Raw genomic sequence first — 141598 nt, 5'->3', positions numbered from 1 at the left:
TTTATCATCTATATTTTCTTCACCAATATAATCATACTTCAAAATTTGCTATAATGACAGGCCTAGTTTAAACCTAATTTAACAAAATAAAGATGTTGTCATTTATTTGTATTTCTCATAACTATTGTGTAATTTAGACAAGTTTTGGCCGTTGTTTACATTGCTGCTGGGTAATTATATGCTAGTGAAATGAGCAGACCAACATGTCAGATGCACTTTAAACTGTGAAAATACAAACAAAAAAAGTTAAAAAGACATTGGTTTCATCTCATGTTTAAACCATAAACTCTACACTCTACTCTTAAGTTCAGAAGTTTAAGTTCAGAACACATTTTAAACAGATTTAAGTCAGAAGAAAAAGAGGATCACGTCACTCGGAGGACGCACTGATCCACCCTCTGCACCGACACAGACCAAAGCTTTGGCATAAAAATCATCAAACATTTGCTGCCACTTTCTCACGCTGTAGTACATGCGTCTGTATCAGGCAGTATGTGGATGAGTGCATCTCTCCCCCACACCACACGGCGGAGTCTGAACCTGCAGACTGTCCCAGCTGCACAGAAACACTCAGGCACTTCCTGCACAGAGGATGAAGAGCGGCGAGCGATTTGAGGGACCAGTCGTACACCAGACAGGCTGCAGAGGGCGCAACAACAATAATAAACAGGTTTAAATGTAAAAACGAAAACAACCTTTAGACCTTTAAATAAGAGAATACAGGAAAAGACCAAAACATCCCAGTGTTTCCCATCAATTCTGGAGAGACTATTGTGACATTCTTGGAGTAAATTGTGGAGAATATTTATGTTTATTGCCTATATTTAATCTTAACACACTCCTTTTAGCCCAGTATAGTTACATTTAATGGTTTATAATAAGACAGTAGCCAACAAAGTGTAATTTTGTTATGCCAATGTGTAGTCAGGTTATTTTTAGACTGTGGGAGATAATTGTAGATTATGGGGGGCACCATAGTCTCCTGTATCAATGGCAAACACTGCAGTTTTAAAAAGATCTACAACAACTACACTTCAGAAAGGGCTGCAGAAACTTTAAGAGATTCATCGTACAGGAGGTGGGCTAAAAGACGCACAAAAACAACACACAGGTTTAAATAAGAATACTACTGAGCGATCATACAGGAAACCTCCAAATAAACCAACAAATAAAAAGGTTTAAATATAAAATCACAGAGGTGTTGTGGTTATGTTACTACCCCTACAACAACTACTACCACTATAACAACTACTACGTGGATGTCGTCACCATCAGCACCACAAAAGGAAACTAAAGCAGAAGCAGCAGAGGCAGCAGTGAGTCAACAATACTACAAAATACTGCAATACTACTACCACCCAGTTCAGTTACTGTGTCAGAGTAAACCTGTGAACACTGTAGCACTCCACAGAACTGCCATTAGACTGAGGAGGAGAGAGACAGCTGTGTGTGAGAGAGGAGTCTGTCTGCTGTCTGCACCTGAGACAGAGAGATGGGTTAGAGCATACAGACAGAGAAACAGAGAGGCAGGGTAGACTATACAGAGAGAGAGACAGGTTAGACTATACAGAGAGAGAGACAGGTTAGACTATACAGAGAGAGAGAAACAGAGAGACAGGTTAGACTATACAGAGAGAGAGACAGGTTAGACTATACAGAGAGAGAGAAACAGAGACAGGTTAGACTATACAGAGAGAGAGAGAGACAGCTGTGTGTGAGAGAGGAGTCTGTCTGCTGTCTGCACCTGAGACAGAGAGATGGGTTAGAGCATACAGACAGAGAAACAGAGAGGCAGGGTAGACTATACAGAGAGAGAGACAGGTTAGATTATACAGAGAGAGAGAGAGAGAAACAAAGAGACAGGTTAGACTATACAGAGAGAGAGAGAGAGAGAGAGAGAGAGGAGTCTGCTGTCTGCACGTGAGACAGAGAGACAGGTTAGATTATACAGAGAGAGAGAGAGAAACAAAGAGACAGGTTAGACTATACAGAGAGACAGAGAGAGAGAGAGAGACAGAGAGAGAGAGAGAGAGAGAGAGAGAGAGAGAGAGAGAGAGAGAGAGAGAGAGACAGTTTAGACTATACAGAGACAGACACAGGTTAGATGATATAGAGAGACAGGTTAGACTATACAGAGAGAGCAACAGAAACAGGTAAAAGGTTAGACAGGTTAGACGAAGGAGACAGGTTAGACTAGAGAGGGAGAAAGTGAGAGAGACAGGTTAGACAAGAGCAGCAGGGGGAGGTAGTGATTGATTCTGCAGTGGGTCACACTGTAGATGTATTTACAAATCTAAGAACCAGGTGAAGCAAAACTGAGCTCACAGAGATCAGCAAATAAACAGATGGACTTAAAAAAAAACAGGTCAGAGCCGTGCACAGGTGAGTTCGCACTTGTACAACTCTTGATAATACTAAAAATAAGACTAGTTTAGATAAAAGTATGACGTAAAATAAGTGACTCACACAGAGCTCCATTGGGCTGTTTGTCTTTGGACTCTCTCATCCCAGCACAGACTCGACCTGGAAATAAAAACTATTATTATGAAGTGCAAGTCTTTAGATTGTTCCACAGAGACACAGGGCAGTGGACAGAGGACAGTGACGGAGGAGAGGGATAGAGGGTGTGGAGCAGGGCAGAGGAGCTCGTTTACATGTCGTCATAGAAACAGGAAAATCACCTCCTAAATCACAACTCGTTAATATTCAGCCCAGTGACAAGTATAACTACCGGTAATACGCGTACTACTATAATGTTATGATTACCAGTGCTGGGAAGAATACTTTGAAAATGTATTTAGTTACAGAACACCGATACCTGCATTATAGATGTACTCCTGTATTATGCATACTTCACACAGTTGTATTATAGTGTAAACACAGGTTAAGACTCACACCATTTGTTAATCTTTTAAGGCTTTTACGTTCGGAAATGAACAAGTAAATCGCATCTTGTCAGTAATAGTGCAGTTTGAAGCCCGTGTTGCGAGGTCAGTTACCATCATGTTTTCCTTTGATATTGGTAAAGTCACTGTATTCTGAATACCACTAAATGAAAGTGTAACTGTACCAGAATTGTTACTCACAATAATATTTGACTATATATTTTCATGCATGTATTTAGGTGCTTCCCAACACTGGCCTTGTTCACTTGCACCAAAATCTGATTATTATCTGATTTTTGAACATTTAAGATTTAAATAACCTAATGTTATTTTCACCACTTCTGTCTCTCAAACACAAACTGGTGTAAAAGTGTGACCCAAAGACCAGGAAGCAGGAAGAAAAGTTTGTCACTTTTGTGCCTCTTGTTTGTAGTGACAGTAGCACCTTTAACCCTCTGTGCACGGTACCTGCAGGCCTGAAGGGGGCGCCTCTGCTCTCACACACCTGCGTCCAGGTGAGAGAGAAGGCGGAGCCACAGAGCAGTGCTGCCCTCTTCAGGTAAGAGAGGAAAGAGAAGAGCCACAGCTGCAGCTCATCTGCAACGCGCCATTTACAAGCAAACAAACATGATAAACACAATAGAGATGACTTTACTGAGCAAAAGGGGAGACGAGTCTGAGCCCAACACCCCATCAATCAACTTATCGCTAAGTGGGAGCAATCTTAAGGAAAGAAGGTGCCTGATTGGTCTGTTATTAATATTCATATTGTGATTTATGGAAAAAATAGCAAAATTAAAAAGATTTATCCAAACACAGAATCTGTGAAAACAGCCACAGGAATTTGTGCTGAATTCATGTGATTTCAGACTTAGAAGAAAAGACCAGAAAAACAAAACAGACTTAAACATCAAACACAAAAACTGGTGGGGAAATGTTGAGTTCCTGTGTTTATGTCACAGTGACAGGACTCGGAGTGAGGGCAGTGGGAGAGGGAAAGTGAGGAGAGACAGGTTAGATTCATGTGAGACTGGGAATGGGTACCATTTGATTTTTTTTAATATCTCCTTTTTTTTACCGGTTCCTGAACGGTTCTTTGTTCAGTGCCTGTATTTTTTTAAATGTAAATTAATGTCTAATATTATTAAGAAAATATTTTTCAATCCTTGAATTACATTTCATTCTATACATATTTTATAAACAAAGTACTTGGCTATACGATGTTAAGCCATAACTGAAATCAAATGCACACACAAATGAATCAGATGCACAGCTGATCCTCACATCAACTTAAGTTTTGTTTACTCTGCATATGGCACTGTATATCAAACGTAGCGATGCTCTATACGTTTTTGCTACAAGGTTACCTGGATGAGGTTACCTGGACGGAGGAGGAGGATCATGATGCACTTTACACAGACTAATTTGGCTGATTCTTTACGCACACATATTCCACAATGGATATACCAGTTTTATTTGTGAATTACACTTTTACCAGGACGAGGAGGATGTGAGTGCTGCCTTTGACACCCCCCCTTGAACTGCCACCTGGGGGAGTTTGTGTACCCAAACGATCCTAGGAGCTATGTTGCCTGGGGCATTATGCCCCTGGTAGGGTCTTCCATGGCAGACAGGTCCTAGGTGACGGGTCAGACAAAGAGCAGTTCCCCTATGATGAGCAAAATAACAAGGACAGTGACGTCACCCGGTATGGCGCAGCCGGGGCCCCACCCTGGAGCCAGGCCTGGGGTTGGGGCTCGAATGCGAGAGCCTGGTGGCCGGGCCTTTGCCCACGGGGCCCAGCTGGGCTCAGCCCGAAAGGACGACGTGGGTCTGCCCTCCTGTGGGCTCACCACCCGCAGAGGTTCTCACAGGGGTCGGGTGCGAAGAGGACTGGGCAACGGTCGAAGACGGGTGTCTTGACAACCTGGTCCACAGACACAGCATCTGGCTGTAGCGACCTTGGAATGTCACCTCGCTGGGGGGGAAGGAGCCTGAGCTCATGCAGGAGGTTGAGAGGTACCGGCTAGATACAGTCGGCCTCACCTCCACGCACAGCTTGGGCTCTGGTACCTGACTCCTTGAGAGGGGTTGGACCCTCCACTTCTCTGGAGTTGCCCATGGGGAGAGGCAGTGAGCTGGTGTGGGTTTGCTTATTGCCCCACAGCTCAGCCGTCACGTGTTGGAGTTCACCCCGGTGAACGAGAGGGTGGCGTCCCTGCGCCTTCGGGTCGGGAACAGGTCTCTCACTGTTGTGTTGGCCTATGGGCCGAACAGCAGTGCAGAGTACCCGGCCTTCTTGCAGTCCCTGGGAGGGGTACTAGACAGTGCACCTACTGGGGACTCCATTGTTCTACTGGGGGATTTAAACGCCGACGTGGGCAACGCCAGTGACATCTGGAGCGGCGTGATCAGGAAGAACAGCCTCCCTGATCTGAACACAAGCGGTGTTTTGTTACTGGACTTCTGTGCTAGTCACAGTTTGTCCATTACAAACACCATGTTCCACCACAAGGGTGTCCATCAGTGCACATGGCAGCAGGACACCCTTGGTCGGAGGTCGATAATCGACTTTGTCGTTGTGTCATCTGACCTTTGGTTGCGTGTCTTGGGACACTCGGGTGAAGAGAGGGGCAGAGCTGTCAACCGATCACCACCTGGTTGTGAGTTGGATCCCATATCCCGGGGGAGGTTGGAGACATGGGCCGTGTCCCAATTCGCCCACCTGGCCTTAGAATCACCATTGGAAGGGCTAAGGGAATTTAGGTGCCCAGCCCTTAGTGAAAGAGGTCATATGCAGTTGGGACAGATTATTGATACTTTGCAGTAAGGCTGGGCAATTTTGACTGAAAATTAACTTGTCCAAAAATCGACAATTTCCACAAAAAACGTCTGCATTTTAATGCAAGAAAGTGGCGAACATAAAAATCTATTTTCTATCAGACAAAATCAATTTGAACTTCAAATTCGATCAATTTGTTCAATTATTTATTCATTGTCCTGCTTATGGTGTTTGATTTTCAACAAAAAGGTAAGAGTGAGTAACTGAAAAAATGCTAACTAGATTGTCACTGTAATTTGATGTGTGAGGGACACAAATCATTTCTCCAGTTGCACTTATAGTTATGTCAGCTTTTTATGGTGAGATTGTGTTAAAATAAAACTCAGATCAAAGTCTAATAGAGCTTCTAAGTAGTGTAGGATAGAGTAGTGCTTCTAGTTAGCATCATACGCCCAGGGAATGTTGATGACTTCAGCGGCAAAGTATCAATATTCAGGTGGGGAGGGACAGTCTCAGGTGATAGGTTATTTTGTGATCTAATATTTTACCTTTGAGTTCGAGCTTTTGGAGATTCTGGTTCAGTCCAATCAGAACAGAGAGGAACGAGGACAGCCACCTCCTGATCCACAGCACCACACCTGGTCCCATGCGAATTTTACTTATTTTTTTAGATGACATCGATATCAAATATTTGAGTTGCTGTTGTGACCGATAACTTTGATTTTTATATCAAAATCCAAAGCAAGGCCCAGATATTTATGTTGGCAATTTTTCTTTTCCCATTTGTATAAAAACGATAGCAACATGTATTTATCTGAGATTGTTTTTAGTGTATGAAAGTAAAAATGCATCTATATTTTACCATAATGTCTGCTTCATTACTTTTGCTAGCATTTTTAAAAGGGATGAACCTTGCATGTCAGATGCCCTCCCCGTGTGTCAAATACCCTCCCTGTGTCTCGATGGGGTCTTATTCTGTGTAAAAGCTGCCAACCCTGTAGTCTAGATCTCTACAAACATGTGCTGAAATGAGATTCTTGGATTAGTTTGAAGTTCAGTTTAAAATGTTTGATTTTTTAGGGAAAAAAAAATAAACAAATCCACCCCAAGTAATTAAACCCATCTCTCTCACCTTTGTGTTTACGGCCTCTGCAATAGATGGTGCCGGTCTCCTCTGGTAGTGGCTCAGATCCTGGTCTAGTCTCTGGTCTGGTCTCTGGTCTGGTCTCTGGTCTGGTCTCTGGTCTGGTCTCTGGTCTGGTCTCTGGTCTGGTCTCTGGTCTGGTCTCTGGTCTGGTCTCTGGTCTGGTCTCTGGTCTGGTCTCTGGTCTGGTCTCTGGTCTGGTCTCTGGTCTGGTCTCTGGTCTGGTCTCTGGTCTGGTCTCTGGTCTGGTCTCTGGTCTGGTCTCTGGTCTGGTCTCTGGTCTGGTCCCTGGTCTGGTCCCTGGTCTGGTCCCTGGTCTGGTCCCTGGTCTCACAGAGGCAGAGGAGCATGAGGAGGTGGTACACGTGGGTCTTGAGTATTTCAACTCCGTTAGCTGATCACAGTCACAATGAGCTTTATTGTATTTACTACAGGAGGACTCTGGACCAATTAAAGTGCTGCATGGCTTCAAACAGGAAGTGTCTGAACCAATCAAGGTGCTGTCTGCAAGAATGGTGCTCTCACACAGAGTGCTCTCTGAACAGGGAAAATAAACAAAATAAAATTATGGTTATTTTATGTAATTATACAAAATTCAAGTCAAAAGAATCAATTCACCTTTTGGCTGAATGTAAAGAACTGTCCCCAAGACCTAAACCAGCCAGAGTCTCACTGTAACTTAACTTCAACTGAAATATATAAACTCACCTCTGGGATCAGCGTCAGAGTCCAGCCCTGAAAATGAAGATGGAAATTTAAGGGGTCAGTTCCTCATTAAGTTTGAGAGTGGGCAATATTAACAAAAATTACCATTTCAAAAATGTTTTGAGTATCCCGATAATGATAAGATAATTGCCCTAAGATTGGAATTCCCACGGCGAATAACATGGTAACCAAATTCTGCCCTATAACTGCTTTCCCCGATGGCTGTGGTTCGCATATGAATGTCTTAGTATTACAACAAATAGATGGTTGAATTTAAGCCTCAGATGAATCCTGGACAAATACTAGAGATGTCCCGGGTCCCACTCAGCAAATACTAAGACGTTCTGAGTGAGAAAATGATTAAACTTCTGTGAATTTGTGTGCACCTCACATAAATATCTAAAACAATCTGGTTGCACATTTGCGAGTGGCCGCAGTCTGGAGCCCTGTTCTGACGTACGTACTGCCTTCTCCAGTTTTATTTTCTTAATCAGTGATATTGTAGGATTTGGTGGCTTGTAGCCTTTTTGGCACAAATGTAAAAACAAAATCCGCTGCTCGCTAGTGTGATGTGCATCTATTCATTGGAGGGGCCAACAGCATGTCGCCATAAGCGTCATCATGGTGACGTTCATGGCGACGTCAGCTCCCATTGGGCACCACAGTCACAGATTATAACTACAGAGCAGACAAAAGGACAATAAGTCTGCTTTAACCCTCACTAATGGAGGACTAGAATATGTTTAGTGCGATGGGTTTTGGCTCTCACCCCAGAAGCCATTGAGGGCTGTGGACTCCTGGATGCTGGATTCATCGAGAAGTGAGGACAGAAGAGAAGCATCTGAAGCAGTCACAGAGTGCACCCCGCTGCTGTTTATCACAGAACTGTTCAAATGAGGACTGTGGACTAAAGAACTGTTCAGAGGAGACTTAAGAGGCGTGTGGAGGAGGAGTGACTCCGAGCACGAAGAGGAGAGACGCCGAGACGAACGAGACCTAAACACAAAAGAAAGGAGTAAGAGGAGCAGATCCAGAGGAGCAGATCCAGAAGAGCAGAGCCAGAGCAGCAGAGCCAGGGGAGCAGAGCCAGAGGAGCAGACCTGTTCTTCCATCCCGCTGCTGCTCCCCCCACACTGAATGAAGCGCTTCCATGGGGCAGACTGCGATCTAAGAGGCTGTCATCGATGCGAAGGCTGTGGCGAGACATTGTTCCAGATCAGTCAAGGAGAAAGGACAGGACCTACAGCAGAGGGTCAGGGTCAGAGGGTTAGATCAGGTGGAAAGTCTTAAAATACAATATTAACTTCATGAACATTCACAAATATTTCCCTTTACACCAGTGTCAGCTCCTCTCAGAATTTGGTCCAAATTTTCACCCAGATACCCAGAACTGTCGCCAATATGAATGGTTTTATATTTAAATCATTAATTTTTATCTTAAGACGCATGAAGTCTGTTTAAGTAGTGTGGATCCAGATCAGCCTTATGTCACATCTTGCCAACGCGTAAAAAATGTCAAACAGGAACCAGGGACTGGACCATATGATCACACAGACCAAGTCATAAAAAACAAAGAGTGTTTAACAGAAATCTGCATCTGAAGATTTTACAAAAGGAAATGGGAAATGATGAAGAGTCAGGTTTAACCAATCAGAGCTGGACTTTAGAGATATGACACCGCCTTCAACCAATCACAGAGCAAAGAGGGCGGGCCCGGGACAAACGAACTTGGCAGTCAACATTTGAGCTCAAAATAAAGATTTAAACATTTATAACATCATATAATTTCACATTAAACACAACGGAAGTGCGATTAAATGTGTTTAAAGTATTTACCTTCAGCCCTCCTCTGAATTCACAGCGCTTTGACCAAAATCTGGGGCACAAACCCGGAGCTCGTTAGCCGTTGCTAAGCTAACTGTTAACTGTGGCTAGGCCTCCATCATCGCCTCTAAACTAAGTTATGTTTTTTAAACAAAATGGTTCATGCAGATTTAGAACTGAGCTAAAAGTGAATATGCAGAATAAAACCCGCGCAACGGTGAAATAAAAGGTAAGAAAAAAAAAAAAGAAAAAAAGCAGAAGAACTCAGAATAATCGTCGTCAGAGCGCAGCTGTGGCTCACACAGAGGCTAATGAGCCCAGTCCCGCACGCAGACTGTTTTACCATATGATCCATAAAAATAAATACAAGAACCACACCCAGAAAACCACAATAAAATTAATAATAATAAATAGAATACGTTGGAATTATTTTTATTCAGGCCTATTTAAAGCCCCAATATGTAACTTTTTTTATTTTTTTAAACCACAAAATATTTAAAAAAACATGCGTTTTTGCATCTCCACAAACCTGACTCTTATTTGTCCCGGAGGATGACCTCCTTCTGCTTGTTTCCATGGAAATGTTGTTCCCTTGTGTATAACTCATAAAACTCATCTATCTCCACTGAGAATATTCCGAAGTTTTAACTTTCTATTTCTATTGAATCATGCAGGTGAAGAGCAACCACCAGAAACTTAAACTCTGTACATTAAAGTTATAACGTATTATAATGTTATTTTATTTTTAAAGGGAGCTTAGTTAAAAAAACAAAACAAAAAAAAACATGATGAACGATGACTTTTATGGCAGTGTAATGAGGCGTGACGTTCAGTAGGTGGCACCAAATTGTAACCTTAAACATGAGAAACTTGAGTCAGACATTTAGCCTATTTATAACCCGTGATCAGAGTGTGTGCCCCACAGACTGTTTATAAGCTTTCTGTTTCTAAGCCCTCTGTTTCTTTGCTCTCTGTTGCTTTGCCCTCTGTTTCTTTGCCTTCTGTTTCTGTGTGTGACTGATTCCAGAGTCACGCGCTCCACACTCATCGGTGCTGTAATGTTTTATTTTTATTCAGAAACAGTCTGTCTTTTTGGAGGTAGCAAGTCACCTGCATGATTCTGTGGAAATCCAAAATTAACCTCTCTCTTCCCCTTCTTCTCTCTCCTCTTTTTTTCTCTCTTCTCTCACTCTTTTCTTGTCTCTTCTCTCCCTCTCTCTCTTTCTTCCCCCCTCTTTTCTTCTCTCTCCTCTTTCTCTCTCTCTCCTCTCTCTTTCCCCCCTCTCTTTCTCTCCCTCCTCTCCCTTTTCTCCCCTCTTTCTTCTCTCTTCTCTCTCTGTCTCTCTCATAAGAACTAATTCATAATTTGAAGTGAATGTGACATGAAGAACAAAACAGACGCAAAAATGAAACTAAATCATAAATAAAACGAAGTGAAGGAGCGACAAAAGAAACACAAATGTGGGAAAAGGAACCACAGCTTTTACACAGTACTGTTACTTCAATAAAAACACAAGTCAAGCCAGAAAAGTGCTCTGAAAAGTACAAGTACAAGTGAATCCGAGCCGTGACTGTGTGTAAGCTCAGAGTGTGTGACGGCTGTAAGAGTCACACGCTCCGGACTTTGCCCTTTGAGAACAGGCCTACAACTCTGAGTTCTACTGATCCTTTGCGGCCGACCTCATCAACATTCTCAGAGAGGGTGAAGCTAACGTGAGGCACTGCTCTGTCTGACAGTAAAGATCTGACTTTGCTGAAACTACATCTGTTTTGCTGATTTGTGCTGTTAAACAAGTCACTCTCAAATAACATTACAGTCATAAGTTAGCCAGCGTTAATCAACAGTTTTTCAGTTAGTCACTCTCCTCGAGGTTTTTCTTTTTCCATTTTTTTTTTTTTGTTTTTCCTTGTTGAGAAGGACAGTCTAAGGACAGGGGATGTTCTGGGACACTTCTCTATTTGCTTGTTTTCTGTTGATTGATTTGCTCGTCTGTTTCTCGTTCGTTTCTCTTGCTGATTTTGTAACTTTCTGTTGATTAAATCTTTTCTCATGTTCAGCCCTAAGAGGCGACTGCTGTTGTGATTTTGGGCTTTACAAAAATAAATTGAATTGAACCGTTTTTGCTGAAGTTCTCTTTAAAACATCACGTGAACAGGACCATAAACGCTCGTATTCATCACAGGCTCCTGAAAATGTGCTGTTTAAATTCATTTTCTATTTTGTCTTAAGTTTTCACACGGTCTTAAAACGTTTTTGACAATGTTTGTTAATGTGTGCGTTGTGTCACCATGGTAACGGCCACTCATTCTGCCATAGACGTACATGTTGAACCCCCTCCCCCAAGTGTGATGTCAGTGCAAAATATCAATACAACATTTCAGAATGTAAATGACATTTTATTTTATTAAGTGTGTAACTTTCTGGTGGTGGAGAGTCACCTGCATGACTCCATGGAAAGATAAAACCATAGCAACGACGACGACGACGACGACGACGACGACGACGACGACGACGACGACGACGACGACGACGACGACGACGACGACGACGACGACGACGACGACGACGACGACAACAACAACAACAACAACAACAACAACAACTTATTATTTGTGTCTTTTCTTGGCCTAAAAGTTACTGGGGCTTTACATCTCACAGCACGAAAACGTTTCAATTCACTTTTATTTATTTATATTAGTAGTAGTAGTAGTAGTAGTAGTCCTTGGCTTTTTTTTTTTTTTTAAACCAAAACTGCGCCATCATTTCCTTCGATCCTTCCTTCCTTCCTCTTTCTCCCTCTCTCTCTCCCCTCTATCTGTCCCTCTCTTCCTTCTTTTCCTCTGCAGCTCTCCACTCACTCTTTTTCCATCTTCTCTCTCTTTATACCTCCCTTCTCATGCTCTTTCCCTCTTTTCTCCTCTCCCTCCTCTCTATCCCTCCCTCTTTTCTCTCTACTCTCCCCTTCTTTCTTTCTCTCTTTTCTCTAGTTCTATTTCAGAAAGTTTACCTTAAATCAGTTTAAAATGACGTTTTATCTCTTTATAATGTTTTGTTTTGATTGTAAAACACTTTGATCACCTTAACACAGACCTTTTCTGCAAAATAAACTTTTCAGAGCTTTTAACCGTGTTATAGTTGTTTCCTTCTCTTTGTTCCAATCCACTTTATTTAAATAGCACATTTCACAAACAAATGCAGTTTCCAAAGTGCTGCACAAATACATTATAAATAAAAACTAGTTAAATAAATCAACATTTAGACTAAAATCAAATAGCAAAATGAAAATAATGAATATGTATATAAAAGCAATAAAACAATTACCAATAAAACAATATTGTTTTATTGGTCATTGTTTTATTGTTTTTTTTATTGTTTTACCAAAAAAAACAATAAAATCCAATAAAACAAGCAAATAAAATCAATAGGAACAAATCAATAAAAGACAGAGGACCATACGACTCACGCAGAGTTAAAACCCAGAGAGTAAAAGTGGGTCTTAAGACGAGAAAACGCAGTAGTGAAGTTGTGATCCGTGCACATTTGAGTCATCTTAATTCTCCCATATTTAAAACATAATTGCTCCATCTTTCCCTGTTTTCACGTCCACTGGTCCACGCCCACTTCCCGTACACGTGGACGTCATTTATATCAATATTGTGATTTAAAATGTCCAAATTATAACATCTGAATCTTCTATGTTCAATGTCTGACAGAAAAGGTTCCTCTGATGGGGGTGTGGGCGGGGCATGGGCGGGGCGGGGCGTAAAGGTGCTGTGTCACCCCGGAGACCAGAGACGGGACCTCCTACAAGAAACAGAGTCAAATATAGACTGACTGTACCAGATTGGGTTGTCAAAAGTATAAAAAAAATCAGATACTAATCAATACTAAAACAAGTATCAAAACTAGATAATCATTTGAGCAGGTATTGATGCTAAAAAAGTTCCTGAATAGCTTTAAAAGTGTAAGTATAAGAGCACATAGACCAGTATATGCCCATGGACCACGATGGATCTACATGGAAACACAGAAATAAGGCCTAATATATATATATAAAAAAGTAGCATTTCATGTTTAAAATCACATTCTATCGAGTATCGAGTTCTAGTAAAGTTCCTGAAGAAGGCTTTAAATTGTCAGTTTCCCAGTTTAAGGAGGAGCAGTGTCCACGTCTCCTCTTTTCTCCGAGCCTTGTATTTACGGAGAATCTTGTTGTTTTTACACGATACATTTCCCAGCATGCACCTCCCTCTATGCGCCTGTGTGTGTGTGACAGAGTGTGCGCACGTGGATGTGTGTGTGTGTGTGTGTGTGTGTGTGTGTGTGTGTGTGCGCGCGCGCGTGCACGTGGGTGTGAGCGTGCACGAGTGTGAGAGACAGACACATGTGTTACATTATGTTGTTTGGGAGCCTCCCTTAAGTCTGAGTCCAGCCAAAAACTCAACCATCATTTCCTCTCTCTCTCTGCCCCCCTCTCTTCTTTTCCTTTCTACCTCTCCACTCCCTCTATTCCTCTTTTTTTCCTTTCTCTCACCCTCTCTCTTTAATGCCCCATGACTTCATTCCTGGATGGCATGTCCCTTTTGTCTCTGTCCCTCTCTACAGTTTTCTACTCTCTCTCTCCCTCTCTATCCTTCTCTCTCCTCTTATTCTCTTCTCTCTCTCTACCTCTTCCCCCTCTCGCTCTCTCCCCATCTTCCTCTCTCTGTCCTTCTATCTCTCTCCCCTTTCCCCCTCTCTCATCTCTCTCCCTCTTTCTCCCCCTCTCCCTTTTTCTCTCCCTCTTTCCTCTCTACAGCTTTCTATTCTCTCTATCCCTCTCTTTTTGTTTCTCTCTTCCTCTCTCTCCTCTCCATTTTTCTCTCTCCTTCTCACTTCCTCTCCCTCCTCTTTCCTCTCCGTAGCTTTCCATTCTCTCTATCCCTCTCTCGATCCTTCACTCTCCTCTTTTTCTCTTCTCTCTCCCCCTCTCTCTCTACCTCTCTCCCCCATCTCCCTCTCTCTCCCTCCATGCTTTTACCCCCTCTCTCCTTCTCTCTCCCTCTCTCTTCCTATGTCTCTACCTCCTTCTCTCCCTCTTTCTGTCATCTCTTGGTGCAGACGCCTCATGTTTGGTTTCGTCCTCTCAGTTGAACATGCACAAAAATCCCCCAGCGAGGTACTCCAGACCAGGATCATAACCAGATCTGGAGGGTCCTTTAGGTACTCCAGACCAGGATCATAACCAGATCTGAGGGTTTCTTTTAGGCACTCCTTTGAGGTAAACAGTACTTGGTATTTTAGCCACAATTTTCCCTAGAAACGGACGGAGTGTGTTTACTCTGAGAGAATGAGGAGGAAGGAAGAAGAGGAGGAGGAGGTAGAGGCAGCCTGAGGCCGGAAAAGTCCTGGTTCAGACCTGGTTCAGACCTGGTTCAGACCTGGTTCAGACCTGGTTCAGACCTGGTTCAGACCTGGTTCAGACCTGGTTTAGGCTCGGTTTAGTCCCGGTTTAGTCCTGGTTTAGTCCCGGTTTAGGCCCGGTTTAGTCCTGGTCTATGGTTAAAACATGGGAACTTTAAATGTCCTGGTTTAGGTTCAGTGTGACACAAAAGAGGATGGATTAAATATGACTTTATGCTAATAGTTTGAAACCCTAAACTGTGAGTCGAGGATGAGAGGAGGGGGAGGAACAGAGGAGAAGGGAGGAACAAGTGAGGGTGGAGGAACAGCGTAGAGAGGAGGAGCAGGGGAGGGTGGAGTAGTTTTCACAATGACACATTCAGGGTGTGATGTGTCGAGATGGTGGTTCTAATGTCCTGGTCTCCTTGAGAGACGAGGACGAGGATAGAAAATATGAAACTTCAACCACGTAAAAAGTTGCTGCTCCTCCGGCTCCGCTCCTCCGGCTCCGCTCCTCCGGCTCCGCTCCTCCGGCTCCGCTCCTCCGGCTCCGCTCCTCCGGCTCCGCTCCTCCGGCTCCGCTCCTCCGGCTCCGCTCCTCCGGCTCCGCTCCTTTGGCTCCTTCTTGCCTTTATGGTCAATCTACACTCACCTAAAGGATTATTAGGAACACCTGTTTAATTTCTCCTTAATGCAATTATCTAATCAACCAATCACATGGCAGTTGCTTCAATGCATTTAGGGGTGTGGTCCTGGTCAAGACAATCTCCTGAACTCCAAACTGAATGCCAGAATGGGAAAGAAAGGTGATTTAAGCAATTTTGAGCGTGGCATGGTTGTTGGTGCCAGACGGGCCGGTCTGAGTATTTCACAATCTGCTCAGTTACTGGGATTTTCACGCACAACCATTTCTAAGGTTTACAAAGAATGGTGCGAAAAGGGAAAAACATCCAGTATGCGGCAGTCCTGTGGGCGAAAATGCCTTGTTGATGCTAGAGGTCAGGAGAATGGGCCGAGTGATTCAAGCTGATAGAAGAGAAAAGTTGACTGAAATAACCACTCGTTACAACTGAGGAATGCAGCAAAGCATTTGTGAAGCCACAACACGCACAACCTTGAGGCGGATGGGCTACAACAGCAGAAGACCCCACCAGGTACCACTCATCTCCACTACAAATAGGAAAAAGAGGCTACAATTTGCACGAGCTCACCAAAATTGGACAGTTGAAGACTAGAAAAATGTTGCCTGGTCTGATGAGTCTCGATTTCTGTTGAGACATTCAAATGGTAGAGTCAGAATTTGGCGTAAACAGAATGAGAACATGGATCCATCATGCCTTGTTACCACTGTGCAGGCTGGTGGTGGTGGTGTAATGGTGTGGGGGATGTTTTCTTGGCACACTTTAGGTCCCTTAGTGCCAATTGGGCATCGTTTAAATGCCATGGGCTACCTGAACATTGTTTCTGACCATGTCCATCCCTTCATGACCACCATGTACCCATGCTCTGATGGCTACTTCCAGCAGGATAATGCACCATGTCATAAAGCTCCAATCATTTCAAATTGGTTTCTTGAACATGACAATGAGTTCACTGTACTACAATGGCCCCCACAGTCACCAGATCTCAACCCGATAGAGCATCTTTGGGATGTGGTGGAGCTTCGTGCCCTGGATGTGCATCCCACAAATCTCCATCAACTGCAAGATGCTCCTATCAATATGGGCCAACATTTCTAAAGAATGAATCAGCACCTTGTTGAATCAATGCCACATAGAATTAAGGCAGTTCTGAAGGCGAAAGGGGGTCAAACACTGTATAAGTATGGTGTTCCTAATAATCCTTCAGGTGAGTGTATGTCTTTACCTGAAATGTTCCACAGTCCATGGACATAAGCGATTGATGGCAGGCCAGGTTACAGATCGGATCTATGAAGAGGCAAGCCACTCATAATGAGAAATCTCCCGAAAAACATTCTTAAGTAATAAAAACAATGAGCAAGTCTCCGCCCACATGACAATTCTCCATAAATATACAAAACTTCACAAAAACGAGGTGTCTGTTATTTTAAAGTTGCACAAATGAGTCAGAAACATCATTTAAAATCACAGTTTATATTTTGGCTATAAAAACTTACAACTTACAAACTTACAAATTGCACAATTTTCCCCAAATACTAAACATTGGAGTGAGGTTTGTCCCTGAAACGTCTTTGGTTTCTGCAGGAATCCAGAGGCACAAACAGAGCTAGAGTGGTTTTCATTTAATTTTAAATTTTGAAATAAATAAGGCACAAAATGGCAAAGTGTGGCAAGAATTTGTCCCAAACAGCGAAAAAATACAAGGCACTTAACATAAAAGAATCAGACCAAATAAGCACTTTGTTAAACATAACTGGACATGGTAGTAGTCCTGGTTTAGTCCTGGTTTAGTCCTGGTTTAGTCCTGGTTTAGTCCTGGTTTAGTCCTGGTTTAGTCCTGGTTTAGTCCTGGTTTAGTCCTGGTTTAGTCCTGGTTTAGTCCTGGTTTAGTCCTGGTTTAGTCCTGGTTCAGTCCTGGTTCAGTCCTGGTTCAGTCCTGGTTCAGTCCTGGTTCAGTCCTGGTTCAGTCCTGGTTCAGGTCTAGTCCTGCTTTAGCCCTGCTTTTGCCTTTTCCTTTCGCTCTGGTCTCTGTATTGTTTAGACTTGACTCCAGTTTCTCTCCAGGGACCAGAACTAAACCAGAACTTAAACCAAATCCCGGACTGGACCCAGATCTTAATGGAAGCTTTATGAGCTCAGCTTACAGTCAACTGTTCCACTGACATTTAGAGGAACAAGATCTGACCGGGACTTAAGACTGTAAACCAGGTCTAAACCAGGTCTAAACCAGGTCTAAACCAGAACGAAACCAGGTCTAAACCAGGTCTAAACCAGGTCTAAACCAGGTCTAAACCAGGTCTAAACCAGGTCTAAATCAAGACTAAACCACAATTAAACAGTCTAAACCACTTCTAAAACAGTTTTTTGCAATATCCTATAACTCCAGTTTAGTCCACTGTGATCAAACGAGTGCAGATAAATGCAGCTCATAAAAGCTTTAAACACGTAAAATAAAAACAGTTATGTGCAAAATATACACTGAAAAGAGATTTCTGCATCGTTTAAACTAAAAAAAAGATAAATAAATGTGTCTGGGACTGAATTCCTTCATGAAAATCCAAAAATCACAGGTTCAGAGCTGATCACCGTTAGCATCTCTGCATCTTCTGAAACTTTTACACTTTAAAAGTAATCATTAAATATAACACAAACAAAAAGGAACAATGACATAGGATTAGTGGCTTTCTGCAGAATTTGTGAAGCCGCTCGAAAAACACTTAAATAAAAGAATAAATAAAAGGAGTGGAAATACGAGGAGATAAACACAAACTAGACTAAACTCAGACTGAAATTAAACTGGATTAAACCAGGACTGGACTGAACCATTTGTCGGTCTTTGGTTGTGGTCTTGGACTCTGGACCAGACTTGCAGGTCTAGAATTCAGACCTGGTTCTTGGTGCATTTGTATTTATCAGGCTGATGGACTGTTGCCAAAAGGACATTCAAAGGATCCAAAGATTGTGCGGTTGTGGTTCGGTCCTGATTTTCGGTCCTGGTTCAGACCTCATTTGGGCTTGTTTCTTGGTGCATGTACAGGTGTATGAGGCCCGCCTGGTGGAGCTGTTGCCATAGCGACATCTCCAAACGCAGGTCGTGGTTTATGAAGAATCCGACAGGGTGGAAGGATTTATCATAGTAATGATCCGAGTATTTCATGTAGTCTGGAGTCATGAAGCCGTACGCACTCACCTGGAACACAAGAGACCGGGTTTAGAGCGAGTTGCTCCAGTTCCCTGCCCAGTCCCCTGTCCAGTCCTCCGTCCAGTCCCCCGCCCAGTCCCCCGCCCAGTCCCCCGCCCAGTCCCCCGTCCAGTCCCCCGTCCAGTCCCCCGTCCAGTCCTCCGCCCAGTCCCCCGTCCAGTCCTGGTCTAGTACCTGGTCACATGAGTGCAGAACAGCCAACAGCATCACAGCTCCAGTGGAGGGTCTGTAGATGTTCTTGTATTTGGTTTTCAGAGCGTTCGATCGGAGGAACCTGCAGAGAGGAGAAGGTTTAACAAGAAGTTGCCTGGACTGTCGCCTGGACTGTCGCCTGGACTGTCGCCTGACTGTCGCCTGGACTGTCGCCTGGACTGTCGCCTGGACTGTCGCCTGGACTGTCGCCTGGACTGTCGCCTGGACTGTCGCCTGGACCGTCGCCTGGACCCGAACCTGGACCCAAACCTGGACCCAAACCTGGACCCAAACCTGGACCCAAACCTGGACCCAAACCTGGACCCAAACCTGGACCCAAACCTGGACCCAAACCTGGACCCAAACCTGGACCCAAACCTGGACTCAAACCTGGACTCAAACCTGGACGAGATCAGAACATTATGTGGGCTGGAAAGTTCTCACGTGTTCCTGTGGGCTGGAAAGTTCTCACGTGTTCCACGTGTATATATTCTCAGGTAAAGCTGCAGGTTCAAGTTCTCAGGTGAGACATACTGTAGTTCTTTATATTGTGGTTCATCTACATTCTGACCTGTTCCTTAGGTTCTACGTTCTACATGTTCTCAGGTAAAGGTGGTACAGGTAAAGTTCTCACCTGTTCCTGAGGTATCTGATGAAGTCGGGGTGGTACATCTTGAGTTTCTCCTTCGTCACGTCAGCGCCAAAGAACTGGGCCGGGCTGAAACAGAACACCACAGGGAGAGGTGAGATTTAAAAGATTCATGTCAGGACTTTGGATCTTTTTTTTTTTTTTTTACATTTTCCTTATGATTGTGTCATGTGTTCAACTCAAACTGTATATATAAATGGACATAGCTACCCCGTTAACCGCCGCGCTCCTAACAGGAAGTGAGCATCGTCTGTGTGTGTGTGTAAATGTGGTTCTTACTCGATGTTGCTTTCAGGGCCACTCTGGACTCGGGAGTGTGTTGCTGCTGCCTTCATGAGCAAATAGTCTCTGTCGTGGTCCGGGAGGAAAATGTAGCGGGTCTCCTGATAAAAAAGTATATCATTAATGAGAAATATATTAAATACAACAAAAGCACTAGTATCAGTAGTAGTAGTATTTGCAGTAGTAGTTGTGGTAGTAGTACTTTTCTCTATGTTGGTCTGCTGTACTCTGCTCCTCCTCTGCACTTACAGTAGTAGTATTTGCAGTAGTATTATTAGTAAAAGTACCTTGCTCCGGCCTTCCTCTGCACCCCGCTCCTAAGTAGTAGTAGTAGGAGTAGTAAAAGTATTTCGGTCTGTAGTAATACCTTGCTCTGTGGCGGTTTGCTGTACCCCGCTCCTCCGTAGCTCCTCAGAGAGTTCCTCAGAGTGTTGGTGGAGAACGTGTAGTGAGTCGTCCTAGAGCCAACGTCCTGCTCAAAACCTTTGATGATCGCTCCATTAGTCCTACAGGAGAACCAGGACCGGGTCAGAACCAGGACAGAACCAGGACAGAACCAGGACAGAACGCGGTCTAAACGTGGTCTAAACGTGGTCTAAACGTGGTCTAAAAACGGTCTAAACACGGTCTAAAAACGGTCTAAACACGGTCTAAACACGGTCTAAACACGGTCTAAACACGGTCTAAACACGGTCTAAACACGGTCTAAACACGGTCTAAACACGGTCTAAACACGGTCTAAACACGGTCTAAACACGGTCTAAACACGGTCTAAACACGGTCTTACCTGAACACATAGTGGTGCTGGTCTATCTCTGGGCCCTTGTGTGAGTCTTTGAGGATTCCTCCGTTGCCGACGACGGCGCACCGGACGCACTGCGAGGCGTTCAGGCGCAATGGGAGGTCGTCCAGGAGCAGGCCCGAGACGGGGGAGTCCAGAGCAGAGAGCGTGTCTAGAAGAGCTGGGGACAGAAATGTACGATCAGAATAAATATGAAAACTACATTGATATTTTGCAGCTGATCAACAACATTCTCTGGGGTTGTGAAGCTAACTGTAGGCACTGCTCTGTCTGAAGCTCTGATAGACTTTAATCTGAGCTTTGTTTTAACACAGCCTGACCAGAAAGAGCTGAGTAGGAACTGGACCGGGTGAGCTGATTTATACTGTTAAACAAGTCTCTCACACATATAATTACAGGCACACATTAGCATTAGCCAACAGTTTTTCAGTCACTCTCACCTTTTGTTGATTTTTAAAAATTTTTTATATATAAAACACACAATAAAACACCTAAACAGGAACATAAATGCTCGTGTGGTTTTAACTTCCTTTTTTCATGGAATCATCCAGGTGCTACCTCCAACTTTATATATTAAAAGGTTAGTTTATCTTACATTTGTATAACTTGATATATTTAAAACATTTGCATTGATCCCAAAGTCAAAGTGAATTCTGTGAAAGTGACGCACACGCTTTGAACTCTATGCAAATGATCCATGAATAAGAAAAACAACAACAACCAACAAAAGCAAATGAGACGCCTCTGATGAGTCTTCGTCTAGTCCTGGTCCCGTCCTGGTCCCGTCCTGGTCCCGTCCTGGTCCCGTCCTGGTCCCGTCCCTGGTTCAGTCCCTGGTTCAGTCCCTGGTTCAGTCCCTGGTTCAGTCCCTGTCTTGGTTCTCACTCTTGTAGGTGAATCCTGCTCTGGTTCTGGTACTGGTCTAGTCCTGGTCTAGTCCTGGTCTAGTCCTGGTCTAGTCCTGGTCTAGTCCTGGTCTAGTCCTGGTCTAGTCCTGGTTCTCTCTTGTAGCTGAATCCTGGTCTGGTTCTGGTATAGGTCTCGTCCTGGTCTCGTCCTGGTCTCGTCCTGGTTCTCACTCTTGTAGCTGAATCCTGGTTTGGTTCTGGTACAGGTCTCGTCCTGGTCCCGTCCTGGTCCCGTCCTGGTCCCGTCCTGGTCCCGTCCCTGGTTCAGTCCCTGGTTCAGTCCCTGGTTCAGTCCCTGGTTCAGTCCCGGTCTTGGTTCTCACTCTTGTAGCTGAATCCTGCTCTGGTTCTGGTCTAGTCCTGGTCTAGTCCTGGTCTAGTCCTGGTCTAGTCCTGGTCTAGTCCTGGTCTAGTCCTGGTCTAGTCCTGGTCTCGTCCTGGTCCCGTCCTGGTCCCGTCCTGGTCCCGTCCTGGTCCCGTCCTGGTCCCGTCCTGGTCCCGTCCTGGTCCCGTCCTGGTCCCGTCCCGGTTCTCACTCTGATAGCTGAGTCCGCCCCAGCCGTGCGCCCCTGGGTACTGCTTGAGTCTCTCGTACTGGTCTTGACTCAGGTGTTTGGACCACTGGAGGACTGGGACATCAGGTCTAAACCGGGTCCCAAAGTCCGTCTGTGAGACCAGTTTACGGATGCTGAGGGGACAGCTCTGGAACCGAGAGACAAAGTTTAAAACCAACAAAAGTACAACTACAACAACAACAACAACAACAACAACAACAACAACAACAACACAATCATTATTCACTTTTCTAGAGATCCTGAAAACACTAGAGAAATTTAAATAAAGTGTCTGGAATTGGTCTGGAGCTGATTTAATCCAAGATCTCAACTGGATCTAATCCCTTGATGCCTGGTGTCACGATACTAAAATATCAAACTCTAATGGATATTAACTAAAAGACTTGATGCTCAATATTGAATCTGATGCACGCATACAATAAACAATCTTTCTTTAGACAATAGAATGTGATTTTCAACTTTAAATGGCAGTACTTTCTTTTCTATTCCCTTGTGGCCTTAAATCTGTGTAATCCCTCTGTGTCCACTTTTTTAAAATCGATCTCTGCTCAAATGAGTATCTAGTTTCGATACTAGTTTTACCGTATTGACATGTGAATTATTTCCCACTACATAACAAAATATCTGAATGGTGATTTTTCCTTCATTTGGACTACAAAATAAGGCTGTGTCGCATTTTTTCCTGAAAGTCCATTCCAGGTCGGCGCTTAACGAAAAAATCTCGTAAGCACTAGCACCGAAAAACTAAAGTTCATTTGGTTCCTTGACTTTAAATACTCGCGTCAATAAGCCAATAGATACAATACAGGTTTATTTAACGAGTCAAACTGCACTTATGTTTTGACACGGCTCTACGCGTGTCCAAACGTGTCATTTTACCGGTAAAACAGAACAGCTGAAGAAATAGTGTGCCCTGAGCTGCAACTCTGGTTCATTTGCTTATACATTTGTTTTGAGTTGTAACTGAACATCTACAGCCTAGTACACGTATGTCAAACTCAAGGCCCGTGGGCCAAATGCGGCCCGCCACATCATTTTATGTGGCCCGTGACAAAGTAAATTAAAAGGTGTTTTAATATGTCAGGTTATCATTAGATACACAGTTAAACAGCAATTTTTTCATATCTATGCAAATCCATATGCAATATTTGTAACTTGAATAAATAATAAATATAGAAACAGTTAATTAACACGATTCAAAAGTAGTTGCGTTTATTTTACATTAAATTTGGTTACATTTAGTGACATTTATCTTACAGTTAGTTACATCTGGCCCTTTGAGAGTGACCATTTTGTTGATGCAGCCCTTTGTGAAAATGAGTTTGACGCCCCTGGCCTAGTATTATATTTTACAATGTGAGTTAACATTGTCAAAACATATTTCAAGAACTGAAAAGGAACTGGTAGCTAAAAGCAGGTATCATTAAGGTGCTGGTATCGCAGAAAAAATCAAACAGTATCCAGCCCTACTTCTGTTTCTGTAACCAAGAAACTGCATCGAAACCCATTTTTCTGCTCTTGAAATGATGGATGCTACATGTTTATCTTTAATAACCAGACTGAAAAAAGACTAAACCAGAACTGGAATACTTTTGTAGATGGAATTTTATACACAAATATATATGCATTGATGTATTGTATTGTGTATTTGAAAACTACTGGAATACATCATAGCCTCGTTTGGTTCTTTGTGACCCGGTGTTGCATATTTGTGACAAACGCAAACCTTAATTTAATTTAAAAAAAAACTATTTCCCTTCTACATCCTTTAGAATCTAGAAGTAATCGGACTAGAAAGGGTGACAGACATTAATTTGTATCACGTGTCTCTCAAATACTCTATAGGTTTATCATTCAGAACAAAATATAAAACTTCCTTTATCTGAGAGAAATAAGAGTTTGGTGCTTCCATTGTAGATTGTGTCATTTATTCCAGCTTTTTCACATTAGCCGCCATGTTTGTTTTGACTCGGACATCGCTCCAGGCCCATTTGTCTTTGTAAAGTTTTGTCAAAGTGTGCGTTTCTGGCTGCACAGGTAAATCATCCTCGATTTTCCAACAGGCTACGGCTTTCACTCAAATACATGGGAAATTAATGCTATAGAATCACAGAAACCTACAGAACGAACTAGAAACAAACCTGGTGGAATAGTGTACCGTGTTGGTCGGTTTTACTTATGTCTAAAAGGTTCATGACGTCATATTTCTTGCCAAACGATGTCTCTAAACCAGATGCCCTCCCTGAAACAGCCCTCGGCTCCTGGTCCTGGTTTAGACGGTGTAAACTACAACTCCCACAATGCACCAGCGCCAAATAAAAATCAAACTCACCGTCAGAGGAGGATGTTCTTCGCTGTAGTATGAGTCTCCTATGAACGGGGGCTCGGTGGGTCTTGGTTTAGGTTCTGGTTTAGGTTCTGGTTTAGGTTCTGGTTTAGGTTCTGGTTCAGATCCTGGTGTAGTCTGGTTAAATCCCGGTTTAGTGGTAGTTCTGGCCCCGGCTGGAGTAGTGAATGTTGGAGTGGTTGGTTTTACTGTCGTATTTTTTTCAGTACCATTACTTGTAGTACTTTTGTCCTTTGCGTTTGCAGTACTGGCGTCTTCAGTGCCATCCTGAAATGCAACCTCGTTTCCTTTCCTCGCCTCCTTGTTCGTCTCCTTGTTCGTCTCCTTGTTCGTCTCCTTGTTCGTCTCCTTGTTCGTCTCCTTGTTCGTCTCCTTGTTCGTCTCCTTGTTCGTCTCCTTGTTCGTCTCCTTCAGATGCTCTGGTGAAAGTTTTTGTAGCCATTTGGAGAAAGAGTGTTCTACAGAATTCACGCCAAAACTGAAAAAGAAAAACACAAAATGAACTGACTAATAAAAGACAGGCACTTTTTATTAGGTGTTTAAAGCAACAGTATGTAACTTTCTGGAGGTGGCACGTCTCCTGGAAAACTCTTAATTTGAATAGAAAGTTAAAACTGTACATTTTCCATGGAGATTTCATGCAGTTTCATGCCAAATTGTGGACTATTGATACATCACAGTGACGTCACGCAGGGGGTGTTTACATGTATCACTATGGCAGAATGTTCAGCAGTTACCACGGAGACACAAACTGCACACATGAGCAAAACACAGCCAAAAAAGCTTTAAGATCGCCTGAGAAAATACACAAAATGGATTTAAAGAGCACATTTTCAGGAGTTTGTGATCGATCTGAGCGTTCGTGGTTCTGTTTAGGAGTTCGATTTTCAACAAAAAGCTGAGGAAAACTGTCAGATAATGTTAGCTAGCTTGTCACTAATGCTATTTGAGAGGGAGAGCAAATCAGGTCATGAGTTGTAGTTCCAGCTAAGTAAGTTCTTTATGGTCAGATTGTGTTAAAACAAAGCTCAGGTTAAAGTATAATCAAGCTTCAGACAGGGCAGTGCCTACATTTAGCATCACACCCCCAGGAAATGTTAATAAAAATCAACTGCAAGGCATCACTTACGGCGAAAGGAACAACATTTCCAAGGAAGTTTATCACAGGGTCAAAGTGTCTGTTTGAAAACCTCATAAAATTTCCATACTGATTAAAATTTAACCATAGCAACTGTAGTTTAGCAGCAGCACAGCACCGCTCGTTTGGCAAGGCGCTTAGCAATGCTGTCAACCAAACCTATTACTAACGTTAGAAGGAGCGGCCTCGGGGAAAACAAGGCTACCGACGGGTCTGTTATTAATGTTACTATCTGATTTAGGAACAAATGAAATAAAAGTCTGACAGCAGCAGTTACACAGAGGGGTGAGGTTTTTTCAATAGAAAGTGAATTGAAGCGAGAGTTGATGGTCCTTTGTCTTATACTTGTTCTGATAGCATCTATTAATGTTTTTTTTGCACACTGTCCCTTCAAATAAACTAATAAAATAAAATAAAATAAAATAAATACAGCTCAAGAACAATCTAAAACTATTCAGAAAAGGTTCATTTCTGTCCTGTGAATGTGACTGTTCAAATGAGTATCTAGTTTCGATACTACTTTTGAAGATATTGCAGTTGAATATTGAATATCTCACCTTTAATTTATTATTTTTTTCCCCAGTTTGGCCATTTTTTAGGTTTAAAATTTTACTTTATCTCGCAACCGTAGTGTACAACCTGTGACCAAACCGCCTCTAATGCACAGAGACATTTTGACAAGAAAACACTTTTATTTAGTTGAAATCATGTTTAAAAGTATCAGAAAAATGCGTTTCTTGTGTAAATTGGGTCAAACCTGCGAACTCTCTACAATAGACGACTCTACTTTACCTGTAACTTTCAACATATTTCTCAAGTTTTCTTCACAAATTGCCTCTCGATTGGGGTAAAACTTAAATTTATATTGACATCAAGTATCACTGACATTGTTACTGTTCTTAAAATGTATTTAGGCCTGTTATGACAATTAATATATCGACTTAACGCTCAATATTTACCGTAATAGAAAACCAGACGTATTCAGGCTCAATGTCACATGTAACTTTTCTTTGCACTGCAGGGATTTGTTTTCCCAATTTTTGTAGTATTGAACTTCAAATTTGAGCTTTGGTTTGAAAAATACTTCACATTTAGTGGTCTCTTGTGTCAGTGGTATAAAGTACTTTCAGCATTATCGTTTGAGGTATTTTTCTACAGCAAAATATCGTACTTCAAAATGTCGTATGTTGTCGTATTGAGAAAAAAAATCAAACACCAAGCGACATTAAAACTTGTATCGATACTAGATACTCATTTGAGCAGGTGTCGATACTAAAAAAGTCACATTCACAGGACAAAAATGAACCTTTCCTGAAAAGTTTAACGAATGTAATGTTGAAAATCACATTCTCCCGATAAAAAAAAAAAGTATTTATTATCATTGCGGTATCGTAATCGGTATCGAGTATCGAGTCTTTTCCTTAGCGTTAAACAAAGATACACAGCTTAATATTTGAAATCCTCCCCGTGATCCGTGCTACACCTGTACTTCAGTAATGAATAATGAGCAGGTGTAGGACAGTTAAGTGCTATTTACTGCAGTACAAGTACACAAATACTACTATTACTGCTATGGACACAGGGACAGTTTGTAAAAGAAAAGAAAGAACTGTGCTTCAGAAATATGTGTACATTAAACACTTGTGTACGTAGTTTAAACGCTGAGTGTGTAGATGGTGCATGAGTGAGTCTTACGTAACGTTGACTACTGTGAAAAATAAAACAAACTGAATCGCTTCTCGTTTTTAGCTCGGTGCTAAATCGTCGGGTGCAGAGTTGTGCGTTGTGTAGTTGTTTTGTGAGGCGCTAAGGAGCCACGAGACACAGTGGGAACTTTTGGACACACTCTCCTTGAATCTGTTTCGCAAAAAAATACTAAACTGTACGAACACGTGCCGTTATTTGTCGGTCCAGCTCACGCTGTTCACAATACTGGATTTGTAAAAGGGAAGAAGCGGCAGTCAAACCTCGGATTTATACCAGGGGCAAGTCAAAGGACACACGAAGAAGAAAGAAAAACGCAGAAAAAGTACTATTTTGTGTAATTAAACATATATATGAACCGGTTACATAAGGTTAGGGACAGATTTGAAGAGTCGGCTTTGTCCCATCTGCGCTGAACAAACTTTTAATGCTGTAACATGATCCTAAAATACTAAATAAAAGGCATACTTGTGTTGAAAAACTAATAAATAAATTCATATAAACACTGTGTTCTGCACCGACGAAGGTTTGAACTTTGGACCTGGTTTAGACCTGGTTTAGACCTGGTTTAGACCTGGTTTAGACCTGGTTTAGACCTGGTTTAGACCTGGTTTAGACCTGGTTTAGACCTGGTTTAGACCTGGTTTAGACCTGGTTTAGACCTGGTGGACCTAGACCTTTGCGAATTATTATTTTTAGAACATAACCCCCGCGATAAACGAGGGACCACTGCATCTTTTCAACACTTTCAACAACAACTTTTTAAGGTGCAGCTGCTGATTTGAACTTCCGGTATTTTAAAAGTTTAACAACAGTTCAACCAACGAGAGCTAAGCAAACAGCAGAACGACATCATGCAGTTACTCATTATCTGAGACTTTTGTGTTTAACCCTCCACCGCCCAAATCTTATCTCGCCACAAAAAAAGCAAATATTTACTCAAACTGTGTCAAAATGGTCAGATTTTGAACAATGTGCTGATACAAAGCTGCTGCGATAGACAGACTTTCCGCATTGACCCTCTGACGTTGTAGTTAGACCGATCCATGCATGTTTGAGTCATCTTTATTCTCCCGTATTCAAGACGTCGTCGCTCCGATCTACCCCCGTTTCCACCTCACACTGTGGCGTACGCACTTCCTTCTCCAGTTTTATTTTCTCGGTGATACTTGTAGGTTTCGGCAGAGTCACGGGGTCATTTCGGTACAAGCGAAAAATCGACAGTTGAGTCTTTGTTTGTCAGCTCCCATTGGGCTACGCAGTTTTCTTTTATTTCTTTTCAGTAGTTTCAGATCAATATTGTGATGTAAAATGTCCAAATTATAACATAATGATCCACAAGTGTCGTAGTTTATAACTTTATAGTGCGTTAAACGTGTGTGAATGAAACAAAATGCAACTCCAGGTCTATTTGTGATAAAGACACAGCATCATAACAGAGATCAAACATTAACGTAATATGTCGGATTTATTGTTCACTTTATTGTCCCCTCCATTCGACGCATCCTTCAGTGTCTGAGTGTCAGGAGCTTTGGGATGAATCTTGATCTTGAGCGAGTCTTGGTCAGGAATTAAGTTGTCATGCGCTTCATTAAGTAATCGAGCCTTCACCTGGGGAGTATGACGAGGCTGTGGATCACACCGTCAGCTTGGCTCAGTCTCATTTTTTGTATTTTGCGTCTCGCGCTCGGTCGGACTTTCTTGTTTTTTTGTCGAATGTCGCCCCCTGGACTACCACCCGTGCCTCTGATCCAGCTCATCCCGTCCTGGCCCAGAGCGTCACCCGCCGACCTAGCCCTTCACCACCTGCACCGCTAACCGTCTTTCACATTCATCTAAATAAACTCTGTCCATCCGCACGTTACGACATTAATGCTGATTCTGACACCACTATGATAGTAAAAAACTCTTTCTTTAGACACTAGAACGTGATTTTCAACATTAAATTGTAGTACTTTCTTATATATTTCCATGTGTCGTTATATCTGTGTAATCCCTCGGTCGTCCAGTAGGGTCATAGTGGTCCTGCTGTGCTCTGTGACCGACTGAGACTCACCTGATCGTCTCTGTTTGCCGGACAAAACTGAGCGGAGAGTCGAGGCGCAGACACAGCAGATAGACGATAAAGACCGAGGAGGCGGTCCCCAGCCCCACCAGCAGGCGGCGCTGCAGAGCCATGCACACGGGATTACTCCGTGCACACCTGGTTACACAGGAAGCGAGAGAGTTACACCTGATGCCCTCACAGGAAAAGCAAGTTTATTATAGCATAGCACAAGTCACGCGCTGTGATTCAAAGTGTTTTACAGAAAAAGAAACACACGAGTCACTGAGACACATTTATATTCTATTATAAATGAGAGTGATACAATTTTTGCAATTCATTATAAAACCATGAAATTATTCCTCAAAATGAGAAAAGTGCTGTTGTATACAGCAGGGGCGTCAAACTCATTTTCACCGAGGGCCACATCAGCAAAATCGTTGCTCTCAAAGGGCCAGATGTAACTGTAAGATAAATGTCACTACGTTTTAATCTTGTTAATTAGGCATTTCTATATTTATTACTTATTCAAGTTACAAAATATTGCATTTGGATTTGCATAGACATGAAAAAAAATGGCTGTTTAACTGACATTTTAAGACAGTCATACCTTTTAATTTACTTTGTCACGGGCCACATAAAATGACCTGGCGGGCCGCATTTGGCCCACGGGCCATGAGTTTGACACTTGTGGTATACAGGGTAAGATAAGGCCTGTCCCTAATGCAGCTACAGGAGCACAGGGTTAAGGTTAGACAACACTGGATTTACTGGATTTATCAAACAGGAAGTGAGCATGGGCGAACTTCCTGCTCCATCGACTCTGACTCCAATTCACTTTCTACTGATAAACTGTCGCCCTGAGCTTCATTTGGACGGAGCACTGAGGGCGACGTCACACTCCCTCAGTCGACTTATTTACACAGTCTATGAGTCAAGTCTCTCCACGTCTGGTTTTGACAGCGGACCTTTGATTTTTCATTGTTTTTAGATGGTAAAAAGCTGAAGGTTTTAATGCTTTAATGTGGTGGTAAACGTTCATTATTACTGTTGGATGCTGTGGCATTGTGTGTCACTCTGAGTCAGATGCCCGCATTCTAGTGTTTGTGGGTTTAGTCTCCAGGACGATGAATCTGCCACTGTCCAAACTCAAACATCTCTAATCCTGTTTAAATGAATCCTCTGCCTAGATCCAAGCCAGGACTGAACCAGGACTGAACCAGGACTGAACCAGGACTGAACCAGGACTGAACCAGGACTGAACCTGGACTGAACCTGGACTGAACCTGGACTGAACAAGGACTGAACCAGGACTGAACCAGGACTGAACCTGGACTGAACGTGGACTGAACGTGGACTGAACGTGGACTGAACGTGGACTGAACGTGGACTGAACCTGGACTGAACCTGGACTGAACCTGGACTGAACCTGGACTGAACCAGGATTGAACCAGGACTGAACCAGGTCTAAACCAGGACTGAACCAGGACTAAACCAGGACTAAACCCCGTCTAAAGCCGGACTAACTCGACTACTTGACCTGGTTTATTCATATCTCTGTAATTACAGGGCATTTTTCATGAAACTAAATCTGAATGAGTGACACTGAGCCGTGTTTAAAATCACAAAGACGTATTGTTCCTTTTGTCTTGTCTGTTTTTAATTTCAGCTAACATCTCAAGTCTCAAGAATGCTTTTAAGTTAACTTTTGGAGCTAGTTTGGAGCTGGTTTAGTCCTGGTTTAGTCCTAGTTTAGTCCTGATTTAGTCCTCATCCAGTCCTCGTTCAGTCCGGGTTCAGTCCAGGTTCAGTCCGGGTTCAATCCTGATTTAGTCCTCGGTTCAGTCCTGGTCTCACTCTCCCCTAGCACCAAAAGTCCTGGTGTAGACTTGGTGTAGACCTGGTGTAGACCTGGTGTAGACCTGGTGTAGACCTGGTGTAGACCTGGTTTAGACCTGGTTTAGACCTGGTTTAGACCTGGTTTAGACCTGGTTTAGACCTGGTTTAGACCTGGTTTAGACCTGGTTTAGTCCTGATTGGTGTGAATTTGCGCAGTGTGAACCTTAAACTGAGCATTATGTTTTATTCAGAGGAAGGAAGGGCATCAGGTCTAATGTCAATCTGAGTACTGATGAATTTCCCCCTGTACAAGAAACAAGAAACCAAGTCGGATTAAACCAGGTCTAACTCAGGGAGTAACCCAGGTCTAACCAGGTCTAAACCAGGGACTAAACCAGGTCCAAACCAAGTCTCAGCACAATTGTCTCAGTTGTGCTTTTCTTTCTGGCCTCTGTTCCTCTTCTTTCTATGAACTTCAACTTCTTCAACTTCCTCTTTTTGCTCACTTTGTCCCTGGTACAGTCCCTGGTACAGTCCCGGGTCCAGTCCCGGGTCCAGTCCCGGGTCCAGTCCCGGGTCCAGTCCCGGGTCCAGTCCCGGGTCCAGTCCCTGGTTTAAACCAGGCTCAGACCGAGCTTAGACCAGACTTAGTCCCTGGTTTAGTTCCTGGTTTGGTCTCTGGTTTAACCCTTTGTTTAGACCTGATTTAGACCTAGTTTAGACCTGGTTTAGTCCCTGGTTTAGACCTCGTTCAGTCCTTGTTTAGTCCTTGGTTTAGACCTGGTTTAGACCTGGTTTAGACCTGGTTTAGACCTGGTTTAGACCTGGTTTAGACCTGGTTTAGTCCTGGTTTAGTCCTGGTTTAGACCTGGTTTAGTCCTGGTTTAGTCCTGGTTTAGTCCTGGTTTAGTCCTGGTTTAGACCTGGTTTAGTCCTGGTTTAGTCCTGGTTTAGTCCTGGTTTAGTCCTGGTTTAGACCTGGTTTAGTCCTGGTTTAGACCTGGTTTAGACCTGGTTTCGGGTTTCTTTTTAACTTTTCATCATTTCCTCTCTGGTTCCTTCTCAGATCTCGTTGTTCCGCGATCCTATTTTTAAACTTTAGTTTATTTTAAGCTTTTCTTTATTTATAATAAAACATAAGGTCATGACGTCATAACTTTATTTAACTTTATTTGACAGTTTTTTGCTGATGTCGTCACTTTCCTCGGCTCTTATCGCTGTGTCTCACATGCCCCTGTCTCTTTGCCCTGTTCTTCTTTTAAAAGCACTACTATCACAAACAAACCAATCCAAAAGTCATGAAACAAAGTCCAAATCCGGGTAAAGACTGGGTTCCGACCCAAAACCCGGAACAGCGCCCTTTTGGATCCCGGAAAACCACTTTACAGCTTCAAACCAAAGAAACCGCAGTCTTTGTTACCGTTACAGCGCTGCTATCCCCGCCGCATTCTCTGTCCTCTCCTCGGGTCTGTCCTGCTCTTTGTCCCGCTATGGTCCCGTCACAGCTGCTCCAGGGTTCGGGCTCGGGTCTGGACTCGGGTTTAGTTCGGTTCGGTTTGGGGTTTGGGGACAGACGCGTGCGTTAATACGCGAGTGGAGCGGAGACGCGCTAAAGACGCACAGAAAGGAAGGAGGCGTGGTGTGAAATGTGAACCACGCCCACATTCCCACACTTGGTCCCGCCCCTACAGTTTGAGTGACAGGAGGCAGACCTGTCAATCATGTGTAAAGTTATGCGTAAATAAATAAAAGGCCTAACACAGAACAAGAAAGAGCCAAACCAGGTCTCAACCAGGTCCAAACCAGGTCTCAACCAGGTCCAAACCAGGTCTAAACCAGGTCCAAACCAGGTCTAAACCAGGTCTAAACCAGGTCTAAACCAGGTCCAAACCAGGTCCAAACCAGGTCTAAACCAGGTCCAAACCAGGTCCAAACCAGGTCCAAACCAGGTCCAAACCAGGTCCAAACCAGGTCCAAACTAGGTCCAAACTAGGTCCAAACTAGGTCTAAATCAGGTCTAAACCAGGTCTAAACCAGGTCCAAACCAGATCTAAACCAGGGCCAAACCAGATCTCAGCTTGGTTCATCACAATCATTTGTGTCACATTGGGGAAACTCCAGTGTTGCAACAGAAAAGAACAGAAGCTGTTTTGGGTATAGCTGTGGTTTAGACCTGGTTTAGTCCTGGTGTAGTTCTGGTTTGAGTCCAGTTTAGTACTGATGTAGACTTGGCTTGATCCTGCTCTATTCCAGGTTTAGTTTTGGGTTTAGTCCTGGTTTAGACCTGGTTTAGACCTGGTTTAGACCTGGTTTAGACCTGGTTTAGACCTGGTTTAGTCCTGATTTAGTCCTGGTTTAGACCTGGTTTCAGTCCTGGTTTAGTCCTGGTTTAGACCTGGTTTAGACCTGGTTTAGACCTGGTTTAGTCCTGGTTTAATCCTGGTTTAGACCTGGTTTAGTCCTGGTTTAGTCCTGGTTTAGACCTGGTTTAGACCTGGTTTAGACCTGGTTTAGTTCTGGTTTGAGTCCAGTTTAGTCCTGATGTAGACTTGGCTTGATCCTGCTCTATTCCAGGTTTAGTTTTGGGTTTAGTCCTGGTTTAGACCTGGTTTAGACCTGGTTTAGACCTGGTTTAGACCTGGTTTAGTCCTGATTTAGTCCTGGTTTAGACCTGGTTTCAGTCCTGGTTTAGTCCTTGTTTAGACCTGGTTTAGACCTGGTTTAGACCTGGTTTAGTCCTGGTTTAGTCCTGGTTTAGACCTGGTTTAGACCTGGTTTAGTCCTGGTTTAGTCCTGGTTTAGACCTGGTCTAAATCCGTTAATGTGAACGCACAATAAACCTGAACTACTCTTTCTATTCACTGTGAGGGAGGGCATCTGGTTTAAAGTGAAACCTTAATCTGAGCGCACAAAAAGAAAACAAAAAGTTAAAATGAGGATTTAAAACTCGACCTAAACAAGTTACATAAAAACACTGCCCCCAGCAAAGCCACACGTCTGGACTTGTGTAGTGCCCTGAGTTAGTCCTGGTTCAGTCCTGGTTTAGTCCTGGTTTAGTCCTGGTTTAGTCCTGATTTAGTCGCGGTTTAGTCCTGATTTAGTCCTGGTTCAGTCCTGGTTTAGTACTCATTTAGTCCTGGTTCAGTCCTGGTTCAGACCTGGTTCAGTCCTGGTTCAGTCCTGGTTCAGACCTGGTTCAGTCCTGGTTTAGACCTGGTTCAGTCCTGGTTTAGTCCTGGTTCAGTCCTGGTTTAGACCTGGTTCGTTCCTGGTTCAGAGCTGGATCAGTCCTGGTTTAGACCTGGTTTAAACCTGGTTCAGTCCTGGTTCAGACCTGGTTCAGTCCTGGTTTAGACCTGGTTCAGTCCTGGTTTAGTCCTGGTTCAGTCCTGTTTCTGTCCTGGTTCTGTCCTGGTTCAGTCCTGGTTTAGACCTAGTTCATTCCTGGTTCAGACCTGGTTCAGTCCTGGTTTAGACCTGGTTCAGTCCTGGTTCAGACCTGGTTCAGTCCTGGTTCAGACCTGGTTCAGTCCTGGTTTAGACCTGGTTCAGTCCTGATTCTGTCCTGGTTCAGTCCTGGTTTAGTCCTGGTTTAGGGTTTTACTTTGTATAAACTGATATTCTGAACATAAACACATGATAAGACACTGATAAATTTCCAGATGAACCTGGTGAGTCGAGATCTAATCCAACTCGTTTTTTGATTTGTTCTGTCAGCTGCATTTTCAGACGACGTGTGTGAAATACGACGCAGCACATACACACAAATATAATGTTTGCACTGGAAGAATTGTTCATTTCTGGGACAAAGAGACTGAATCATAAATTGAGAAGTGTTTTAACGATTTCCACACAGGTAACGTGAACAATGAAGCGAAGCACTCTGAGGAAACGGACAGAAGAGAGTCCTGTGACGTGGATGTTGACAACTTTTACAGTGTCTCTCAGTGTATTTGTGCGTTAAACATTAACAAACTTTAGGCGAAGTCGAACAAGATTCCTGAGACGTGGCTTTGACCAAAATGTCCAGAACACAGCTGTCGTCTTCTTGTCACACGTCCTTATAATGTCGCTGGTCTCCATATCGTCCTCGTGATCCCCCAACGCTCCACATCCACAGTTGGGCACAGATAATTTACCTTAACATGAATAAATGAAGACACCAGTTTGGTTTAGTGCGGCACTGTTACAAAGGCCTTGCAGCTCTGAGGAAGTGTGTGTGGTCTACACCTGGTACTTCCGTTTCTGTTGTTTTTTTTTTGTTTTTTTTTGTGGTGGAAACAAACAGCAAGAAGGTTCTGGCTTTAACTCCCAGGCCTGTGTGTGTGGAGTTTGCACGTTCTCCCTGTGTCTGTGCGGAGTTTGAACGGCTTTTCAAAGTAGAAGTGATTTGGGAGGAACAGGACGATCTGACCGGTTCAGGTTACAGGTTATACGAGGTTGTGTGCAAATTTAAGTATTGGGGAAATTGTGCAGGTGCGTCACTTTTAATAAGTCTGCAGTTCGTTATAATGTGATATAAACAGGTACAAAACACTTGAATTGAAATTAATACATTTTGCTTCTACTTTAGTCACAATTAAATGTTTTTTTGTTTTTTTGGAGGTGAAGAGAGTCCTGGTTTAGTCCTGGTTTAGACCTGGTTTAGACCTGGTTTAGACCTGGTTTAGTCCTGGTTTAGACCTGGTTTAGACCTGGTTTAGACCTGGTTTAGACCTCTGGACGGGGGGAGGGCATTTTCCACACAGCTGTTTTCTCTTAAACATAATTATGATTCAATTAAATTATGAAATGTTTTTGTGAACCACAGACTCCAGAGGAAGCAGCGTCTGTATGTCCTGGTTCAGTCCTGGTTTAGACCTGGTTTAGACCTGGTTTAGTCCTGGTTTAGTCCTGGTTTAGACCTGGTTTAGTCCTGGTTTAGTCCTGGTTTAGTCCTGTGTTCAGAGAGAGCAGTGTCTCTTTATCATTCCAGTTTAAAACCAGAGAAATGTGAAGAATTATGTCTTTTATTGTGAAATGAGCTGTAATTACACTGTTTATCTGCTCCTCCCGTGCTCCAAGTCATTTTCCTGAAGTAATATATCGTGTCACAGTACTCTCACTTGAGTAATACATCGTACAGTGTCACAGTACTCTCACTTGAGTAAAAGTTGCGATTCACAAATTACTTGAGCTTTATGTTGATAATATGAAACGATTTGAACAGTTGTGTTTCTTGCGTCGTTCCTTCAGACATGATTTAGTTTTACTGTTTTGTCTTTACATTTTAAATCATGAATCATATTGTTCCATCTAAACTGTGACACTTGAGTAGTTTTTTTTTCAGAAATACTTTTACTCTCGCTGAAGAATAATTCCATGGATCACTGCTTTTTACTCTATAACGTACAAAAACTGTCTGTGGATAAACTGCTAACGTCCAAAAACCTCCCAGAACCAGAACTCACTGATGGAAACAGTACTCAGTTTTGTTACTTAAGTAAAATTACAAACGTTTATTCAACTAAAAGTAAAACGTAAAGTCAAATGAAAAAAACATAAGGTATGAAAGTATATGTTTAAAATAGTACTTAAAGAGTCAAAAGTGAAAGTATTTAATGTAGATTTTGACGTAGAAAAAAGCTTCAAATGTAGTGATTTTGACAAAGATTTGAGCCGAGTGTATTTTTTTCTTAGATATTTTTGTTTGTACAGTTTTGTTTTGCTCAAACTATGGACATTTTAGCTGAGTCCTGTTCAAAAATGCAGCTGAGTAGAAAGTACCGTAGAGTAGAAGTACTTTACTACTTTGCTTTACTTCATTACATTCACCACTGACAGAACTAGACCAGACCAAAACCCCCAGACCGTAGACCCGACCCGTAGACCCGACCCGTGGACCGGAGCCTGAGGTGGAGGCTCAAGGTTCACCCCAAACAGCTGTTCTCCGTTACAGGAAGTGCTCTCATGTTTCAGATCATGTGACTTCCTGTGGGTGATGCATTATATACAGCCCTGACACTTAAAGGAATCCACAGACACACAGAGAGACAGTGTGGCAGAGTGGTTAGCCCGCACGCCCACACGCCCTACAACAACAAGGCTCCGGGTTTGGGACTGATAGACCTAAAGTATTGATATTTTGCAGTTATTACTGGTCGGATTGTGTTAAAATAAAACTTTACCAAAGCCTCAAACAGAGCAGTGCCTACAGTTAGCGTCACTCCCCCAGGGCAGGTTGATGACACGGGCCTAAAGTGTCTATCGGGGACGGGACAAAACCTCACAAGACCAAACTGCCACGAGACTGTGCACATGACAGAAATGAGCGTGTGAGAGTTTTGCGTCACGGTTTTACGTTTGCGTTGGACAAAAAAAACAACAACAACACAATTATCAAATTAAATAAATACATAAAAAAATACAAAATTATGTGAAAATCTTATCTTGTGTCTTTCTTGTGGACTTAATCTCGTGGAATTTGTATCTTGTTCCATCCTCAATATTCATCCCTCCCTCCATCCCTCCATCCTTCATCCCTCCCTCCATTGGACACTGTACGACCGAGGGACACATAGATATCGCTGGGACATGGTGCTGTGGGCAGAGACAGGGACATTCTGAGGGACATTTGTGAGGTTTAGTCCTGGTTTAGTCCAGAGTTAGTCCTAGTTTAAGTCCCAGTTTTGTCCTGGTTCACTCCTGCTTCAGCCTCGTTTCAGTTCTGGTTCAGTCCTGGTTTAGTTCTGGTTCAGTCCTGGTTTAGTCTTGATTCAGTCCTGGTTTAGTCTTGGTTCAGTCCTGGTTTAGTCTTGATTCAGTCCTGGTTTAGTCTTGGTTCAGTCCTGGTTTAGTCTTGATTCAGTCCTGGTTTAGTCTTGGTTTAGTCCTGGTTTAGTTCTGGTTTAGTCTTGGTTCAGTCCTGGTTTAGTCTTGGTTTAGTCCTGGTTTAGTCTTGGTTCAGTCCTGGTTTAATCCTGGTTCAGTCCTGGTTTAGTCCAGATGTAGGAGGGGGGGTCAGTACAGGTCAAATGTGTAGGACATTGGCATTTCACAAAGGACAGTGTCTCTAAACATGAGACGAGGACAAAGCTGTCACTCTTATCTGTTTATGTGGTGTCCTTGGGCAAGACACTTCCTCTTCCTCCTGTCGAGAGCCACAGTTTTAGAGGCTGTAGCTGTGATAAGTCTTATGTGTCTGTGTGGTTCTGTAAACAGGACTCTGACCTTGTGAGGAGGAGGAGGGGAGGGCATCCTTTTTAAAATATAACACAGACGAGGAGTTGAAATGTAAATCTTTATTAAAGTCTCAGCACTCAAAATTCTTGTGAGTTTTTTCCCAGGTTTAGTTTAAATCCTCTGACTCTTTTCTCTGATCGTCTAAACTTCAACTTTACAAAATCCGTCTTTTCAAAATAAAAGCCTCAAACTTTCACAATAAACAAACTTTTTTCATTTCAAACTAAATCCTTCAAAATCACTTTCTTCAAACCTTCAACTTTACAAACCAGGTCTAAACAGGACTGTATCAGGACTAAACCAGGACTGAACCAGGACTAAACCAGGACTGAACCAGGACTGAACCAGGACTAAACCAGGACTAAACCAGGACTGAACCAGGACTGAACCAGGACTAAACCAGAACTAAACCAAGACTGAACCAGGACTAAACCAGGACTGAACCAGGACTGAACCAGGACTAAACCAGGACTAAACCAGGTCTGAACCAGGACCTAACCAGGACCTAACCAGGACCGAATCAGGACCGAACCCAAACTAAACCAGGACTAAATCTGGATTAAACCGTGACTAAACCAGAACTAATCCATGCAGGACTAAACCAGGACTAACTCAGGACTACAGCTTGTTCCCTAGATTCCTCTGTCATAGTCAAGTCTCTGAGCCGTCCCCAAGACAAGTTCAGACTGGACAGATCAGAAAACATGTGTCAACATACCACAGGGACTAGGACTAAGACAGAACTAAACCAGGTCTAAACCAGGTCTAAACCAGGTCTAAACCAGGACTAAACCAGGACTAAACCAGGACTAAACCAGGACTAGACCAGGAGTAAATCAGGACTAAACTGGGACTAAACCAGGACTAAATCTGGATTAAACCAGGACTAAACCAGGACTATACCAGAGCTAAACCAGGACTAAATCTGGATTAAACCGGGACTAAATCTGGATTAAACTGGGACTAAACCAGGACTAAATCTGGATTAAAGTGGGACTAAACCAGGACTAAATCTGGATTAAACCAGGACTATACCAGAACTAAACCAGGACTAAATCTGGATTAAACCGGGACTAAACCAGGACTAAATCTGGATTAAACCGGGACTAAACCAGAACTAAACCTGGACTAAACCAGGACTAAATCTGGATTAAATCGGGACTAAACCAGGACTAAACCAGGACTAAACCAGGACTAAACCGGAACTAAAGTGGGGCAAAACCAGGAATAAACCAGGTCTTAACTGGACTAAATCAAAAATAGATCAGGACTAAATCTGGATTAAACCAGGACTAGACTAAGACTAGACCAGGACTAAACTAGGTCTAAACCAGGACCACCGTTCCCTTTGTTCATACAAAGTACTTTTCCTTTTCCCTTTGTTAACCTACAAATAAACTAGGAATAATTTACTGCAAAAGTCAGTTACATAAAAATACAGAAATATAAAAGTCTTTTATCTGAAACATGATTCTTCATCTGAATTTACAAAAGTGTGAGGCTCAAAGTGCCGCAGGGATCAGCACAAACAGGTGAGGGGGAGGTTGTGGGTTGGATTCCAGAGAGCCAAGGGGGAGGAGGGGGAAGGTTGTGGGCTGGATTCCAGAGGATGTGGGCTGGATTATGGAGGTTGGGGGTTAAACTCCAGAGGCAGAGGGGAAGGTGTGAAGGTCGTGGGTTACACTCTGGAGGTTGTGGGTTAGACTCCTGTGGGGAGGTGGAGGTTGTGGGTTAGACTCCTGTGGGGAGGTGGAGGTTGTGGGTTAGACTCCTGTGGGGAGGTGGAGGTTGTGGGTTAGACTCCTGTGGGGAGGTGGAGGTTGTGGGTTAGACTCCTGTGGGGAGGTGGAGGTTGTGGGTTAGACTCCTGTGGGGAGGTGGAGGTTGTGGGTCAGCAGTGTTTCCCATAGATTTTGTTTTGGCACAAATACTTTCTATATTCATCTTTTTTTTTCTCTTTAAACGACAGGGGAGATTCTGAAGGTTGTGGGTTAGACTCCCGGTCACTTCTCCAGGAGCTGCTTCCTCTGCTGCTCCCATAGCGCCTCCAGGTGGTCGGCTCGCTTTAGTGCAGCCTGGAACAAAAGCAGTGAGTGAGTGAGGGGCTCAATGCACTTTAAAGCTTTATTACAGAACATTTCACATTTAAAAATGTGGCATTATTTAGAATCATCTGTTTGGATCTTAGAGAAATTTAAGTTTGAATTTATGTGTTGAAGTTAAATTTTAGCACGCCGGGGGGTCAGAGGGTACAGAGTGTAGACTGTAGTGGGGTCAGTAGGTTTCAGAGGGTCAGAGGGTACAGAGTGTAGACTGTAGTGGGGTCAGTAGGTTTCAGAGGGTCGGAGGGTACAGAGTGTAGACTGTAGTGGGGTCAGTAGGTTTCAGAGGGTCAGAGGGTACAGAATGTGGACTGTAGTGAGGTCAGTAGGTTTCAGAGGGTCAGAGGGTACAGAGTGTAGACTGTAGTGGGGTCAGTAGGGGTCAGAGGGTACAGAGTGTGGACTGTAGTGGGGTCAGTAGGGGTCAGAGGGTACAGAGTGTAGACTGTAGTGGGGTCAGTAGGTTTCAGAGGGTCAGAGGGTACAGAGTGTAGACTGTAGTGGGGTTAGTAGGTTTCAGAGGGTCAGAGGGTACAGAGTGTGGACTGTAGTGAGGTCAGTAGGTTTCAGAGGGTCAGAGGGTACAGAGTGTAGACTGTATTGGGGTCAGTAGGGGTCAGAGGGTACAGAGTGTAGACTGTAGTGGGGTCAGTAGGGGTCAGAGGGTACAGAGTGTGGACTGTAGTGGGGTCAGTAGGGGTCAGAGGGTACAGAGTGTAGACTGTAGTGGGGTCAGTAGGTTTCAGAGGGTCAGAGGGTACAGAGTTTGGACTGTACTGGGGTCAGTAGGGGTCAGAGGGGTCAAAGAGTCAGAGGGTGTGGTACAAACAGTGGACAGACCTCGTGCTGTTTACGCAGACTATTCACAGTTTCTTCTTTCTTCAAAATGGCTGCCTTCACTCTGAAAAACACAACAGAGTGTTATATTCAAATATATTTACTAATATTGTCTGGTCTCTTAGTTCTACTTCAGTCTTTGTGTCGTCACGTCACAAAATGTGTGTATTTATATTTGAATGGACAAAATGGGTAAATGCCGGTGATGAGTTAAACCTCTGAGATACTGTAATTCCAAAAAGCAGTGCGACAAAGACAACAAAAATATTAAACACCAAAAATAACAGAAGGCCAAAATTAGAACTGGATCAAAAAGTTTGAGCCAATGTGTGCTAAATCCTGAATTATGTCATTATCTCCAATGTTTTCTTTTATTGATACTTTACATGTATTCCTTTGGCGGAATGTTCGGCAGTTACCACAGAGACACAATGTACACATGAGCAAACACAGCCAAAAAGAAAAAAATACAAAATGGATTTAAACAGCACATTTTCAGAAGCCTGTGATCAATACGTGCGTTCATGGTCCTGTTTAGGAGTTTGATTGTCAACAAAAAAGTGAGAGTGACTAACTGAAAAACTGTTGGCTAATGCTAGCTAGCTTGTGTCTGTAATGTTATTTGAGAGGGACTTGTTAAACAGCACAAATCATGTTCTAGTTCATCTTAGTCAGTTCTTTCTGGTGAAATAGTGTTAAAACAAAGCACAGGGTAAAGTGTAACAGCTTCAAACGGCAGTGCCTACATCAACATCACACCCAGAGAACACTGATGACATAGTATCACAGTATCAATGCCATGCTGTGCAGTTTCTGTCATGTGGCCCTGCCCTGGTGATGGAGAGGTGCCTTAAACACACATATGTATATATACATGTATGTACAGTACATGTACACAGGGTCAGAGCAAGGACAAACATGAGTGACAGGGGCACAAAAGCTCCCATCTGTCAGAGTTTGAGTCTACACAGCACTTCCTGTGCCGCCTTTGTCTACCACAAACAGTATTAGTTATACCTCCTCCCTTTCTGATTACTGTCTCCTACACCACCCGTAGTAGTAGTAGTAGTAGTAGTAGTAGTAGTAGTAGTAGTAGTAGTAGTAGTAGCAGTAGTAGCAGTAATAGCAGTAATAGTAGTGGTAGCATTATCCGTATTCATACCTCTCATGTACTTGGCTGAGTTCCTCCTCCTTCTCTCTGGTGACTCTCTCCAGCTCGAGCCTGAGTCTCGCTCTCAGCTCACTCACACTCGTCTTAAGTTGTCGGTTCTCTACCTCCGTTTGGACCAAACGTTCTGCAAACTCCTCACGGATCACTTCAGCCAGACTGTGACGCTCTGAAGTCAGCTTATCACAAGTCTGAAACACAACCACAGAGACCGAGTTTAGACCTGGTTCAGACCTGGTTTAGTCCTGGTTTAGACCTGGTTCAGACCTGGTTTAGTCCTGGTTTAGTCCTGGTTTAGACCTGGTTTAGTACCTGTTTTAGACCCTGGATGGTCTGGTCTTTGAGCCGTAGCTCAGATGTGGCTCTCATCAGCTCTTCTTCTCGCTGCAGTAGTTTCTGTCGTGTTTCCTGGTGTTTCTCCACAGAGCTCCTCTCAGAGCGCTCCAGCTCCTGCAGCTCAGCCTCGTACTTCTCCCTCACACGCTTCACTCTGTGAAAGTATTACACTCACATCATTATTATTAAAATATTAAAGCACACGAGTGTGTATGAGGCTCTGTCACTTCTCCCTCACAGGCTTCACTCTGATAAAACAACACCAGTATCTTACTATTAATTAACTATTATAAAACACTAGAAACCAACTGTAAAGCACCAGCTCCAACAGCCAGCCTCTTCTGTGTCAGTGCTAGTGCCACATGCCTTTGAACTCTCTCCACTCTCCCTCACCTGTTTTCCACTGCTCTCATCCCTCTCTTTACTCAGCTGTTCTTCTAGAGTCCAGATGGCCAGCTCTATCTCTCACCTGTTTTCCACTGCTCGCTCGCTCTCCTCCCTCTCTTTACTTGTCTGCTCCTCTAGAGTCCAGATGGCCAGTTCTATCTCTTTGTCTCTCTCTCTCCTCAGCTCTTCTTTCATCTCTCGCTCTTGGCTCCGGAGCCACGCCTGCTACAAACACATAAACAAAAACAAGGATGAACAAACAGATTGTTAATCAAATAGACCTGAAGACCTTCTATGACTCTGTGGTGGCATCAGCCATCCTGTACGGTGTGGTCTGCTGGAGCAGCAGCATCACAGAGAGGGAGAGGAAGAAGCTGGACAAGGTCATCAAGAAGTCCAGCTCCATCCTGGGCTGTCCTCTGGACTCAGTGCAGGAGGTGGGGGACAGGAGGGTCCTGGCTAAGGTCATTTCTATGCTGGGCCATGAGTCTCACCCCCTGCAGGACGCTCTGTCTGCCCTGGAGAGCAGCTTCAGTGACAGACTGATTTACCCTCGCTGTGTGAAGGAGGTTTCAGGTCTTTCCTTCCTGCTGCTGTCAGACTGTACAATGAACACTGTTAACACTGAACATGTGTCATTCATCCACACCTATGTGCTATACTCAAGTCACTTTATGAAGATGTTATATTAGAGTCTATTTTTAGTTTATTTTTAAGTATATTTTAAAAATTATTTTAAACAATTTATCTATTATCTTGTTTTATTGTATGTACCATTTTCCTTCTGTTCTTTAACTGTGCGGTGCAATACTGGAATTTCCCCACTGTGGGACTAATAAAGGCATATCTTATCTTAAATAAAATCTTTGACGGCACCACAGCCCCCTGCAGTCACTACATCCAGGTGAGGTAGTCACATGACACACTGAGTCACATGACACACTGAGTCACATGACACATTGAGTCACATGACACACTGAGTCACATGACACATTGAGTCACATGACACATTGAGTCACATGACACATTGAGTCACATGACACATTGAGTCACATGACACAGAGTCACATGACACACTGAGTCACATGACACATTGAGTCACATGACACACTGAGTCACATGACACATTGAGTCACATGACACATTGAGTCACATGACACATTGAGTCACATGACACAGAGTCACATGACACACTGAGTCACATGACACATTGAGTCACATGACACACTGAGTCACATGACACATTGAGTCACATGACACATTGAGTCACATGACACACTGAGTCTAGAGGCAGGTCATATTCATGGATCTATAATCAGGCCTGGACCCCTCTGATCTGGTGTGAGATCGACAAGTGGCTGCTCCAGGTACTGCAGCTCCTGGGAGCGCTGGCCCGGAAAGACCTCTTCCTCAGAGTAAAGAGTAACAGAGGGTTCGTGTACATGACCTCTGACCTCTGAACTGACTATAGAGCACATGCATTTTTTTGGGGAATTCAAATGGCAACATGAATTACACTTTTTTTAATCTTCAAAGTGTCTAAAAGTTAGCTTTGTAAGGTTTAGCTTAGCCCTGCTCTGAGCCTGTGCTAGCTCTAGCAGCTATTGCCCTGATTGGTCAGAACTGGTGCAAAGCCTACACTGAGGTGAGCAATGCAGAAGAAAAAATCTTTTCTGGCCTTTTGTGCCACTGAGCTCATGCCACTGAAAGCAACACAACGCCATCTTTGGTTCATCTTCAGATCTGATATGTCCATGCTCGTATCCTGTCTCTGGTGACATTTATGGGGATGATATGAAATGTTGAATGCAATGATGTAATTACATGTTCCTCTCCGGTGTGAGGGGAGGCAGATAGACCGTGGCATCTGAAACACTGACTGTGGAGTCTGTGCACAGGATAAACACTCAGTCTTGCTTCCACTCCTTAAGTCCTACTCTTTCATTATTAGAGATATATTAGTTGTACTTGTTTGGTCTTGTAGGTGTCCTCCCACGTCTGTCTCTCCAGCTCCAGTCGCTCCTGCAGAGCCTTCATCTCCAGCTGAACGACACACAAACACACACATCATATGTTATAATGTTTGAACTTTTATCTATACAACGTTGTTCCCTGGTAGTGATGTAGAAATAAATAATAGCTACATAAGACATTCTATACCAACTGCGACCTGTAAATAGTTTTATTACATCAAGTATCTGATCAGTGAAACTACCGGTAAGTGAAACTAAGTCCAAGTGTATCTGATGTACCTCTCCTGCTCCTCTCTGGTCTGCAGCAGTTATAGTACTATAGTAGTTCTAGTAATGTAATACTATTGTAACCACAACTATCCTGAGGGCAGCCAGACAGAAGTGAGGCTGCCAATCTGCCCCTTGCACAATCATCAACACAAAGGACACAATGACAGAACTTGGTCTGAGCGGGACTTGATCCTCTGACCAAAGCTCTAACCACTGAGCCACTGTCACCCCAGAAGAAGAAGTAGTAGCAGTAGTAGTTGTAGTAGTAGTAGCAGCAATAGTAGCAGCAATATAATTACCTGGTGTCTTCTCTCCTGCTCCTCGCGGCTCTTCTCTAGTTCTTCTCTCAGAGCTCGTGAGGCCACAGAGCTGTTCTCCTCCAGATGTCTCCTGAGCTCCTCCAGCTCTGCACGTTGACTATAAACACACATATACACTTTAATACACCTCCCGTGTGTCAGAGGCCCACCCTGTGTCTACATGGGGTCTTATTCTGTGAAAAAGCTGATAATCCTGTAGTTTAGAGCTCTATAAACATCTGTATGGGGCTCTTGAATTAAATTATCTGGTCATTACCGTGCTGTAATCTGGGCCAGTCTCTCCTCCTCCTCTGGTATATTACCGCATGAAGTGTATTAGATTATGTTTTCAGTAAATTATCTGACTTATATTGTTAGCATATTACCGTGCTGTGAGCTGGACCAGTCTCTCCTCCTCCTCTGGTGTATTACAGTATTTGGTTCTAGTCTCTCTGGTTTATTAGATTATGTGGTCATTGGATTATCTGGTCAAAGTATTACCGTGATGCAAGATGTGCCAGTCTCTCCTTCTCGTCTGAAACCTCTTTGTACAAACGTCTCCTCTGTTGCTGCAGAGACAGCTCTTCCTCCTGGAGCTGCTTCTCGTACCTGACACAAACAAACACACACTGCTCAATGGACACGCACACACAACACACACACAAACACCACAATAGACCCCAGTGGCTCTGATTTAAAGCTATTGCCTTAGAATCAGGAGGACTTTTAAGGACCATTGCCCGACCCCCTCTCTTAGTTACATATCTTCACCTGCTCTTGACGTTCTCTCTCTCCCTCTCACACAGTGCTTCCCTCTCTCGTTCCAGTCTTTCTCTCAGCTCTTCTGTCTGCTGTATATACTTCAGAGCCGCTCTCTCGTCGGCCTGCAGCAGCTCGGCCTCATGCAGAGACCTCAGTTTGTTCAGCTCCTGTTTGTGTCTCGAGATCAGCCTCTGGATCTCAGGCTCCAGACCTGAAAAAGCAAGAGATAAATAGGACTAAAGCAGGACTAAAGCAGGGCTGAAACAGAACTAAAGCAGGACTAAACCAAGACGAAAGCAGGACTAAAGCAGGACTGAAGCAGAATTAAAGCAGGACTAAACCAAGACGAAAGCAGGACTAAAGCAGGACTGAAGCAGAACTAAAGCAGGACTAAACCAAGACTAAAGCAGGACTAAAGCAGGGCTGAAGCAGAACTAAAGCAGGACTAAACCAAGACTAAAGCAGGACTAAAGCAGGGCTGAAGCAGAATTAAACCAGAACCAAACCCGGACTAAGCCAGGGCTGAAGCAGGACTAAACCAGGACTAAACCAGGACGAAACCAGGACTAAATCAGATAAAACCAGGACTAAACCAGAAGTGAACCAAGATTAAACCAGAGCTGGATAAGAACTAAACCAGGATTAAACCAGGACTAATCCAAGACTAAACCAGGTCTAAACTAGGACTAAACCAGGTCTAAACCAGGTCTAAATCAGGTCTGACCTTTGACAGTGATCTCTTTGATTTTCTTGGTCTTCTCATCGATCCATTTTTCTCGTCGAACTTTCTCAGTGGCGGCCATCAGCTCCTTCAGCTTCTTTATCTCCTGTGAATCAAAGTGTGTGTTTTATTTACTGTCCTTAAACTCTCTCATCATCTCTACACCTTTTGTCCTGAGCTGTCTTTGTATGCAAACTATCAAAGGTTTCTTTTTTAAGAAGATTTGTAGATGGGTTGGTTTTGGTCTGTTGTATTCTACAGCACATACACAGGGCCATGGTGTAGAGACACTAAAGACGCCATCTAATGTTCCTACAGCTGAGGGACAATGGAGAGATGGGCTCACATGCAAAAGAAGTGTGTTAAATGAACAACAGAGTGACAGAGAGAGGAAGAACAAAAGAGGGATTCATGTGAAGAAAAAGAGGAACGTTACCTCACACAAAGGCCCCAGTACCTGCCACACCTACAGCAAGAAATGAGAAGACCAAATAAGGAGAGGAGATGAGGAGAGGAAATCAGGGGACGAAGGAAGAGAAGAGAGGAGACGAGTAAGGAAACAAGGAAAGGAGATAAGGGAGGAAAGAATAGAGTAGACAAGGAAAGATAGAGGAGAGAAGAAAGGAGACAAAGGGGAAAGAGGGGGGAGGAAATGAGGAGACAAGGGAGGAGAGGAGTTGAGAAAGGCAAAGAAAGAGGTGACAAGGATAAAGAAAGAAGGAAGAGAAATTGAGGAGACGAGGAAGGACACGAGGTAAGGAGACAAGGGAAGGAGACAAGAGAGGAAACAAGGGAGTAGATGAGGAAAGATAGAGGAGAGAAGGAAGGACTCAAGGGAGGAAGGAGAGGAGATGAAAGAACCAAAAAGAGGAGAAGATGCAAAGGAGAAGGGAGGGAACAGGGGACCACAATAGAGAAAGAGGATATGACACAAGGGAGATAGGAGGCAAGGTGGCATAGAAGGAGAGAAAAAGAGAACAGAGGAGAGTAAGCACAGAGGGGGAGGAGAGAAACACAAAACCAGCCATTAAAGGGTTAAAATGGTAAACAGCAGGAGGCTCAGACAAAGACTCATATTTAATCATTACAATGCAGTTTTCATCTAGCGCTTTAGAAAATAAAAGACATTAGACATTTTGACTTGAGGGAAGAAGGGGAGATACATCCAGGTTTGAAGGGGGTGAAAAAACAATAAGAATGGCATATTTTCTTCTTGTCTTCTTATACGGGAGGGTAAATGTAAATGTGTGTGTGTGTGTGTGTACGTGGGTGTGTATGGGTAGGTAACCAATAAAAACAAAAACAAAAGTAAGAATTAAAAGGAAAATGGCGGAAAATTTAGAAAGTAGAGAAAAAATAAATAATTTAGCGAGGTTCTATTTGTTTTCTTTTCATTTCTTTCTTTTAAAAAAATGTATTATGTCTAGTTTCACATGTTTTAGACGAGTAGTAAATGGGTCTAGTCACTAATAGAAATGATCAGGTTCAATATTTGTGAATTTACCTTTTGTGTATTTCATGGTAAAGTACAGTGTGATCAATTTCCCCATCTGAGAGTATGACATCCCACCATGTCATTCTGCTCCTGTTCTGATAGGACCTGTAGTTTTAGATGTTGTAGTGTATTGATACTTTGCAGTGACAGGGGGTGTTCTACATGTATGCCAATGGTGGAATGTTCAGGAGTTACCATGGTGACACAGTGTACACAGCCAAACACAGCCAAAAAAATTTAAGATAGTCTGAAATGTCAACAAGTTAACTAGCTTGTGACTGTAATTTAATGTGTGAGAGACTTCACATGAGCTCATCTGTTGTAGTTCCTGCTAACTCAGGTCTTTTTGGTTAGATTGTGGTAAAATAAAGCTCAGAATAAAGTCTACCAAAGCTTCAGACAGAGCAGTGTCTACAGTTAGCATCATACCCCCAGGGAATGTTGATGAAATCAGCTGCATAGTATCAATAGTTTTAGTTATATTAGATGTATGTCTCATCATATCATGTTGTTCCTGGATGTGCTGGTGTATTTGGTGTTTTGTTAGGATTTGCCCTGTAGTTTTACATGTTGTTGTTGTGTACCATGTTTATGATGAGACCTGCAGTTTTACATGTTTAGTTTAACGTTTTGTACCATATCATGTTGTTCCTGCATCTGCTGGATCTTCTTGGTGTACTTGGAGTCCACCTGTTTGAGCTCAGACACCACTCCCTCACAGCGCTCACTCAGGCTCTTCTTATCACTGATCAGCTGCAGGAAAAAAAAAAAAAACAACAACATTTAAAAGGACATTTAAAATAGCACCAGGTGTTTTATCAGAGTGGACACTGAAGTCATAGTGAGGAAACACTGTAGAGCAGGGGTCGGCAACTTCGCTTGGCTTCGGGCCAATTTTTTTCAGCGCCCACAGGTGGCGGGCCAGATGGTAAAGGTATTGGCTTACATATATTTATAAATACATAAATATGAATTACATGCATTTTAACTCACCTAAAACAGCCAATTAAAAAATCCTCGGGCAAAAGCTTTTGCTCCTTTTATTATGGTTTTGGTAAGAATTATGCCTTTGTTGAACATGGTAATATGGATACTAAAGGCGCACAGTATCGGGTAGAGCTATGAAAAACTTTTCACTTTAAGGTTTTACCTCATTTATTCAGGTCTTTGTCTCATGATATTAATTGAAACTAATACTTTTGTGGTTAAAATGTGCGGATTTAAACAAGGATAAAATCTTTCTAAGACGGTTACTTGAACCAGGAAGCTGCGTAATTATTGCTTATCGTCAAATCTCTCCATCAAAATTCTTTTCTCACGCTGTCTTCTTGCGACCATCACTGCGATTTAGCTCTGCCTCGAAGGTTAAACTACGACAGGCTTTTAGTCGTGCGTAATACCGCACTAACGGCTTCCTTACTCCGCATTTGGTGCCGTAATGACCTGCACCTTTACGCACGACTGTGGGAGAGCTGTAGGACTTGGATGATGCCAAGTGCAGCAAGGATCGTGATAAAATCACAACGTAAATGAAAAATGTTTAAAATTGACATGGCTAAGTGGATTTATGTTGTGTCAAACATGAGCAAAGGTCGGGAACAATAAAACCTGACATGCGGACAAAAAGCAAGTCCCCACCCCGGTTAAAAGAAATCTTCAAACTGAGTATTTTGACAGTTTTGTGATTAAGTGATTTATTTTAATAAAATAGGGAATTTTGAATAACTAACCACAGAAGTGTAAGAAGGCTATAGCATAACTGGTGCACATTCCTTGAGCTGCGCGCAGTCTGCACACTTGCCTCACCAGATGTCCAAAAACAGTTAGCCACGATTTTGACTGGTGAAGGTGTATGTACACACCAGTTCATTGTTTGCTTTTAATGTTGTGTTACATGCACACCATGGGCAGTGGAATGCCCGTAGCAGTGCCCACATAACTTGGTATTTGTCGTAACGGTGGGTGTAGCGGACCAAAGGATGCAGACTCGGGGAATATTTACAGGATTTATTAAAGAAATGACAAATGGTGCAGTTCGAGGGTTGATCCGGCGGTGAGCAGGAGGTGAGGCACGGACCAGGATCCAGGAGTGGAACGTGGAGCGCAGCGGAGATGACGATGCGGGCAGCACCAGGGCAGGACGCAGAGTGCTAACCAGGGTGCGGGGTCGCGGAATGCAGAGATAAAACAGACAGTACCAGGGCTGGGAAGCAGGGTGGAAGCAGGGTCGGAGCTGAGCCGGGAGCACTGGAGCTGAGACGGTCCAGCAAGCTGGGTGGAGACGCACATACGATCCGGCACCGAACGGGATGAGGCTGAAACAAAGATGAACCGGCACTGAACAGGGTGTAGAAACGCAGATGATCTCGCCCTGAGTGTCTGGTCCTGCCTCCTCTTATACACAGCAGGTGGTGGTGATCGCGCTGATGAGCTGCAGGTGCGCGCAGGAGGAGCCAGGAGCTCAGCCCAGCTCGGCAGGTGAGGGAGGGAAGGAGCAGGACAGGAGGAAAAACGTGGAGCAGACGGAGCGGATCATGACAGTATTAAAGAATCAATGCCGGAAGAAAGTCCAAAATCCTCTGGCGGGCCAAAATAAATTGGCAAAGGGCCAACATTTTCCCGCGGGCCGGACGTTGCCGACCACTGCTGTAGAGGCACTATAGCTGCTAAACACAATGTTATGAGGAGGAATAGGAGCAGTAGTTGTTGTAGACTCGTATTGTGTTTTAATAGTAGTAGTAGTACAAGCAATAGTAGGATGTGATCTATAAAGAGTAAGTGTCTCTGTATAGTAGACTCATATTGTTCTTTAGCAGTAGTAGTTACAGTAGTAATAGTAGTACCTGGTCTATAAATGCCAGATGCCTCTGTATAGTAGACTCATATTGTTCTTTCTGAAGTTGAAAGTTCCTGTTGAGTTCTTTCTCAGTTTCTTTGATGTGACGCACTGTCAGCTCCCTCTGCTGGGCCTGGGGGGAATAAGTATTATAGTTTAATACCAGTGCAGCCTGTAGCTTGTAGAAAGTGTGTGTTAACGTGTATTCATGGGTTTCAAGCTATGGCAACCATCATTTATGGTCATACAAATAAAGCAATTCAAATCAAAATATTATATCTTTTGAATGGGGAAAGGTCCTCACAAAGTCCTTCAAATTAGGAAAGAATTGTTTGTCTGATACCCATGAACTGGTGTATTGTAGAAGTGCTATAGAATATACAGTTTTTAATACCGGAGCAGTTTCTAACATGAGGACAGTATGTTTGGATGTGTTATGTTAAGAGAAAAGTGTATATTACAGGTGTATAGTTCCATACCAGAGCAGCCTGTAGCATGTGGACAGAGCGGTTCTTCTCCTCCAGCTCCAGTCTGATCCTGGTCATGTTCCCGTTCAGTTCTGCTGCTGTGGCCGACGCCTGCTCCACTGCCAACAACTCATCCTCTGATAACAACATCTACACATGTGAGAGAGAAAACAACATTAAATAGAAGAAAATCATACACCACCATCTGCTCCACTGCTCTGATGAGGAGAACCTACTAAACTACTGATAAAGTACATACATGTGCAAGAATACATTACGGTTGTCAAAAGTATCGAGAATTAGATAGAATACCCCCTCTTTAATGAAAATGTCTGCCCTGAGACTGACCTCTTTGTGCGACCCCGAGGTGGCGGAGCGCGGTCTCTCCTGTTCGCTCTGCTCCATCTCGTCCAGGAAGCTCATGATGCTCTGCAGCTTAGCCTCAGACAAGAGAGCGCCCCCGTCAGGAGGAGGGAAGCTCTGCAGCACGTGGCGCTGGAGGTTATCTGCCGTCAGAGAAGGGGAGTCTACGTCCTGGGAAAAGGCACAAAATGAAAAATGTACTATATATAATCAGAGAGGAAGAGTCTAGTAGTAGTAATAATAGTAAAATCAGTAGTAGCAGTAGCAGCAGTAGGAGTAGTAGTATCAGCAGCAGAAGATGTAGCATCAGTTGTAGCAGTAGAAGTAGCTCCTGTTGCTGTAGTAGCAGTAATACTAATAGTAGTAGCAGTACTAGTAGTATCAGCAGTAGTAATACCTGTGTCCCTGTGTAGTTGTCCTTGCAGTAGCTCTTCTTGTTGCTCTGGAGTTTACAGGGCTCCTCCTCTAACAGTCTGAGAGAGTCCAGCAGCTCGGTCAGAGTGTTCTTAGACTGAGGCCGACTCTGCTCTGAGGGGCTCACCGGGCCATGGCCCAGAGGCTAAAGACAGAGAAAACAATACAATACTGTCATTATCAAGCGATGGAACAGATCACGAACCCAGAGCAGGTCCTGAAGGCAACAGGAGCTGGTGAAAAAAGTGACAGACAGGTGCACTTACCACAGTCACTATAATGTATAAGGTGCAGTGTTTCCCATAAATTTTGTTCAGACTATAGTGGCAAAATACTTTCAATATTCATTTTCTTTCATACAATTTGTGGAGTTTGAAAGTTGTATTTGTATTTGTATGTAAATTGTATTTCAATTGTATTTTTTAACAGAATACATACTTTTTAGGTTAATGATAATACACGGAGAAACAAAGTGAGATTTTGTTATACCAATATTTAGTTCATGTTCTTTTTAAACTATGGGGAGAATTTCAGACTATGGGGGCCACCATAGTCTCGAGAAACTCTGAGATGTGTTACCTGTTCACAGTTCGAGCCTCTGTGATTGGATGAGGTTGGAGACACTGCTCTAAAGGTCAGATCTGATAGGTCGATGTTCAGGTGAGTGTCTGAGGAGAGAGGAATGGGTATGCGTTTGTACATTTTAAATACATACACACTTTATTTTCTAATTATATGAACTACTTAGGTTTGGTGAGTTCTATATTTGGTAATGTCTGTATAACACGTGTGTGAATGGTTATTTATGATTCAGATGGTTCTCTACACACAGTACACAGCTCCTCTCTGACCTGTGTTGTTGGCCTTGTTGTCGCTGGGTGACAGAGGAGCAGCCGGACTCCTGTTTGCAGAAGTAGTGTTAGTAGTAGTAGTGTTTGCAGCAGTAGTGCTTGTATTTGCATTAGCGGTAAATGCAGGACTGTGGCTGGGAGCACAGATGAGAGGAGGCTTCTTTCGGCTCACACTCAGTCGGACTGGCTCAGGCACTGGTTCTGTGCAGGTGCGCTGTAGGTGGAGAGAAATGTTTGGATCAGACTGTGAGGGTCTTTCACTGCGTCACATTTTTTGTAAAACTGTGAGGTCAGTGTGCTGGTTTACCTGTTCACAGGTACAGCGTCTGTGATTGGACAAGGTGGGAGACACTGCACTGAAGGTCAGGTCTGATAGGTCAATGTTCAGCTGAGCATCTGAGGAGAGACGACTTTATCGTAACACTGACACAGGCTCTGTGATGGTCCTCTCAACAGAGCACGCTGTCATTGTGCAAGACACTTAACCATGAATATGTGATGTAAACTTTATTCTCACCATTGTGGTTCTGGGTCTTATCCCCTGGAGACTCTGGTATAACTCTGGTCTGGACCCCGGTCTCTGGTCTGGTCTTCGGTCTGGACTCTGGTCTGGTCTCCAGTCTGGTCTCAGATCCAACCTTGAATCCTCTCTTGCTCCCTGAGTTCCTGGATGGTTCGGCTTCCACAGAGTTAAACTGAGGCTCTAAAGAACGCTGAGTTCTCTTTTGCTGCAGCTCCTGTACATGCCACCAGGGAAAGAGATTAAAAGTATTTTCAGTCGTACTATTTGTAGTAGTAGTATTTGCAGTAGTAGTAATCACAGCAGTTTTACCTGGATGGCCTGTAGCCTGGCGAGCCGAGCCTTCTCCTCTCTGACCCTCCTCCGCTCCTCGTCTTTGTGCTGCTCAGACTTGCGGTCCCCCAACTTCCTCTGCTCCATTTCCTACACAATAAAAGCACAGGGTAAACACAGCTCCTGCAAGCAAGATGAATTCTCGACTTGAAAATCCGTCTTGTTTGGTTCCAGTTGAAGCTTTTTAGCAATCTGAGGACAGCACTCTGGTGTGAGCAGAGCCAGTACAGAACAAATCAAAACTATCATGGTGGTGCAGACAGATATACTTGAGCCTATTTTCATAGAAATAACGACTATTTAGTTTGTGAAAACATGCAGAGGGAAGAACTTTGTGCATTTGTGAAGATGATGAGATGTCTGTGCCTTTCTGCTGTTGTGGTGTTTCGGCCAATCAATATGAAGTATTTGTTTGAAGACTCCGATCACTGTTGGTTCTGATCACTGTTTATCTTTAGGCAACAGATCAACCTAAACAAAATATCAGCCTGCACTGGAGAATTAAGACTGATATTCATTAAGCTAAAAAATGCAAATCTATCTTTACTTGAAAGCACAGTGATAGTTTACCTTCCTCTTGGAGCTGAGCAGTTGGTGCAGCTCGCTCTGGACCGGGGGCTGGGGCTGGCTGTGGTGTGTTTGGTTGAGGGTCTGGTTGCTTTGTCTCCTCTGCCTCTGGAGTCTATACCAGCGCTGGATGGTGATGGCCGCGTGGTTCACCTGCTCAATGAACCTGAGAAAAAAACACCGTGATTCAGTTAGAATAAAAATCATTAAGCTAAATCAGTCAAACTGTCAATCATAACGTCACATTTTTCTATAACACTTTTCCACCTTTACAATAAGGAACCACTCACCCATTCACACACCAGCAGCATTCATCTGTGTGAGCTAGAATCGCACCGCCAACCTATGGATCAGTGGATCTGACCACTCAACCAATGATGTTTATGTCGAGAGCGGGATTTGAACCACCAACCTTCGGATCAGTGGGCAAACACTCTACCAACTGAGCTACTGTCGCCCCCATATCACAATCATAACATCAGTTATGTTATGTTTAAAGTGTTTAAATCTGCACCTCTCTGCCTCCTCCTCTGTGGCCTCCTGTCTCCTGTGGGGGGCAGCACTGAGCACAGGGCTGCAGGAGCTGAAGTTCTTTTGGGATTTAGTGACGGAGGAGCTCTCACCAGCACCATCACCGGCCTTTAAGAGGTTACTACAACAAGAGAGAGGAGAGTCAGTATACACCTACACCCACATCCACAAACGTTATCACAGACCTTTAAGAGGTTACTACAGAAAAGAGAAGAGAGTCAGAAACTGTGGAGCAACAAGAGAAGCAGAGCAAAACAACCATCACCACCCACACGTCATCAGAGGAGCAGAGGAGAGGGTCAGAGAAGTAGAAGAGAGGGTCAGAGGGTCAGAGGAGCCAGGGAGAGAGTCAGAAGAGCCGAGGAGCCGGTCACAGAAGCAGAAGAACGGGTTGGATGAAGCAGAGGATGCAGAAGAGAGGGTCAGGTGGGGCAGAGGATGCAGAGGGGTCAGTAGGGTCAGAGTGTACATACTTGAATGACGGGCGCTGGTTGGAACTTTTTGGGGTCAGAGGTTTGTCCGTGTTGTGGTGGTTGTTGTGTAAAATGGTGCTCACAGAGTTCCCCACGGCTCCTTTGTTACTCCTGCAGTCACAAACACAAACATCAGCATTACTTTACTCTGCACTTATTATTATCTTTTAATCGTTTAGTCGATTAATCGGTCGATGGAGTCTTACGTGACCAAAATTTAGACCATACGGATTTATATGAGACAACAGCAGAAAGGAGAAATGAGTGAATTAGTCGAAGATTTTGTGTTTTTTAGTATTTATCTGTAAAAAGTCAGATTAAACTCATGATTGACAGATTGAATTTGTCTTTATATAAATGCAACACAAATAAAAACTATGGTATTTGAGCAGAATCCTAAAAAATCTCTGTTTTACTGAAGTCAGACTTTGCTCTTTTTTCTAACCTTTAACAGTTTAAATACACAGTTTTCACAGACCCAAAGCATTATTTATCAGTAAAACACTATATTGAAGAGTCAGTTTGATCCAACCAATCTTAAACATGAGGTTTGTCCAAAGTACGGTCACTATAGAAACTTCAGTGTTTGTGCCAAAGTATCTGGGCATGCTCAGTTTGAAAAACGGGACAAATCAGGCAGCAGTCCTGCTGTTAGAGATTGTGTTGTTAATGCTTGTGTACCTGTTGTTAGCAGTGAAGGTCGCAGCCAGGCAAACCCCGGCCTCTCGTTTCTTGTTTCCGCTTTGAGAGTCCAGACTGCTGCTAGACCGAGGACTGGGCTGGATAAGGACTCTGGGCTGCTCATCCTAAAGAGACGCAGAGAGGACCTTACTATACAACACCACTGCCACAAACACAACAAAAGGGGAGGGCATCTGACACACAGGGATACAGGAGGATGGAAGGGCATCTGGCACACAGGGACACAGGACGGTGCAGTACCAGTATGTTCCAGGTGGTGGTGTCTGGACTGAGTTTCTTGCGTCCATCATTGAGCAGAGACAGGTACTCATCTCTGACCTCGGGGCTGGACGCAGGACAGCAGAAAACAAGAGGGTAAATAAATAACCTGTAGGTACATTGTTACATTACAAGGACAGTAAGGTTTAGGCTTCACAGACTTTTTCTGGTGCACTCCCAATTTCATTTTATTCATGAATTAAAAATAAAACAAGAAAAATGCATTTGACTATTAACACTTAAATTAAATAACAGTAACAGTTCTATCAATGCCTATACTATGTCTATAGTGCCACCTGAGTGTCACTGGTTTGTGCATGACTCCACGAAGAGGCACAACACAGTCAAACGTCTCTGTGTCCTCCCAAACGAGTGCACCCCACACTTTGAGAAGCTCTGGGTTAAGGTCCACTTCAAAAGGCCTTGAGGTTGTACTTTCCCTCCGGCCTGTGTGAAAGTCTATAATTTGAAGAGTGGGTCTGTGGCGGGGCATCTGGTGTTAAGGTGGACCTTCTGTCTCCTGTGTGAGACTGATGATGGTGACCCAGAGCTGACCGTGAGCGTAGCACAAAGCTCAAACCCTGAGGAGGGTCCCAGTAGGGTCCATATGGTGTGTGGTTCACAGACAGCAGCTGCTGAGCTCCTCCCACAGACTGTGAGGGAATCTACCCAGCAACCGCCCCACAGCCCAGGGATAACCTGACAGCTGTGAGGGCTTGAAACAGGCGGCCAGAGGAACACACAGAGTGCGTACAGATAAAGAGCAGCTCTAATGGAGTGGATAAAATACTCAATACATTAAAAAGTTATACTAATTAAAAACAAGTGATTGACACAATCAGTAGATTCTATGACAGTGTATTTGTGCATTTGCTTAGAAAAACACATTTAAGGACAGACCCTGAAACGGTGACCTCAGTGACCTCTGCCTGGTGCTAGAGTTACACAAAAGAAGTGTGTGGTGAATGTGCACATGTGGAGGGTATGAATGTGTGTGTGTGCGTGTGTGTGTGTGTACGTGTAGTCTAGAGTACATGCCTTCTGTGTATGTTGAGCAGCTGGACATTCCTTTGGTCCACTGTTGTCATGTGTGAATGAGAAGACAGAGGAGGGAGGGGGAAAGAGGAGGGGGGTATTGGGGTAAAAGGGGTCTAAGGGGTGTTTAGGGGTGAGCGATATTTTTTGCATTATATTGCTAAGAAAACTTTATATTTTAAGAATGTGACAGGAATGTGCTAAATGGGCCTATAAAATGTCTTGGCTGAGATTCAAATATCGCACAAAACAATTGACACTGCAGCTGATGTCATCAACCTCCCCTGGGGCGTGATGCTAAGTGACTTAGCTGGAACTACAACAGCTGAGGTGATTTTTACTGTTAAACACGTCCCTCTCAAATAACATTACAGTCACAAGCTAGCTAGAATCAGCCAACAGTTTTTGTGATATTATCACACTGAAGCCTGTAGGGTCTGGGGACAGGTACAGTGTACGCTGGAGGGGGTGAAGGAGCCGGGACAGATGGTGTAGTACAGTGTGTGCTGATGAGACAGTGGAGATACATAAGACATAAGAGTGATCCATCAGAGGAGGGGCTGGGGTCATAGGTCTGATAAAGCCTGAGGGAGGGGGAGAGCTGGAGCAGTCTGTGCAGGGAGGGATGGAGGAGGAAGTGGGGCAGTGGTGAATCAGTCTGTGAGGGAAGGAGGGTCAGAGGTCAGGGTAGAGTCAGGATGTAGAAGATTAATGGAGGTTTGGGGGAGTCAGATTAAAGAGAGGGTCTGAAACAGGGGTGGGGCGGAGAGAGAGGATATATATATGTGTGTGTGTGTGTGAGGGCAATGTGGTAGCTCTGGGGGGGGGGGGGGGGGCAGGCAACAGATGTGTGTAACAGCAAGAGCACACGCCTCTCTCTAGTCTGGCCACAGAGGCCATAGAAAACCACAAAGAGACAGGACACAGGGTCCGACACATGCCTGAAGTCCAGTCTGTGAGCAAATACAACTCAGAGGGTCTACTCTGTAGCCATAGCAGCAATTCAAAACATCACTATCATATCACTGGAATGACCAGAAGTCCTCAAAATGGTGTCTATAAATAGGAGACTGAAACCCACAAATATATATTTTATGGTATCATTTATTAGAACTGTATCAACATCTTAACTCAATAGAGACACAACCAAGATGGAGTCAGCCACGTTCAGTTTAAATCCAACTAAATAAATAGAATATAATAGTTAGAGTGAAGACATTGAGTGAAGAGTGAAGATTCCATAGCACATTTCCTGTGCTATGGAATCAACTCCCTGCTGATGTTAAACAGGCCCCCACAGTCTCTGTATTTAAGACCAGGCTTAAAACCTTCCTCTTCGGTATAGCGTATGACCAGGTTACTTAGTGAGGGAGTTAGGGTTATTAAAACCCGGGATAAGATAAGCTGCAGTAGGAGTAACTAGCTGGGGGAAGTATGGCAACCTGAGCACTATCCTCTACTTTGCCCTATTTTCTCATCAGCAATGCTATTCACATGTTGTCCCCTGTCCCACTCCCCCTGTGGAGTGTATCTCTTTCAGATGCCCCGATGACAGTTGGACCTCCTCCTTGCCTGGCTCTCCTCCTCCTCGCCCGGCTCTCCTCCTCCTCGCCCGGCTCTCCTCCTCCTCGTCTGGTCTCCTGGCCGATTTCTTATGTTGTCTGATTTTTCCTGTTGTGTCTGATTTTTCCTGTTGTGTCTGATTTTTCTTGTTGTGTCTGATTCTTCCTGTTGTTTTGTTTTTTGTGTCTTGGCGGCACGGTGACTGAGTGCCATCACTCATGTCTCACAGCAAGAAGGTTGGTTCGATCCCCGGGTCACCAGGCCTTTCTGTGTGGAGTTTTTCATGTTTCTCCCCGTGTCTGGATGGGTTTCCTCCGGGTACTCCGGTTTCCCCCATCAACCAAAACATGAACGCCCTTCGAGACAACTGTTGTTGTGATTTTGGGCGTTACAAAAATAAATGAATTGAATTGAATTAAATGAAAGAGAAGTTTCCCTCTTCAGAGCAGCTGCAGACTGAGCGTGTGCAGAGTTGAGAGGTCACAGGCCTCGGCCTCCAGCTGCCTCATTATCATTAGCATAGACCTCGCATTTACATGATATTAACCAGAGGAATGTGCTCCTCTGAAGGAATGATGTCATAGGGCTGCACAGAGGTCACATGACACAGAGGGTGGGGTCATGTGACACCTGCCACTCTGTGATGCTAACGCCCGACATACAGCTGTGAGATGGTTTATATGTATAAGGACTGATATGAATATTAGTGTTGTCTCAATACTACAATTTCAAATTAGATTTTGTTACTAAGGAATAGACTCAATGCTCAATACTGACTCCAGTGCCACGATGATAATAAAAACAAAAATCTTTCTTTAGACAATAGAATGTTTTCAACATTAAATGGTAGTACTTTCTTTTATATTCCTATATCTGTGTAATCTCTCAGTCGTTCAGGTAGGTTCCATAGTGGCCCATGTGCATATACTAGTCTATGAGGTCCTATACTTGTTCTGATTCAGCTCAAAATCATTCTAAAGCTGTTCAGGAAAGTTTACTTTCTGTGCTGTGAATGGGGCCTTTTTTATATCAATACTTATTGAAATGAGTATCTAGTTTTGATACTGGTTTTAGTATTGATTAGTGTCTGATTTTTGATACTTTTGACAACAATTATCTGATTTTTAGACCTTTAAATGATTTAAAGGACATGTAAAGTGATCCATTTGAAGTGAGTGGCCATGATCAGAATTCTGATAATAGACCGGTTATTATATACATCTATTCTTAGAAATAAAACAAGAGCTAAAAAGTTACTTGTAAATGTGACTAAGAACTACCAAGCGAGTCTGAGAGAGGTTTATGTAAAACTAAGTCTGATGAAAGCTTAGGAGAGCTGTGCTCACAAATGTTACACAAATATTTACAATAAGTGTTTGATGACAAGTGAGGTCTGACCTGTGGCGCCCTCCGATGGTGTGGTTGACCTGAGTCGTGCTGTTGGAACGTCGAAGATTCTTTATGGAACGAGAACCTCCCAAAGAATCAGCCTGAAATATGAAAGAGATATGTATTAAAAAAACATAGGAGCCAGAGGAGCAGCCAGGAGCAGACAGGAGCAGTACCAGGGTGTTCCGGTGCTTCCTAGTTTCTCCAATCACAGACACTGAACGACTGAAGGTTTTCCCAGTCTTTCCAGGCGAGGCACTGCTAGGTCGCCTGGCCATCATGGTGATCTGAGAGCCGCTGATGCTCAGGTCTAGAGCCTCACCTGGAGACACACCTGAGGGGGGCGGGGTCATGTGTGAGGGAGGCAGAGCCAGGGCGGAAGGGGAGGTGGGGCTGCGGGTCATATGCATCCTCTACACCTGAGCAGACCTGCACAGGAGAAACAGATAGAGTTAAACAGGGGTATTACACGTCTGTAGGATATTAACTGCTAACACATTGCATAATTACGTCACCATGTAACTTTTATTGTTTTGAAAATGCTATATTCACCAAAAACAACTTATTTAATAACGTATGCTTTCGTTTATTGACACTGAGTCTCCCCTTCCTTTACTCACCATGCTAAGTCATCCCCCCTTCAGAGGGCCATCACAACACAATCGACATGCATCCCGCTAATGAAACTACTGCACCTCACATCAAGTTTGTCAAGACATAGTGTATTGTTTGGGTCATGTTTTTGTATATTTATGGAGAATTCCCTGGAAGAGATCGCTCGATTACACAAACATGTATGGATGACATCTAAAACCTCTTCAGGCATGTTTTTGACGAGGGAACGTTATAACATGGTAGAAAGCCAATTTTGTTTAATACCCCTTCTCTAAAGTCTTTTTGAGTTTCAGAGGTGAACAGTCACATTATGGGGATGATGGCTTCTAGCTGCTATGCATATTAACGATTTCTATTGTACCTTGGAAATTTCTTTGTAGAATAAAATTTTGATCTTAAAATATGCTAAAGGGAGGTTTCTTAATAAAGAATATTTACAAATGAAGAGTTCATTTGTAAATATTCTATTTCATTCTCAATTTGATTTAATAATGCCGCACTGTCTATGAGATAAAACCTGTTTCACTAGTAATTAAACGTCATGTGTTAGTACGTTTATTTCAATTAAAGTTTATCAAAATATCCAATTATTATTTCTGATTTTGACAATGGCGCTAGTCCCACCTACTCCTAATTCCACTCCATTTCTGGAAGTAAAAAATTCATATCCATATTCCATATTTCTATTGAGTTTTTTTCAAAAGTTCAAATATAAAGAGTTTGAAAGCACGACAGAGGCTAACCAGCTACGTGCTAACTAACTAATGATATGGTTGTTTTAAGTCCAGCACATTTAAAACTGAGATTCTGAGGAATGTTTTAGTAACTTCACAGTTCATAAAGTTTCAGAAACAAAAAAGGTTTACTCTATTCTATTCCCTTTGAGATCCAACACTGGACATTACACAGGGAACGTTTAGCTCCTACAAACAGCTCAGGATATTGTTGATAAAGAGAGCGTCGCCCACATTGTCTCAAACACATTAAATCTAAAGATAAAGTGATAAACAGAGAGTATATAACACATCTGTGCTCTGGTCTCTTTGTGTAAACCAGACCTCAGAGCCTCCAGGGAAAAGCACAACAACAAAACCTGTCACTACTGTCACCACGGCAACGGACAACAACCACGCAGAAGGACAATGTACCCACACACGCTTCAACGCTTCAGCTACCACAGCCTCCAGAGAGGTACAGCTGACTAGGGTTGTCAAAAGTATTGCAAATCGATACTAAGACCAGTATCAAACCTAGATATTAATTTGAGCAGGTATCAATGCTAAAAAAGCCACATTCACAGGACAGAAATGAGCCTTTTATGAATAGATTTAGAATGATCTTGAACAAGTATAAGACACAGAACAAGTATAAGACACATAGACTAGTATAAACCCATGGACCACTATGAACCTACTGGACATTGAGGTATCAGAATTGTGTAGAGTCTATTCTTTAGTATCACAATTACAATTTGAATGGATGCTATAAGTGAATCACAAAGGCTGCAAGCTTAAAATCCCATAATTTCCTCCACTTATAACAACATCTCCTGTCTTACTCTGCATAAAAACTGCTAATCCTGTAGTTTAGATCTGCACAAACATGTTCTGAAATGTGATTCTTGTATTAGTTTATGAGTTCAAATTTCAGTATTTTTGTAACTTCTTCTGGACGCGTTTAAATATGAACTTTGAACAGATTAGATATTCACTATTAGATATTTTTCCTAAATCGCTCAAGCCCTAACCATGAGCAAACAGAGAACAGCAGGTTTAAACCAGGACTTAAACAGGATTTAACCACACCTCCTCGAGCCCAGGGCAAAAATACAGAAATAATACTCCAAGTTTTTATTACAGAGTTACTATAATTTGCATTTAAAACAGATAAGCCCATTTAAAAATAATAAGTAAAGAAAATAAGAAAAAAATTAAGAAAATAAAGACAAAATTTAGATTAATAAAGACAAAAATTACATTCAATTGCATTACATTAAAAGTAATAAGTGTAAAAGTACTGGTCCTATGTCTTGGTTTAGTCCAAACAATGGTGGAAGACCTACTCACTGTTGTTATTTAAGTAAAAGTACAGATATTGGAGCAAAAAACACTAGCAAAAGTATCATATGAAAAAATGTACTTACCTAAAAGCGTTTAAAAATGCTCTTAAAAATAAAAAGTAAGTATTTCACACATATTTTGAGGTCTTTTAAGTCTTCAAAATGTAGTGATTTTGATCAAAATTTGTGCCGAATTTTTTCTTTCTGTTTTTATTATTAATATATTTGTGTTTGCTTAAAATATGAACGTGTTAAAAGTAAATCCCTCAGGCTTTTCAGGAGGTCTCAAACTATCATAAAAATACTTCCAGTCCAGTTCAAAACTATAGTGAAGTAGAAAGTACAGATACTGCTCTCAAATGTGGTGAAGTAAAATTATCCACTTTAAAATCTAAAGTACAGATACAGATGTGTACTTAAGTATAGTACTTTACTACTTGGTAAAGAGTCTAAATAATGAACTGCTAAGTGGACAAATCTTAAATGAGCAGCCTTGGTTAATAAATGAATGATCTAAATGGGTTATATTCATGTTAAACTATTAAATTATGTTTTGTTGACACTGATTCCTCTGATTAAAATTGTGCAGAAGCAGGTGCATTTTTACATCAGATGATACAAATCTATAAAAACGACGCTATAACAACAACATGCACATTCTAACGTGTTTAAATTAAGATACAGGTAAATAATAAACATGAATATAAAAGATTAGTGAGATGCACATTCGACACAGCGTCACTATTTGCGTTAAAAAGAAAATGGGGAAAACGCTGCGTAATCAGTCAAATACAAGTCCATTTATGGTTCAAATGCAGTGTCACGCTTTGGTTAACGAGGTGACTCATTATTAAAAGGTTAAAGATAAAAATAATTACGATTAGGGGTCAAATTTAAGAGAAAAAAAGCAAAAATGTTGAGAATTCTTCCAATGAAAGTCTGCGCAGATGAAGCTAACTGTTACTAACGGTTATGTGAAGTCCGCTCACACAAAATGGATAGTTTTGTGGTCAAATACTCACTTTAGATGGGAAAAAGCAGCATAACAGGTGAGATTAGTATTTCCTGGTTTATTTCTGGTGGATAGTTCCTTTGGTTTTAGCGCAGTTTTGGTCTAAATCCAGTGAAAGTCCGAGAGAAACTGTGCTCTGAAACAACAGCGCCTCAAAAACATTGCGCAAACCCCGCCTCCGGAGCGTTTTGATTGGTCGAGAACACGGACCTGACATGGCGCTCTGCTCTCTGATTGGCTGCATCCCTCCGCGTCGCGCTGTCATTGGCTTAGCAAGGTGTTAGTGAGTGATCGTATATGAAATGGTTCGGTTGGAGTTTTTAAAAAGAAGCGTGAAATTTAAAGGGAATTCTGTTTCAGAACAAAAAAAGGCTTTATTAAACACAAAAAAGCAGGGCCAAAACGGGCCCAAACTGGTTAAATACATCAAATATGTGATAATATGTGCTTATAATAATGTACTAAAGCATCAGTCATGTCAAAAATCATGTTTGGTCCATGAGGAAAACATCAAAATAGGCTGCCCTACTTTATAATAATACAAATAGGCTTTTTACATATTGGGTATGGATAATTACAATCCGATTCTGTTTGCATAATTTCATTTTATTTCATTTTATTATGTTGTTGTGTTTAACTTTATTTTCTAATATTTATTTATCTTGATTTTGAGCACCTATTTCTATTCTTTTCCTGCTCTTAAACTGTGCATTGCAACACTGGAATATGTGGGACAAATAAAGGCTCGCTTATCTGATCTTAATAACAGTCATGATTCATTTAAACATTTTAAAGAGTCAATTTTGTGTGCCAGTTTGAATGCAGTTGGGATTCAAAATTCAACACTTATATCTGTCATAAGAAAACATTTTATAAACCCCATAGCCTATATGTTTATTGTTCACTCGTCTGTCCAGACTGCCAGACAAAGTTTCATAAAAAGGTTTGCATTGAATTATTTATTTCTATTAACCAGCGACTGCAGATGGAAACTAGCTATTTAGCTCTAATATGGTGCGGAAAGTTTCTGTTTTTATGAACTTAATGTCTCTGTGCATTGTCCCTTCCAGTAAAAACTAACTACACAAAATGAGCATTATTACTGACTTTATTCTGTCTCGCCCATTTTTGCTGTGACTAAATGCGACTAAACTGCTTTCTTTGTGGTGGCACTTCCAGTTAAATGAGAATCCCATTCATTTCAATGGACAATCTGGGAAATGTTTGGCTGCTAAAATATGATATAAAGTAGGTTGATTTGTGTAAAGTGTTCAATGTTTATGTGATCAACAACATCTCTGGGAGGCTTTAAAGCAGCTCTGTAGTCAATATAAAACTTATTTACTATCAACATTTGCAGTCCTATGCAATAATAAGGTGAATAGGATATAGGCCTACACTTCATAATAAAGTGAATATGAAAATTGAACCTTAGAGAAAACTGTTCAAATTGAAAAAAAAAAAGAACTCAGTACAGTTTAGTATTAATATTGCTGTACCTCATAATATATCCTTGCAGACAGCAGCAGGACCATTGTGCATGAAATACACTTTTTTATTTAAAAGAAATGAGACTGTAATGTTCACAAAAGCAAATAAGATGATGAAAAATAGGAGTAACACAGTAGTAAACAGTATAAAGATGGTGTTTTCTATTTAAACTCCAAAGCGCCTCTGGTGTGATCAGCTGTAAGTGTGCTGCTGTTGTCAAAGCTTATTGTTATTTACTGATTTCCCTCCAAAAGTGTGTCCTATTGTTTGTGAGACCTGCCCTGCCTCAGGCCCAAAGCAGCGGGGGACATTTAAATCTTCTATGCCGCTGCCTCTGCCCCTTTAAACCCAAATACCCTTTAAACCTGCACCTTTGTCCTGTCCAGATGCTGCTCAGTTTCAGGAGCAGATGGAGCCTGGAGGGTCAGAACTCCTCAAAAGACACCACGTTCCACTCACAAAAGAGGCACATTCCTGCAGAGACAGAGAGAGGGAGACAAAAGAGGAAGAGAGGAGGAAGAAGAAAGGGAGAGGGAGAGAGGACACGAGACCAGACAAAAGAGAAGGAGAGAAAGGCAGAAGACAAACGTAGAAGGGGAGATGAATGAAGGAGGGGAGAGAGGGGTAAGAAGGAAAAAACAGAGGAGGAGAGACATAGAGAGAGAGGGGGCGAGGGAAAGGGGGGAAAAGAGAAGGGGACAGGGGGTGAGAAGAAGGGAAAAAAGAGGAGAGACATAGAGTGGGAGGACAAAAGTAGAGGGGAAGAAAGAGAGGACATGCATGAGACCACACGAAAGAGAGAGAAAGAAAGAGAGGGAGGAGACAGAGGGAGAGGGGGAGAGAAGAGTAAGAGAGGACACAAGACAAGATGAAAGAGAGGAGGGAGGGAGAGAGAGAAAGAGAGAGAGAAAGGACAAAAGAGGGGGAGAAAAGCAGAAGGAGAAGGATTGAGAGAGGACACACGTTTGAGACAAGACAAAGAGAGGGAGGATATATGACAACAATAAAGATTCAAAAGAGAGACAAAGAAAGGAGGAGGCTTAACATTCAGAGGAGGAATAGGGAAGTGTGGAGTGTGGCTATTCAGGAAAATTGTGTGTCTGATGATCAACAACAATAGGAATTTTACACAAAGTCTTTGTAAATAAAAAACAAATTACAGCTCCCATAAAAATTACCTATTTTTTTTCTCCATAAAGTTAAAATTTAGACGCTTATAATGTGTATTTGCTTTTTAAACATATTCACATTAGTCAATATTTAGGTTATGACTGGCAGAGCATGTTTAGTTTATGACAGAACAGAGCAGGTTGGTGATACAATTGAAAAAAACTTAAATCAATTTAAAAGTTAAGTCAGTTTATTTAGACTTTATACAAATCCTGATCTATTCCAGGCCTTTTAGTCTCTTGTTCTTCGATTCATAACAGTAAAAGGCAAAAGCTCAATGTTTATGGCCTTGAATTCAAAACAAATGTAAAGTTTATCATTTATATTTGGATTCATATTTCAGTTCACCTGTTCGTGGGATGTGGGTCAAACACAACAGCGTAGAAACTAAACTTTACTTAAAGATAAATCTGATTTTTCAGCCGCAGGAAACGAGTTTGAGGAACAGGAAGTGGAGCCGGAAGTGCGTTTGTTTTTGCTCCGTTAGCATTTTGACAGCTAGCCCGTTAGCTCCGGTCCAGCCGCAAAAACAGCCTCTCCTTTGTGTTAAAGGTGGATATAATCGAATAATATTTCCACACACAGAGGAAGTAGATGGGACTCGGCTCCAGGATGGTCCCCACGGAGGACTCTGCGCGGAAACGGGAGATAGAAGACAAACTGAAGCAGGTCCGAGCTAATGCTAATGCTGAAGCTAACGCCACTTTACCATTGATTGCTTACAGATTTATTAAATATGTATGACAAGCAAATGCATCACAAGTATTTTTTTTGTTTTGTTTTGGGAATAAACCTTTAGATAATTGCACTAACCCTAAGACCTCGTGTAAAATTTCGATTGTTGTGAGAACCAGATTTAAAAACCAGGAGAATTAAAACATGATGTGCATAAATAATCATGATAATACTGTGTTTCACGTGGTGTTTTAGGAGCAGGAGACGCTGTCGTTCATTAGAGAAAACCTGGAGAAGAGCGACCAGCTCACAAAGGGAATGGTGAGGACATGTCAGACACATAAACTGTTTGTAATTCCTCTATTGATCCTTTGCAGCTGATATCTCTGCACTGAAACACAAAATTCCCTCTAGTAAAATAATTCAAATAAATGCTTCACATTCCTGTCCATGTTTTAACCCTTGTTTCACCAATGTCTCAGGTGTCGATTCTGTCGTCCTTTGAAAGCCGTCTTATGCAGCTGGAGAATTCCATCATTCCAGTTCACAAACAAACGGAAAATCTGCAGCGGCTTCAGGAAAATGTGGACAAGACCCTGAGCTGCATGGACCATGTTATCGGTTACTACCACGTCGCCAAGGATACGGACCGCATCATCAGGGAAGGGTGAGTCGTAGACCTGGTTTAGTTCTAGTTTAGGCCTGGTTTAGTCCTTCATTAGTCCTGGTTCAGACCTGGTTCAGTTCTGGTTAAGACCTGGTTTAGTTCTGCTTCAATCCTGGTTTAGTACTTCTTTAATTCTGCTTCTCTCCTGGTTCAACCCTGGTTTAGTTCTGCTTTAGTCCTGTTTTTGTCCTGATTTAGCTCTGCTTTAGTCCTAGTTCAGACCTAGATTAATTGTGGTTCAGTCTTGGTTTAGTCCTTTGTTAGACCTGATACAATAACCTGATGCGTTTCAGAGTGTAAACTAGTAGTATAACTGACTCTTGGATAATTGTCAGCTCACCCTCATATGAAACTATGCACAGGCTTAAACATAATTTCAATCTCACTTTTTGTCATGTCTCTCAGTCCGACCGGGCGTCTGGACGAGTACTTGTCCTGCATCGCTAAAATCCAGAAGGCTGTCGATTATTTCCAGGACAACAACCCTGACAGCCCCGAGCTCAACACGGTGGTACGTACTTAGTTCTGAACAATGAGTCACACTGCACTGATTCTCTGGGAGGCTTTAAAATGGCCTTGTGGTCTGTGTATTTACTGTGGAGGTTGGCAGCTAATAAGTGATGAATGATAATGTTGATCATTATCATTCATCACTTATTAGCATGGAAATGTATTGAGCTGAATACAGGTTATTAGCTTGTGTGGCTTTTGCATTCCCCGTTAGAACAAAGAACAATAATTTATACATGCAAAACATCCACCATATAAAACAACCACCTCCCTCATCAAAGTCCTTCTATTAAAAAACAGCAGTGGAAACAAGAACTAAGCTAAAATAAAACTTTTACTTTCCTAACTTGTCCCTGACTGCCTGCTCTCTCTCTCTCTCCCTCTCTCCCTTTGCCCCCCTTTTTTCCTCTCTATCCCTATCTCTCTACCCCTCCACCCTCCTCTCTGCAGAAGTCCCTGTTTGAGAAGGGGAAGGAGCTCTTGGAGGCAGAGTTCCGTAGCCTGTTGACGCGCTACAGTAAACCCGTGCCTCCCATCCTGATCCTGGATGCACTTGGAGCCGACCTGGGTCCAGACGAGGAGCTGGAGGTCCAAGAAGACGTGGTGCTAGAACATCTGCCCGAAGCTGTTCTACAAGACATCATCTGTATCTCAGGGTGGCTCACGGAGTACGGGAGGAACCAGGGTGAGAACTGAACCAGGACTAAAGCAGGACTAAAGCAGGACTAAAGCAGGACAACAGCAGGACAACAGAAAGACTAAAGCAAGACTAAAGCAAGACTAAAGCAGGACTAAAGCAGGACTAAAGCAGGACTAAAGCAGGACTAAAGCAGGACTAAAGCAGGACTAAAGCGGGACAAATGCAAGACTGAGCCAAGACTGAACTAGGGGCTAAACCAGGGGCTGAACTGGGGGATAAACCAAGATCTATATCTCAGGGTGGCTCAGTAACTAAGTGATATCTAAACCCGGTCTAAACCCGGTCTAAACCCGGTCTAAACCCGGTCTAAACCCGGTCTAAACCCGGTCTAAACCCGGTCTAAACCCGGTCTAAACCCGGTCTAAACCCGGTCTAAACCCGGTCTAAACCCGGTCTAACCTATCTTCTCTCTTGCTTTCAGACTTCATGAATGTATACTATCAGATCCGCTCCAGCCAGTTGGACCGCTCCATTAAAGGTCTAAAGGACCATTTCAGGAAGAACAGTGCCTCCTCTGGTGCTCTGTACTCACCTGCAGTCCAAACCAAACGAAAGGACACACCCACCAAGAAGCTCCCCAAGAGACCAGGTAAGAGACCTGCCCAAACCCGAATCTGTGAAGGAATCTGGAGATGATCAAGTTCATCATGGTGCAGGGACAGTCCTAATACAACCTCATCTTTTCCACACAGAGGCTGGCTTCATCAATGACCTTGTTTTATTCTATAGATAAAACAAAATTCAGGCATTAGGAAAAACTGGTTCCAAAAAAATGAAATGCCTGTGTACAAATCAGGGCTGTGCGTTCATTTGGAGCCGAATGCTTTGCTTGATGTCACACTCCCTCAGACATACTTCAAAATTTCATTATCTGGGTGATCACCAGTCTGTACAGTTTCAAAATAAACATTATATCTTTTGAAAGGGGAATAGTTTTCACAAACCAACTGAACTGATCTGTCAGATTTGCAATTAATATCTTAATTTTTAAATGGATTCCCAGCCCCACTTTTTATCATTTAATCAAAAATCCATCTGTAAAAACTGTATTTCTCAGATTAACTGGAGCCATTCATGAAGCCTCTTCTGTTCTTTTAGTCTCTCCTGTTTCAGTTTCTGTCATTTTAAACCAAATTATTATTTTTTTAACTAACCATTTCCTCTCCTCTCATCTGACCACAGTCTACATCCCAGGTAATTACCCAGTGTCACCCCCTGCTGTAGGCTGTGACAATTTAACTCTGCTCAGTGTCGCCCCCAGGCCTCTGCTCTAGGCTATAACAATAACAAAAGTTTAATCTAGCCCTGTCACGATAACAAAATTTAAAGTACCATATATTGCTATAGAAAACTATCCTGATAAACGATAATATTGAAACTACTTCATACCACTGACACAATGATTCTAAAGCAGCTGTATCCCAGTAAAACTTTCAGTAAACCTTTGTCAAAGTGAACTGAATTATAACTAACTGGTGAGCAATACATAAACAAAACAATTAAACACAGCAGTAGTTAGTTCTAGTATCTGTAAAGTGTGAATTATTTTTCAAACTACAGCTCACATGTTATCAAATAGGCTTGATATGTTGATATAGTAATTATCGTGACAGGCCTGGTTTAATCTGCCTCTGGTTTCACAACAGAGTCCTCGTATTTGCTTCTAATCTTTGTAAAACTCATGTTATTATTGTTGGAAATATGTATTTTTATTTAGAATCAGCTCTGTGCACAGCGATAACCGTCAGGTTCCAATCAGAGCAGCAGTTGGCTCGACCATTTCTGGTAGATCAAGCAGTGGACAGGGAGGTGCAGGTGGTTTAGGGGTTAGGGTTTAGGGTTTAGGGTTTAGGGCCAGACAGTGGACAGGAAGCTGCGACATGACAACATGTTAAACACTTTACAAATGCAGAAAAAAACTTAACCAAAGACACTTCAGCTTTTAGAAAGGTACGTCTTTGTGTGTCAGTGCTAATATTAATGCCAACTTCTGTTAAAACGTTAAATGTAACATAACAATAACATTTAATTTGTTGAAAGACGACTCAATTATTTTTAGGTGGTGATTATTTCAGTCAGTGGAGTTATTTAAATATTTTTAGGCTCTGAAATTAGCATTAGCATTGGCACACAAAGACGTAACTTTACAAATGAAAGGAAAACTTCACCAGAGGACACTCCTGAATTTACAAAGTGTTGAAAATGTTGATTTATGGCATCCACCAACAGCTCCCTGTCCATTGCCTGATCTGTCAGAATTTAGCCAACTGTCCTTCTGATTGGAACTAGTCTGCTGCCGTTGTGCACAGAGCTGAGCTTTTGGCCTATATGTATTTATTCTACTGGCTAATTTTAATTTGTCTAAAACCCCAAAACAAAAACACAATGAATAATAAAGCACTTAAATATAGTCTAAGCTTTATTTACAGATGAATTCAAATGCTCTGTTCTGTAAACATTGGCCGCAGTCACATGCATGTTCAAAATCAGATTATTGTCAGATTTCTGGAGTTATAAGACCATTAAAATGAAATGTAAACAGACAAATCATCTCATTTCTTTCTGATCGTGTTCTGTCTGATACTGATTCTGAGATTTTGCAGTTTACATGACATTTAAATTATCTTAAAAGTCCAGAATTATAATTGCATTTTGTTGCACGTGAACAAGGCCATTGTCCTGTTTGTGAGACCAGAGTCAGAGCTTCAGAGTCAGACTCAACAAATGCTCCAAACTCCAACGTGTTCACTGAGTTTAACGAGTTTAACATCACGTAGAACTAAAGTTTTGTTTTCCTGTTTGTGAGATGAGACACTGTCAACAAAACACGCACAATAACCCTCCAGCGGGGTACTCCTGACCAGGATCATGAACAGATCTAGAGACAGGCTTAACCCAGAGACACCCAAGAATGGGTTAAATGCAGAGGACACATTTCCTACTGGGACAATTACATTCTGTACCTGATTTGTACTGCCATTAAAAAAAATTTGAAAAACAGAACTATTCATTTTTGCAGTTATTCAATATTTAATTTTGCTATTTTAAAATGATTGTTTCCACATTTAAAATTTAAACTGTGTCTCATCTCATTTACACATGAAGTTCTGTCCTTAAATGTTTCTCTCCCAAACTCTGGTCTAACTTCTGTTTTAACACTTTCCATGTGAGTTTGAATAAGTCTGTCTTAACGTGAAACTAACCTGAGTTTATGAGTCTATAGAAAAAACCTGCTCATTCAAACTCGCTGTGAACCAGACTAACCTCGTTAACTAACCCAAACTAAACCATAAAGTGCAAATGACAGGTTAGATGGCACATTTACTTAAACACTGGTTAATATTATCTTTAAGCTTTTACTCAAAATCTTACCTACCTTACCTTTTACTACAAACTTCAGCATTTGTGACATACGTAGAGGTAATTGCATAACTGTTTCCTAGCAAAGCATGTAAACAAGGGCCAAACATGTCTAAATTACACAATAGTTAATGATTAGACTAATACAAATAAATGACAGCATCTTTATTTTGTTAAATGAAGGTTTAAACTGCATTTTGGATGTATTTTCCCATAGGCACAGGGATTCTGTTTTACAACTCATTGCTACTTCCTGCATTTTAATATTTTTCTTCTTCAACTTTTTAACTGATATAAAGCTATGATAAATATTTAGCACAGGTACTATCCCACAAAACCAAGTCAAAATGATAAAAACATGAAAACCTGTCAGATGCACTTTAAACCCAAGCTAAACCCAAACTAAACCTTCACTAACATGTTGACCTGTTTATGAAATGTGTTTATAAGTGTCTATGATGATGTAATGCTTCTTACTGCTGTAGTGACCCCGCCCCTTTCACCTGTCACTCACCTGGACTCACCTGTAGGGCTGCGGATTGGCTGTTTAGAACTAGTATGAGGGATGTAACCATATACAAGTCTAATCACGTTTTAATAGAAAGTTACCACGAAATTTATCTCATTTAAAGCTATTGTATTTTCATAATGGTGTAAGAAAACTGCAATTTAAAAGATATATTATGGCTTAGGATAAGAAAGATACGTTAAACAAATCTACCGTATCTTGGAATGGCGAATGATCTATAATTAAATTGTCTGTACCTGATTTTGACTCTTAAAAATGTGAAAAACAGAACGTTGCAGTTATCCAAAGTTATCCCTCACTTACCTTACGCATTCAGAGCCTCCTAATTATTCACCACAATGAGTTTAAAGCTGCCAATAACTACCATGCTAACTGCACACTTCCTGATTATCGGACAATAAAACGCCAGAACACAACGGACTTATTTTGACCTCAAGAGCTGCTTATACAATATATCTGTGCTGGGACAAGACACATTTTGCTCAAATACATTGGAAAAATCAGGTACAGGCCCTTTTAATTAGGCCAAATGTGTAAATTTGAATTAATAGTTGTAATTCTGATCATGTTTACGGACTTTTTTGACAATTTGAGACGTTGAAAAAGTTAATTATAACTGAAAATCACATTTACATATTGTTACATCCCTATTGGCTCTTTAAGGCTGTTCTTTCTCTTCTTTTTGGTTTCCTACCTCCTTGTTTGGTTCCTTGGTTCCCCTCTTCCTCTGCTCACTCTCTTTCTTATCCTCTTCCTCCTCCTCCTCTTCCTCCTCTTCCTCCTCTTTCTCCTCTTCCTCTTGTGTTTCCTGTGGGTGGCGCTATAGGGACGATCCGTAAAGCGCAGAACCTTCTCAAACAGTACTCACAGCTCGATGGGAAAAAGGGCGGATCTAACCTCACTCCTCTGGAAGGTAACTGCTCTGTGGGACTCAAAACCAGTTTAAGACCAGGAATAGACCCGAGACCCGGGACCAGGGACCAGACCTAAAGCAGAGCTAATCTCTTAGAACCTTTTTAAGATTAGGACTGGAGCAGGGGCTAAAATAATGACTGAACCAGGACTAAATTAGGGACTAAAATAATTACTGAACCAGGGACTTGACCAGGACTGTCCCAGGTGTTAACCAGGACGCAAACTGAACTAAATGGAACACAACCAAGAAAAGGCCAAGGTATAAGGACTGAACCCGGGACTGAACCCGGGACTGAACCAGGTACTTGGGTTTTAAACTGGTTTTGTTTCTCTTCTGTCTGTTTCTAACTCCACACACACACTTGGGTCCTTTTGGGTCTCAGTGCTGGTTTAGTCCTGGTTCTTAGCCGGATTTTCCTGGTGTATTCTGGCTCGGTTTCAGCCCAAATTCCGGTCCCTCTGCTCTGTCGCAGTGCCTTGGCTGGTGGTGGTGGTGGGTTTTTTTTATAAAATGTGAAATTAAATGAAATTAAATGAAATTAAAACAGATCACGACCATCGACTGAAACTTCTGTCGGACCCGAACGACAGGAGCAGCACCGGTGAGTCACGAAAAAACATATGGAGAAATTTTTAGACATTTTTTTGTTTTTGGAGCCGTTTAATCCCAGAGTGTACTGTTACGTGGTGCATAACGTGTGCCGCATGTGTTTGAAGACATTTGAAGATACGCTCATGGTGAATAAAGATACTGTGTTTCAGATTACATCACAATATTCTATAGTCCAATAATATTTAGAGTGAATATTGTTAAATTGCAGATTTGTGTTTAATGCAGTGAGCTCTTGGGTCTAGTCACGAATAGAAATGATCAGGTTCAACATTTGTGGTTTGACCTTTTGGATATTTTATAGTAAAGTACAGTGGAATCAATCAATACTTTGCAGCTGCTGTCATCAACATTCTCTGGGGGGTGTGATGCTAACTGTAGGCACTACCCAGTCTAACCTAAGCTTTATTACAATCTGAGCAGAAAGAACTGATTTAGCTAGAACTACAACAGGTGAGCTGATCTGTGGTGTTAAACAAGTTCCTCTCACATAACATTACAGCCATCAGCTAGCTAGCATTAGCCAACAATTTTACAGTTAGTCACTCTCACGTTTTTGTTGAAAATCAAACACTTAAACAGGACCATGAACGCTCGGTTTGATCACAGACTTCTGAAAATGTGCTGTTTATTTATTTTGTATTTTTTCTTGTCAGCATAGTAAGTGCTGAACATTCCACCACAGACATACATATAGAAGACCCCCAGTGTGATGTCACAGCAAAGTACCAATAGGGAAAACTGTCTCTTGCCCCCATCTGGGAGTATGACATTATTCTACAATCTAAAATTATTCCAAAACTGTGAGATATTGGTAATTTTCTCTAGCTTTTCTGGAAGGGGATCTGCTACCTGCTCGTCTCCATGGAAATGTTATTGCTTTACCAGAAATATTCCACAGTATGCCATTAAACTCCATGTATTTCCATGGAGATGAGCAGGAGGATGTCACCAGGACAAGTTACAGGTTAGGTCTGTGGAGATTTGCGCTTGTTCACAATAAGAATGCATGTTTTTTAAGGTATTCTTGAGCAATAAAAACACACATAATGTTTAATAAGTGTAATGCCATTCTCTGGAACATTTCAGGCAAAGCACTTGTCTCTTTCTAATACTGTATTATAACGTGGTTCGTCCATAACCTGCGGTGACTTGTGCTTAAAAGCCATTTGGAGATAAGATAAGGATGCCAGTTTTATCATAGTTATCATAATTTTTACAAACATTTGAAGGTCCACTCTAACTTTTCTCCACCTGCTTCAGTCTAAAAAGGTGTTGTAGCTTTGTTCCACTGTATTTCATTAAACAATCTTGCGTAAATCAACTTTTCTCAAAAAAAAAATCTCAAAAAGAACATTGAAAAACCTGCAGTCTTACAGTGAGTGGGCTTGCCTCTCCACAAATCTGACCTGTAACTTGGCCTGGTGACATCATTCTCCGCAGAGACAAGTAAAGGATAAGTTAATGCTATACTGTGGTAAATTCCAGGCAAAACACTAGCACCTCCATGGAAACCAGCTGGTGTCTGGCGCTCTGATCATAATTTAAGGGTAGAAAAATGACACTATGAGCTGTGAGCAATAAAGGTAAGAAGAACAGAGATTTACAGTTTAACTCAGTGTAATTAGTTGAATTTCAGATCATTATTAGATTTCTGGTGTGTAATGTTTAGTGAGACTTTATACATTTTTTTCACTTGAGATGTTTTCAAATCTAGGGTCCGTTCAAACCACATTTGAAACCCGTCCAGGGGCATTCACATCTGAGAGAGACTGAAATCTGAACTTTAAACTCATCCAAGAATCCCATGCATTTCAGAACATATTTGTGAAGGTCTAAACTACAGAATTAACAGGTTTTACAAAGAATAAAACCCCATAGAGACACAGGAGACACATCTGACACATGGGGAGGTTTTAGTCTCCGGTTGGGTTCAGTTTCACGTGTTTTTGTTGTGTTTTTAAAGCTCGTTTGTGTTTCTGTCTCAGGTAAAGACGACGTTTTGGACATCGAGATTGACTCGTACATTCACTGCATCAGCGCCTTCGTGAAGTTAGCCCAGAGCGAGTACGCCCTCCTCACAGAGATCATACCGGAACACCACCAAAAGAAGACCTTTGACTCACTCATACAGGTGAGGGAGGGCATCTGACACAATCTAACACACACAGGGAAGGACATCTGACATCTAGTCACTCACAGAAATGATCAGGTTCAACATTTATGAATTCACTTTTGTGTATTTCATGGTAAAGTACAATGCGATCAATTAATACTTTGTGTGCCCTCCATCTGAGATTATAACATCATCACATTTTAGAACATGAATGTGACCTACAGGAGGCTGGTAGGGCATCTGACTCTTTTTTTTTTTTTTTTTTTTTTTTTACCTGCAGGAGGCGCTGGACAGCCTGATGCTGGAGGGGGAGGGAGTTGTTGCCGCGGCAAGGAGAGCGATCCTCAGACATGATTACTCCGCCGTGCTCTCCATCTTCCCCGTGCTCCGACACCTCAAGAACAACAAGGGCGACTTTGACAACACACTGCAGGTACTACTGATGATACTGCAAATACTACTACTACTACAAATACTACTACTGCTACTACTGCTACTACTGCTACTACTGCTACTACCGCTACTACCGCTACTACCGCTACCACTACTGCTACTACTGCTACTACTGCTACTACTACTACTACTACTGCTGCTACTACTGCTAGTGCTCTGACTACTCCGACACCTCAAGAGCAAGAAGGGCGACTTTGACAACACACGGCAGGTACTACTGATGATACTGCAAATACTGCTACCACTACTACTGCTACCACTACTGCTACTACTGCTACCACTGCTGCTACTACTACTACTACTGCTAGTGCTCCGACTACTCCGACACTTCAAGAGCAACAAGGGCGATTTTGACAACACACTGCAGGTACTACTGATGCTACTACAAATACTACTACTACTACTACTACTACAAATACAAATACTACTACTGCTGCTGCTGCTGCTACTGCTACTACTACTACTCCAACACCTCAAGAGCAACAACGGCGACTTTGACAACACACTGCAGGTACTACTACTTCTACTACTTCTACTACTTCTACTACTTCTACTACTTCTACTTCTACTACTAGGTCTAAACCCGGAGTACCCCCAGTAGGTTGCAGAGTTGTGTCATATTACTTGGTGTATCATATATTTGTATAAATATTAGTATAATGCAGTATTGTGTTTGTGTCCAGGGCACCGCGGCCAGCACCAAGAACAAGCTCCCAGCTCTCATCACCTCCATGGAGACCATAGGGGCCAAAGCTCTGGAGGAGTTTGCAGATAGTATCAAGGTACTGCAAGACTATGCGTGTTACTGCAAGTGCCATCGTGGCCTCGAGTCCTGGGCCAGCGGCTGAAATTTACAGATATAACTCTCCACAAGACTATAGACGCTGGAGTGATCATATACAGCTTCTCTGCCCCGTGTCCAGACCTGAGGAGACAGAGCTGAGCCAACCCGGTTTAATGCAGTGCTGAGACTCTACAATATATCACAATGTATCAGCTGATTGATACGACCGCACAAGTACACACCCCGAGTCAGAACGTGCAACAACTGAATACGACCACGTTACTGCACATAGACAGTATGATAACACCAGCGCCTCACTCACTGCTGCTGTCCTCACCAGACGAGGTGTCGTCCATCAGAGTTCATTCTGTTATTTTAGTAGATCCGTGGTTCATACATTCAGAGCTCAGTGATGTCCATGTGTCACTAAACCGCTGAACGTTTTATTACAACTAACTTACGCAACAAACATAAAACGTTCCTCTTTAAAAACATAATCCCACTATTTGTCTTAAAACAAAGTCCAAATGAAAACATATATCTTTTCGTTTTCAAACTCTGTCAGAAGTGAATCAGACTGAGCTGGTGCTGGTCAGACATTCTGGTGTCAGCTGTTGGTCTGGGTCTGTTCTGTCGTCCTGCAGACGGCCCAAGGAAAGAGGGCAGAACATGTAACCCACAAAATAATAACACCAAATCTGATGGAATACTTCAGTTTTCTCATCACAGAACTTTTATCCTTCATATTTATGTTATGTTTGAGAGAATTTTAGATAAAAAAAATACAAAATTGTGATTTAATTGGTGTAATAAAATAATTTCTTTTACATTTTTGGTTGAAATGTCAGGGCCAGCAGAGCAGGACCTGCTGGTCCTGATGGGACAACACTGGTTTTACTATGTGCATGTAATACTTACATTACTGAAGCCTTTATAATTATACTTATTATATAATGTTTGATTACACTTGAAATGTTCAACGTAAAACTTTATTTCCTGTTTGTTCAGAACGATCCTGATAAAGAATACAACATGCCCAAAGACGGAACAGTGCACGAGCTCACCAGCAACGTAAGAATGTTGTGCTACTACTACTGTTATAATGTACTACTGTTATACTACGACTACTATTATACTATTAATACTGTTATACTACTACTGCTCAGAGGTGCTCTGATCAGGACTTCTGAGGCTGATCGCTGATCACAGCTGATACTGATCACATAGACTTTGATATAGTGATGCAAACTATTTCATTATTTGAAAAAATAAAATATATTTGATCAAACTTCATCAAAAGCCAAACTAGTTTTAGCATCAGTGGAATTTTATTGGTAATTTAAGCCAATAATGTCCATCAGTGACCTGTGTGTGTGATCACTCTGATAGGACCATTCTGCACATCACTGATCATGTCAGTGGTGGACGATCAATCAGAACACCTCTACTACTACAGTTATTACTGCTGTTACCTACTATTACTAGAAGTAGTATTAGTAGTACTAATACTAATAGTAGTAGGTACTCCTCCTACTATCTTGGGTCCAGGGCACACATTTCAGTGACACTGTTCAGACAAATCTGGAGGATGATCATTTTTCTGATTTATCTGTATTTATTTTGTGTATCTCTCTGTGTAATAATGTTTTCTGTTTTCCTTTAGGCCATTCTGTTTCTGCAGCAGCTGTTGGACTTCCATGAGACGGCAGGAGCCATGCTGGCCTCACAAGGTACTGACTTAGACCTGGGTTAGACCTGTTATAGTCCTGGTTTAAAACTTGCGTAGTACATTGCAACAAACTGCAGTTTTATCATCTTTCCAGAGGAGCGACGGAGCCAGGGCTGGATAAATGGATAGATAGAACAGAACATGATGTAACAGATATTAGGTTTAACATGAGCCTGATGCTGTTCTTTACTTTCCTCCTGAGTGTGGACGCTCCTCTGCTTTTGCTTTTTCCTGTTAAAAACAACAACTCACTTTTTTAACCTGATTCTGCTCAGATCTGAGGCACTAACTCTTTAACACTCTCTCTCCTCCCTTCTTTCCTCCCCTACCACTTCTTCTCCTCTCTCCTCCTTTCCTCTCCCTTTTTCTTTCTGTCCTCCCTTCTCTCCATTTCTTTCTCTTCCCATCTTTCTCTCTCCTCCATCCTCTTTTCTCTTGTCCTGTCTCTGCTTTCCTCCCCCTTCTCTCTCCTCTCCCCTCTTTTCTCTCCTCTCTTTTCTCCCCTCCTGTCCTCTCCTCCTTTCTCTCTGTCCTTGTTTCTCTTTCTTCTCCCCTTTCCATCTCTCCTCCTCCTTTCTCTCCTCTCTCGCTCTCTTTTCCCATCCTCTGCTGCTTTGCTCAGTGTTGGGGGACACTTATAACATCCCCCTGGACCCCCGAGGTAAGGCTGCCTCTGATTGGTCCGTTTGAATCTCCACCTCCATCATGTGACCACTTTGTTTCCTCATTCGACATTTAAAAACGCACTTTTTCATTTTATTTATTAGTCCATTCTTCTGTTGTTTTACATCGACCTGACCCATTAAAGCCGCATTATCCAATATTTTCTCATCACTGTTTAAATGAAATATTTGAGATAAATGTTTGTTTTTTCAGAGAGTTCTTCATCTTCGAGCTACACGTCAGATTTTAACAAACGTCTGCTCAGCTCCTACATCTGTGAGTGTCCAAAACGTTTAAGATTTATTTAAAGAGGAGGTATTCCGCAAATTTGACTTTTTGGAGCTTTCTACCATGTTATAACTTTGTTGAGGTTGAATAATTACACCACTTTCTGATTTCTGCTATTGTGAAAAAAATCATTTGACTGTTGTTTATTTATACATAGAAGACTGTGCAAATGTAGAGTCTGATTTAAACATGTTTTAACTTTATAATACATGCATTTGTTTTGTGTTTTTTCAGGTAAAGTTTTGGGAAATCTGCAGCTAAACCTTTTGTCCAAATCCAAAGTTTATGAAGACCAAGCTCTAAGTGCCATCTTCCTCCACAACAACTACAACTATATACTCAAGAGTCTGGAGAAGTGAGGCCGGGTTTAGGCCGGGTTTAGGCCGGGTTTAGGCCGGGTTTAGGCCGGGTTTAGGCCGGGTTTAGGCCGGGTTTAGGCCGGGTTTAGGCCGGGTTTAGGCCGGGTTTAGGCCGGGTTTAGGCCGGGTTTAGGCCGGGTTTAGGCCGGGTTTTTAGACCTAGTTCAGTCCTCCTTTAGTCCAGCTTTAGTCCTGCTTTAGACCCTTGTTTTTGTTCCAGGTCTGAGCTGATCCAGTTGGTGACGGTGACTCAGAAAAGAGCCGAAAACTCGTACAGAGAACTCATCGAGCAGCAGATCCTCACCTACCAGAGGAGGTACTACATTATATATACACACATTACTACTACTTCTGCTACTTCTATTACTACTACAGGCAAACATTAGACTTTTCTGTGATTTTGGTATTTTATATTTCTGTAATTTTTGTTTCAGTTGGTTGAAGGTGACGGAACATCTGACAGACAGGAACATGCCTGTGTCCCAGCCTGGAGCCAAGGTACTACTACTATAATACTACATGTACAAGTACTGCCTCATATACTGACTCATAACAAATACTAATGTGTCCCAGCCTGGAGCTAAGGTACTACAGTACTACAATACTAAACACATAAATACTGCTCTGGTACTTCTGCAGTACTCTGTATTATACATGATACCACACACTTAGGGAGGGTTGCAGTCAGAAGCCAAGGCTACTTTACTACTATGAGAACACGCAGAACACACACAGGACTCCGAGGTGAGATCATGTTTAAACTTTTACATAAAAATAAAATGTTATTGTGTTTGTTTCAGCTCAAAGACAAAGAGCGACAGGTTGTCAAGGACAAGTTCAAGGTCTGTTTTTTACAGTTTCACTCATTTCATCTTCAACAGCTTCGGAAATGTGTAGATGTTATTCTCTATATCTTAAGTATATTTTAATTAATAATAAGGATTCTGAAGGAGCTGTGTTTTTATTGTATTATTTTAAATGTATTTTATTTTAATATTTCAGGGTTTTAACGAGGGTCTGGAGGAGCTGTGCAGGACACAGAAGTTTTGGGCAGTTCCTGATAAAGACCAAAGAGACTTCATCCGGCGAGAGCAAAAGAGAGCTGTGTCCGAGGCCTATAGGAACTTCCTCCACAGGTGAGGGGTCAGGGGTCACAGGTGAGGTCAGAGCGCCCTGCACAGGTGACCCACATAGATGCCGTATTTGTGTCAAAATAAAAGTCAATTCTGTCAACTGGACAAATGAAAAGACGATCCATTTTTAAACAGGAATGGGGGCTTAGACATTATTTATCTTGTTTATAACGCCATTCTCAGACCTAAAGCAAAACAGGGAAAACAATGGGGATAGTCAGTACGATAATAGATGTGAGAGTACCTATTAAGGGCCTGAAGGATATATAATATAATAAATATATTTCAGGGACAGTTTACAGTTTGTATAGTTCAATAGACCTCGGTGTGTTAGTTTCAGTGTAGTCAGCTCAGATCAAACCTTTTCACTGTAAAACGTTTGTCCAGTGACAGAATTGAATTTTCTTTTGCTATGGATCATACCTGGACGACAATTACACAGACCTCTTATTACATTACTGTTATTTGAATTCATTTGTATTATTACATTTACATTATTGTGTTCCAGATGCGCCAACATTTCGTTCACTAAAAACCCAGAGAAGTATCATAAATATCGTCCTGAGGAGGTGGAGGAGATGATCGACCGACTGTTCGACACTTCGGCCTGAAACTCAACACTCCACACTGAAACACTTTACACTTTAAAATCTAAATAAGGCCTGCACCCGATTTACTGAACAAACACCAGACTCTGAAATACTGTTAAGGGACCCATATACCACAGTTTTCTGATCTATGTTATCATGTTTCCTCGTCAAAAATGGAGCTGCGTTTTGTTTCATTTTCACAAACTGCATATTTAGGATGAGTTCTTCTCTCAAACAAAAAAACACCATGTTCCACCTTGTGATGTCATCATGTGGTAATACAGGAAGTGCTCCACTGTGTTTTTAAACTCCATACGCCTTCACTAGAATCACTTGGATAATTTCAGCCCTAGAATTTCCCATCTCTATTAAACAAAAGATAATGGGGCTGTTGTCATGCAATGGTAGTTTTCATCACAAGGTGGAACTGCACATTTGGAGCTTGTAAACGGAATAATATAAAGAGTTACTCAAACACGTGAATGTAGTAGCAAAACACAACTCCAGGTCTGTTTTTGAGGAGGTAAAATAACATGACTTAAGGCTCAGAGGAGTCAGTTGTAAACATTTGGAAAACCTATGGATCTCAACATTTGGGTAAAAATGACATCAGCTTAAAGAGGGAGTATTGTGGAAAATCTGTTTTAAAGCTTAGTACCATATTAAAACATGCCTGAAGAGGCTTTAGATGTCATCCATGCATGAGAGTATCTGGCGCTCTCTCCCAGGCCCTACTTGAACCCCACTTACAATTAGCTGTAAGATCCTGTGCAAGGCTCCGCCCACAAACCTACGTCACCCGTGCACCCACATGACAATTCTCCATAAATATACACGAACATGACACAAACTGTACACAGCAGCTTGACAAACCTGATGCGATGTGCAGTAGTTTCATTAGCAGGATGCACGCTGACTGTGCTGTGATGTCACTCTAAAGGGGGAGTGACTTAGAGCAGAGAGCAAAGGAAGGTGAGACTCGGGAGTGTCAAAAACAAAATTGAAACTTATAAAACATCTTATTTTGGGTAAATATACATATATTTAAAACAATAAGGTAACATTGTGATCTATATATATATATCATGTGTCAGAAAAAGTCAAATACAGTACCTCCCCTTTAAAATTGTTGCCTTCCAATGTGCAAACACGACTCATGTTTTTCAGTGAAATGCCTTAAAATCTTTCTGGTCCAAAAATAAAAATGTGTGGAGAAGTTAAAAATCACAAAACCACAAAAACAGATCACTTTTCACTGAACGAATACTAAAAGTTGCTGTCTTATGTGTCTCGTCTGTGTAAAAATTCTGTAAAAATTTTGTTATGTATTTATGTTAAAATTTAACATTGCACATTAAATAATTATATAAAACAAGGCTTTGGTTTTATTTAATTTTCACACAATATTTCAAAGTTTTTTAGAAATATTTTAATAAAGGAATCCATTCAGCTGTACATATTTACACTTCACAACGCTCAAAATCCAACTGTGATCCAGGTTTAAATCGGGTTAATCCAGACATAAACTAAATAAATGTTAAAAATAAAAAATAAACTTAAATTTGGATTCAAGCAAAACAATGAGAATGTTTGAGAAAAATTTTGAAATGTCCAAAATGCGTAGAGTTATGACTCCTCTTCTTTGGACAAGGCCTGAAAAATAAAAAAAGAGGAGACGTTAAACCATGGACTGAATCAGGATTTAACCAGGTCTAAGCAAGGACTAAACAAGTACTAAACCAGGATTAAACCAAGACTAAAGTGGGGCCACAAATAAACCTGAAACTAAGGACTAAGGACTGAGACTAAACAAGGACTAAAGCAAGACCATGACAGAACTAAACCAGGATCAGGACTGAACCAAGGACTACATAAGAACTCAAAAAAGACTAAACCAGGACTATCCTTGGACTAAACCAGGACTAAACCAGGACTAAACCAGGACTAAACCAGGACTATCCTCGGTCTAAACCAGGACTAAACCAGGACTTAAAGCAAGACCATGACAGAACTAAACCAGGATCAGGACTGAACCAAGGACTAAATAAGAACTCAAAAAAGACTAAACCAGGACTATCCTTGGACTAAACTAGGACTAAACCAGGACTAAACCCGGACCTGTTTGAGGAACTGTCGCCCAAAGTAGTTTGTTGCCACAGTCTTGAGGCTGGTTTTACTTCCAAATTTACACTTGACGTATCCGTAAAGATTGGCTCCATTCAGAACCATGGCCATCACCACCACCGGCTGAAAACAACATCACAAAATCACAAATATTAGGAATAAACTGAAGAGAAGAGCCACATCGGGAAATGTTATGAATGTTCGGCAGTGTGGCATTAGACTCACAAGCCACTTGATCCGAAAGTAGATGAGGCTGGTGAACGAGAGGATGGACCAAAGAACTGGAGCCACCACCAAACTGAGCCAGAAGAGCCGCGACTCTGAGCCAGAGGCTTTAGCTGCCCCCTGCAAGCAGAGCCAGAGTCAGATGCCCTCCCAGAGCCTTTCACTACTCCCCGTGTCTGGATGGGTTTCCTCCGGGTACTCCGGTTTTCCCCCATCAACCAAAATATGAACGCTCTTCGAGACAACTGTTGTTGTAATTTTGGGCATTACAAAAATAAAATGAAAATGAATTGAATTGCTCCCTACATGAGGACAGAGTCAGATGCCCTCCCAGAGCCTTTCACTGCTCCCTACATGAGGACAGAGTCAGATGCCCTCCCAGAGAGTCAGAGGCTCTATGACTGCTCCCTACAAGACACTCCCTGTGTCACAGGTTGTGTCAGATGCCCTCCCTGGGTGTCAGATTGTGTCAGATGCCCTGCCTCAGACCTTTCTGGACTCGTAGATCCAGGTGCTCTTTCCATCATCGTCGACCTGGTTCCACCAGCGCAGCCCGACCAGCAGCCGCCCACTGATGTTCTACAGACACACAGAGAGAAAGAGGAGGGAACATTATGCACAGTATAATATAATAATATAATACAGAGAACACTGCCGCCTGCTCATGTTTTCAGAAATAAGAGAAGACAATTATAAAGTTATGTTTAGTGTTCTAATAAAGAGTAAAACATACCCGCCCACTGATGTTCTGAGAGACAAAGAAGAAACATTGCAAACAATAGAAACGTATGTTTAGTGTTCTGATCTAGAGAACACAGCACCTTCTGACCTGTTCTGACCAGAGACAGAGTGAACAGGGCTCATTGGGTCTGAGAGAAATCAGAGGGAACAATTATTACATTATAGAGACTGTTCTATTGTAGAGAAAAACACAGGGAAATACTGGGTCCAACCACACAGTAATTTGTGATTTGTGACAAATCATTATTGCGCTGTTTAGGGGGACAAATGTATTCATTTATTTATTTAGTCTTTTGTCCAAGTCATTAATGAAAAGCAGAGGGGACATTGTTTTTTACATTTTTAACTAAACCCGTTTATCAAATTGTAGTTTATACCTTGACAGTCCAGAAGTCAGCAGAGAGCAGGAGGATGATGCAGACCATGGATGAGATGGAACTGGCACCAAAGATCTCACAGAACAGATACACCAACAAGGCCGAGACTCTGAAGAACAGGAGGAAGAAGAGCGCCACTGGATGTCTGTAAGGGAAAGAGCAGTGAGAGGGTCAGAGGAGCAAAGGAGAGGGTCAGAGAGGAGAGGAGCAGAGGAGCAGAGGGAAGGTCAGAGGAGCAGAGGAGAGGGTCAGAGGAGAGGGTCAGAGAGGAGTGGAGCAGAGGAGAGGGTCAGAGGAGCTGAGGGGAGGGTCAGAGGACAGAGGAGAAGGACAGAGGAGCAGAGGAGAGGGTCAGAGGAGCAGAGGATGCACAGGAGAGGTTCAGATCCACTCACTTGACTCCTCCTTTTTTACTCCTTTTCCCAGAATCCTCCTCTGCGTCAAACAGAGACACATCTTCGTCGTTATTTTCCTGAAACATTTTGTACATTTTCAGAAGTGTGTTTTTTATGCATATTTCCCGTCAAAGCAGAGGTTCCTCAGAGACGATAACGGCAAACTTTGACCTCTGATCTCTGAAAATGTGCTGATTTTCCCAGGGGTCGAGTTTGAACTAATGCGTCTCACAGGACAGATTTAAATATTGAGTAAATGTTTTATTTTATATTTGCTCAGACTTTGTTCATTTCTACAAAGTGTGTGAACAAAGCGGATCTAAACCTGGACAAATTTAAAAATGGATAAGAAAACTGACTCAAACTAAAACTTCAGAAAGCCTTGTGTATTAGAGGTTTGACCCATAGTGTATATATCTCTAGGTATAGCTAACCCACTAGCCACCGTGTTCCAAACAGGAAGTGAGCATGGGTGCGCCATACCTTCAATGGCCTCAATGGGGTCTAAATTCGCCCCTATAACTGCTGTCAACTGTCCAATCAGAGCTCTCTTTCAGGAGCAGACTCTACTTAAACTCAGAGCGAGTTACCATAGTGACAGCGCCTGAGTTTGGACAAAACCTGGCTCTTGAAACAGGGTCAATGAGATTACAGATGATTTTATTTATTTATATAATATGGACATAGCAATTAGATCAAATGTTTCAGGTGTTATAGTAGGAATATGCTCATTTTCAACACCTGTCCACAGAAGGCTTTTAAAACATTTCATACAGGTGATAAAAGCTTCATCATGTGTACAACTGTGCACAGTTTCAGATATCTAAAGATTACAGCTGTAGCTTAATTTTTGTCACTGCCATTTCAGTATAACGTTACAGACACAAACTGGATAAACAAACAAATGAACAGAAGCAGTTTTTTGTTTTTTTTGTTTTTTTAACAATTCTTACTAAATGTGGTTTAGTTTGTAATAAGAATTAACGTCTCCAAATCTGAAAGAAAAAACTTAGAGCTGATCAAACCAAAACACAGTTATATTTATTTTCTTCACCAGTGACACATCGTGCTAGCTGTAGCTTTCAAAAACATTCTGTCTATTTCGAGGCTAAAAACTCCTAAAACTCAAACATCAGACATATAAACTGGTTAATAACAAGCGTCCCCTTTCCAAACTTCATTTTGTATCGGCAAAAATAAAACTAAACTCTTTAAAACCGCGTAAATGTCAGAAACTAATGAACAAGCGACAGCGTTTAGCTTTAGCAGCGTTAGCATGGCCACGTAAACAGCGCATTTAAACACGTTTTTAGAGACTCTGACAAACAAAAACTGCATGACACCATCTGCGGGACATACTAACGTTAATACTGACGCTAGATAAATAATAAAAAGTTTGAAAATGTGAAAATATGCTCCACTTACGTCTGTTGTCATGTTGGAAGTCTGCTGGGCTTTTCCGGATTTGGAGTACACGTCACGAGTCTGGATGGTCACGTGGGCCAAACTCTCCACGTCACTGATTTTTTGTTTTATTCCCTATATTTTATTGTAATTATTTTAACCAGAATAACAAATAATTCGAATTTACGGTCAATTAAATAATGACGATTATCTATTTTTGATTTAATTTGGTGGGACAAAACCTGTTGTAAATAAAAATTATACTTTTACACCAATCAAGAAGTAATCTAAATGTTCGGCGCAATTTACACAAGAAACACATTTTCCTGAGACTTTAAACATGAACAAAAATAAAGGTGTTTTATTATATTTTAATTTGTGAAATCATAATATCTGCGAGAGGTTTGAGATTAGAGGAGTTTTGACCCACAACATGGTTGCTAGGTAACGGTTATGCATTTCTTGAGCATGATGTCATGACTTCAACCAGGAAGTAAAAATGTCACCCTAAAAATATGGACAAACTGGAGAAAAATAGTGTGAAATTTGAAATATAATTATTTTAAATGTAAATATATGTATTTTGTGTTTATTAATAATTTTCATTACATAAAAAATAAAGTATTAATGAACGTTTATTCTGTTTATTTTTTTAATTTACTATTTATAGTGATATCCAAATGTTTGTACTTTATTTGACTAATATTTACTGTTAAATGTTTTGATTGGGGAAAGTTAAATTAGGGAAGTTAAATAATAGTTGTAGTTTTCTTTGGTCACAGGGTTTAATTTGCATAAACAGGTGAAGGTGGGAAGGTGGCAAGGACACAAGGTTGAGGACACGCTGCTATTTTTCTTTTAAGTTTAGTGTTTGGTGTTGCTACAGTGGAATGAAACCACCTTTAATGCATCTTTGTTTGGACATTTGAATATTTTGCTGTGTAAGTCATCACCCTGGACAGTGCCTCAGTGCCCTTTTGATTGGGTTTAAGTTTGTTTTCTGGACAAATCGGAACTATAATTATTATTGTTAAAATATAAATCTTTGAAAGAAATAGTCACAAAATGGTTCTGAAAATGTTTATTTCTGTAACAGCAGTAGTTTAAGTTTTAGTCACAGTAACAGACAGTAGTTTACAGTTCAGTTAAACCCCTTAAAATCCTATAAAAAAAAAAAGATAAATATAAAATGTAAACATGATTCATTTGGCACAGTTTGTTTTGTTCAAAATTCTGAAATTATTTTACCTTTTAAATGTAAATCCTGAGAACAGCAAATCCAGTGTAAGAATACAAAAAAAAAAACCCCAAAAAAAACAAAAACAAAAAACAAACAAACAAAAAAACAGGAAAAATAAAAATAAAGAGTAGTCAAAACACATAAGATGACCAGTGACCGTAGACCGTATGCCAGTGACCCACTCCTCAGTCCTCTTTCACTTAATCTAGTTTTTATGGTAGGTGTAAAAAAATTAAATAAAACACAAAAATAATGATTCTAATATTATGGCCCTAAAGGGTTAAATACAGGTTTAATCTCGAGACACTGAAGAACGGGTCAAATGCAGAGGTCGAATTTCCCTACAAGGACAATAGAGTGGACCTTAGCCCTAACCTTAAATAATCCACAGTCGGAGTATAGCTTAGTTAGTGGAAAGGTATATAAAATATGTAATTCACAGCAGTCTTTTGTTTGGGGGAACCAAACAAAAATGTAAATAAAAATATGTTATTATTTTATTTAAATCTTATGAATTAAAGTAATTTCAGAATTCCTAGAGTTTGCAGAGCAGCTCTCACTGTTTCATGTTTTCATTTATTTGGTTGTTTCTGTTCCATTATTAGCATCTTTAGCTTCATGTTAGCTTCACTTTTAGAAGCTGTTGAGCTTCCTGATTGAGAAAAAGGGGCAGGGGTTAGCTTCCCTTTAGCTTTATTATTATTAGCTTCACTTTTAGCACTGTTAGCTCCATACTCAGCTGTGGAGACATTGGTTGGAGAGGAGGGAGGTGGCGTGTTAGTATTATTGTTATGGGACAAATTACAATATAATATTTAAATCTTCTGAATTAAAGCAGTTCTCTCACTGTTTCGTGTTTTACTTATTTGGCTTTTTCTTTATTAGCTGTTCCAGTTTTAGCTTCACTTTTAGAATAAGCTGCTGGTTTATTTGTTAGAGACGATGGGGTGCTAGGTTTCCCATGATTATTATTATTGTTATTGTTAGCATTAGCAGTTGTCAGCAGCACTAGCTTCACTTTCAGCAGTGTTAGCAGCTGTGGAGACATTGGTTGGAGAGGATGGCGGAGGTGTGTTAGCATTATTCCCATTATTATTATTATTGTTGTTAGCATTAGCGTTGGTACTATTGCCATTGTTGGGGTTTGTGGACGAGGTCGTGGAGGTCGTCGGAGGGGACGGTGATGTGCTTTTCAGGGGCTCTCCAGGCGTCACCATGGTTACGGTGTTCTCCTTCTTGGACAGCCAGAAGGCGGGGTACAGCGGCTCCCTGAACTCCGCCTTGTACTCGTGAATGAGCATGATCTCGGCCTCCGTCTCTCCCTCCTGCTCGGACGCACGCAGACCGTAGAACCGCAGCGTGCCGACGGCGTGGTCCACGTACACGCCCAGGCGCGAGAACCTCGGGGCAGAGTCAGCGCTCAGGTGCACCTCCACGTCACTGTGCCACGCTGAGAAGGACTTACCTGTCCACTGTACACACCTGTACACATCAGAGAGAGAGAGGGAGGAGGGGGAGATAAACAGAGAGGAGGGAGAGGAGGGAGGCAAGAGAGAGAGGGAGGAGGGGGAGATAAACAGAGAGGAGGGAGGGAAGAGAGAGAGGCAGAGAGGAGGAAGAGGAGGGAAGAGAGAGAGACAGAGAGGAGGAAGAGAGAGGGAGGGAGGAGGGGGAGATAAACAGAGAAGAGGGAGAGGAGGGAGGGAAGAGAGAGAGACGGAGAGGAGGAAGAGGAGGGAAGAGAGAGATACAGAGAGGAGGAAGAGAGAGGGAGGGAGGAGGGGGAGATAAACAGAGAGGAGGGAGAGGAGGGAGGGAAGAGAGAGAGGGGGGAGGGGGAGATAAACAGACAGGAGGAAGAGGAGGGAGGGAAGAGAGAGAGACAGAGAGGAGGATTGCTTTACTCATGAGCAATTTAATTTAAATTTTCTTTCACCTTTCAATCACTGGACATACCTCAGATCTAAACCAGTTCCAGACCAGAACTTAAAGTTACTGTATGTACGATTTAAAATTTAAAGGTCATAACTGTGTCCTTCAGATACGAGGTAAACCAAATATAGCTTTTACTGAAAACAGCTGTAATGTTGATTTATCTTTAATTAAAAAACACTAGACATGATGTTCCATTTATTTAAAGTGTTTTGGTTCAAGCCTCACATTAGTCTCTCATTTGTGTTGTCAGTTTAAACGCTGAAATCCAGTCGGTTTAAACCTAAAACAACCCTCTCTGATCTGAATTGTCACTACCTAAACTCCAGCACCAGCAGCCAATCATGAATCAGTGCTAGTGCGGCCTCTGCAGCTCAGTGAGTGAATTCTGGATGTTCTGAGCTTTCACATGAGCCTGTCCTTATACTGAGAATGAGAAAAACTTGCATGTGTCCTCCATCTGCAGGTTTAGGAACTAGTAACTCAGGTTTAGTTGTGATCGTAGCACTTTTTTTAAACTATAAAAGCACAGGATCCATACGGTTCCTTTAACCAGGTCTAAACTAGGTCTAAACCAGAACTAACCTGGTCCAATCCAGGTCTAATCCAGGTCTAATCCAGGTCTAATCCAGGTCTAATCCAGGTCTAATGCAGGTCTAATGCAGGTCTAAACCAAATCTAATCCAAGTCTAATCCAGGTCTAATCCAGGTCTAATGCAGGTCTAATCCAGGTCTAATGCAGGTCTAATGCAGGTCTAATCCAGGTCTAATCCAGGTCTAATCCAGGTCTAATCCAGGTCTAATTCAAGTCTAACTCACCAGGAGCTGTTGGTGGAGCACAGGCAGCTGGTGCTCTCACTGCCCTTGCGTTCGATGCTCTTGTAGGCCACGCCCAGGTAGGTCCCGTCTCCGCTAAAGTCCAGCTCGTAGTAGGTTCGGTCCAGGTAGATGGACTCCACGGCGAGCACCTGCCTCCAGTGGTCGAAGCGCTCCTCGTGGTCCGGGTACGCGTGTTGCCATGGCGTCGTGTTCGTCACTTTACGGTTCTCCTCCGTCAGACGCAGGAATTTATGAGCCGTGTTCAAGTCAAACGTGAACGATTTGGCGTCTGAGGAAAAGAGAGAGAAGGAGGGGAGAGATAAACGCATGGAGTTGAACTAAGAGAGAGGTAATAAAGGGAAAGAACTGAGTAAATGGTGACGAAAAGAAAGAAGAGGAAGACACATAAAGGAAAGGAACAGAATAAAAAGAGCATTTCTGCATGGAGACAAACAGGCGACCCTACAAAACCAGATCTGAGAAAGGTTGAGAGAAGGGAAAGAGGAAGAAGGAGGAAGAGAGAGAAAGAGAGGGTAAACTGAAAGAGAGATGGAAGAGGGACAAATGTCTCAGATGCCCTTACACTGCAGCAAGTCGGCTCTGTTCTGTGGGTCTGGTAAACTCTGGCTGTGTTTGACCGCGACCATCGCCCGAACAGTCGTCTTTATCCCCAAACCAGACTCATCTGAAAATATAAAACATACAATTATAAACTCCTCTCCTCTGACCCTCTGTTCTGCTCCTCTGACCCTCTCCTCTCCTTTCCTCCTCTGACCCTCTCCTCTGCCCCTCTTACTCTCTCCTTTTCATCCTCTGACACTCTTCCCCTCTTACCCTGCAGTACTCAGCGCCCTCTAGTGTCCTCTGGGCGCTATCACAACTGTCCTCTTTGACATAGGTGAGCCTCAGGTGACGGTTATGTAAAAAGTGACATTTTAACACAGCTCTCAACATTCCTCACCTCCCCCAGGCTCTGCCCCTCCATCTGTCTCTTCCCTCCTTCTCTTCTTCTCTCTCTCTTTACTTCTCTGTTCCACTCTTTCTTTTTCTCTTCTCTATGAATTTACTCAGACCTGTTTGGATCTGTTACCTCAGTGCGGACTCCCAGATTTACGTCTTTGGCTATGGTTTCAATTCACTTTCTATTGAAAAACCGTCACCCCTCTCTCGTTCTGTGGGCAGGGGTGTTACTGTCAACATCCTCGCTCCTGATTGGCTCTTTGGTTGCTATGATATTCTCGCAGCCGGAATTCCAAATATGGAGATCGGTTCCAGACTGGCTGCTATAACGGCTCTTAACTCTTAGTCCACTTCTTCTTTTCAGAGAGTATGGTTTGGACTGATAAGTACTGCACTGGTGACATGTGGAAAGAGTGAAATATGGACCGTGCCAAATGCGAGCAGATGTGAGGAGGGTAAAGACATGAAGGATGAAGTGGTGACCAAAGCGGTAAAGCCCGTTCTTCACTAGTAAAATAAAAGTATTAGAGATAATCTAATGTAATAGTTTATGTAACCCAGAGCCTGTGGCCATGTCTGAGCATGTCTGCGGTGGGTTTCCTCCTCCTCCTCCTCCTCCTCCTCCTCTTCTCTCCTGCGCTCTCTGTTCTACCGCACTCGTATGAAACTGTAACGTGACATAACTATTTCAGACGCAGAGTAAATTCTACACCTACACTTAATATTTAACACATAAAGTAGAGCCAACTCATAATTGCTGTTTGCTCCTGTCTCCTCGTCTGGCTCTGCTCCTCTGGCTCTGCTCCTCTGGCTCTGCTCCTCTGGCTCTGCTCCTCTGGCTCTGCTCCTCTGACTCTGCTCCTCTGACTCTGCTCCTCTGACTCTGCTCCTCTGACTCTGCTCCTCTGACTCTGCTCCTCTGACTCTGCTCCTCTGACTCTGCTCCTCTGACTCTGCTCCTCTGACTCCGCTCCTCCTTCCTTTGGGGTCACAGCTCTGAGCTTTGGGACGTCTTCTACTGTATATTACTAAACACTGTTCTATTTTTATACTGAGTTCATGAACTTTTGACCAGTCACATTATTTGACGCAAATCCACTTTATCAAAACTCCACTACAGCAGTGACACATCTGTCTGCTAAACTGGCAAAAGATTCAAAAATCAGATACTAATCCATACTAAAACTAGTGTCGTAACTAGATACTCATTTAGGCCCTGATCTTGTCCTGGCTCAGCCCTGGTTTAGTCCTGGTTTAGCCCTGGTTTATTCCCGGTTTAGTCCTGGTTTAGTCCTATTTTAATTGAGGTTTAGTTCTGGTTTAGTCCTGGCTCAGTCCCGTTTCAGTCCCGTTTTAGTCCCAGTTTAGTCCTGTTTTAGTCCCGTTTCAGTCCCGGTTCAGTCCTGTTTTAGTCCTGTTTTAGTCCTGTTTTAGTCTTGTTTTAGTCTTGTTTTAGTCCCGTTTCAGTCCCGTTTTAGTCTTGTTTTAGTCCTGTTTTAGTCTTGTTTTAGTCTTGTTTTAGTTTTGTTTTAGTCCTGTTTTAGTCCCCTTTCAGTCCTGGTCTAGTCCTGGTCTAGTCTTGGTCTAGTCTCACCGTTGGAGCAGGCCTCCGTGACCCTGTCGGTGAACTCCGTCTCCATGGCGGCGCAGAGTTTGTCCGTCGAGTCTGTGATGATTTTACTGACAGAATTCAAACTGTCCATGAGGCCGATGTAGACACCGGGGAGAGAAGTGTCTGCGCCCTCCTGCTTCCACGCTACGTACTCCTGAAGAAACAACAAAAAACATCAAATACATCATAAAAAATAAGTTTAAAATTAAAACCGCAAGTGGAGATGATGGCCACCTCTGAATCGTCCCCCTTCACCCTAGTTCTTGTTTTATACGGCTGCTGTCCATGGCACCTAAATAATGTTTGTGTCACTTTTCAGTAACTTTGCATCTGGGATTCATAGCTAATATTTACCAATATTTAGCTTTAAAAATCCATAACAAAACCCCACAAATGTATCTTAAGTTGAAGTAAAGATCACAAATGCATGTACCTGGGATGTAAAATCATTTTTTTAAGAATGTGTGTGTAAAGATACAACCATATTTTTAGCCTAATGTCTTTTCTATTTAAGTCTCATAAAAATAATTGCAATACTGAATCAGCCTATACTGGGCGATGCAGATACTGGAACCAATATATCACCCACTCCTACATAAATATATACTGTACAAGCATTTATAACATCTAAACATGACCTCCTGCTTCTATTTAGAGCACTACTGAGGAAAAGAAAAACATCAAATATATATGAAAAAGATCCTCCTGACTGGAATCTTGGTTCAGTCCTGGTTCAGTCCTGGTTCAGTCCTGGTTCAGTCCTGGTTCAGTCCTGGTTCAGTCCTGGTTCAGTCCTGATTTAGTCCTGTTTTCTTTGGTGCTGAGGTGAGACTCTCTGTACTTGTTTGGTATTTGAGGAGCTCAGTTCAGTGTGAAGCCTCAGGTCTGACCCAGAGTCTGAGCGCCGTCAAAACACTCGACCAAACTGAGCAGAGCCACTCAGACTAAAACAACACAAGTCCACACCTTTATTGAGGGATTATGAACCTGTCAAGAGTGTAATAATAACACTGACACCTCCAGGAGAATGAGGCCTTACTCTTAAACCAGACTTTTCATAGCTTTCAACCATGTATAGTTGTATTTACTCTCTCGAAATTGGATTTAGAGTGATTCATGCATGTTTGAGCAATCTTTTAATCGCTTATTTTAACACCAATTTGCTGATCTACCCCTATGTTCACCATACACGCCCATTGCCGTGCACATACTTCATTCTCCAATTTTATTTTCTTAATCAGTGATACACGCAAAATTCGCCTCTTTTTGTTCAATACCGTGATTTAAAATGTCCAAGTTATAACATAATGATCCACAAATGTCATAAATTATAACTACAGAGCAGAAACAAGAACAATAGATTTGATTTAAAGAGTTTCAGACCTGTTTGTCTCATGAAGTTTTGTTTTACAGTATTTCCCTGAGCAGCAGTCCATTCTTCATCCTTTAAAATCTAGAAGGGTCTGTAATCGGACCACAGAGCGTGATAAACCTCCGTCCTAACTTGGGACAGTCCAAACACAGCCATTCATTTGCATCACTCATTTGTGTCTCTCAAATGCAGAAGACGAGTCCTCTTTAAAAATCTGTATCATTTAGAACAAAATATAAAACTTCTTTTATGTGAGATGAACAAAACTTTGGTGCTTTAGTTGCTGATTCTGCAGAAATCAGCTGTTTCTCAGTCTTTTTATTTAAATTTTTCCCCTTTTCTGCTACTAAACCGTCGCGCTTGTCTCTCTCTGCATCTGATTGGTTAATGCACCTGTCAATCAAAGCGTGTGGCTCAGGCTGCAGTGGTAACAGAATAGCATGAACTTAGCCACGTTGTATTTATTCAAAACAGGCATGTTTTTTCTAGTTTTTTTTTTTTTTTCTGTGAAACATTCAAAGCCATGTCTTGCATCTGCTCCAAACCACATGCTTTTATTCACAGATTACAGGCAGGAGACCTCGGAAAACACCCAAGTTGACCACATGAAACAGCTGGATCTTGATAAGATAATTATAAATATAGAGTAAATACGCAGTTCTGTAGATAAGGGGCATTCTTTAACGAAAGCACTGATGTTTACACTTCACTTCTCAACATAAAAGTCTTGATCAGTGCTGGACTGCTGCAAATAAGAGTCACTTTAAAGAGGGAGTATTACACTTCTAACACATAACACAGCGCGCATCCTGCAGCGTGCATCGCAATAATCAAAATACTGCACATCGTATCGTGTTTGTGAAGTTGTGATTTACAGTGTCATGTTTTGGTATATTTATAGACAATGTATGGAAAATTGTTGTGTGGGAGCATAGATGACATAGACTTGGGCCTGGGAGAGATCACAAAATGACTAAAACATGCATGGATGACCTTTAAACCCTCTTCAGACATGTTTTTGAGGGAATGACGTTAAACAATAAATAAATAAAAAGATGAAATAAAGATTTTGAACTATTTTTACAATATATTTTTTGTAAAAGAATGCAGTTATGACTTGTACATGATGGTATAAGAGGACAAGAGGCTGGGAGGGCATCTGACATGTTACCTGCAGGAAGTCGAGGTTGTTCTTGTTGCGGCTGATCTTCTGGACTTGTGCCTGGGTTTTCCGGAGGTCCGAGAGCCGATTTTCCAAATGGACTCGGATCCCGTCGGCCTGTTTCACCGCCTGCTTCTCCTCGGTCTCCAAAAGCTCCATCAGGGAACGTTTTGTCTTTTCCAGGGCCGCAGAGAGGCGCTCAAACTGAGCATCCACCACGGCACGCACCTCCATCACAGAGTTCTGAGGAGACGAGAGAGGGTCAGAGGAGAAGAGTCAGAAGAGGAGAGTCAGAGGAGAAGAGTCAGAGGAGGAGAGACAAAGGAGAAGAGTCAGAGGAGAAGAGACAGAGGAGGAGTGTCAGAGGAGGAGAGACAGAGGAGAAGAGTCAGAGGAGGAGAGTCAGAGGAGGAGAGTCAGAGGAGGAGAGACAGAGGAGAAGAGTCAGAGGAGGAGTGTCAGAGGAGGAGAGTCAGAGGAGGAGAGACAGAGGAGGAGAGCTGGAGGAGAGCTGGAGGAGCAGAGCCAGAGGAGCAGACCCAGAGGAGCAGACCCAGAGGAGCAGACCCAGAGGAGCAGACCCAGAGGAGCAGACCCAGAGGAGCAGAGTCAGAGAAGCAGAGCCAGAGGAGCAGACCCGGAGGAGCAGAGTCAGAGGAGCAGAGCCAGAGGAGCAGACAGGAGCAGACAGGAGCAGACAGGAGCAGACAGGAGCAGACAGGAGCAGACAGGAGCAGACAGGAGCAGAGGACACACCACAGGGCTTGGCTTGTTTTTGTTTTGCTGATCATCTGGTTGTCATGTGACCTCACAACACCTCAGTAAAGAGTAAAATGAGTCATCTGTTTCTATTTGTGTTTTCTGAACACGCCTCGAGTCTTTTGTGTCAAACTAATAATGCGACTCTAAACTGTAGGAGAGGTGTTGCGGTTTAGTTTGAAATAGATCATTTTGTTTGTCTTGCTCAGATAAATTCCCCACATGGACCCAGTGTGCTGTCGTCTGTATTAAGATTAAGGTTGTGACAAGTATTGAAAATTCCATTCACAGGACGGAAATGAACCTTTCCTGAGTATCTTTAGACTGATCTTGAGCTGAATCAGAACACGTATAAGACAAAAAGACTAGTTTACACCCATGGACCACTATGGAAACTACACAGGTATAAAGCCAGAGTGTTTTTTATTTTAGAATTAGTTAGTAAGAGGATTATTGAACCTCTATGGGCATGTTGTTGAATCGTTAGTTTGTTTTGGACAGATTAGAGGGTGGTGTTGTGGTTTAACTTGCATTAGATTATCAGATCAGAACAACAGTTATATTTTATTACACTGCCTGGCCAAAAAAAAAGGTTTATCTTGTATTAAATTATTTGTTTTTATCTGAGATTCATCATGTACTTTTATAAATACAGTGCAGACTGTTGATTTGTCCTGGTCACACTTGTATAGGTGCAGTTTGAGTGATTTGGTTCAGTTTGCGTCAGATTATTTGTTTGGTCTGTGGATTATAACGCACCTCAGTGGACACGGTGTTGTGCTGCAGTTTGTTGATGGATTATTTCATCTGGTCTTTATTAAAACAGTCTGACAGTTATATAACGACCACGGTGTTTTAGTTTATCTTGTATTAATAATAAACGAGGTCTAAACCAGGATTATCAGATAAGAATGAGATTGTTTTTGTCCTGTGATTTGTTTTAGATTACTTGGTGAGTCTAAAGGTTATATTTCACCTCTGTGGACCCGGGGTTGTGCTGCAGTTTGTTGTTGATAGATTATTTGGCTGTTCTTTATTAGTTTATTATCTTTATTAGTTTAGTTATTAGTTTTATTACTGATGGTTACATTTAATTTAGTTTGTATTAGATTATTTTATTGAGGGTTTATATTTTTATACCTCTGTTTGCTGATGGATTATGTGGGGTTGTGGTTTAGTTCGTTTTAGATTATTTAGTTGGTCTGGGGCGACAGTGGCTCAGTTGGTTGAGTGTTTGTCCACAGATCTGAAGGTTAGCGGTTCAAATCCCACTTTACGACATAAAAAAACATGATGTAAAGCGCTTTGAGGGACTTGAAAGTGGAAAAGCGATATATAAAAATTTGACTATTTCCCATTTTATCACCTTAGAGGCTGGTGTTGTGTCTTAATTTGGATTAGATTATGTGGTTAAGGGTTATATTTCATTTCTTCTAAACCTCTCGGGTGCAGAGAAACTTGTCCGTGCCTTTATCTCCTCGAGGTTGGATAATTGCAAAGGACTTTTTGTTGGGATTCTGGCCAAGGACATTTCAAAAACTACAATACATTCAAGACAACACTGCCAGAATCCTAATGAAAGTCAGAAAATTTGAACATGTCCTAACACTTCTATTCTCAAATCACTGCACTGGCTCCAAGTTTCATCCCAGACTGAATAAATAATCCTGCTACTGACCCATAAATGCATCACTGGTCAGACACCGCACCCTCAGATCCCACAGTTTACTTCCCAGTCCATGAGCTGATTGAAAACAATGAACATATTTAAACCGGTTCCTCATTTTTGTTTTTGTTAAAGAGACACATGATTTACATATTTGATACACTTTATGGTTAAACTTAAACTTTTAAAAGGGAACTGTCTGCTGTTTGATGAATGAGGAGCTAAAACAAAGATAAAAATCAGCTGTGAAGTTTCCTGTTGGACCCGGAAGTGACACAATGACTGAGAAACTCTATCTTTGGATTGTACTTCTACGGACACGGTGTTGTGGTTTAGCTCATATCGTGTTATTTTGTTATTATGTGGGTTAAATTTCACCTCTATGGACCCGGTGTTGTTGTGGTTGATGCGGGTGGTGTTCTGGTTTGTTTTGTGTTAAATTACTTGGTCAGTCTGAGGTTTATACTGTACCTCTATGGACACGGTGTTGTTCTGCAGTTTGTTGATGGCGTTTTCAGCCGCTGTCACAGTCTTCACCATCTCGTTCTGTTTCTTCTTCAGTTCCCTCTGAAAAAAACACACGCAAATAGAACTTTAATGTAAAAGTATATATAAAAACGCTTAGAGTTGAGATGTACAAACGTGCTGTGGTAGAAAAACACTGAGTTGAGTGAGCGAGTGAAGGAGGTCGGTGAGTGCATGACCACACCTTAAGTCAGTCAAACACAAATGAATAAACAAAAGAGGTCACTAAGTAAATAATTCAGGGTCATGGGTTAGACCTGGTTTAGACCTGGTTCAGTCCTTTTTTAGTTCTAATGTAGCCCTGGTTTAGTCCTGGTTTAGCCCTGGTTTAGCCCTGGTTTAGCCCTGGTTTAGTCCTGGTTCAGTCCTGGTTCAGTCCTGGTTCAGTCCTGGTTCAGTCCTGGTTCAGTCCTGGTTCAGTCCTGGTTTAGTCCTGGTTAAGACTTTGTACTTGATTACCCATAACAATATGCCTGAAAACAACAGTAGTGATATTTTGTACATACTATACAGGATTTCTTCCTGTGCTGATGTCGAAACATTATTTTAACAAGGGGGTATTTTACTTCTATGGGGCATTAACTGCAACACATAACATAGATCACTTTTGAAAATGCTATATTCTCCCAGAAAAAAACTCTTAACATGTATTATAAATTTCACTTCTCGTTTTTCAGTCTCCCCTCCCTTTGCTCTCCACGCTAAGTCACCCGCCCTTCAGAGTGACATGAACACAATCAGCTTCATCTCAATAATGAAACTACTGCACATCACATCAGGTTTGTGAAGTTGTTGTACAGTTTTGTATCATGTTTTTGTATATTTATGGAGAATTGTCATGTGGGAGCATGGGTGATGTAGGATTGTGGGCGGAGCCTTGTACATCGAACCATAAGGAGGGTTCAAATAAGGCCCGGGAGAGATCATAAAATTACTGAAACCTGTACGGATGACATCTAAAACCTCTTCAGGCATGTTTTTTGATAAGAAAACAACGTGATAACATGGGAGAAAGCTAAAAAAAATATATATATTTTCCAGAATTGAAACAAAATGCCCTGATGATAACTGTATTTTTAGTCTTGTGTCTGATCTTTTTACTTGAAGTCCAAAAGAGGCTGTGTTTTATCAGCTGTCCTCACTGTAATCCCATCATGCATCACTCTGACAGCTCTGAGCCAATCAGCGCTGGAATTCACACCTCCATTTGAACAGACTCATGAGGTCAAAGATGGACGACAGACTTTGTTTTTGCTCCTTTTATTTATAACTAACTGTTACTACACACATCCACAACTAAACCAGGACTGAACCAGCTCTAAACCAGGACTGAACCAGGACTGAACCAGGACTAAACCAGGACTAAACCAGGACTAAACCAGGACTAAACCAGGACTAAACCAGGTCTTCAAGGAGTCTAGACCAGCATGAAATAAAAGGACTGAAACCAGAACTGGACTAGAACACTCAAGCAATACTATGACTATAACAAAATTTTAAAAAGTCGAACCAGGACTAGACCAGGACTAAACCAGAACTAAAACAAGGAATAAACCAGGACTCAACCAGGTTTAAATCAGGTCTAAACCAGGTCTAAACCAGGAATAAACAAGATCGAAATAAGATCTATACCAGGACTAAATCTGGACTAAACCAGGAGAAAACCAGGCATTAAACCAGAGCTGAACCAGAGCTAAACCCAGATTAAATCAGGTCTAAACTAGCACTAAACCAGATCCAAACTAGGATTTAACTAGGCCTAAACCAGATCTAAAGTAGGACTAAACCAAAACTACACCAGGACTATACCAGGCCTAAATCAGCTCTAGAGCAGACCTAAACCCAGGCTGAACCTGGTCTAAACCCTCCTTCTCTCTACGTCTCTGTATCTTCTGTGGCAGGAGCAGCTGACTCTAAACTCGTGCCCTCAGGAGGAGCTCAGATGTTCCTTTGTGATGTGTCTGAACCCGTCTGAATTCCAAACATTTCTAAACATCTTTAAACAAACTCTCCCTGACCAAAGGAAAGGCCCTTAGCGCTGTAGTCCTGTAGTCGTTCATTTTATTTAGATAAGGATTTATATGGAAAAACAGCAGAGAGGAGAATGTATGGTGTGAGTTCACTGCAAATTTGGAGTTAATTTACATATTTTTAGATGTCAATACACCCTTTCCTAGTAGTTTTCTGCATAAATAGTAGTTTTTGCATGAACTCTTATGTAGGTGTACGTCTTGAAAGTGCAGTTTGCGCAGATATATCTTGATAGTTTTTACTACGCCCCTTGCAGTCTAAGAGAATTTTTAAATTTTACATATAGGTTTAAAGTGCATATCACAGGTTTTCATTAGTTTTTCTCATTTTGACTTAATTTGGTGGGATAAAACATCACACAGGGAGAATTCGGCCCAAAATGTCGGCACAATTTACACAAGAAACACAGACTTTAAACACGATTTCAACAAAATAAATATGTTTTCTTATATTTATATTTGTCAAATCATCATTTCTGTGAGTGGAGAGATATTAGAAGAGTTTTGGCCCAGTGTATGACATGGTTTAAACCTACAAAATTGGCAAACAGGGAAAGAAATTGTGAAAGTTTTAGTTAAATCTGAAGTATATGTTTTAGTCAAATGAGTAGTCCAACCTGTCAGGCATTTTAATGGGGAACTTTCCAGGCAAAGCAGCAACAACATCTCCATTGAGACTCAACTAAACTCCTTCAAACCCACAGAGTTTAAAGAGAGTTTTGTGAATCATGACTGAACCAGAGAAACATGCGATGTGCTGAAATTCTATACCTTTGCATAATTACATCCATATGAAGCTGTGGTTTCAAGTCTCTACATGAACAACCCTTCAGAAGTGAACGTTCTCTGATTCAGCACGCTCTCTTCATGAGGTCTGCTGCTTTTTTCTGAAGTTCGAACAATGAGGCACCGTCCTGAAGAACTGTCTGAAGTCTGAGAGTAAACACAGACTAAACACAGAGCGGCGGGACAGACTTCTATGAAACAGATTTGCAGTAACAATGAAAATGTATGTAAACAAATCAGCTCGTCTGTAGTTCCAGGTTTTTATGGGCAGATTGTGTTAAGACAAAGCCCAGATTAAACAGGAACACAACTTCAGACAGAGCAGTGCCTACAGTTAGCATCACACCCCCACAGAATGTTGATGACCTCAGTTGCAAAGTATCGATAAACTGTGAAACCTGCAGCTCCAGGTTTTCTGCTGAAAGTGAAACATCAGGTCAATTCTGGCAGTTTTGTTGAGCTGAGTTAAAACGCACACTGCTCAATACTAAAGTGTAAAATTAGACCTGGTTAAGTCCTGGTTCAGCCCTGGTTTAGTCCTGGTTTGGTCCAAGTTTTTACCTCGCTTTGAGCCTGCTAGTCCTGGTTTATACATGCTTCAGTTTAGACCTCGTTTAGTTTTTCTTTAGTCCTGGTTCAGTCCTGGTCCATCCTGGTTCAGTCCTGAGTCAGTCCTGGTTCAGTCCTGTTTTAGTCCTGCTTCAGTCCTGGTTCACTCCTGGTTTAGCTCTGCTTTAGTCTCGGTTTAGTCCTGCTTCAGTCCTGCTTTGGTCCTGCTTTGGTCCTGCTCCAGTCCCACTTCAGTCCCTGTATCTCACCTCTATGTCCCTCCTGGCCTGCTCCACGCTCCTCAGCTCATGGCCCCTGTGGTCCTCGCTCATGCAGCCCTCGCAGACGCACTGTTGGTCGGGCACACAGAACCAGAGCAGGCCCTCGTTGTGGACCTCGCAGGTTTTCCTCTCGATGTCGCGCAGAGGATCCAGGAGCTTGTGCTGGGAGAACTTCGGGTTCTCCAGGTGTGGCCTCAGGTGGGCCTCGCAGTATGAGACCAGACAGGTGAGACAGGACTTCACAGCGGGGCGGGGAATGTCGATACAGGAGTCGCACAGAACGCTGTCGGACAGGTCCTGAGACAGGGAGGCACGAGGGAGGTTAGACTGAGACGCAAGCAACAGTTTTATCAGGACACAACAACAGTGAGGAAACATCTCAATCTCTCAGGTAGATGATCCATATTGCGAGATCACATATGTTTTAAACAAATATTCCAGTTCAAATCATAGTATTTCCTTTGCTGCCTGGCTTTAAGACTAGATTTTATTCTCCCAAACCTTCACAAACACTAGGAACCCACCTCTAATTCCTCCTCAGGACCTGACTCGGACTCGGTCTTGGATTCTGGGGTCAGAGTTGAGTCCTCCTGTGGAATTTCACTGGTGCCGTTGAATTTAGGCTTCTCCAGGACTTTACTCGGACTTGAAATAGGACTCGGATTAGGACTCGGACCTGGACTAGGACCTGGACTAGGACCTGGACTAGGACCTGGACTAGGACCTGGACTAGGACCTGGACTAGGACCTGGATTTGGGGCTTCTGGTCCTGGAGATTTTGGACTTTGAGGCGCTGGATCTGCCATCGCTGAAATAAAAACAGACAAATAAAAACATCTTCTTAAAAATATATATATGATTTGAAGATTGCAAATACTAAAGTTCATGACCACTGCTCTAGATTCGAGACTGGCCCTGGTTTGACCTTTGACCTCTGACCTAACAACAACCTAATAACATGAATTACTATTAAAAGGCTTGTATTACACAATTTCGTATTACACCTGGAGCTGTGTTTTGTTTCATTCACACATGTTTAAACAGACAAACCTGCATATTTAGGCTGAGTTCTTCTCTCAAACTGAAAACACTCTGTTCCACCTTGTGATGTCATCATGTGGTAATATAGGAAGTGCTCCACCGTGTTTTTAAACTCCACACACCTTCACTAGAATCATTCAGATAAGCAACCTTGGAACTGCCGAGTTACTACTGAACTAAAGGTAAAAGGAGCTGTTAAATTGAAAACTACCACTTCGTGACATCACAAGGTGGAATAGAGCATTTTTGAGCTTTGGAGATGTTACTCAAACATGTGTGAATGAAACAAAACACAACTCCAGGTCTGTTTTTGAGGCAACAAACAAAATATGCCACTAGTTGAATAGATTTAACAGTGCAGTCAGTCCACCTTGTTCACAACTCACCATAGACTATGCTTGTCTCCAGAGAGATAGATACGTTTAAAGCCATACTGTGTTACATTACAGGAAAAGTTGCATAGTACACCTTTAAAACATGCTTAAAACTCAAACTAATCCTTCAAAAAACACGAAATTATACATATGTATCTTAGCTTTTTTAATGTGAGGCCTCTGTGAACTACTGCTGTTGTGGACCGATTCTAGACCTGTTTTAAACCTGATTCAAACCTGTTTTAGTCCTGGTTTAGTCCTATTTCGGACCTGATATAGTCTTGTTTCAGTCCTGTTTTAGACCTGGTTTAATCCATGCTCTGGACGTGGTTTTGTCCTTTTTCAAACCTGGTTCAGTCCCCATTTGCGCCTGGTTTAGTCCTGTTTTAGAAATGATTTAGTCCTAGTTTAGTCCTGTTTCAGACCTGGTTAAGTCCTAGTTTAGTCCTGTTTCAGACCTGGTTTAGTCCTGGTTTATTTCTGTTTCATTGCTGGTTTAGTCCTGGTTTAGTTCTGTTTCATATCTGGTTTAGTCCTGGTTTAGTCCTGGTTTAGTTCTGTTTCAGACCTGGTTTAGTCCTGGTTTAGTTCTGTTTCAGACCTGGTTTAGTCCTGGTTTAGTTCTGTTTCATATCTGGTTTAGTCCTGGTTTAGTTATGTTTCATACCTGGTTTAGTCCTGGGTGTGTTCCTCCTCTGTCTCAGCTCGTCTTCAGCTCCTCTGCTCTCTCTCTGACAGTTGTTGTGCTGATGCAGTTCCTGGTTTAGACCTGGTTTAGTCTTGTTTTAGTCCTGGGTGAGTTCCTCCTCTTGTGCTCCTCTGCTCTCTCTCTCTGACAGTTTTTGTGCTGAGGCAGTTCCTGGTTCCTCCCTGTGAAACTGTGGGCGGAGCTCAGAGCAGAAAAACCACATTCTGCTCATGCATTTACATTACACTTACATCAGATTATTCAAACAGAAAGGGGAGGGGCCATACCTGTGGGAAACTCACCTGTCCACAGACCCGGTCTTGTAGATGGATCTAGATCTATCTATTAGTTTAATCCTGGGTTTGTCCGAGTTTCTTCTATGACACACTTTTTAGTCAGTCAAATAGTAATGGTTTAAGGTTTAGTCCTGGTTTAGACCTGTTTAGGATCCTCTTGTAGTCCTTGTTCAGTCCTGGTTCAGTCCTGGTTCAGTTCTCTTTTAGACCTGTTTCAGACCTGGTTTAGTCCTCTTTTAGACCTGTTTCAGACCTGTTTCAGTCCTGGTTTAGACCTGTTTTGGACCTTGGTTTAGTGTAGTCTGGTTCAGTTTTCAGTTTGTCGTATAGTATAGTCCTGGTTTAGTCTCATTCTAGTCCTGTTTTGGATCCTGGTTCAGTCCCAGAATAGATATGTTGTTTGAGTGTTTTAGTCTTGGTTTAGTCTGAGGTTCAGACCTACTTTTGTACGACTTTTGTAGTGCTGATTTTTACTATGGTTTAGTCCCTTTGTTTAGTCCCACGGTTTATACCAGTTTTAGTCCCTTTGTTGGCCTGTCCCAGATTCAGACCTAATATAGTCCTGATTTAGTCCTGGTCTAGTCCTGTTTAATCTTGGTTTAGTCCTGGTCTAGTCCTGGTTTATTCCTGACTCAGATCTTGCTACAGTCACTCTGCACAGATTTAAGGGATTACAGATTCCTCTTTGTTTCTATGGTTACGGCTCATAGTAAACAAACCAAAATAATGAATGACTCATCACAACATTACCTTTAAACATGGACTATCCTTTCACTTTTGTTTTAATGAATATAAAATATTTAAACAGTTTGAAAACATCATTATCGTGCAGAAATGACTGAAGTAACTGTAGTAATAGTAGCAGCAGGAGTAGAAGCAGTAATAGTAGTAGTATCAGCAGCAGCAGTAGTAGTAATTATTGTAATAGTAGTAGTAGTAGTAGTAGTAGTAATTGTTGCAGTAGTAGTAGTAGCAGCAGCTGTAGTAGTCGGAGTAATATTTCCTGGTTGTTTATGACTCGTGGCTGCTCTCTGCTGGCCTCTCTCTGTCAGTACACACTTCTTGTTTCAGTACCACATGGGCGTCTAAACTCTGGCCCAAGGGTGTAATGTGGCCCTCAGACCTATTTTTTTGGTCCTCAGGCTCTCCGCTGAATTGACCCAATAGATCAAATTTAAACAATTTTACCACAATAAACTGCATAACATCATATTGCACATGAGACAGATTTAAAATTATAGTTTCAAGCCTAAATAAAATGTCTCCATCTGTACCGACCTCCGCTCTTTAGCCCGTCTGCTTCAAATACTTATACTTTCTAGTGACATTACATGTATGTCTATGGTGGAATGTTCAACAGTTTCCATAGAGACACAGTGCGCACTTAAGAAAATGGATTTCCAGGAGCCTGCGATCAATACGAGCATTCACGGTCCCGTTTAGGTGTTAAAAAACTGCTCTTTATGGTCAGATTGTGTTCAAATAAAGCTCAGATTAAAGACTAACAAGCCTCAGACAGAGCAGTGCCTACAGTTAGCATCACACCCCCAGGGAAGGTTGACGACACCAGCTGAAAAGTATCAATATTTGAAGACGTGGCTCTTAGGGGAAAAGTTTGGACACCTCTGCTGTACAGTCAGTATGAAACAAATTTATTAAAAACTTACATGATCATTGAAATAAAACAGATGGTTTATATGAAGTAATTTAACAAAATAAAAGTATATTTAACATGTTTCCAAAAGGATTTCACAATAAAAGCCCTGCATGGTTTCAACCAAGATAAGCTAAGATAATGTTTCAGTGCATTCATTTCCTACAGTTAGTAAAGGCAAATATCATAATCCATTTTTTATTTATTTTTTTGTCAAATTCAATATATTAATCTTTTTCAAATACAGTATATTGATTAAAGAGCCTGTACTACACTATTTTCTGATCTATGTTATAATGTGGTATGTTTTTGATGACGTAATAACATTATAACGCAGCTAAAAGTTTATAAGAATCCATTTTGTTTAAGTTTTTGTTTCATTTGTATAAGTCTAGAAATTACAGAGATATTAACCCTAAACCAGGTCAAACACTTTCAATTTTTAAGAACAGTTCCAGTGTCAACTAACAAAAATAATCCCAAAAGAGATCGTTTTCCACGTTCCCCGTTCACCACAGACTCCCGTGGATCCTCTGGACCAGTGTGCAGAAGGTCCTGTCCTCTGATTGGACGGCTGGTTAAATACCGGTTTCTCATTGGATGCCCACAAGCTCGGTGATGGGCGGGGCTAACACCATGAGTTCTTGGTATTGGTCAAAAAACAGTCGAAGGCGGGACAAATACGAGTCCTGTTGATACGGCAACGACTTCAGCGCCAAGAAACGACTCACAATCGGTTTAACCTAAAACAAGAAACTTGGTTGATACTGGTTTAGATCTGTTTAGTCCTGGTTTAGTCCTGGTTCAGTCTTGGTTCAGTCCTGGTTCAGTCCTGGTTTAGTCCTGTTTCAGTCGGGCTGGAGGCAGTGGCAGAGTGAGCAATCTGAGCACTCTAGGCGAATTGGAGTGCAAAAATGCAAGAAACTAGGGATGTAAAAAAGGAAGGATGCAAGGATGCAAGGGAGCAAGGACACAAGGAAGGAAAGACGCAAGGATACAAAGAAGGAAGGACACAAAAAAAAGATGCAAGGATGGGGGGATGCAAGGACACAATGACAGAAGGATGCAAAGACACAAGGAAGGAAGCAAGGACACAAGGATGCAAGGAAGTAATGACACAAGGAAGCAATGGAAGGAAGGAAACAAATAAGGGCGCAAGGCAGGAAGGATGCAAGGATGCAAAGAAGCAAGGTTGAGAGGATGTAAGGAGGCAATGACGCAAAGATGCAAAGAAGGAAGGACGCAAAGATGTAAGGAAGGAAGGATGCAAGAATGCAAGGGAGCAAGGGCACAAGGAAAGAAGGATGCAAGGATGCAAAGAAGGAAGGACACGAGAAAGCAAGGATACAAGGATGCAAAGAAGGAAGGACACAAGAAAGCAAGGATGCAAGGATGGGGGGTGCAAGGACGCAATGACAGAAGGATGCAAGGACACAAGGATGCAAGGAGGTAATGACGCAAGGAAGCAATGGAAGGAAGGAAACAAATAAGGGTGCAAGGCAGGAAGGATGCAAGGAAGGATGCAAGGAAGGATGCAAGAAAGGAGGGATGAGAGGATGCAAAATGGCACTGACACAAAGGTGCAAGGAAGAAAGTACATAAAGTTGCAAAGAAGGAAGGACGCAAGAAAGGAAGGATGCAAGGACGGGGGGATGCAACGACGCAATGACAGAAGGACGCAAGGATACAAGGAAGCAAGGACACAAGGAAAGACACAAGGATGCAAGGAGGCAATGACGCAAGGAAGCAACAGAAAGAAGGAAACAAATGAGGGCGCAAGGCAGGAAGGATGAGAGGATGAAAGGAGGCAATGACACAAAGATGCAAAGGAGGGACACAAGAAAGGAAGGATGCAAGGACGGGGGGATACAGTGACGGAATGACAGAAGGATGCAAGGACACAAGGAAGGAAGGAAGGACGCAAGGAAGGAACGGAAGGAAGGAAACAAATAAGGGTGTAAGGCAGGAAGGATGCAAGGAAGCAAGGATGAGAGGATGCAAGAAGGCACTGACGCAAGGATGCAAGAAAGAAAGGACATAAAGATGCAAAGAAGGAAGGACACAAGAAAGGAAGGATGCGAGGACACAAGGAAGGATGCAAGGAGGCAATGACGCAAGGAAGCAACAGAAGGAAGGAAACAAATGAGGGCGCAAGGCAGGAAGGATGCAAGGCAGTAAGGATGAGAGGATGCAAGAAGGCACTGATGCAAGAAGGCACTGATGCAAGAAGGCACTGACGCAAGAAAGCAAAGGGCTCTTAAGGGCCCTTCCCGTCTAAATAAAGGGCACAATAAAGTCTGTCCTGACCCAAGCCCACACACTCAAAGAGATAAGCTGAGTTTTGACGTTCAGTGTGGACTTTTATCGGCAGAATAAGAGTGTCTGATATGTGTCTGATGTGTTCCAGGCTGAATTTGTGTTGTGTACTTGTCTGTGCCTGGGTGCTAAAGCACTTATCCCCAGGCAACTGATCCATGTGTCCCTCCCTCGCTCCAGAGTTCACTTTTCCTCATGTCGTTTCCCTCAGAGCTCCTCCCAGTCAAACCCGCTCATTATCAGCTCATGTTTAGGTAAATCTCATTCAGAGTTCACTTCACACGGTCCTTTTATGGTGAAATGGAGGCATTAAAGGGGCGTGAGGTGGGAGCATGTGCTCAGATTTCTGCTGCAGACTGCAAACTTTGAGAGGAAAGTGCTGTCAAGGAGTGTGTATGGAGGGTTTTGTAAATCCAAATATTTTTTACGTGTGAATTTGTATTTTGTCCATGCGAACTGTTTCAAGTACATTTTGACACACTCTTATTAATGAGGACCCAGGTGTGGTCTTGGTCTAGCCCTGGTTCAGACCTGGTTTAGTCCTGGTTTAGTCCTGGTTTAGTCCTGGTTTAGTCCTGGTTTAGTCCTGGTTTAGTCCCGGTTTAGTCCCGGTTTAGTCCCGGTTTAGTCCTGGTTTAGTCCTGGTTTAGTCCTGGTTTAGTCCCGCTTCAGTCCTGGTTTAGTCCTGGTTTAGTCCCGCTTCAGTCCTGGTTTAGTCCTTGTTTAGTTGTTTAGTCCTGCTTCAGTCCTGGTTTAGTCCTGGTTTAGTCCCGGTTTAGTCCCGGTTTAGTCCCGGTTTAGTCCCGGTTTAGTCCCGGTTTAGTCCCGGTTTAGTCCTGGTTTAGTCCTGTTTCAGACCTGATATAGTTTTGTTTCAGTCCTATTTTAGACCTGGTTTAGTCCTGGTTTAGTCTTTGTTTAGTCTTGGTTTAGTCCTGCTTTAGTCCTGCTTTTAGACCTGCTTCAGGACTAAACCAGAACTAAACCAGGACTTAACCAGGACTAAACCAGGACTAAACCAAGACTGAAGGAGTCTGCTTCAGTCCTGGCTCAGTCCTGGTCTAATCCTGGTCCAGTCCTGGTTTAATCCTGGTTTAATCCTGGTTTTGCCCCGGTCCAGTCCTGGTCTAGTCCTGGTCCAATTCTGGTTTAGTCCTGGTCCAGTCCTGATTTAGTCCTGGTTCAGTCCTGGTCCAGTCCTGGTCCAGTCCTGGTCCAGTCCTGGTCCAGTCCTGGTCCAGTCCTGGTCTAGTCCTGGTCTAGTCCTGTTTTCTCACCTTCAGACACATGTTATCCGATAGTTTGGGGAACAGGTGGTGCTCGATGTGGCAGCTGATCAGAGAGTGTCCGAAGGTCCAGTCCAGGAGCAAGTTTCTGGGCAAGTTCAGGACTCCGTGGCTCATCTGGTAGATCCGTTTTGGCCTCTGCTCCGGGGAGAACATGGACAGACCGATGTGCTGCAGGAGAGAGAGGAGGACATTACAGAGGAGCTGTCTCTTGAGCTTAAAACACAATTCGGACTGAGAAAATTAACTATTTGCATTTTTTTTTTCTTTTACCTCTTCCCTTCTCCCTTTTGTCACTGGAAATCTGTGCTGTTAACCTCTTATTCAATATTTTACAGTAAACTGACAATTTGGTGCATTATAATAAAGAAAATAATGTGATTAACTGATTCATTTGATGTAGTTTTAATGTGATGCCTATGATTTTTACAGTCCTGGTTCAAAGAAACAATAGTGTCTGGCTAAGAACCTTTTATTTCATCTTTAATCTGTCTGTCACTCCTGATCAGACTGTGGCATTAGATCAAAGTCTGGTCTGACCCAGGTCCGCTTTAAAACATTGGATTACAGTCATGTGACCTGTAGAGTCTGGACCATATGACCTCCTGGACCAGTGCCATTTCAAAAGCTTTAGACCGTTCAAAAACTGCTTCTGCAACTTTCATTTGGGCTGCTGAAAATGATTAAGACTCCTTTGTCCAGAGCATATGACAGGTTTTGACAATTCCTTGAGTGTAATTTTGACTTGAGTTGGTGCGGTAATACCCGTTAGTGTAATATAAATGATAGTTTTACAGAGGTCCCTTTTGTGGTCTGGCTGTTTTGCAGATTTTCCGTGCCGTGTCTCCTGTACAGCATGGAATGTTTTCAGCCAAACTGAAATAAATGTTCGAGGCGCGGTCAAAGGAACTGCGAAATACACGTGAGTCACTATTAATTGATTACACAGGAGATAAATACGAGAAAATGTGAATGCCTGTCTGAGTAAAGTGTATAAAGTGTGTGGTGAGGTGTTGTACAGCCTTAAAACATATATAATTGTAAAAAATAAAGCTGATACTTCACGGATTTTGCCTGTCGTGGGTTATTTTTAAGAACGTAACCTCCACGAAAAACGAGGGACCACTGTATATCAAATGGAGTGAATAAGAGTAACTGATATTCTCTAATTAGTCTATCCCGACAACGCTGTCTACCTCCGCTCTTTTGATTCCTCCGTCCCAACCTGTGACTTTCGTTCATCTTTTAGCCCGAAGACCCCACTGTCTACAGAGAGTGGGTGTTTTGAATCGAGTGGACTAACCCCCTGAGACAGAATTCCCAGTCTCTACCCAACCTCCAAATCCATCCATATCATCAATAAATATATTATTCTAGACCACATGTGTCAAACCCAAGGCCCGTGGGCAAAATGTGGCCTGCCAGGTCATGTTATGTGGCCCGCGACAAAGTAAATTAAAAGGTATGACTGTCTTAAAGTATGAGTTTATCAGGAGATACACCGTTACACAGCAATTTTTTCATATCTATGCAAATCCACATGCAATATTTGTAACTGGAATAAGTAAATATAGAAGCCAACAAAATAACACAATAACTAAAGTAAAAAGTAGTTGCATATATCTAACAGTTATATCTGGACCTTTAAGAGCAACCATTTTGTTGATGTGGCCCTCTGTGAAACTGAGTTTGACGCCTGTGTTCTAGACCATTGTTGTGACGTGGTCCTTGCTCGTGAATCAAGAATCAATTTGTGAAGACAAGTAGAAAAATATAAAAATTACAGGAAGTAGTGCTACGGAAGTTCAGCACAATTTACTTTAAACATGATTTCTTATATTTTAATTTGCCAAATCATATATTTGGTGTACTTTAGGGGAGTTTTGGCTGGGTTGCTAGGTAAAAGTTTTGGAATTCCCTATTATGATGTCATGATTTTCAACCAGGAAGTGAAATTTGAAACTTAAAAAAATGGCCAAACGAGGAAGAAAAGTGTAGAATTTTTAGCGAAATATTAAATTTAATGACCTTAGGTGTGTTGTAGTGAAATGCGTAGTGTATGTGCGTACGTGGCGTTACCTGGAAGATGTTGACGTGGATGTAGGGCAGAGAGAAGAAGTTTCTGGTGACGAACATGCAGCCGAGCGCAGACAGAGTCGAGCCAAACTCAGAGACGTGAACCAGGATCCAGAAGTGAGACCAGAGACCCAGAGACACCATCAGGAGCGTGCGGAGGGACGAGAGGAGCGGCTGGTGCTTCAGCTGAGCTACAACACAGGGAAATATACGTGTAAAAGTACTACTATTACTGCTACTACTACTACTACTACTACTACAGCTACTGAAGAAAGGAGAACCACAGTGAACATAAGCAAAGTGCTGAGGGAGAAGAAGAGAGTCTGGTGCTTCAATTGAGCTACAACACAGGCAAATATACATGTAAAAGTACTATTACTACTCATGCTACTACTACTACTACTACTACTACTAGTACTGTGAGACCATAGACCCAGGAAGACCATCAGGAGAAAGCAGAGAGAAGAGAGGAGCGGCTGGTGCTTCAACTGAACAACAACACAGGCAAATATATGTGTAAAAGTACTCCTTCTACTCATGCTACTTCTACTACTATTATTACTACTACTACTACTACAGCTACTGAGGAAAGGAGAACCAGAGAGACCATCAGGAGAGTGCGGAGGAAGGACAAGAGCGGTTGAAACTGACTGAGAACACAGAAAAATATACATGTAAAAGTACTACTACTACAGCTACTACTACTGCTACTATTACTACTACTAATATTTTCTCAGTTAGATCGTTTCATTTGACTACAGTATGAGTGGATGCAGTACCGAGAGCGACCAATGGGGTGATGACAGGGACGGCGAGCGGCGCGATGAACAGGTAAAGGCTTCGACTCAGACCTGGGACTTTCCAGGTGGACGAGTCGCCGAGACCGAGCACGTTTGTGTGGGCGTGGTGCATCTTAATGTGCGCCTGGACCCCCGCGTCTGCACTGAACGCACCGCACACCTGAAATATACAGGAGACAGCAGGTCAGTGAACGCACCGCACACACGAGAGACAAGAGAGAGTGTGTCAAATGCCCTCCCAAACTCCTGTCCCCCAGACTTTCTCTTTAATGCGCTGGTTTATGTGGTGGAGTTGCATATCAGCCTCTGGAGTGCTCTCTGCTGCCACACTACATTGGGGTCAATTCAGTGGTTAGTCGGTATAACTGCAAGTAAATTTGTTGAAATGTTGAAATGTTTTTCAAAGCATAAAAAGAAACATGTATTCGTATATTTACAATAGAACACAAGTTAATTCATTTTTACAGGCAGTTCACAATGTTGTTTCATGTCCTGAGAAGAATAAAAACACTTCAGAAAAAGGCTTTCATAATTCATGTATCAGAGGGTTAATGTGCGCCAGGATCCCCACATCTGCACTGAACGCACCACACACCTAAAATATACAGGAGACAAGTGAACGCACTGCACACCTGAGTCAAATCCTCCTATGCAACTATTGTGATGATGTAATTTCTGGGTCCAACTGGCAATTTCACAGCTGATTTCTAAGCTTTTTTGTGTCCTTTATTCATCAAACAAGAGACAGTTATCTTTCAAAAGTGTATGTTTAACCGTAAACTGTATCAAATATGTAAATCATGTAGTAATAATCTAGAATAACATAGGATTACCAGTGTATACATCTCACCAACTAATGCTACTTTAACCTGCCTCGTGCATTTTCTGTCACAGTTAAATCCACAGATCCATGCTTGTCACCGTGTTAGCTTTAAATGACTGCTAACGTGAGATGTGTAGCCACTAAAAAAAGCAAGAGAAAATACACTGCTGGCCAAAAAAAACAGTTGCCGTTAAAAAAAAAGGTCACACAGTCTAATATTTGGTTGTTCCGCCTTTAGCTTTGATTAAGACACAATTCAGTGTGGCATTGTTTCTATTTCGCTTCTGCAACATCACAAGATTTATTTCCATCCAGTGTCGCATTAATTTTTCACCAAGATCTCACATTGATGATGGTCGAGTCTGACCGCTGCACAAAGCTTCTCCAGCACATCCCAAAGATTCTCAATGGGGTTAAGGTCTGGACTCTGTGGTGGACAATCCATGTGTGAAAATGATGTCTCATGCTCCTGATCCACTCTGTCACAATTTGAGCCCGATGAATTCTGGCATTGTCATCTTGGAATATGCCCGTGCCATCAGGGAAGAAAAAATCCACTGATGGAATAACCTGGTCATTCAGTATATTCAGGTGTCAGCTGACCTCATTCTGCTGAACCTAGACCGGACCAGCTGCAGCAACTCGTACTTATTTGCTTAGTTAAATCCAGGTGGCGACTTTTTGTTTTTGGCCCGGCAGCGTAGAAAAACATAGTTTCATAGTTTTCAATAAGCTGATGCACCTTGAACCTGGAAGTGACATCACAGTTAACAGCCCCATATCCCTGTGTCAGATGCCCTCCCATCCTCCTATATCTCTGTGTCAGGCACCTTCCCATCCTCTCTGTGTCCTCCCATCCCCATGTATCGTCAGGATTCCCACAATTGAAAACTGAAATAATTTTGGATAAGGACTTTTTCAGGACATTTTCAATCAAGCTGTGTACAAATATATTACCCTATTTTATTTATTTATTTATTTTAATCAAATAAAAAGTACCAGTAGTCTAAGGCTATACCCAAAGTCCACAGTGATTGCAAGCCAAAAGCACTTATTTCTGGTCAGATGCCCTCCCGTTGTGCCACAAGCCATCCCCTTCTACCTGTATTTCAGATGCCTTTCCTGTGTGTCAGATGCCCTCCCATCCTCCTGTATTCGTGTCAGATGCCCTCCCATCCTCCTGTATTCGTGTCAGATGCCCTCCCATCCTCCTGTATTCGTGTCAGATGCCCTCCCATCCTCCTGTATTCGTGTCAGATGCCCTCCCATCCTCCTGTATTCGTGTCAGATGCCCTCCCATCCTCCTGTATTCGTGTCAGATGCCCTCCCATCCTCCTGTATTCGTGTCAGATGCCCTCCCATCCTCCTGTATTCGTGTCAGATGCCCTCCCATCCTCCTGTATTCGTGTCAGATGCCCTCCCATCCTCCTGTATTCGTGTCAGATGCCCTCCCATCCTCCTGTATTCGTGTCAGATGCCCTCCCATCTTCCTGTATTCGTGTCAGATGCCCTCCCATTCTCCTGTATTCGTGTCAGATGCCTTCCCTGTGTGTCAGATGCCCTCCCATTCTCCTGTATTCGTGTCAGATGCCTTCCCAGTGTATCGAATGCCCTAACGTGTGTCAGATGCCCTCTCATCATCATGTATCGCCATGTGTCAGATGCCCTCCCATTCTCCTGTATTCGTGTCAGATGCCTTCCCTGTGTATCGAATGCCCTAATGTGTGTCAGATGCCGACTCACTTCCTGTTTTTAAATCTCTTCTTAAAACTCATTTTTTTAGCTTGGCTTTTAACTCAGTGTAACGACTTGACATTTATCATGTTCTGTTTTTAATGTTATTCCATCTCATGTTTTGTGTTTTAACTTGTGTACAGCACTTTGGTCGACTGTGTTGTTTTTAAAGTGCTTTATAAATAAAGTTGGATTGGATTGGAGATGCCCTCTCATCATCATGTATCGCCATGTGTCAGATGCCCTCCCTCGTGTGCAGATGCCCTCCCCCTCACCTCGATGAAGAACACGGCCCAGATGCGGTTGAGGAGCGGGGTGCGGGTCAGAGAGGAGTGACTGGACAGGTGAGCTCCTTTCACTGTGATCGCTGCATGAGACACTCCCAGGAGCAGCAGACCCAGAGAGAAGAGCAGGAGAGAGGAGGAGCGGAGGAGGAGGAACCCTGAGGAGCACAGAGGCAACAAGATTAAACTAAAAATGACAAAATGGTAAGGAAAGTGTCTATCCCACAAAACAATAATTTTGGCAGTCCAGCAGAAATATGCAAAGCGCCTAAAACAAGTCTTAAGTTGTATTAGTTGAGGTTAAAATAAGAGCTGCTGTGCTTGTGTCTCATCTATAGTGATAATCTATGACGCTTGTGGATCATTGTGTTATAATTTGTACATTTTAAATCACAAAATTCATCTGATCCGACTTAATAAAAGAAACAAATCCGCTAACGTCGCCGTAAGCGTCGTCACGACAAAGCGCCGAATCCTACGCGTATCACCGATTAAGAAAATAAAATTGAAGAAGGAAGTACAGAGAAGTGGGCGTGTGCTGGTGGTGGGGAAAACAGGGGGAAGTTGACAAAATGGCGTCTTGAAAATAAGCAATTAATGATTGCTGAAATATACACAAATCACTCCAAAAAATACAACTTCAGAGGGTAAACGGTGACGGGAAGCTACTAAAACAGTAAAAGCTCTAAACATTTGATTTTGCAGAATAAGATTAAAGTATCAAACTAATGTGAAATGACAGTAAAACTACCCAAACGAATGCAGAAAGATTATATTAGACCCTTGAATGAATGACCGCACAAGTTTGTCCTTCAGGTTTGCTCTGGAGTAGCTATATACGGTCTATGGGAGTAACTGGGCTATCGCATTCTTTACTTGGTCGATGAGACGGACGCAGAGATGTGGCGGCCATTCTGTGAATACGAGCTTCTCCATAAATGTTTAACTCTGCTATATTTGACCCACTTTGAACCGCATTAAAAATATGCACAGGTGTGTGTATAAAAGTTTGTTAGCGGATTATTAAATTGCGATTGTGGCTCCAACGTATCCAGTTTTCCCATCTCAGCTCATTCAGATGTTTATATGATCTTCTAAGCTTTACGTATGAATGTGTCTTTTTTACTTTTGTGTTTCAAATCAAGTAAGTCAGTAAAATCAAGAGGAAAAACACCATTTGGCTTATAATTATGGGGTATGTTTGTTAAGATTACGTCAGAGGTTTAGTCGGAACAGAAATGAGTTGTGTGAGATTTAGTATTTCGCGTAGGTCTTTCAAAGTTTTGGATTTTCCAGTTTAGAAAGCTTCATGGACTGACCATTAAGAGCATTTTTAGAGGATGAAGGTGCACGATAAATATCAGCAAGAGTCAATGATTTATCAGGATCATTTGCGTAGCTAACAGACACAGGCATATATTCAAAACATTTAGGCTCTGATCAGGAGAACAGAAGGTCCACAGACAAGAACACTTTGACATAAATGACAACGCCTCCTCATTTAAACCTGCCTGTTACAACGAATAACTTTATAATTATTTTATAATAATCTTAGTAATCTTATTCAGATGTGATACGACGCACATTCAGTCACTTCCTTGTCTTGAAGTTTTGCATATCAGACTGGCCTCGCTTCTTACAGATTCTAGCTTTATTTGAGTTTGACAGGGATCGATTTGGACGCCTGGGAATTAGGTTTGTTAGTATTATTGATGTCAACCCAGTTACCGTGCTTGACCTCCGATAATTTTTTTTCATTTCTACGAGATATTCTACGTGAAATCTGCACATTAATTTGTTTTAATGAGGAATCTAAGGCAGTGGGTATGGTTTTGTCAAAGAGTCAAGACGCTCTTGATCCTGTGCGTAAGGAGTAATTTAGTAAGTTTATTAGGTGTGAACGGTTTCTTGATGTAAAGTGGTTTGAGTGCCTTGAAAATGTTATATTACCGTATATAATATAGATAATTAGCATAAAAAACAATAGAGGAGACGTTTGTTTTTGTTCTTCTGAGATATAAAACGTAAAAATTGCGTTGTGTTGTGAGAAAAGTGTATCGTTGCATCGTACACACGGCTGAAACAGAGACGACACGCAGCTACACTTGACTTTAATATTTCAGAGGCACTCGGTCATTTACCGTTACACTTACAGATCACATGACCTGTCCCTGATCACATGACCTGTCCCTGATCACATGACCTGCACCTGATCACATGACCTATTTGGATTGAAACGGGAGAATTCTGTCCAAAATTTCAGCACAATTTACAAAAGAAACACATTTTACTGAGCGATTGTTTTAACAAAATAAATGTGTTTTCTTAATAATAATAATAATAATGGCTTACACTTAATAATAAAGCGCTACACTATAGTCATTATTCATTCATTTCCACACTTGGTGATGGTAAGCTACTACTGTAGCCACAGCTGCCCTGGGGCAGACTGACGGAAGCGAGGCTGCCAATCCGCGCCATTGGCCCCTCCGACCACCACCTATCATTCGAGCACACACCACTTTCATACTAGGCAATGTAGGTGAAGTGTCTTGCCTAAGGACACAACGACAGAACTTGGTCTGAGCGGGACTCGATCCTCCGACCTTCGGAGGTCATATCAGAAGTTCAGAAGTAAAATTTGAAACCTAAAAAACTGCTAAATTGGGAGAAAAATAGGTTAAATCTTTAGTAACTGTGTTTTCGTAAAATGACTCTAACCTGCCGTAGGCTCTTGAACGTGCATCAAACCCGTAGCCAAGAAATGGTCACTACAATATGTGTTTACAAAGAGCAGGAAGTGTCTGATGTAGGTCATTGTATTGTAGTAAACAGTATATTTCCCACATATAGAATGGGGGCAAAGGTCAGAGTAGGTTGATGGGAAATGTGCTATTGATTTAACCCACTTCTACACAGAGGTAAACATGAGGGAGTAACATAGGGCTGGGCGTCGCCTATGCTATGGAGTGTTTGAGCGCATGTAGGCCTATGTTATGGAGTGTTTGGGCACATGTAGGCCTATGTTATGGAGTGCTGTTAGGTTACGTGTAGGCCTATGCTATGGGGTACTGTTTGGGCACATGTAGGCCTATGCCATGGAGTGCTGTTAAGTTACGTGTAGGCCTATGCTATGGGGCACTGTTTGGGCACATGTAGGTCTATGCTATGGTGATGCTGTTGGGCTGTTTTTTTTTTTAGGGTGTGGTACTGACACTTGAGCTCTTGATAACTCAGTGCGGTGTATTTATTTCCTTATTAACATGTACATTAAAAGTTAAAGAAACCAAAAGTTGGCACAACGCAAACATTTTTCTGTGTCAGTACTTAACTCTCCAGTTCAGTCAGTACTTAGAACTGAGTTTGGGTGCTCGCCCAAAGCAAAATCTCAGTTTCCTCTAAAACAAATCTCTTATTGTGAGCAGTTTATTTCAAGGATTTGGGCTGTAATAAAAGATAATTTTGCTAATCGATTAAGTCAGTTAGTCATTAGTCATTTGATCAATTGGCAGGTGAATGTGAGATTTATCTTAAATTATATGAGATAAAGCTGAAGTGAAGCTGCTTGACGGAAAATCCTGATGGAACATATTTGTGTGTTATCATCAAAAACACAAAATGTACACATGTCCCGTATCATTTGTTTGTTAGTCCCACTCTAAGTCAGAAAACCTCATCTCTCAGCTCAGGACACCTTAGGGCATTTGCTACCGTTTGTCCTCATTAATTTTCCCACATGGATTCATAGTTTGTTTAAACATAATTTCCTTTTACGCCGCATGATTGTGAGTAAACAGACACAGGAAATTCTCATTTGTTCTGGAGAAATAAAAATATATTGGATGAAACGACCAGATAAATTCTAACCTACGAAAACCTTCCAGTGACAAACTTAAATGACCTTTTTTATTAGGACTGCAGCTCAAAATCACCATTGAGTTGTTGTTTTTGTTTTTAAATGTACACTTTTTAATTGTATTCTTTGAGTGTTTAGAAAAGCGCTATAAAAATGCATAATAATAATAATAATAATAATAATAATAATAATAACAATAATAAAATAAAAAATAAAATAAAATAATAATGAAATGAAATGAAATGAAATGGAATTGTATTGAATTAAATTAAATTGCAGTAATATGGATATTGCAGTTCTTAACAGCCAAACTTTTCCCATATCGTGCAGCTCTACACTTTTTATCTTCACGTTCATATCCTGCAGAAGATATTTCATTTTGACCCTGTTTCCAAATCCTGCACACTGACAGGACACATGCAGTAGAGTAAAGTTTTACCAGGGGCCAAAGCCACGAAAGCCAGGCCGAGGATGGCGCAGTCTTTCCCGCGGAGCTCCCACCAGCTGCTGCCCTGCACCTGCTCCTGCACCAGCCTGCTCAGCTCCATCATCAGCGTCTCCTCCTGCGCCTCTGTCCCGGGCTGCACACCGTTCTCAGCCCTCCTCCTCTTCTTCACCCCCACATCCCTGTCCTGTCCTGGGCCGTGCTCCCTCCACTCCTGCGGGACAAGCTGCGCCTCCATCGGACCCTCTGGAACCGAAGAAAAACGGTTCCTGCGGCGGTCTGACCTCTTTTAAACTCGCTCTCAAGTCCCCAGGGGCAAAGTCAGGATTACGCAAACATGTATTGGCACAGAGCGTGTTTTCACTGCGGGAGGTGAGAGCCGAGTCCGGGCTGAGCCGAGTCCCTGCGCTCTGCTGCTGCTGCCTCTGCTCTGGTTTCTCATGAATTGTCAATGACCTTCCGCGGTGTCGGTGTCCTCTCCGCGGATCCCCTCCTCCCCACACCGGCCCGCCCGCCTGCGTAACCTTGGCACAAGTCCTGGGAATCAAACGGGAGCCGAGGAGCAGCGGTGGAGAAGGGTGGAGAAGGAGGGAGAAGGAGGGAGGCCCGGGGGGTGGAGTGTTTGGACCGGGACTGGGGTTATACCATCAAACTCTCTCCTGTCAAATGGGCTCTTTAAAGTCTGGACTAGTTCAATGTCAGTTTATTTCTCCTCTTTATTAGATGTAAATACTACAAGAAGCAATCAGCTATTTTCAAGTAATTTCACTGACGTTAGTAATCTCTTATATCAGTATTATGGCAATTATATATTATTGAAAAAAAAAAACAAACTTGCAGCGTTTTGCTAATTCAGGTTAATTGTGTTAATACTGAAATAGGAGACGATTTTTTTTATTTACAACGACTCGATGATAGAATATTACCGACATGCGCCTAAAAGAGCCACATGCCGTTCCGGCTCTAGCCTTTAGGGGGCCCTCAGCACTTCATCACAACCACTGATAAAAAGACTCAAAATTCTATAAAAACATGTAAGAAAGGAGGGTTAGCCATTTTTTTGTCTGGGTTTCTGGTGCATTTTAATGTGTTCCATTTGACTAAGTGAGCTTACATGTATCCATTTTTTATGTCATAAAATACAGAATTGGACAGAGTAGCCAAATGATGTACTTAAGCAAGAGCACATTTACTTCAGAATCATTAAATAAGACGATTTTAGGGTCACATTATTTTTATGTTTATTGTCAGGCTTTGGATGCTGTCGTTTTCGTGTAAATGTGCATATTAATGAGTAGGATGCACCGATACTGATACCAGTATCAGGTGCCAGTACTCATACTTGTCAATGAGCTGTCGATACCAAGAGCCGATACCACTGTAACTGTGCTGCCTGTTTGAGGCTCACAGCTCATCTCTCACAGAGCAGTGAGCTCTGTGCAGGTGACAAGCTGCACATTCACTGTTCTGCACATTAAGCTCAGCTGTGATCACATCAAATATACAAATATTTAGGACTCTAAGGATTTATATTTCACAGAGGATCAGCGCAGTGCCTGTGTTTACAATAGCATGCTAATGTCGCTAAGTGGCGCTGGTGATTTTTTGCTTGTGCTGCAGAATAACTTCTTATAATTGACAAACACATTTAGCGGCTGAAGAGAGTGAGTTCAGAGATTTAAAAAGACGAACAGCATGAACACATTGGACAAAGTGTGGCCGTGGTAAAAGTAACACAACAGTCACTGTTATGCTAACAGTGGCGCGTTAGCATTTAGCTCGTTAGCATGTTAGCTTGGAGCGCAGTCTGCAAAGACGAAGTGGTACATATTAAAGCTAGGTGCTTATCTAAATAAATTACCACAAAAGGACAAGCCACAACCACAAACAGCCAGTGTAATAAACAGACTCACCTGCTGTCCTCTGTCCCTCTGAGGTGTGTCCTCTGTCCCCTGTCCCTCTGGAGTGTGTCCTGTCTGTCCTCTGTCCCTCTGAGGTGTGTCCTGTCTGTCCTCTGTCCCTCTGAGGTGTGTCCTGTCTGCAGAATTACACACGTCCAGCTTCACTGTTTTATCTGCAGGTCCACTGATGTAAAGTGGAGACATATTTCGAGTCTTCTCTGAAAACTTCCTCTTTCCCCAAATCGATATTTCATACATTGTCCCGAACTTTAGATAAACTGAGCTTCACCAACTTTTAGTCTTTTACTCTGTAAAACACCCATTCAAATGTCCCTCTCCTGCCTCAGTGCTCCCAGAGTGCACCTGGAGGGAGGGGTCCTTCACACATGTAGCTGTCCATACCACTGCCTGACTCAAAAACAAATGTAGAAGAACATATCTAGTTATTAGAAATAAAACACATCTAATCGTTTGGGTTTAGATGGATATGTAGACAAGTATAAACACCCGAGTCTCATTTAGTTTTCAGAAACAAAAACAACTTTCCAATAATTATTTTAAATATAAATGTATGGGCTCTTGGAGGCCCTCTGGTGGCCATGGGGCCCTAAAATCAGACTTATAATTTTATTACAGGAACAAATATTGTATACCAATAAATTACAGAAAAGAAATAGTGCGGGAAACTGTCGGTTTCTGTTCTGCTTCATGAAGAACAGGTGCAGAGGCACAGGGATCGTTCTGTAGATTTTTATTGTTGGTTACAACAGTCCTGCAAAATTCAAAGAGCTAAGTGAGTAGTGTCTGAAGCAGAGTCTAGTTCAGAGTCTAGTTCAGAGTCTTGTGCAGAGTCTAGTTCAGAGTCTAGTTCAGAGTCTTGTACAGAGTCTCGTGCAGAGTCTAGTTCAGAGTCTAGTGTAGAGTCTCGTGCAGAGTCTAACATGGTGAGATCGTACCAGAAGAGTGGGGCTAAACATTCTATAGATAAGAATTTTAAAGCAAAGTCGAACAATGTGAACGTTTATAATCCTCTCAGAGTGAGGGTGACAGATAACCACACAGATAAACAGAAAGATTGGAACATAGCTGATATCTTCCCTTAGTGTGATATAACTCCACTGCTGCATATTTCACACTGCAACATTTTGCACCTTTGTAAGAAAGTAAGCAAAGTATTACAGTGCATTAGTATATTGTCCACACAACCTTTCTTTCTGTACTGTATTATGGGGATGTGGTACATGCAGATTATTGGACCTGCTCTTTCACTTGTTTTATCACAGGAGATGGATTTCAAGCCCATCACTGTAATATTCATGGAAAAGTGGATTGGCCACCACTGTCTGTTAGAAGAGAACAACACTGTATGACATTTATCTATAAGGGACTACTTCAAAAACTGCCAGAATACCTCACCTGCTTGTTACTCATTGATACTGGAACATTTAATTCCAGATCACATGACTGTATAAGGCTAAGAACTAGAAAAGCTGTTGGAATATACCCCAAGGAAAAGAAACTGAATATGTTGGTGACACAATCGCAATTTAATAATCTGGTAACAAACTTTTTTCACTTTTTCTGGTTTTTAATGTTTTATCAGGACTTATATACTTATATTTGTTTTGTTAGTTTTTCTGTTTATTTTAAACCGGGAAACCATGAAAAAGAGAGCCCAAGAGCTCTCATTGGGTTCCTCTGTATAAATAAAGATATAGGAAATAAAGGAACATCAAATACAGATGTAATACTGCAAACATGTGATATTAAACTAGCTAAGACTTTGGAGGGCTGAAGGAGGAGGAGTGAGGAGGGGAGAGCAGAGCGGCCCAGAGCGAGGCTGTACAGGGGCCATGAGCCACTGGGTCTGGGGCAAAGTTCACTCAAGTTTATTGCCCTGGATATTAAAGTTACAGTGGTTCATGTTACTCTGGTGCTGTTGATGTGTGGACCCCAGCTGGTGATAAATATAGTTTTCAGTTCTTATCTTAATGTTTATCAAATACTGGTTTTATAAAACAAGACTCCCTAACCTCAGCCTAATTATCCTTAACCTGATAGTGAAATAATATTGACCTTGTTCCGCCCTGAATATTCTGAAGTTGGGAAAAGTTTCCCTGCTACAATATGATATAAAGTCGGCTGAATTGAGAAAAATGTTCAATCAACAAGTCAACACTGCACCAATTCTCAGGGAGGTTTAAACGACTTTGTCCCTACAGAACTTATGATGGTTGACAGCAAAATAACACAACCTGAACCTGGTCGTGACGGCACCCACGGCAACATCTGGAATTAGGTGAATACAGGTCAAAAATGATGAACATTTATTTTAAAAAAAATGTAGGGGAAAAATTGCTTAGCTCTGCCCCCAGAATGAAATGCCCAACATTTAGGGAGTCCCTTTATGTTAATGTGACATGTCAAATATCTGTAAACCCTGGTAAAATACTGATTATACTCTACATTTCATCAGCAGAGTCTTGAAACATCTTATTCAAATGTTCTGACTATAATTTTGCAGCATAATAATACTTATTTTAGGTAAAATGAGGCAAACTGAGTTTACCGTTGCCTCAGTAACAAACCAACCATTGTTGCTTAAAAAAAAGAAACATTGCAAAATCAAATTAATTAAAAATTATGCTGTCTTTAATATGAATAATAAAAAAAATATAAAATTACTATGTAATTGAATTCTGTGCACTTTATTAAAAGAAGTACAAAAAAATGATAATTATTCATGTATCATTTTCACAAAAGGCTCAGATTTGTAGCAAATAAAGAAATAAATAAAAATGTGCAGTGAATCAGTGAACAGTGTTACTTATCAAATAATACAATAACAGTGACAATAGTGTGGTAAAGACACTGATATGGTTCAAGTCCATGGAAGAATAATAAGATCTTTTATAGATTATAGATCCATGTCAAACTCTGCATTATCTCACAGACACAAAGAAACATGATTTGTTTCGCACCTAAATCAAGGTAAAAATACTTTGAGGCTGAATAAATAGACGCAGCAGCAGCAAAATATAAACTGATAAATTCAGTGTAACACTGAGTGTGTGATAACAACACAAAGAAATGATTTAGTTTGGATGGTATGATACCAACAAAATAAATCCAATTATAAAAAGCAATGGTATAGTTTTATATCTGTTGTCCTCAGAGTGCAGTGTCCTCTATATTTGTAGTTTTTGTAGTCCTCATAGTGCAGTGTCCTCCATGTTTGTAGTTTTTGTGATCATCAGAGTGCAGTGTCCTCCATGTTTGTAGTTTTTGTAGTCCTCATAGTGCAGTGTAGTCCATGTTTATAGTTTTTGACATCCTCAGAGTGCAGTGTCCTCCATGTTTGTAGTTTTTGTAGTCCTCATAGTGCAGTGTAGTCCATGTTTATAGTTTTTGACATCCTCAGAGTGCAGTGTCCTCCATGTTTGTAGTTTTTGTAGTCCTCAGAGTACAGTGTCCTCCATATTTGTAGTTTTTGTACTCTTCAAAGTGAAGTGTCCTCCATGTTTGTAGTTTTTGAGATCCTCACAGTGCTGTGTCCTCCATGGGCCCCGGCATCAGCTGCAGTACCTCCAGTCTCCTGTTGAGGGCGTCCATGAGCTTCTTCCTGGGTCCCAAAGGAATATCCACCTCGTTCAGGTCATCCTCCGTGCACAACAGCAAGGCCTGCGGAAAAAGACCAGGTTTAGTCCTAAATTAGACCAGGTACAGCAAGTCCAGGCCCTCTCTGATGAAGTCCCTGGTTTAGACTTGGTTTAGATCTGTTTTAGTCCTGGTTTAGACTCGGTTTGGACCTGTTTTAGTCCTGGTTTAAACCTGGTTGATGCCTGGTTCATTTCTAAACTAGTCCCTACTTTGGGCCGGGTTCATTCCCTGGTCTAGTCCCCTAGTTTATTCCTGTTTTAGTCCTGGTTCTGTCATTGTTCAGTCCCTGGTTTAGACCTGTTTTATATCTGGTTTAGACTTGGTTTAGTCTTGGTTTAGTCCTGATCAGTCCTAGGTTTGGACCTGTTTCAGTCCCAGTTTTGTCCTGGTTTAGACCTGATTTAAACCTGGGTTTAGACTTTGTTTACACCTAGTTTAAACCCTGGTTTATTCCTGATTTAGAACAGTTTTAGTTCCAGTTTAGTCCTGGTTTAGTCCTGGTTTAGTCCTGGGTTACTCCTTGTTCACTTCTGGTTCAGTCCCTGCTCTAGTCCCTGCAGTTTAGTTCTGGTTTAGACCTCCTTTACTGCTGGTACAGTCCTGATTTAGTCCCTGGTCAAGGTCCAATTTAATCTGGTTATACTCCTGGTTTAGCTCTGGTTAAATCCTGGTTTAATCCTGGTTCAATTCTGGTTCAATCCTGTTTTAATCCTGTTTTAATCCTGTTTTAGATCTACTTCAGTACCTCCAGGTCCAGGGCCTCTCGAATGAAGACCTGGGTGAAATCCTGAAGTCCAAGTGAGGCCATGAACACCTCTAGAGGCGATGTGAGGTACTGCTCCTGGTCGTGCTCCCAGTTTCCCTCCACAGAGACCGAGCTGAAGTTTGAGACCGAGTCCAGACTGGGGGACCGGACTAGCGGAGCGCCACCTGGAGGGGAGACAGCACAGAGGAGTGAGAAGGCTATGAATGTTAGTTTAGTTTAATAGACCTGTAAGTGATTTTTCCCATATATCTGAGCAAAATGTGTCTTGCCCCAGTACAAGCATATTGTATAAGTAGCTCCGGTTTGTCAAGTTGCTGTGTACAGGTTTGTATCGGGTTTTTGCATATGTTCGTGTGGGAGCATGGGCGATCTAGGCTTGTGGGCGGAGCCTTGTACTGCTTAGGTTTGAATATGGCCTGGGAGAGATCAGTAGATTACTCAAACATGCATGGATGGCATCTAAAACCTCATCAGGCATGATTTTGATGAGAGAACAATCTATATATGTGATGTGAGAAGCTGGAGGCCTGGAGAGTGGAAGGAGATCAAAGACTGTATATATACGTAGAAATGGACATAGCTAACGCCCTGTCGTCTGCCTGTTGTGGAATTTCTAATAGTAAAAACCTTAAAAATATATGAAATCAATCAAAAAGTCATATTTATTGAATCAGTTGTGCGCAGTTGTCAAAGAGCTGTTGTCCCTGATGGTGTTGTCTCGCCCTCAGCTACAAATGAACATACATACAGTCTATTTATATCGTCAAAATAATCGTACCAGTCTTAATCTAGTCCAAGTGACTTCCGACTGTTGGACACATTGTCTTGTACTAACAAACAAGAGATATGTCCGTGCGTAACAACAGATAGTCACGAAATCATGAAAGTTAGGTCAAAGAGATAGATAATATTACATATCAATACATGTAAGGATTTATGAATTAGGTCAAACAGATAGATGATAATACATATGAATACAAGTAAAGATTAGGGAAAAGAATGCCATCACAGGCTGTATTACAAACAGGACATGAGCACTTCCGCATTAAAAAATCACATACGATGGGATGGGAATGGACGTCACCATAAACGTCATCACAACAAAGTGGCGTGAAGTTTTCGACACCTCTTATGGAAAGCTGCACATCACACTAGCATTTATTTTCAGCTGTAACATAATGTCTATGCGCATAACACTGATTGAGAAAATAAAATTAGAAAAGAAAGTAAGTACAGAACAGTGGACGTGTACCAGTTAAAACGGGGGTTGCTCTGCCATGTTGCGTCTTAAAAATAATCGATTAAATATTGCTTTAAGAGTGTAAATGATGAAGGGAAACAACTACAACATGGTTAAAAACTGTAAAAAAGTTTATTTTGCTGAACAGGTCTGATTTACATTGTAGTTTTAAACCCGCTGTACATGATCCTGGGGTTTTTATTTTACTATGGTGTCTGTAAATTGAAGTTGCTCCCTGCTAAACCAGTGGAGTGGGCAGGAAGGGGCGTTACCTTTAACAGACTTACTCCTGATTGGCTCTTTGGTTGCTATGATACTCAGTCGGAATTCCAAATGGGTAATAGTATAAATCCTAGCCTTGATGAGCTTCCTTTGACTGGAGCCGAGCGCTATAAGTAACGTCACACACACTTTTATCCAGTCTATGAATTGGACTCACCCGTGTTGTGTAGCCGGCCTCCTCTCAGCTGAACGTTGGGGGCGTTCCTGGTCGGTTCGCTGCCCGCCACGCTGCTCTGGTCCTGTCCTCTGGGTCTGTAGTTCCTCCTGAAGACCATGGTCCCCAGTCCGGGCCGGTTAAACAGAGAGTCCCTCCCCGAGTCCGCGCTGACCTCTGACCCCGCGGCCTCGTACAGCCCCGGGTCACTCATCGCCCTGGAGACGCCCGTGTCGCTGGTCGCCACGGAGATCGCATCCTCTCGGTCGCCCTCGGTAACGCCGCGGGAATGGAACATGTGACGGATGTGTGGTCGCCCTCGGTCTCTGCGCAGAAGTACTCAGTTACATTTAGTGGAGTAACTTTTGTCAAAAATCGAATGATGAATAATGATAAATAAATAAAATGTTGTGACCCGACAGTTACTTGAGTACAGTTTTCGGTTACTCTACCCACCTCAGGTCAGGTCCTCCATGTCCTCGGTATGTCGCATGTTCTCTTTCAAATTCTCTCCTCCCGTGTTCCCGGTACGTTCCGTGTTTGAGCAGCATGACGTCACTCCCCAGCGTGAGCCCTGACAGAGATCGTACACTTTTTCGCCCGTCCTCCGACACCTTGAAGGCTCCTCCTCCTCCTGTGTCCTGTCGTCTCCTCTCCAACTTCTTCTGTAGTCGAGCTTTGCCTTTGGTCGACTGCAGCGTGGCCTGAGGAGCAGAGAAGAGCTGTGTCAGGGGTGGACTGTGGGGGGGCGCTGTTTTAGTTCTACTGACAGATACGTTAAAGGTGCCAGTTTATCTTTCCCGAGGATAGACCGAACCTCACAGAGCAAGATGGACTCATGATATTTGTGAGTTTAATGCTTTTTTAACCTTGTATCCTGCTTTTTTTCCTCATTACACTAGCTAAAGGCAGATACCAAAATATAAATACTGATTTTTGTGATACTTTCCGAAGTGTTACTTTGTATCTGAAACAAAAACCAAAGATGTATCCCCCCTCATCTGACCTGTGAATATGTGACGTTGTTGTTCCCGCTGTATCCTCGTAGCATGCTGCCGGATCCGTAGCTGCCTGATCCATAACTGCTCAGACTCACGGCGTCCATGTTTTCCATCATGGCCGCCTCCTTCATGAACTTCCTCTCCATCTTCTCGCGGTGCTTCCTCTGCATCTTGGCACAGTCCTTGATCCTCCTCTCGGCCGCTCTGAACGCTCGCTCCTTCAGCTTTGACACTAGTTTGGGGTTGAGCGTGATCTGTTTCGCCGCCACCGCGTCCAGGAAGCGCACGCAGTCCATGTGCGAGTGGGCGGCGGCCATGTCCAGCGGCGTGTGGTAGTCGTTGTCCAGGCACCAGATGTTAGCGCCGAATGCTACGAGGAACGACAGGCACTGCTTATGGCCGTTAGCCGCAGTGAGATGCAGAGGAGAGTTACCCCACAGGTCGCACTTATCCGGGTCGCCACTAGGGGAGGAAAAGAGAGGTTAGTGTGGCCTGAGAGGAGCAGAGCCAAAGGAGAAGAGACAGAGGAGCAGAGACAGAGGAGCAGAGGAGCAGAGCTAGAGGAGCAGAGCTAGAGGAGCAGAGACAGAGGAGAAGAGTCAAAGGAGAAGAGTCAGAGGAGCAGAGACAGAGGAGCAGCAATGCTTGAACCTCAACTAAGACATTTACCGGCACATTTTAAAAAAAAATGAAAAAAATGTAATGTAAAAATATGATCTGAATAATAGAAATCAGTAAAATCTAAAATAAAATAAGCAAGATATGGAAAAGATGTTTTAACCTTTAACTGATGCAAGAAACATAAAGACAACTGTTTGTGTCAGGTCTGCATCAATACTGCTGTGAGCAAATACAGCTCCGGACACACAAGGAGGGTATCTGACACACAGGGAGGGCATCTGACACACAGGGAGGGTATCTGACACACAGGGAGGGCATCTGACACACAGGGAGGGCATCTGACACACAGGGAAGGCATCTGACACACAGGGATATAGGAGGAGGATCTGATATGTTTAAAGTTCACTGACCTTTCTCTGTTAAACTGAGCGTTCCTCATTGACCTACAGACTTTAAACATGAGCTCAGTTTAAACAGGCTCAGTGACATCACAGGGATGTGTATTTTGTATTTTTTCTGCCATTTTGTATTTTTTGTCAGTGTTTGCTATGTATTCATTGTATCACCATGGTAACTGCTGAACATTCCTCCACAGAGATGCATGTAGAGCACCCCCAGCATGATGTGACTGCAAAGTATCGATACACGCTCCTCACATTTTGACCCATGAGTATCAGCTTCCTTTTATATGAAACATTTTGATGTCTTTTCATCATGCAACATATATAATATTAATCATTATATATGGCATATATAATGTTAATCACCATGGCAACAGTCCTAGGTTTTCATCATTCTGAAATCTATGAATTGTTGTCTGATTATAAGAAGAAGAGGTGAATATTCCTAATCTCTAACCTGCCTTTAAACCTGGTTTGGCCCCGGTTAAGTTCTGGTTTAGTCCTGGTTTAGTCCTGATTTAGTCCTGGTTTAGTCCTAGGTTAGACCTGTTTGAGACCTTGTTGAGACCTAGTTTAGCCCTGGTTTAGTCCAGGTTTAGCACTGGTTTAGTCCTGGTTTAGTCTTGATTCAGTCCTGGTTTAGTCCAGGTTTAGCACTGGTTTAGTTCTGGTATAGTCCTGGTTTAGTCCTGGTTTAGTTCTGGTATAGTCCTGGTTTAGTCCTGGTTTAGTCCTGGTTTAGTTCTGGTTTAATCCAGGTTTAGCGCTGGTTTAGTCCTGGTTTAGTCCTGGTTTAGACCTGGTTTAGACCTGGTTTTGTCCTGGTTTACACCTGGTTTAGTCCTGGTTTAGTCCTGGTTTAGTCCTGGTTTAGTCCTGGTTTAGCCCTGGTTTAGTCCCGGTTTAGTACTGGTTTAGTCCTGGTTTAGTCCCGGTTTAGTCCAGGTTTAGTCCAGGTTTAGTCCTGGTTTAGTTCTGCTCGTCTCAGTCTCATATAATGAAACATAATCAAACATAAACCCGGGTCCCGGGACTCACCCGCGGGACACGATGAGTTTGAGCGCCGCCATGTTGCCGTGGTACGCGGCCCACAGCGCCGGGGTCATGCCGTCCTCGTCCGCCGCGTTCAGCTCTGCGCGGCCGCCCTCCCGCAGCACCTCCAAGAAACCGTCCCGGGCCGCGCGGTGGTACCGGTCCGACGGGTCCGACATGACTCCTGAGGGGCATGGGACTCCGGGGACAGCCCGAGGACAGGAGGGTTTAAGCGGGACGGAGAGGGGACAAGAGACGGGACAGGTGAGTGTTGGAGTGGTTACCTGGAGACGGACACGCGGAGAGAGGGAGGGAGGAGGTAGGAGAGAGAGAAGGAGAGGGAGGGGGAGGGAGGAGAGAGAGAGCGAGAGAGGGAGGAGAGAGGGAGGGAGGAGAGAGAGGGAGAGGGAGGAGAGAGAGGGAGGGGGAGGGAGGAGAGAGAGGGAGGGAGGGAGGAGAGAGAGAGGGAGGGAGGAGAGAGAGGGAGGAGAGAGAGGGAGGGAGGAGGGAGAGCGCGAGAGAGGGAGGGGGAGGGAGGAGAGAGGGAGGGAGGAGAGAGAGAGAGGGAGGGAGGAGAGAGGCGAGAGAAGGAGGGAGGGAGGGAGGGAGGAGAGAGAGAGCGAGAGGGGGAGGGAGGAGAGAGGGAGGGAGGAGGGAGGAGAGAGAGGGAGGGAGGAGAGAGAGGGGGAGGGAGGAGAGAGGGGAGAGAAGGAGGGAGGAGAGAGAGGGCGAGAAGGGAGGAGAGAAGGAGGGAGGGAGGTGAGAGAGGGAGGAGAGAGGCGAGAGAAGGAGAGAGGGGAAGGAGAGAGAGGGAAGGAGGGAGAGAGAGAAGGGAGGGAGGAGAGGGAGAGGAGGGAGGAGAGGGAGGGGGACAGGAGGAGAGAGAGACAGAGAGAGGGGGAGGAAAGATAGAGAGAGAGAGGAGAGATGGAGGGAGGAAAGAGAGAGATAGAGGTGTTAGATCAGTGTTTCTCAAACTGTGGTCCAGCTCCTTCAGTTGATACTTGGACAGATCTTCAGTTTGTGGATTTCCCTAATTTACAGTTTCATTTGATGCACTTTTTTTTTTTATCCTCCTTTGGATCATATCTTGTTCAAACTACACTGGAACACGACCCAACTCATAGTTTACTTTAAATCTCTTAATAAAGTAATGTCCCTAAAGTAAAGTGATTTTTGTACTGGTATTTGTTTTAATGTTAAAGTGTAATACCTTAGTCGTCCAGCAGATGGGGGCATTGCGTCACGTTCATCTTTACTTGACGTCATTCTGAGGAGTTTAATAATCAGAGGAAACCAGAACAGAAATATTTCCTTTATGAAAACATGGGAGTAATAATAATAATAATGCTTTGACGTAAATCAGCTTTGACATTATTTTTGGGGGATTTACAAGAATTCTTCTAGACACAGCACAGAGTTTAAAACACAGCAGAGCACTTCCTGTATCACCACATGACATCACAAGGTGTGTTTTCAGTGGGAGAACTCAGCCTAAATGTGCAGCCTTATGTGAATGAAACAAAACACAGAGCCAGGTGTGTTTTTGATGAAGAAACACATTATAACAGATTAGAAAATAGTGTAATATGGACCTTTACTCATTAAAAACACTGACCTTGAACAGAAGAGTAAACATGGCCCATAAACAATAACTATAAATTATTTATTTGTTTCACAGAACCCTCAGGGGCTTTGGGCAGCAATGAGGACCTACTACTATTACTGTCGCTGCTACTATACCACCACCACTACTACTACTACTATACTGCTGCTGCTACTGCTACTACCCCTAATGTGACCTCTACAACTATTACAGTGGTGGAACATGACAAAGTAAAAGTAGTAAAGTACTCCACTTACATACATTTTAGTTATCTGTACTTTACATAAGTAGATTTTAAAGCAGATACTATTTATTTTTACTTCACTACATTTGATACCAATGTCTGTACTTTCTACTCCACTACATTTCTGAACAAGCCTGAAAAGTAAAAGTTTTTTTTTTTAATTATTATTATTGTTTGAGACCTGCTTTATTTTGAACATGTTCATAGTTTGAACAAACAAAAATAACACAATTCAGTTCAGGTCTTTATTAAAATACAATGTCCTTGAAGCTTCATAAGTTTTTTTTAAATTACTTTAATACTTTTTCATAAGTAGATTTTTATATGTGATATTTTTACTTTTCCTTGAGTATTTTTGTCCCTATATCTGTATTTTTACTTAAGTAAAATGTAGTACTTGTCACACCAGTGTATATTACTACCCCTACAGTGGCTCAGTGTAGAGCACTTGTCCATCAACCTGAAGGTCAAAGTTTTGAATCCTGCTTTGTGTTGTGTTGTTGTGTCTTTAGGCAGGACACTTCCTCCACACTGCCCACAGCTGAATGTGGTGTGTGTGTTGATGGTGGTGGGAGGGGTCAGTGGTGCAGATTGGCAGCCTCACTTTGTCCCAGGGCATGTGTGGCTACATTTTTGAACCACCGCTGAGTGAACGACACAGAGCAGCTCTGAGAGGCTTTGACAAGTCAAGGAACTATAATTATTAGGTCACTACTATTACCACTACTACTACCACTACTATTACTACTACTACTACTACTACTACTACTACTACTACTACTACTACTACTACTACTAGTACCTAGTACCTCTATGCCTATAGTACCACTACTACTAATACCCCCAACACCACCACAACCACTACCGTCTCTCTCATTTTCTCACTCCATCTCTCTCTACATCTTTCCCTCTCTCTCCCTCCCTCTCCCTCTTTCTCTCTCCTTCTCTACCCCCCTCCGTCTCTCGCTCTTTCTTTCTCCTTCCCTGTCCCTCCCCCCTTCAGTCCCAACCCCCTCATCCCTCTCTCTCTCCCTCCTTCCCTCTCCCTTCCTCTCCCTCCCTCTCCCTCCTTCCCCAGCCCCCTCATCCCTCTTTCTCTCTCTGTCTCTTTCTCCCTCCCTCCCTTCTTCCCTCCCTCTCCTTCCATCTATCTCTCTCCTTCCCCAGCCCCCTCATCCCTCTCTCTCCCTGCTTCCCTCTCCCTCCCTCCCTCTCCTTCATTCCCTGTCCTTCACTCCCTCTCCCTCCTTCCCCAGCCCCCTCATCCCTCTTTCTCTCTCTATCTCTCTCTTTCTCCCTCCCTCCTTCCCTCGCCTTCCCTCTATCTCTCTCCTTCCCCAGCCCCCTCATCCCTCTCTCTCTCCCTCCTTCCCTCTCTCTCCTTCTCCTTCCCTCTCCCTCCCTCTCCTTCCCTCTCCCTCCCTCTATCGCTCTCCTTCCCCAGCCCCCTCATCCCTCTCTCTCTCCCTCCTTCCCTCTCTCTCCTTCTCCTTCCCTCTCCTTCCCTCTCCCTCCCTCTATCTCTCTCCTTCCCCAGCCCCCTCATCCCTCTCTCTCTCTCTCTGACCTGGGGCATGTGCACTTCCTGCAGGAAACAGAGGAAGTGACATCACACTGTGGTTAAAGTGTTTGGAGTAATCGACCAATCAGAGCCAATGAGGTGACGTAGATCCGCATGACCTCACTGTGCCGTAGGGGGCGCTGTGGGCAGACGGAGGGGCAGGAGGAGATGATGGACGATAAGGTGAAACATCTGCATCAGAAAGTCTCTGAGCGACTAATGTAACTCCAGGACAAAATGAACCAGACTTAAACAACACACAAAACATCACTGTACCAGACCGGGTTTAGACCGGGTTTAGACCGGGTTTAGACTGGGCTTAGACCTGGTTTAGTCCTGGTTTAGTCCTGGTTTAGTCCTGGTTTAGTCCTGGTTTAGACCTGGTTTAGACCTGGTTTAGTCCTGTTTAGACCTGGTTTAGACTGGGTTTAGTCCTGGTTTAGTCCTGGTTTAGATCTGGTTTAGTCCTGGTTTAGATCTGGTTTAGTCCTGGTTTAGATCTGGTTTAGACCTGGTTTAGTCCTGGTTTAGTCCTGGTTTAGTCCTGGTTTAGACCTGGTTTAGATCTGGTTTAGTTCTGGTTTAGATCATCTTTACAATCACTTTGGTGCAAGTTAAAGGTGGACTATGTTAAAAAACAAACTCTAATGCCATACTGCAGAACATTCCAGGCAAAGCAATGACATCTCCATGGAGACATGCAGATGACCCTCCACCAGAAAAGTTACATAGTGCATCTTTAAAGCCTCACTGCGGAACATTTCATCACATTAGAGCAGAGGGAAGAGGTATTGTTTTGGGCATATACAGGAGGAAAAAGGGGGATTGTGTATGTGTGTCTCTGTGTGTGTGTGTCTGTGTGTGTGTGTCTGTGTGTGTGTGGGTGTGTGTCTGTGTGGGTGTGTCTGTGTGTGTCTGTGTGTGTGTGGGGAGGCCACTTTAGGCGAGCATTTAAGACAGTAAGCGTTCCTAAGCGACGAGCACTTAGGAACACTTAGGAACACTTAGGAACGTTTAGGAACACTTAGGAACACTTAGAGACGTGTGAGGAGCAGAGGCGAAGGTGAGGTCATCCAAATAAGCTCCTTCTCCCAAACATCGACACTGATCATGAGTCATTCTTTAAAGCCATACTGTGTAACTTTTACGACGGAGAGCTGGCCGTCTGTTTACTATTATTGCATTAAACATATCAGTCATATCTATTGCCATGGAGACAATCAGGAGGCAAGTTAGAGGTCAGATCTGTGGAGAGGTGACCCCTGCATGTTTTAAGGAAGTGTTTGAGCTTTATGAAACACCTGGCTGTAATCTAATAAATGCAAGATGTTTAATGCCATGCTACGGAACATTCCACTAAGCAGTAGCATCTCCACACCACAAAAGTTACGTAGTGCTGCTTTGATTTTGCACCGCTTCTGAACATGTCCAATTACTGAGTTTGAATCAAGTTTGGCACAATCAGATTTTGTTAAATTAAATAAATAAATAAATAAATAAAATCAAATAAAATAGAATAAATAAATACATTTAAAATAGAAATAAAATTGAATAAAATAAATAAAATAAAATGAAATAGAATAAAGTAAATAAAATAAATAAATAAAATAAAAATAAATAAATAAATAAATGAATCAAGTTTGACACAATCAGATTTTGTTAAATTAAATAAATAAATAAACAAATAAATAAAATGAAATAAAATAGAATAAAATAAATAAATAAATAAACAAATAAATAAAATGAAATAAAATAGAATAGAATAAAATAAATAAATAAATAAAATAAAAATAAATAAAATGAAATAGAATATAAATAGATAAATACTGTATTTTCTGGAGTATAAGTTGACAACCAAAAAATGCATAATAATGAAGAAAACCCCCCCAGATATTTCACATATAAATCACATCTGAGTATAAGTCGCACTCTCGGCCAAACTATGAAAACAGGTGCGACTAATAGTCCAGATAATACGGTAAATAAAAAAAAAAAGATTTAAAGGTTCTATATTATGCAAAATCAACTTTTTGTTACTTCATCAAAATAATGCGTGGTGTTAGGTTTTGTTTCATTCACACATATCTGAGGGAACCTTTATTATTATTTAATTACATGTCTAAAGCTCCAAACGCTCTCCTCCACCTTGTGATGTCATGCAGTGGTTGTTTTCAAGTTGTCCAGATTATTCTAGTGAAGGTGCTTGGAGTTTAAAAACACAGTGGGGTACTTCCTGTATTAGCACATGATATCACAAGGTGGAACGGAGTGTTTGAGAGAAGAACTAAACATGCAGAGTTTGTGTGTTAAACATGTGTGAATGAAACAAAACAAAACTCCAGGTCTGTTTGTGATGAGATAGATCAGAAAATATCCTAATTTGGGCCCTTTAATTAATATATCCACATTAGAACAACAGCATCGCCCAGTGTTTGATACAGAAATCCAACGTTTAACCCAGAAACTGCAGAGGAAACGAAGTAAGTGATGGAGAAATGTCATTCACCTTTGGAAAACTGCGCTCTGTGTCCACGCCGCCTGTGTCCACCGGAGGGCGATGTCGTGTGAGACGTGTGTGTGGTCCGGTTGCATGAGATGCTCCAGTTTACATTTCTGTGACGTGACCCAAGATTTCCACCACAGACAGAAGCTGCCTGCAATACGATTACAGGGAAATACGGAAAAATGCAAGAAATATGCAAAATAATGGAGGGAAATCAAAGGAAATGTGGAATTTGATCCGGAAAAATACAAATATTCTCGGAAAGAGTGAGAGGAGGGGCGAGTGTTTGTGAGGGCAGAGCTTAAAGAGGGGGTATTAACTGCAAACACGTAACATATTTAGATCACCATGGTAACAGCGTATTGACATGTGCCCCTGCCTTTGCTCCCCATGCTAAGCTACTCCCCCTTCAGAGTGACATCACAACACACCGCTAATAAAGCAGCTGCAGATCGCACGTTTGTGAAGTTGTACAGTTTTATATCGCGCCATTCATCCATTTTCTTCCACTTAGGGACTCACAGACTTCCCTCACCCCAGACACTTCCTCCAGCTCCTCCGGTGGGACCCCAAGGCGTTCCCAGACCAATCGAGCGTGTCTTGGGTCTTCCCTGGGGCCTCCTCCCGGTGGGACATGCCCGAAACGCCTCCCGGTGTTTCTGTATACTTTTGGAGAATCATCATGTGGGACAAGGTGATGTAGGCTTGTGGGCGGAGCCTTGTACAGGGTCATACTGCTGCTAACCGTGAGGAGGGTTCGAAAAGAGCTTGCTAAAACGCTCAAACATGCCTGGATAACATCTAAAACCTCTGTTACAACATGATACAACGCTCCAAAAAACAGTTTTACATAATACCGACTCTTTAAACTGGGCTGTGAGGGAAAAGGTGAAATTATGATTCAAAGTAAATATTTTGGTAGAAACATCTGGGACAGACAATAACATGAGTGTCCAAATCAGGAATTTCAGATCAATAGATTATTATTCAAAAGGGGAAAACAGCTTTATATAGAAATGTGTCCTGTGTATTTGACCTGTTCTTCTGTGTCTTTGGGTTAAACCTGCATTTGACCCATCCATTGTCTCTGGAGCAGTGCACTACAGATGTTTAGAAGCCTGGTCAGGAGTAACTATCTGGAGGATTATTATTGTGCTTGTTTTAGGAGTGCAGTTTGTGATGGCTCTTCTGGGTGAGTACATTTGGGTGACTGCTGGTTTGGGTGAGGCGTAACTGGGGTTTTGTGCGTCACATTTAGGTGATGGCTGATTCGTGTTGGTTTGGGTGTTGTTTTGGTCGCTGCTGGGTGAGGGATGATGTTTTGGGGGCCACACGTGTGCGACTGGGACCAGTTTTGGGTAATGGTTGTTCTTTTTGGGGAATTTTTTTGCTGGGTGGGTGTTTGGGTGAGGAGTTGATGAGTTTTTGGTCACTTTTGGGTGAGGAGTGGATGAGTTTTTGGTCATTTTTGGGTGAGGAGTGGATGAGTTTTTGGTCATTTTTGGGTGAGGAGTGGATGAGTTTTTGATCGTTTTTGGGTGAGGAGTGGGTGAGTTTTTCGTCGGTTTTGGGTGAGACGTGGGTGAGTAGTTGATGAGTTTTTGGTCACTTTTGGGTGAGGAGTGGATGAGTTTTTGGTAGTTTTTGGGTGAGGAGTGGGTGCTGTTTTGGATGGGAGTAATGGGTGTATTCTGTGGGAGCTTCACGTGTCGCTTTTTTTTTTTTTAAACGTCACAGTTTGACACACAGCCTCAGGTCAGAATTCAAACTCTGCGTTAACACTTCAAACAGAGAGAGACCATCGATCCGGGTCAGATCCAGACCAGAGTTTAGCCTCAGGACTGTCCACAGAGCCACATGCTGCTTTTTAAAACCTCTTTGTACTTTGGCTGAGAATAAAATAAGTTTAGAAAAAATAAAAATCTGCTAGACTATCATTTATTAAAGAGGGAGCAACATATGTCCATCACCATGTTGCCTTCTATTGTTTTGAAATTGCTATATTCACAAAAAACTACGTATTCATTTAGTTCAAAATGAATGACCCTCTCACTTCCCCTTCAGAGTGACATCACAGTAACACAATCATGCATCCCACTAATGAAACTACTGCACATCACATCAGGTTTGTCAGGTTTCTGTGTACAGTTTTGTATCATGTTTTTGTATATTTATGGAGAATTGTCGTGTGGGATTGTGGGCGTTGCACAGAATGTCATGGCTAACTGGAAGTAGGGTCCGAACAGGATCTGGGAGAGACCGGGAAAATACTCAAACTGCATGGACGACATGTGAAACCTCTTCAGGCTTTTGATGAGAGAACAATGTTATAACATGGTAGAAAGCTCAGAGTTTTTGCATAATACCCCCTCTTTAACTTTGTATTTTACTCATGTAGGATTTTTTTTTTAGCACAGAAACTCTGTCCAGAAACTACGTCCAATATTTAAAGTAATTCAAAAGTTTGTCTTTTTACTATGGTGCTGTAGTTTAGTACAAAACCCTGCTCAGGTCTCAGAGGAAGACTAAGATCTCTAAGAACACAGTTTAGACCAAAGACAGTCTAGACCAGACATGGGCAAACTACGGCCCGGGGGCCACACACGGCCCTTTGGGCTCATTAATACGGCCCACCAAACCTTGTTAT

The 141598-nt window shown here is 42.3% G+C and overlaps 7 protein-coding genes across 11 annotated transcripts; 1 reads left to right on the top strand and 6 right to left on the bottom strand.

The window, feature by feature from the left end:
• Positions 1-16824: 16824 nt before the first annotated feature.
• st6galnac (ST6 (alpha-N-acetyl-neuraminyl-2,3-beta-galactosyl-1,3)-N-acetylgalactosaminide alpha-2,6-sialyltransferase) lies at positions 16825-32664 on the bottom strand. The gene is made up of 10 exons (XM_033984591.2): positions 32467-32664; positions 29220-29366; positions 24307-24799; positions 21936-22101; positions 20477-20651; positions 20057-20195; positions 19687-19790; positions 19393-19476; positions 18741-18840; positions 16825-18554 (listed from the first exon to the last, which is right to left on the bottom strand). The coding sequence occupies exons 2-10, from the start codon at positions 29339-29341 to the stop codon at positions 18363-18365; spliced, it is 1575 nt and encodes a 524-aa protein (XP_033840482.1). The 5' UTR covers positions 29342-29366; positions 32467-32664; the 3' UTR covers positions 16825-18362.
• A 7486-nt stretch (positions 32665-40150) lies between these two features.
• cep131 (centrosomal protein 131) lies at positions 40151-64747 on the bottom strand. The gene is made up of 29 exons (XM_033984279.2): positions 64616-64747; positions 61096-61348; positions 60929-61020; positions 56915-56999; positions 56654-56778; positions 55973-56083; positions 55483-55620; positions 54972-55134; positions 54381-54491; positions 54066-54285; positions 53856-53944; positions 53549-53762; positions 53277-53365; positions 52681-52842; positions 52269-52454; positions 51933-52070; positions 51461-51586; positions 49254-49370; positions 47559-47588; positions 47126-47228; positions 46411-46612; positions 46141-46248; positions 45640-45757; positions 45066-45140; positions 43180-43322; positions 42687-42864; positions 42369-42565; positions 41210-41270; positions 40151-40342 (listed from the first exon to the last, which is right to left on the bottom strand). The coding sequence occupies exons 2-29, from the start codon at positions 61327-61329 to the stop codon at positions 40271-40273; spliced, it is 3687 nt and encodes a 1228-aa protein (XP_033840170.1). The 5' UTR covers positions 61330-61348; positions 64616-64747; the 3' UTR covers positions 40151-40270.
• A 2988-nt stretch (positions 64748-67735) lies between these two features.
• Positions 67736-83375, top strand: exoc7 (exocyst complex component 7). 4 transcript variants are annotated; one of them, XM_055229675.1, is made up of 20 exons: positions 67736-67935; positions 68197-68262; positions 68424-68608; positions 69014-69119; positions 69569-69803; positions 70240-70407; positions 71001-71012; positions 74534-74620; positions 77221-77366; positions 77629-77781; positions 78485-78583; positions 79594-79656; positions 80249-80315; positions 81191-81253; positions 81500-81620; positions 81845-81940; positions 82059-82122; positions 82425-82466; positions 82627-82760; positions 83266-83375. In XM_055229675.1, exons 1-20 carry the CDS (start codon positions 67861-67863, stop codon positions 83366-83368), a joined length of 2085 nt encoding a protein of 694 aa, XP_055085650.1. In that variant the 5' UTR covers positions 67736-67860; the 3' UTR covers positions 83369-83375. The 4 variants fall into 4 exon arrangements, with proteins under 4 accessions (XP_055085650.1, XP_055085652.1, XP_055085651.1 ...); XM_055229677.1 differs by lacking the exons at positions 71001-71012; positions 74534-74620 and adding an exon at positions 75171-75224; XM_055229676.1 differs by lacking the exon at positions 71001-71012.
• Positions 83376-84758: 1383 nt separating this feature from the next.
• Positions 84759-88671, bottom strand: tvp23b (trans-golgi network vesicle protein 23 homolog B (S. cerevisiae)). The gene is made up of 7 exons (XM_033984594.2): positions 88635-88671; positions 87210-87286; positions 86815-86959; positions 86186-86275; positions 85697-85816; positions 85466-85594; positions 84759-85000 (listed from the first exon to the last, which is right to left on the bottom strand). Exons 1-7 carry the CDS (start codon positions 88644-88646, stop codon positions 84974-84976), a joined length of 600 nt encoding a protein of 199 aa, XP_033840485.1. The 5' UTR covers positions 88647-88671; the 3' UTR covers positions 84759-84973.
• A 1008-nt stretch (positions 88672-89679) lies between these two features.
• Positions 89680-106548, bottom strand: trim16 (tripartite motif containing 16). 2 transcript variants are annotated; one of them, XM_055229679.1, is made up of 10 exons: positions 106389-106537; positions 105055-105114; positions 104831-105018; positions 104295-104603; positions 100607-100702; positions 97720-97953; positions 95159-95330; positions 93188-93289; positions 92605-92893; positions 89680-91335 (listed from the first exon to the last, which is right to left on the bottom strand). In XM_055229679.1, exons 2-10 carry the CDS (start codon positions 105110-105112, stop codon positions 90843-90845), a joined length of 1941 nt encoding a protein of 646 aa, XP_055085654.1. In that variant the 5' UTR covers positions 105113-105114; positions 106389-106537; the 3' UTR covers positions 89680-90842. The 2 variants fall into 2 exon arrangements, with proteins under 2 accessions (XP_055085654.1, XP_033840509.1); XM_033984618.2 differs by having other exon boundaries at positions 104831-105114; positions 106389-106548.
• A 1789-nt stretch (positions 106549-108337) lies between these two features.
• Positions 108338-122393, bottom strand: fads6 (fatty acid desaturase 6). The gene is made up of 6 exons (XM_033984278.2): positions 121974-122393; positions 117670-117836; positions 114817-114997; positions 114041-114228; positions 111953-112132; positions 108338-109102 (listed from the first exon to the last, which is right to left on the bottom strand). The coding sequence occupies exons 1-6, from the start codon at positions 122215-122217 to the stop codon at positions 108953-108955; spliced, it is 1110 nt and encodes a 369-aa protein (XP_033840169.1). The 5' UTR covers positions 122218-122393; the 3' UTR covers positions 108338-108952.
• A 4180-nt stretch (positions 122394-126573) lies between these two features.
• Positions 126574-133209, bottom strand: LOC117387165 (pre-mRNA splicing regulator USH1G-like). Its single transcript, XM_055229685.1, has 6 exons — positions 133044-133209; positions 130989-131445; positions 130439-130686; positions 129986-130308; positions 128286-128470; positions 126574-127561 (listed from the first exon to the last, which is right to left on the bottom strand). Exons 1-6 carry the CDS (start codon positions 133109-133111, stop codon positions 127421-127423), a joined length of 1422 nt encoding a protein of 473 aa, XP_055085660.1. The 5' UTR covers positions 133112-133209; the 3' UTR covers positions 126574-127420.
• Between the last annotated feature and the right edge of the window lie 8389 nt (positions 133210-141598).

Source organism: Periophthalmus magnuspinnatus, chromosome 19 (assembly GCF_009829125.3).
Source record: "Periophthalmus magnuspinnatus isolate fPerMag1 chromosome 19, fPerMag1.2.pri, whole genome shotgun sequence".
Lineage (NCBI taxonomy): Eukaryota > Metazoa > Chordata > Actinopteri > Gobiiformes > Gobiidae > Periophthalmus > Periophthalmus magnuspinnatus.
Note: the sequence above shows the minus strand (reverse complement) of the source record. Positions and strands in the feature narration are given on the sequence as shown.

What these genes read in the sequence shown, in the direction of transcription:
- st6galnac (XM_033984591.2), bottom strand. Translation starts at nt 29,341, where the DNA reads ATGGCTCTGCAGCGCCGCCTGCTGGTGGGGCTGGGGACCGCCTCCTCG. An exon ending in CGGCAAACAGAGACGATCAG is followed by an intron (nt 24,800 to 29,219) that starts GTGAGTCTCAGT and finishes TTTCTTTTTCAG; the next exon opens with TTTTGGCGTGAATTCTGTAG. An exon ending in TTCTGCACTCATGTGACCAG is followed by an intron (nt 18,555 to 18,740) that starts GTACTAGACCAG and finishes CTTGTGTTCCAG; the next exon opens with GTGAGTGCGTACGGCTTCAT.
- cep131 (XM_033984279.2), bottom strand. Translation starts at nt 61,329, where the DNA reads ATGCATATGACCCGCAGCCCCACCTCCCCTTCCGCCCTGGCTCTGCCT. An exon ending in GAGGCTCGAACTGTGAACAG is followed by an intron (nt 52,843 to 53,276) that starts GTAACACATCTC and finishes CTCTGTCTTTAG; the next exon opens with CCTCTGGGCCATGGCCCGGT. An exon ending in ACACCTACAAGACCAAACAA is followed by an intron (nt 43,323 to 45,065) that starts GTACAACTAATA and finishes ATGTGTTTGTAG; the next exon opens with CAGGCGTGGCTCCGGAGCCA.
- exoc7 (XM_055229675.1), top strand. Translation starts at nt 67,861, where the DNA reads ATGGGACTCGGCTCCAGGATGGTCCCCACGGAGGACTCTGCGCGGAAA. An exon ending in GCCCCGAGCTCAACACGGTG is followed by an intron (nt 69,120 to 69,568) that starts GTACGTACTTAG and finishes TCCTCTCTGCAG; the next exon opens with AAGTCCCTGTTTGAGAAGGG. An exon ending in TTGTCAAGGACAAGTTCAAG is followed by an intron (nt 82,467 to 82,626) that starts GTCTGTTTTTTA and finishes TTAATATTTCAG; the next exon opens with GGTTTTAACGAGGGTCTGGA.
- tvp23b (XM_033984594.2), bottom strand. An exon ending in ACTTTCGGATCAAGTGGCTT is followed by an intron (nt 85,595 to 85,696) that starts GTGAGTCTAATG and finishes TGTTGTTTTCAG; the next exon opens with CCGGTGGTGGTGATGGCCAT. An exon ending in GGCGACAGTTCCTCAAACAG is followed by an intron (nt 85,001 to 85,465) that starts GTCCGGGTTTAG and finishes TTTATTTTTCAG; the next exon opens with GCCTTGTCCAAAGAAGAGGA.
- trim16 (XM_033984618.2), bottom strand. Translation starts at nt 105,112, where the DNA reads ATGGCAGATCCAGCGCCTCAAAGTCCAAAATCTCCAGGACCAGAAGCC. An exon ending in ACAACCTCGACTTCCTGCAG is followed by an intron (nt 95,331 to 97,719) that starts GTAACATGTCAG and finishes TTGTTTCTTCAG; the next exon opens with GAGTACGTAGCGTGGAAGCA. An exon ending in TGCTCCACCAACAGCTCCTG is followed by an intron (nt 91,336 to 92,604) that starts GTGAGTTAGACT and finishes TGATGTGTACAG; the next exon opens with GTGTGTACAGTGGACAGGTA.
- fads6 (XM_033984278.2), bottom strand. Translation starts at nt 122,217, where the DNA reads ATGGAGGCGCAGCTTGTCCCGCAGGAGTGGAGGGAGCACGGCCCAGGA. An exon ending in GGGCCGTGTTCTTCATCGAG is followed by an intron (nt 114,998 to 117,669) that starts GTGAGGGGGAGG and finishes TGTATATTTCAG; the next exon opens with GTGTGCGGTGCGTTCAGTGC. An exon ending in CACCCCATTGGTCGCTCTCG is followed by an intron (nt 114,229 to 114,816) that starts GTACTGCATCCA and finishes CCTGTGTTGTAG; the next exon opens with CTCAGCTGAAGCACCAGCCG.
- LOC117387165 (XM_055229685.1), bottom strand. Translation starts at nt 133,111, where the DNA reads ATGACCCCGGCGCTGTGGGCCGCGTACCACGGCAACATGGCGGCGCTC. An exon ending in CATGGAGGACCTGACCTGAG is followed by an intron (nt 130,309 to 130,438) that starts GTGGGTAGAGTA and finishes ACTTCTGCGCAG; the next exon opens with AGACCGAGGGCGACCACACA. An exon ending in AGGCCGGCTACACAACACGG is followed by an intron (nt 128,471 to 129,985) that starts GTGAGTCCAATT and finishes TCTCCCCTCCAG; the next exon opens with GTGGCGCTCCGCTAGTCCGG.